Genomic DNA, 144,179 nt, shown 5'->3' on the forward strand with positions numbered 1-144,179 from the left:
CTTTACTATTCTGTGAAGTGTGTCAGACACTTAAAGTATAGAACAAGTGTGAGGACATTTAAAGCCAAAATTACATGTAGCGATAGCAGTATCTTTGAATTAGGAAATATTTTCTCCCTTTTCTCCTCAGATTCATTGAAAACACAAAAGAATATTGGTCATACAGATCATTATTTAAATGTGAAAAAAATAAGTTCTGTCCTGACCTGGGTGTCTCTGTTGGGCTTCAATTGTCCCACAAAGTGGAAGGTCACTGGTCAGTTCCTGGTCAGGGCACATGCCTGGGTTTAAGCTCGTCCTAGACCCGACGTGGGCAAGAGGCAACCTATTGATGTCTCTCTCACATCAATGTTTCTCTCCCCTCTTTCTCTCTGTCTTCCCCTCTCTCTGGAATTAATAAAAGAAAAAATTTTGTTTAAAATAAATAAATAAATAAATAAATTCTGCTTCTTGAAGAGATTTCTATGCAACCTATTTCATTTTATTTTGTTTTGATTTGTTTTTAGCTTCTTTTTAAGAAGAAATCAAACTGTCAGGTTGTTCTATAGCTGATGTTTGACAAGAGCCAAGACAGTTCACTTCCACAAAGTTTATATTTCACAAATAAAGAGATCCCTTAATGCCAATATCATAGCAGAAACATTGCTACAAAAGTAAACAACCAAACAAAAGCAAGCTCAGCCACAACCATGAGATGAAAGGTGAGGCTCAGTGCAGGCACAGAGGAAGACACCTAATGCCACCTACAGCCGCAGGCCCCCAGTTGCAGGAGAGAAAACTGAATCCTGCAGGAGAGCTAGTTACATTCTCTGCAAAATTAAAACAACAGGAATAGAGCTAACAAATATCTTGAAATGCCAGAAATATCTTGCACATAGAACTGGAGCTGGGGGGGGGGGGTCACCTTTAATTGCATATGCAGGATAAAGATTTTATAATGAGTTTTTTTTATAAGGCCATAATTAAAATCTTACAAACACAGTCTCTTCCAATTAGCTTAAATGTTTCTCTAACAAGTTTACTAAATGTGGCATTTGTAAACAATAATTTTTCTCATTCAATACACAGCAATTACTTGATGCTCTTTTAGAATGTTTTTCTAACTGTAAATTTTGGGTTCTGTGGCTTAACAATACTTTAGTTGAATTTCTCAGTGAGCAGTACTTCCTGCTCACTTATTACCCATGAGCCATGCTACAGGGTGAAGTCTTACTAGTTACAGTGGCTCTCATGTTATTTCATTCTCATCAAATCAATAATGTGCTAATAATTATTTCAATGGGAGAGAATGAGGCAAAGGGTACCAGTTCCTGGAAGATGCTTATTAAATTCTGAATAAATAAATTTTTATTTCATAAGCATCAATCAAATAAAATCTAAAATAAATTTTAAAGATGCTCATGACCCTTATGGACTCTGCAAAGTCAGATTTGGGAACACTGTTCTGAAATCATCAACAGACAATTTTCCAGGAGATTTATAAGCATTCAAGTGATTCTTAGCCTTTGAGGCAGGTCCAATTATTAATTCATTTTACAGACGCAGAAACTGAGCTATAGAGAAAGTGAGTGAGTGGGGCTGGGACTCAAATGCAGGAAGTTAGCTCCCAAGTTCATGCCTCAGCCTACACCTAATACCGCTTAAGTGAAGTGTGCTGCGTAAATAAGTAAAAATCATGTCTCTGGAACCAAATCACCCACATTCCAAGAAAATACAGAAGAGGCTAATAGAGGATTGAACTTGAAACACACTATGGTATTTATCTAAAAACAGGAATCCACAAACTCTTGTGATTCTAAGCAAAAGGAGATATTTCTGATTCTCACATAGTACATCACCACACGCTGGACAGTTTTGCCTGAATCCGTGCTACTCCAAGTCACCTAGAAGGTGGTTGGGTTAGGGGGCATTTATATTTTTAAAACTCAATATACACTCTAGTAAACAATTCATTTTTTAAAATGTTCGCTCTATCTTTCCCAACACACACACTCACAGGCCCATTTTTCTTATTTCCTTACATTAAAAAACCTTATTCCCCTCTAAGAATTATCCACACAAATTTATTGTTTAATTTAAATTTAAATGTAAGTAAATTTTGAAGAAGTCTATGACTCTTAAACTTTACACTAAAGTTTGGAATCACTGCTCTGAGATACTTATGAAAAAAATGCTTAGTAGGTGACCTACACAGAATGTAGACATTCTGTGAATTTTAGTTCAAAATTATGCTTAAAATGACCTTGCTCCTCTATGAAGTAAGGTCTCAGCGCACTTTAGAGAGACATCTCCTTAGATGAAAATGAATATTTAAATTATGCAGAAATATTACTTGTGCCTGAGTGAAATTAAACTTGTACTCTTAATCTACTAACAGAGGAAAAGAGAACTTTTTTCCAATTCCCTGCCCCACTAAATAAGCTTTGCAAATCTCTTTATAAATAGGATTCATTTCCTTACACTTTGTTGACACCTGCAAAAGTAACTATTTTTAAAATATTTTATTTATTTTTAGAGAGGGGAAAGAAAGGAGAAAGAGAAGCAGAGAAACATCAATGTGTGGTTGCCCCTCACGTACTCCCAACTGGGGATCTGACCCTCAGCCCAGGCATGTGCCCTGACTGGGAACTGAACCGATGACCATCTGGTTTGCAGGCTGGCACTCAATCCATTGAGCCACAACAGCCAAGTCTGCAAAAGTAACTTTTAACATGACAGAAACACCATCATATTTAAATTAGTCACACACCATAAACTAATGCAAGAAGAATCTGTTTCCATAGAAACACAGGAGAGATGAATTGACCTATTAAAAGCATTAACACTGGACAGAAGCAGTCTTGCTTGGCTAGGGCAGCCGAGGACGCAGCCCTGCATACAAGCAAATCTGGACACTCTGACATGGGTCAGTCTCTCCATAAGCAGCTGTTGAAGGGGCCCCCAAACAAGTCACTGGGACAGGACCAGGGGAACTGTGAACTGTTGGCGGCTTGATCGCCTCCCACTTTCCAGTCCTGCTGAGCCCCAAGCCAGCACCATGCTGCTCCCCTTTGCGTACAGGCTCAGGGGCTCCACTTACAGGCAGAAGGGTGTCTGCAGGGCCCCGTGAAGTGGCATCGCCCATTGGTGCAGTAATGCTCATATCTCTTAGGGCATCAAGAGTAGTAATCCCTGCACTTTGTGTGGTGGCAGGTTAAAAATGAGAAAAAATTAATAAATCTTCTCACTTTAACTACACATTTGTGAGTAAAATCATAATCCTAACTTTGCTGCCAGGATTTCTGTAGAATATACTCTCATCTCTGCTTTTTCTTCCCTCTGTACTAGGATAAAAGTCACCCTTTTGTGGCCCCATGATAGTTCTAGAGACTGGTAATGGGGATTATCATGAGAACATTTCATATTTTAATTGGATTTATGTCCAAATACTCTCAGAAATGCTGGTGCTGTTAAAGGGTAAAGCATAGGAAGAATAAGAGCGAAGTCTACTTTTTGTGAAGATTGTCAGTGCCATGGGCTGCAGGCATTAAAAGAATAGCAATGTTTTCTTTCATTGCTTTATTTGTTTAACTTACACACTTACATAGCACCCACTGAGTGCCAGGTGCTGCTCTGTAAACTTTATACATATTAATTCATTTAATGCTCATAACAGCGTGCGACGTCATCACCATTCTAACACCTTGCTTATAGAAGAGCAAAGCACAACCCACCAAGGCTAAGGCACCTTCCAGAACCACACAGCTAGTGAGGGGTAGGCATGGGACTCACACTCAGGCCCTTCTGCCCCAGAGTCCTTGCTCTTGGCCCCTCCACGCTGGCACTCTGTCACCCAGCTGTCTGGCAGGTAGCTGCCACCTGCTCTCAGCCTGAGGCTGACACATGCCTCCTGAATGGCACACCCTCCCTCGAATTTGGCCCCCAGAAGGTTTCTCGTTCCCTGAAGGAGAAAATTCTGAAAGCTCAGTATCTAGGATTTCACTCCTGCAATGCACTGACCTTCTTGTCTAACCTTTCAGGGTAGTGGCCGCCTAATTTTTAGCTGGGGATAGTAACATGTAACAATTTCCTTGCCATAGAAAGTGTTAATAAATAAGGATTGTCCAGAGGAACAGCACAGAAACTGTAAGCAGCCATTGCCCGAGTTGGTTCACAACAGACAAGGGGAGCAGCCCGCACCCAGGGAAAACAGCTGATCAGCAGCACCAGGCCAGGGCGGACTTGCTGCCTTCACGTCACCACCAGCAGCTTGCAGGACTCACACACCTGGGCAGCCAGAAGGACCACAGTGTGCACTTCAGGAGGGCATTCCACACTAGGTGTGGTGTGGCACCTGGCACCCCGATGACATCAAGCAATCCCTTTGATTGATAGCAACAACCACTAAACTTCCTTCATATTATGTAATGAGTACGCATAATTGCTCAGGGCCACCAGAGAGAGGAATCGCAAAGGGCTCGGCATGATCTACACACAGCACATGCCCGTGATGCCAGCTCACAGCCTTCTGGTGGCAGAATGTTGCTGAGCAACTGGCTGACCTGGTTTTGCTTGGTGACTTAATGACCAGCCGTGCTCACTGCTGGTCTGTACCAGATATTTCTGCACACATGTCAATCAATGGGACTCTTGTTGAAACTGCTGCCAGAAATAACTGCAAATTACCTCAAAGGCAAAGATCGGTGTATTTTGGCAAATAAATTGATCAGTCAGCTTTCATTCGTCAAGTACTTTCTATCTCCAGAGCCCTGTGGTAGGCATTGGAAAATATCAAAGAAATAAAGGATATTCTATCTCTCTCTTTAAATTGGTACAGTAAAACAAATTCAAGACAATAATGAGCAACCGGCAAGCAAAAACAGCCATAGCAACTGTATAAACAGTTGTGGCTTTCTGGAAACTCTGGAAAGAACACTGGATTGGGAGGAAGAAAATTAGTGTTTAATTTTCAGCTCTGCCTTTCGTTATCCACATATGTCTGGGAAGGAAAATTAAGCTGCCCAAGCCTCATTTCCTCATCTGCAAACTGAAGATGTTAACATTTACCTTGTTCAGAGGCTCAAAGAGAAAGTACATGTGAAATTCCAGCTCAGTGCCTGGGCAACAAAGTCCTCAATAAATGAGTTGATTCCAGAATCTTGAAAACTTTGGTAACTCGAAGAAAATTCTTATATCAGTGCAAAGGTGCTTATTTAACTAAGGAAAAATTTCTGGAAAATGCAGATTTTTTAAAAAGTTAACAGTAGATTGGTAAGCAATTAAGGTATGAAAAATGTCAAGATCAAAAGCTCAGGGTCAGCTATGCACAAATTTTATGCGAGGGGCAGATTTAATGGCAACAATAGAAGAGACATGAAGGGGAGCAGCCAAGGAGGCTGTGAATGGAGGTTAGAGACCTCAGTTTGTCAGTGGGCTGAAGAGTTTACACTGAAACTTAAGGCAGCAGAGAGCTGAAGAAGGTTCTTACGGATTAAATTGAATGGTACATGTAACAGCTGAACTGGGAAGCATTTTATGAATGTATGAGCTGGGAGAGAGCAGACTGGATCAGAGAAGGAAGATGCCAGGTCAGGGAGAAAACCAAGGCCCCCTGAGCCTTGCAGACGCATGTGTTGTGTGCCTGGGGGCGGGGGGAGGGCAAGAAGAAGTGTTGAAGAAGAAACAGGACTTAATGACAGATCCACTGTGCTCCTGAAAGGTCTTTCCTACTTTGCAAAACACACCTGACTTAAATATAAGCTGTGCTCCCTTATACGTCGTCAGCCCTCCATAAACACCCACAAAGCAGGACTCCAAAAGCAGCCTGAACCAGCAGCCGCTGGCTGCAGTGATTATTCAGCCTCAGTTCATTCAGCAACACACACCTGTGCCAGGAAAATGGTTGCCAGGCCCTGCTTTGGTACCTCACAAGGCTCTGTTCTTTGCCAAATAAATATGCCCTTAACTATGCTCAGCAGTATTTGGATTTAAAAACACTTCCATGGCAGAAAATGTCTAGTGATTTCTCTATGGAACTTTAAAACGTGAAAAGAAAAATAAATCACACACACTGCCCCCACTAAAAGCCAGAGAGATCCTCCATTCCTGTCCCCTGGAAATTAACGGCTTATCAGCGTTGCCCCTTTGGAAATGCACCTAAAATTCCAGTTGCTTTCATTCAAAGTTCATGAAGGTCACATTAGTTCCAATGGTGGAAAGAAGGGGAAGGGACTAGACAAAGAACATGCATCAATGACCCACGGATGGACAACCGTGTGGGAACTGACTGTGGGAGCGGGAGTGGAGGTGGGATGGAGGGAGGAAGGCAGAGGGGGAAAATTGAGACAACTGTAATAGAATAAGAATAAAAATTATTTAAAGAAACAGAAAATGGTATATTCTTTGGAGATAAATGATTTCCCATAAAGTAAATAAATAATTTATGTTCAGTGTGGAAAAAAAAAAGAAAATTAAACAGTTGTGAAATCTAACACTTTCTGCCTTCAATGAGACTTGAGGACACAAGGTTGGGGTGGGAGGATGGCAAAGTCATACTATTCCATTCCAGGAAGGTGTCCTGAGAAGAAGGAAAAGTTAATCCTCTGATAAAATAAGATTAGGTCCTTGTATTGGGATATCTGTTGAGAATTCAATGGCATAGTTTTGAAAATGTCAAAGGCCTAAACTAAAAGACTCCCCTGATTCTGGGGATGGTGGACTTAATTGGTATTTTGTCCTCCCACCTTCCTCACTCCCACCTTCCTCTTTTCCAGCCCATGTGCCCCAAACCGAAACATTCCTTTGGGAGTGACCCTCTCCCACAAAACTGCACTGGAAAACTACATCCACTGGTGGATGTAGCCAGGTCGTCACAGTCTCACATGTGGGTGGGCAGCACGGGTAATATATCTCAATCTCTTCCTGAGACACTATATTCCAAAGATTCTAAAACCAATGAAGTGAGAAACCACAGAGGTTGCTACAGGTCAATGTATGTCTGAATCTGATTCTAAGAGTGAACAAGAGGGATCAGAAGGAAGAGCAACTTTCGTCGACCATGGGGGCAGATGGACAAGAAGTGAATCTTCTTTAGGTGATGTGGATGGTTAGATGAGAAGGGATGGATTCTCCTCTTGAGCCAAACTCAGCTGGAGGACTACAGCAGACACCACATCACTTTGTTTAAGTATGGACTTTCCCACAATTTGGTAGATGCTGTGATTAAGCAGCCTTGCTCCCTGGTCTTACTGTACATGATTCTTATTCTCAAGCCAAACCAGGCTTTGTGATGTCTTGGTGATGAAAACTCTTTAGATTTGGAACATTGGATCTATTTTTCATAGAACCCTAACTTACTTATTCTAATATGCTCATTATAAACTTCCTTAACAACTTTGTGAATTATATTAATAACAACAACTATTCTGAAAACAACTCTAAGGGTAATGACTGTTATTTTTACAATGCTTTTTTGTAAATGTCTTTACACTGTTTAAACCTCATGGTATATTGACCCCTAGTTAGATACAGGGTCCAGCAGAAGTAACGCCATTGAGCATGGTTGGTAGGGTATGTGAATGTCTTGCGCAAGATAGACAGCAATTTGAACATTTCACCCAAAATGTTGTATGGTGTGTTTGAGTGTGATATTGTTATGTTACAGAATTATATGCTTATGATTTTGTAATGAAATATATTTATGTAAAAAAAGGAAGTGTTCTTTGTGCCAGACCCTAAAGATAGTTTAATCTCTGTGTCAGAGACTGAAAAGTGTGGGGTCAGTGTTGAGATACATGTCCCACAAGTATTAACAAGGAGAGAGAGGAAGGGGAATAAATACCCATAAATTCGTCCTCCCCCACAGATACCAGCCTGAGAAAGGATGCACCTGGTGCACAGGAGAATCAAAGTGGCCCCAGCAGACTTTGGAGAGAAGTTTCTCCTGGGTCTGTGCAGCACAGCCTAAGGCTTCAGTCTTCTGCCCTCAGCTTCCAGGCAACTTCCCAGCAGGGTTTCCTCATTTGACAATACTTTTAAGCCAAGGGGTGAAGAAGAAAGTTTTGAATTTCTAAGATTACTTTTCCTTCTATTCTTGCAGTCTGTCTCCCTGAGACAAGGGAATGTAAATTCATGATGCCCTTGAAGAAGTGCAGATTTGACATTTATTGTAATTGAGGACTCCCATTCATCTCACGTCCAATGTCATTTCCTATAGAAATGTGAAAGGGTTGGTTACTCCAGGATAAGAAAAATAGATCTCACTGAGGTCCTCGTTGCCCCTCCTGGCTTCCAGAATGTGCTCCTACAGGGGACTAATCAGACCCCAGCAGCTTGTCTTTTAACCTGGGGCTGTGCCAACCATTTCTGACCTGATTAGTGTGGCTGTCACTGAGAGCTGCCCTCTTCCTTTCTGTATCTTTCAAGGAAAAAAGAATCCAGTGTTGAAATGTGAGTGTATTTGCATATATTTAAAATTATTCAGCCCTGGCTGTCATAGCTCAGTGGATTGAGCACAGGCTGTTAACTCAAGGGTCGCAGGTTCGATTCCCAGTCAGGGTACATGCCTGGGTTGTGGGCCAGGTCCCCAGTCGGGGCCACATGAGAGGCAACCACACACTGATGTTTCTCTCTGTTTCTCCCTCCCTTCCACTCTCGAAAAAAAGAATGAATGAAAGAAAGAAAGAAAGAAAGAAAGAAAGAAAGAAAGAAAGAAAGAAAGAAAATCTTTAAAAAATAAAATAAAATAATTCATAGTTGTGGGGCAAATGAAAAGAAGACGGGGCAGGAGGAAAACTTGTATTTCTTTCTGTTTTTCGAAAGTGTACACTGTGGAATTGTTCTGCCTGTGGTGCCCTCTTTGCTCATTCTCCTCTGCTTTCTCAGCTCCTCCAACCTTTAAATTTTGCAGTGTGTTGTGGCACAATGCTGTGTTGTCTTTTCCCCTCCTTCCATTCCCTCCCTCAGTATGTCCTGGCTTGAAACACCTTTACAGGAACAATTCCCACCCCATATCTCTTTTCTCAATGCCAACTGTCCAACTAACATCTTCACTTGGATGTCTAACTGGCATTTCGACTGTAACGCTTCCAAAATGGAACACCTGATTTCCTCCCTCAAATCAGCTTTTTCCTCCTGTCAGTGAATCATATCTACATTCTTTCTTTTATTTGGGCCAAAAATTTTGAGGTCATCCTAGCTTCTTTCTCTTTTACTTACAATCAATTAATCAGAAAAATCAATTGGGTTTGTTTTAAAATATACGCAGAATTGTTCTTTCATCTCCATTACCCTGTCCAGCATCCTCTCCAGGCTGGAAGTAGTCTCCATGGCAACAACCCATAACTAGTCTCCCTTACTATAATACTATAACAACTATAATACACTGAATAATTTCTAATACCCAAGATTCTTGTCTTAGAGGTATATAGCATTGCAAATCATGAAAGCTGTGCAAATCATTCCTGTCACATTTGATAGGTAATAAAACGGAGGCTTAGAGAGGTGAATAATTTGTGATCCAGACATTTTGTGGCACAGCTCTAGTTTGAACAAACTCCAAAACCAATTTTACATAATATTCTACCTCTGTTGTCCCACCCAGAGGACTGTCTGCATTGATGGGAATCTGGAGCCATGTAGGTTAAGGCCACTGTGGCAGGTGTGTTAGGTAGGGGCGTTCAGGGCCGTGTCACATTATAGCATTAAAGTCATGCCACTTAGGTGCTTTCCTACTTAGCCTACAACCAGGGCCGCCACTGAAGCGCAGCTCTGTTTGTTTAAATCAGAAATTGTCTTTCTGGAATATGTATGAATATAGTCAAAGGAAAATATGATAATGGCAAGCTGAAACTAGTGGATATAATATTATAGAGAAAATACATCTGAGATTTACTAAACTTACATTGAGTTGCCAATTAAAAAAAGAGAGCAAGCCAAACAGATTGAGTCATACATCTGAAAGAATGGACCCACCAAACACTGCAAAGAAAGGTATAATGAAATAGGTAAGAAAAAAACAGTAATAATCCCTTTCCCCAGAAAAACTAGATTATAAAACAAAATCCCTTGAATATAGCTTTTGACCAGTATTTTTTTTCACTGGATTTCCTTAGACACTAATTCAATAGTTTCAAATAGAATATTTGAAAGTCCTCTACACACATTGTAATACTAATTTTTAATAATTTATAATGTTTAATGTGTGTCTTTACTATAAAAACATTTTAAAAGTCCTTCATCATTCATATTTCTTTTCATGCACCCACTTTTATTGAATTAAATAATGTACATTACCAGGAGGATGTCTCTCTACACTACCAAATGCCTTAAAGTGATAATTTGGAGAACACAGGCTGACCTAAAATGAATATATTCAAAATTTTCCTTTCTATCCCTACATGTGTGTCTGTTTGTATCATGCCCCACAAATAACCACAAGCTTATATTGTCCTGTCCAGAGGGTGGGAGGGGGAGTGTTCCTGCTAAAGTCTGCTCTGCGTGGGAGGAGAAGAGATTGATGCTTACAGGCCTGCCAAAGGAATTCACTTAAGCTTCATACCGAATTTGGGAGGGCTGGTTTTACCTGCCTGAAGCTGGAATGGGCAAGACACCATTGGAACCATCCCTAGGCTGGGGACACAAGTTCTACCTCGTGACTCCAGCACAGCTCTGACCCACTCTTCTCTTAGCAACAGCTCGATTTACAATGTAAAGCATTGAGACACACTTTGTCACAAGAATGAGGCCCCAGGAAGGTCAATTCTTACTTTCTTCTCTTCCAAAGCTTATGGTTGGATACCAGATTTACCTTCCTCCATGAGTAAATGAAGGGGGGGGGGGTAGAAAAGAAGGAGGAAGAGGAAGAAGAGAAGGAGAAGAAGAGGGAGGGAGGGAAGAAGGGAGGGATAAGGAAGTTGCTGGATCTTAATGAGATTGAACCTCTGGTGTCAGGAAATTTGGAAGGCATATTCTCCAGGGTACTTATTTTATTTCTGATAGTAAATAAAGCCCCTAAGGAAGGCTATTAATTTACCTGGCCTATTTAGTATATTAAATTACACTATTTCATAATCTAGTGTCCTGAAAAAGTTAATTTACCATTTGAATAGCATGAATGATGAATATTTACACCAAGTTGTGGCACTTCCCAATACTAAACAAAGATTTAGTATTTTTCGCTTAGGTGTGCTTTATTTTTTATTAGCACCAGTGGAAAAAATAAAATAATAACGTTCTGTTGGGAGGACAGCGGGATTGTTGCTGGTTAGGGTGTCACCTCAGAGCAAAAGATGCCTTAACGTAGGGCCCTGATCCTCAGGGGCGAGAGAACATCAGAGAGGAAGAGGGAGGGAGACGGTGCCGAACCCGGGGCTTCTCGCGCTCCTCCTCCTTTCATCTGGGCGCAGCAACAGTCTACCCCACCACCTTGGGTTTTCTAAACCCCAGGGTAACCCTGGATGCTGATTTCTGTCTTTTAAAGCTCTGAGGATGCCTTTCTGTTCCAAAAAACCCTTGGATCGGATTCCACTTCTGCAGAAGAGGACGTGTGGTGAGATAGGCACAGGCAAAAAAGCGATCTCCTTATTTTTACAGGTCTAATAAATGAATTGAATAAATCACTGAAAATACAATGAATAAATGGATAAATTAAAATTAAGTTTCTAAGAAGTAGCTCTTGGTGAGTCCAAACTCCCGGTTAGCCAACAAATGATATGTAAATGAAAAGGCCTGCAAATTGTCAAATGCCTGCGGTTAACCACAGTGCTTCTTGGATCTGATCCCTCTAAGAGACCAGTAATTGGCTGAAATAAAAGAAGTTAGAAATTCCAGAGCACTTCTGGGTCTCTGATTCTGCCTCGGCGGGTTCCTGGAGTTCGGCCACGCGCGCTTCTCACCCGGCTGCCTGCAGGCCTGGTTGGGCACAGCGGCCACCCCTCCAGTGAATTCTTTCCTGCTGCTTCCCTGTTTACTCCCCAAGGCGGAGGGACTGGAACAGTCAGGTGCGACCCAGCAGGTGGAGTGGCTGAGCTGGCCCGAGGGCAGCCCCAATATGAACTCGAGTGTGGGTGTGGGTTAATTTGGGTGGGAACAACCTGGAGACTACCACCAACACGTCCTGCTCCTCGCTGGTGGGGTGTGTGCAAAGCAGCAGAATAAATAGGAGACTCCCTCCTCCCAGCGACACTCAGGGAGCTGGTGGCCGCCGCCCTGGGTGTTTGCCTGCCCTGTAGCCAGGGTTCCAGCCTGCAGAGTAGTTTCGTTTCCTACTGGCTCCAGGATTCGTTTCCAGGCGCCCCCTTGGACGCTGGTGGCCTGGAAAAGCCGCACAGAAAGAGGCGGGCGGCTGGTCTAAGGCCTGCCGGGCCCCGCAGCCCGGGTTTGATGGACCGCACCGCCCCGGGCAGTGGCGCCAACTCCCTGCCACGGCTCCTGGCCTTGGGTAAGTGGCCGCGCTGGGCGCTGGAGACCCAGGAGGAAAGTCTGGGGTGGAGTCACAGGCGGAGGGAACTCTGATCCGCGCTGGCATCTGGACCCGAGGGCGCGCTGGAGCTGACAAGGACAGGCCAGAGAACTTGGACCACTGGGAAAGGGCGAAGTTAAGGGTCCGGCAGTTGGGCACCTGTCAGGGCTGTCTCTGGGCGCGCGGGGCGGTCCAAGGGAGGAAGCGACCCGGGGCGCAGCTACTGGTGCTACAGATTGTAGGCGCACAGAGGAGGACCGGGGTCGCCGTGCGGGGTGCCCTCAAAGCCTTGGGGTGCAGTGGGGTCGCCATGCTGCGAGTGAGAACTGGTGGGAGGGAAAGCTACCAAAGAAGGAGCATAGGAGACTGGACGAGAAAGATATCCCGGGCAGAGTCGGAAAAGGAATTCCTTGGCTTACAGGGTGGGTTGGGAGTGAGGGCTGGGTGTAGAGATCTTTGCTTGGTGTGTGTGCCAGAGGTAGGAGAGAGAGGACTTCTGGAGAAAATAGAACTGGCCATGGCTTGGGAAAGAATTATTACACCTGTTTCTTGCTGGGGCAATTGGGAAGAGCAAGAGGAGAAAAGACAGCTTCTGAGACCTGAACCTCCTGTTGCTGATAGGGAAGCAAAGGAAAAAAAAATGACATGTTTCACTAGGTCATCACCAATGAAATACATGGATCATTTACTTGGAATACAGTCAAGTGCTGCTTAGATCAGGATGTGCATTCTGGGACATAGTTGTTGGTGGATTTCATCATCATGTGAATATCACAGAGTGCACTCACACAAACCTAGATGGTAGAGCTTACTACATACTTGGGCTATATGGCATACCTAGGTGCAAAGCCTGTACAGCATGTTACTGTACACAACACCAGATTAAATCAAGCACAAGGGGAAATCATGCAATCAAGACACTTGGTGAACATAAGATGTGTAAGGTTTCTGCCAGTGTAACAAAGCATATTGTTTGACAGCAAGCTCTTTTTAATGAATAGAAAGAGCAAACTCTAAAAGAATGATAAAAAGTGCAGTATAGGCTCTGGCTGGTGTGGCTCAGTGGATTGAGCATTGGCCTATAAACCAAAGGGTTGCAGGTTTGATTCCCAGTCAGGGCACATGCTTGGGTTGTGGGCCAGGCCCCTAGTAGAGGGTGTGTAAGAGACAACCACACATTGATGTTTCTGTCCCTCTCTTTGTCCCTTCATTCCCTCTCTCTAGAAAAAATCAATAAAGTCTTTTTAAAAACGTAGTATAGGTAATACATAAACTAGTAACAGTCACTTATTATCATTATCATTATCAAGTGTTCTGTACGTGCTATACTTTTACAAGACTGGCAAGGCAGGTTTGTTTATACCAGCATCACCACAAACACATGAGTAATGTGTTACTCTATGACATTATGATGGCTACGAAGACACTGGGTGATGGGAATTTTTCAGCTCCATTATAGTTGTACGGGGCACTGTCAATATGTTGTCTGTTGACTGAAACTCCTTAGGTGGCATGTGACTGTACAAGGGGGGAACCCAAAAACTAGAATTTATTTCTAAGAATTGTGTATTTATTCTTACATGTTTGAATTTCAGTCACCTTCAAAGTACTCTCCATTTGATACAATATACCAACCAAGACTTTTTCCCACTGCTCAAAACAATGTTTGAAATTATTGATTTTGATGCCTTTTAGTGCTCTTGTTATTTTTTATTTCACCTCTTCCACATCAGCAAAACTTTTTCCTTTGAGGACTTTTTTCATCCAGAGAAACAAAAAAAAAGTTGCATAGTGTGAGATCAGGTGAATAGGGTGGCTGGGGCATGGAGTCATGCCATTTTGATCAAAAACTGCTGAACGCTCAGCATGGTGCGGGCAGGTGCACATCATGAAATGGGAAAACACGTTCACAGAGTCTTCAAAAAAATTTCACTGGAGCCTGATCGCAGCCTCTCACAATGGTGCCAGCTAGCATACTGATACAGATGGGTTTCTGGAATACTCACCTAGCGGGGGAAGCCTGTATTTACAAAAGGCCTGACTTCCAGAAGATGATTCTGGGTTTTTGGGGGGTCCCCCTTTGATATTCTTTATTACTTTAAAGAGAAATTACAGGAGGCAAAACTTTTCTTAACGTCCAAGGTTTAATCTGGGTTATTAGGTTAAGGACCACTGGGAGTGGTCACCTGGTGTGAAGGGAGAGTGGCTGGTAGGAGGAGAAGTTGCAGGATGCCTGGAACCTGCTAGAGGCTGGGAGTCAGTGCCAACAGAGAGACAGCTGGAGTTTCAGGTGCTGGGGTAGGTTTCTGCAGCTGGGAGCCAGGCTCGCTTCCCTCTCCAGTGTGGTAAGGTAGCAGGAAAATCCTACCACTTCAAGGCATCCCATCCACATCCTGGTCATTTTGAGGGGGTAGAGAGAAGGAAAACTAGAAGTATTTTGCAGCTTAGCTGGGGTGAGGCGTAGGGATACCTGGGCTTGGGGCATTAATGTGAGAGGAGGAGTCTTCACAGCTGAAGTTTCTGGAGCTGCAAGTCTAAGGAGGCCTGGGATTTCTTATGGAGGGAAACAAAGTGGAATGTAAATGGAAACTTTCATTTGGCTGTGTTCTTGGAGGAAGAGAGGTGGTTAAATAGTTGTTGTGACCTTGGTTGGAAGTGGATCAGACTTCCGGCCAAGGTTAGAGAGAAAAGGTTGATTTAACAAATCCTGCAGAGGAGGAAGAAGTCAGGAACAATTTAGTGGTGGAGCGATGATGTGGAGCCTCAAGAAAAGCAATGAGCCTGAAAGTTAGTCCCAGAACCAGTATTGACACTTTATCAGTACTGGGTGAAGGTGGCATTTTCTCCTTACACCTCATCTGGACTGTCCAACACTCAAAGTATTTACTGAGACTCTGCCACAGTCAACAAGATGCTGGAGTATATGGGAATGGGGGTGGGATGAAGGCTTAAGACATAATTTCTAAGATGTGATTTCTTCCCTAAAAGAAGTTATACTGAAATTGAGAATACAAGACTAACAGATATGACACAATAAGGGAAAAATTCATGAAGCCAGGGAAGGGAGAGCTGCCTCCTACCAAAGCTTCAACAGTGAGAAATGGGGTGGTGCAGATCTGCTGCTTGGAGGACGTGAGTGGGTGCCTTGAAGCTTGGGTAGGATTGGAAAGAGTAGGGAAAAGAGGCTAATGATAGAGGAGGGAAATAGCGTTTAGTGAAGGGCCGGTAATGGAAATCAGACAGTCAGTCAGCCTGCCAGTAGAATTTATGAGAGGCAGACAGATTATGAAGAGCCAAAAAAAGCTCCATTAAAATATTTGGACAGGAATCAATAAACAGTTAAACACACATCATCATAGGTCTTGGGTATGGGAGTGACATGATGCAAACGAAGATTTAGGGTGGTCAGTCTGTCATTGGGGAGGAGTGTGTGGTGGGGAGGGGCTATGGGCCAGAGGCCTGGTAGTCTCCTAGCTGTGATCCAGGTACCAGCTAATTCAGGCCTAACTTGGGGAGATGTGTGGGCAGAAATGTTATCGTAGAAATGATTATTGCAGGTAAATGGGTATCCTTCCACCTTTACTGCTACACAGTGCTTTATTTCTCCTCAAACCCTGTCAAAAAGCAGAAATGAAAAACAAAAAAACTCTAATCTAGTGCTATTGTGCACTCAGGGCTACCTAAATGCACAACTGCCCTGTTGAATGTCTGACTTAGGGAATTAAATTCAGTCTTTAGAATCCCCCAAAGTTCCACTCTTTGCAAGATGACAAAGGATATAATTTCCTGCATCAGTGTTTCCATAAAGTGGTCCTCTTTCCTTCTCACACACTTTACTTTTAAGTCTCATTCCTACTTTAAGTCACATTTTATTTTCCTTTTTGAAAGTCATGTGAGCAATGCTCTGTGTGATGCACTGGTGTGCGTGCTTGTGCATGTGTGTGAGGGTGAAAAGTGGCTGGAGAACTGGCACTGAGCAGATGCAAGACCTGGTTCCAACTCTGCCGTTCATTCCCTGACTCTGAGATGTCTGCAAGTTAGAGGTTTCTGGGCTTTGTTTTTCTCATTTGTAAAATGAAGGGGTTGCGTCAGATGAGACTAAGGTTCTTACCAACTTGACACTGTACTGATCTTTAACCAACATTTCCATCGGGAAATTTAAAAGGAAATCTTTTTACAATAGTATTTAATGCCCATTTCCTTTGTAGCGGGATCTTTGTTTCACATGATCATTACCATCAGGCAGAGAATCAGAAGGCTTGATCCTGGGAGGGTAATGACTTTCTTTAAAGTGAATTTTTCATCTTAAAGAAATTGGATCATTCTCTGCAATTCTGTTTATAGTTTCTCCCTCTCATCCACTTGCTATACAACAATAATGCTAAAATTATAACAAACAAAAAAGGGGAAAGTGTTTCTTTTCAAAAAATGAGTGAGGTTTAAAGTCAAAAAATATATTCTCCTTATTGAAATCTAAAACATTAATATTTGCAAGCCGGTTTTAAGTTCTACTGAAAGCACGAATGTCTTCATGATGTAATATCTAGCTTTGGAGTTATAAAGCAGAAGGTGGCAGCAGGTAAAATTCCCATCATTCAAACGAAGCAACTGAAGCCCCAAATACTGGAAGATTTTAGGATTTGCCTTTCAGCTGTACTTTGGACTTAAAAGAACGTTTGTAGGTTTTTTTTTAGCTTTTCCCCCTCTTTTCTAAAACCTCAGGTTTTGCAGGCCATACTTGCATATTAACAATTGTTACAAACCAGTTTTTGCCATTTCTCTATTCTATCTTGCTGTGTGGAAATTCCCCCAAATTTCTGGAAGACCCCAGTACCGCTGGCATATTTTGCAGTGCCCTGCTGGTGTTTGGCCTGCCAATGTCTGTGCCAAAACTGAAGGTGCCAAGGACAGGAGTCCTTATGCCTGGCCCAGCGGCCCAGACCTCTGGCATTCTTCTTCTCTGGGGAGACCACTCTTCCCAGGGCTCCTGTGCTCCTTAAGTGCGCAGACAGTCTGGTGGGAAAACTTCATCTTGTTTTCTTTCTCACCCTTTCATTGTAGTCAGCTCATGTCAGGACACAGACATGAATGTCACTAGGAGGCTGGGCCAGAGGACAGTCAGAGGGACAGGCACCAAGCTGTACACCCAAGTCACCCTCAGTGATCCATGAACTATGCTTGTAAACATCTCCATTAGGATCAGTGACTTCCCAGGAGGGTCCAGACAAGCCAGAATCCAGGCTCCTTGCAGTTCAGGTTTAAGCCATGGTCATGATACACTTCCAAAATTGTTCCGACAGACCCCCGGATCCACAAAGAATCTGCAGTCTCATTGGTCAGGAGTACTCCCAACTACAATTTAAGAAGGAAGCTGTCTTTTTGAAATGGGTATGCTTTGTACTGCTAATGACTGTGAGCTTTCCCAGGCATATCTGTATCTGGAAAAAGAAATCTTGTAGCTCAAATGAATTCTAATTACTAGAATCCAAAGAAATAGGGAGACAATTTTTTAGAAGGTTGAAGAGAGACAGGGTGTTTAATCTTAATTCGCATCAATTAGGTAATAACATACTTTGTTTATCACCAAGGCTAAGTCAAATGGCCATGAAGTACTTGTATTCATTCTTTACATTTTTTGAGGATATGTAGTATATTATTTATCCGACCTATAGATTAGAAGCTTTGACTCCAAAACAGTGACAAAAAGGTTGAACAATGCTTATGTTCAGCCTTATTTGGTGCCCAATTTGGTTGTATAACAGGCTGAGTTACTAGAATGGTATTTTCCTCTTTGGAAAATCATGGGTTTATTTATTCATTTAGCTGTACTTAACTTAATAATGTCATATCAGAGGGCTTCTTTCTTAGACATGCAGTGCTAATGAATAATGGGAAGCTATTGTGGTATTTTTCAGTAGGGGAATAATACAGAGCATGTGGTGGTTTAAATATTGGTTTTAGTGTGCAGATTAGATAAGAAAAAGAGAGGTTAATATAATAAGAGGCAAGTAAAGAGAAAGCTGCTGTTAACTAGCCCAGAAAGTCTGGGCCAGGCAATGAAGAGAAAGAAATAAATTCAATAGGATATAATGACAAGCCGTGTGTAGGTAAGAAAGGGGGAGAAAGAAGTAAAACTGTCTCTGAGACTGCTAACCGGAGAGAAACAAACACTTTATGATACATATGTAAATTAGAGCAGCCTTTTCCCCCTGTGGGGATGTGAACTATTTTGGAAACATTCAAATGTCTGTGAACATTTGGAAGTATGCATAGAAGCTGACTTCAAATAGAGCAGAGATGGAACCCAAACCTGCAAGAATATAAAAAGCACATCATAAGGCCTCTCCCAGACCTACTAAAGCCTGGCAAATATATTCCTATAAATACAACTGTATAAAGACTTTCCAGGAGAAGAAAAAATTTCCTTACAGAATAATTGCAAATCATGTATGTAGAAACTGCCTCTTCAGAATGTGGAGCTTAATTCCTTGTCCTCTTTGAATATACGCTGGACTTAGTTACTCGCTTCCAAAGAATAGAGCATAAAAAGGAAAAATAATAACTTTCAAGTGCAAAAATCTGGCAAACGGTACCTTAACCAAGTGGTCAGGGTTAACATCACCCGTGATACCATATAGTTATCACGTACTCCTCATATGATGTGATGAGAGGTACACTTCTTTGTAGTATTCACTCTAAAAACCCAAAACTCTGGTCCAATATTTACAAAAACATCAGACAAACCCAAAATTGACAGCTATTCTACAGCATATCTGACCAGTACTCATTAAAATTGTTAATAAAGTCATAAAAAAATAAAGAAAGACTGAGCACCTGTCACAGACCAGAGGACACTAGGAATCTTGACACAGGAAAATGATATTGATAGAAAATTGGTGAAAACAGAATAAAGCCTTGAGTTTAGTCACTAGTAATGCATCAATGTTGGTTCTTAGTTTTGATAAATGTACCATGATAATTCAAGATGATTCATCAGAGGAAAGAAAAGTACATGAGGGTGTACAGGAATGCTCTATACTTAGCACCTTCCTGTAAATCTAAAATTACAGGTATCCTTCACTTTTCAAAAGTTCACTTTATACTACCTCATGTTTACAAAAGAGATACATTAGTACCTGTTTTTGATAAGTGAGAGAAATTCAAAGGTTTTTGCTTTTGTGAAAAAGGTGAAAAGCGAAAATAGCATTTAGTGTTTTGCAGCCAGCCCTCACAGTGGAAGAAGCAGTGAGAGTGCCACCAAGCTTCTCACCCTAGAACTACAGGAACTACATGCAACATCTTAGCTTCAAGCCCCTGTAGCTTTTTACTGTGTCTGTGAGCATCTGTGCTTCATCTCGATTTATTCTGTATATCCATGAGCAAGATGTGTTCTAAGGTCATTGCTTCTTTACTCTATGCCATTTCAGCTTATGAAAGTTTTCATAAGAATATTCTACTTTTAGATAGTGGGGGAGACCTGTCTTTCAAAATAAAGTTTATTATTATTATTTTTAAAAGCCTTTATAGAAGATTCTAATGACTAGTCTGTTTGGACACTCACCTACTTAGAAAATAAGAATGAAAATTTAAATGAATAATTTAGTTCACTGTAATTTCAGGATCTAACACAATGTCTACCACACAATAAATCCTCAGGAAATATTTGTTCAGATACTTAGTTCATGGGTATTTTGTGATTGAATAGCATTATATAAAAAGGAGACAAAATCAAAATCATAGAGACAGAAAGTAGGAAGTTGGTTGCCAGGGGCCAGGAGAGGAGAGATTTGGGAGTTATTATTTAGTGGGTCTAGAGATTCAGTTTTGCAAAATGAAGAAGTTTTTGGAGATGGATGGTGGTGATGGTTAAACAACAATATGAATGATACTACTGAACCATGCATTTAAAAATGGTTAAGATAATATGTTTTATGTTACATTTATTTTAACACAATAAGAAAATGAAAAAAGTACTGAGAGTAGAGTGCTGATGGAACCCATATTTATGGTGTGGAAGTCAGAAAAAGAGCTGACAGAGTTGAGTGAAAAGGGAAGGACAATTCAGGAATCCAAAAGTGGAGGTGGATTGTAAATATAAGAGTTGGGAAGGTCAACTATATCAAATACTGTGGAGATGGAGGAGGCTGAGGCTCAAGAAATGCCACTGATGAGTGAGCTATGAGGAAATGATTGGGGCTCTTAAAAGATGAGAGACGAGTGATTGGTGGTGACTGAAGAGGACAAACACACAGACACACACACAGACACACAGGGCTGAGAGGATAGAAGCTGGAGTGGGCGGTAGAAAAGAGAATGTTTTGGTTTATGAGAGTCAACTTCAAATAGTTAAAAAGTTATCTTAACAAAGTTACTCTCTGTTTAATTCTGAGGGCACAACTTGTATTAATTAATTCCAGGAAGGCAAATGTCACATTTATGTAGGAGGAATTTTCTTCCAAGTAGAGCCTTAAAAATGTGAAACCCACTGACTTGGGATGTGCTGAGCTTCCCATGCCTGGCATGTGTGTCTGGATGACACTGACAGGAAGTCGTGCAGAGGAGATTCCTTGGTGAGATAGGAGGTGAACTGAATGACAACTAAGGATTCTCACATCTCTAAGAAATCAGGATGATGTTACCGCATTTCAGGAATGCTCTGGAGATTGGTAGGTAGAAGTTCAAACTAAGAAATTGTCAGCAGATTTCTCTGGAAAGAAATAGAAAACTAGGGCACTTGGGGGCCCGGGAAATCAAAGGTGAAGGATCTTTTAAAAATCAGTTAAGATTTCCCCCTCAAAACTAGGTTCTTATGATCCTCATCTTGGGGTACAGTACCAATCTGATGCTCCAGGCTCAGTTTTTGCCTTAAAATCCCAGCATTCTTTATATCTTACTAAATATTAAGATAATAATTATCAATTGGGATCCAATTGTGAAGGGAAAAATCCCCAGCATGACTATAATTGATAAATTATATTAACAAAATTTCAAATATTTCAGAAGGCACATTTCTAACATTGCCATCTATTAATAGAAAACATCTGTGAGAAAATCCTCTAATTTTTCTTAAACAAATGACAATTTATAGTGGAGTGTAAAAAGAGTGACTGGAAGTGTCATTTAGATTTGAGATAAAACTACACACAAGAATAATAAGCTATACTTCTCATTTGCCTTTGCAAAAGCATAACTAAGAAAACATATCCCATTCTTTGTTAACTAATTTTTATCCAATGGCATTCACCACAATTAAATGCTTAATGAATGGTTTTCTAGACTAGTCACATCCTTAACTGGGAATCTGTCTTTCAGGATGTGGCGAACAGACATTGTAAAGCTTCAGCTGGAAAAATGTGACCATTTCTTAATGTCTTACTTTCATAGGTCACACAAGGAAATCAGTTGAATTATTTCACATCCTCACTGGACATATCAAGAAGGCCCTTGTTTCTTAATTCTCCTTTGTATAATTTTTTACCTCAGCGGGACAGCTTTATTCATTGCCTCCCAAACATACCGAGCCCATTTCTATGTCATTCATTACCTTTGTTCCTGTGTAGTTACCAGCTTCAGTGAAACTTTCCCCTATGTTTTCATTTAACACATTGCCTCTTTTTAGAATTCCTGTAGAATTCACTTTTTTGTATACCTAGCATTTAAGATATATTAAGATATATTAAAATAGTTATTTGTTCATCTGTTTGCTTATATCTGGTCTCTACAGATAGTTTAATCAACAAAGATATTAATGAATTAACATTAAGTTGGGTTGGCTTATCCTGACTCAGTTTTATGGACCTAAAATCTGTATTTCGTTTGTTTTGTCTTTTAGGGTTAGTTAAGCAGCTATTCCAAACCCTATGGTCTTTTCCTTACCATTAAGTCTGATGACTGTTTCCTCATGGGTCAAAGGCTGTGCTACCGCTAGATCCAAAGGCCAACTCCACTCTTCCTCCTCACTTTCCACTTGGAGAATCCTCCCAAGCAAACTACTCTTTTTCCTTAGTACTTTTTGCCTCTTCCGTTTGAACTACTATGGAATTCATTGAGCCCTCGAGCTTTTCATTTAAACTATCACAATGTCTGACTGTCTGATCTGGTATTATCATAAAGGAATAGGAATCAAAAAGTCAAATTTTGACACCTGATGATTTCTAAGAAACTAGCTCTACATTATTACGGCGTCCCACTCAGTTTAGTCATTGTTGTCACAGATTTAGTAACAACCATGGTGAAAACAAAAGAGGTTGATTTACTGGCAGATGCGTTATTGTGGTGTTGACAGTTTTCAGACATATGAGTTTACAGTGACAGGTTGTTAAATTACTTCCCATTCCGGGCTTTAAAAATACGATCATGGAGTACTTTTGTGAGTTAAGAAAAAGTGTTATCCATCATTCTTAGCCTTTCTTAAACAGCAAGTATTGATTCTACTATTTGGAATAGAATTTTACATTGGAGGAGAAAGTAGCTCATATTCTACTTTCCTAATTTTGAATGGACATGAACTATTTCTGGAAATCCTCTTCTTGTTTCTCTGTCCTTGTCTCTGCTTCCCTTCCTGACCCTGAAAATCCAGATGCCTGTCTCTCAGTTTCACTGAATAGGCAGTTCTCTAGGGCCTGTGATGTTTTCCCCAAATCCCTCCTTGACCTGGAACATGGCTCTCTATGAGATGTCCTAAATCCTCACTGTGTTGGAACACCAATATTGTGTACCTCTTAAGACCCTTTCAACTACCTCCATTGTCTCCTGCTCTGTTCCCTACCCATACCAAGTCACCCCTCTTTGTGGACTTGGATACAACATCATGTCCCAGGACATGAGTTCTGGTTTCTCACTCACTATGGAACCAGAGTGAGCACCCTACAAGGGAAATTTTGTCCAGTAGGAAATGGATGATGAAAGTGATTGCAACAGACAAATTCCTCCTTCGTTCTTTTTCCATGGACTCACTCAAGGCACAGTTCCTTTTTGAATGTGTTACAGAGCTGTGTGAGTGAACATGTCTTCTGAGCAAATTTCTGTCTCTGGGGTTCACTTTGGATCTGTCCGCAGCATGATGGGTGCTCACATTGCATTGCTCTGCCTCCTTCTTTTTACTTCATTTCCTCTTTCCTCATTCTTACAGCCCAGAGCTTGTAACTCCAAAATAAGTGATAACCCCTTAATCTGTATTGCAGGCTCTGCTTTCCAGAAGACCCAGGTTGGGGCGCTTGATTTTAGTGTATTTCTTTTCAGGTACTTAATTTGTCCACTTTGCAGGTCTGCTTTAAAGTCAAATACAATTAGAAAGGGAAATATATTAAATAATTATGCTCTATTCGGAGGATTGTTAAAATAGTATGAGGATGTGGTGTATAGGAGGGAAAAAAAAAGCAACAACAAAAGATAGCAGAAAAAATGGAGAACACCAATATCAAATTTTACCTATCTCACACTGCCTGTCCCAGCCAACCACAAGCCCAATGTTAAACATCATTTCTACCCCCTCGTATTTTGTCACCTGCATGTTGGATGCTCTCTTTTTGGAGTTGGAAAATGCTCTGTGTATGGTATGCATACTCAGGGTTCTGTTTTTATTCTTGACAATAAAGATGTAATGGGAAAATTCCCCAGATGCTTATAGTTTTTATTCTAAATGTTGATTTAAACTTTAAAAACATAATTTTTCCAAAATCAGAGTATATGCTTTATAATCCAGTTGGTTTTTAAATAGTTCCATCTCAGATCTGACTTTATCTGCTATATTTGTGTCACTGAATCACTTAACCAACTAACTGAATCAGTAATCTCATCTGACATAAACAGTAGGCTGAGTCACTGGCAGAACCGTACTGAGAATACAAAGAACCATACACATAGAAGACACCATGTCACTATTAGTCAGTTGAGGCGCATTCACTTCAAATCTCTTTAAAAAAACACACACACTGGAAAGAAACAGCATGTGGAAAGACCAGTTTAGGTACAAACAGTTTTGCCTCACAAAGCACATACGTAGAAACACACTGCCTACTATAGATTACATATGTATGTGTATTTGTCTTTTGTGGTTTATTTCATAAACATGTTTTATACACAAATCAAATCACACCATAAAGATAGAAATTTGTCAATAGTCATTTATGACAGTGGAAATCTGTTTTACTGGAGTAATTAGTATTCTTTTTTCTTATTTCAGGTCTCTTATAGCTGCTATTTTGTTGAGTGACTACCTTGTGCCAAACATTACCAAGGTTAATAATTCATAATTTATTTTTTCATTTCTTTAAGCACATAGCTAAGTCTTTACCATCTAAGTTATATATTGTGAGCCTCAGTTTACAGGAGGGACCTCTGCAGCTTATTGTTGAATAACTTAATCATAATCACAAAACTAGTGATTAAAAGCCACATCCAGGATTCAAATTCATTTCATTTGTCTCCAAACCTATCCTTGTATCACTAATCTATACAGCTTCCTTCTAAGATAAATTAAAGTTCATTTCACTATAAAATACTCTTCCAACTTCTGCTTATATTCAAAGATAGATAAATTCACCTTGGATTCACAGTTAGATTTTCTGATGGGGAATGGAATGAGGTTCAAATACTAAAATAAAATTGATATGATGTAATAGGAAGTCACTGGGCCTGTTAGACACAAAGTAGACATCAGGATATCTAAAAAAATGTCATAAACTATCAGAATATGAAATAATGGAAACTTTATGATAATGATGTATTTATTTTTAAAATATAGGGTTGGATAAAAGTAAGTTTGCAGTTGTGAGTACATAAAACACAGCTTATTCTTGTATCATCATTTATTAATTATTATATTATTTTCCATATGAACAACTGTAAACCTACTTTTGTCCCACCCTGCATAAAATACATTTGGCTCTAAAAAATGGAAAAGTCAGCTCAGAGATGAGGCAAACACAACGTACAAGACTGTTTAGGTTGGTCACATTTGATCTTTTTAAATAGTTGACCCAGCTGGTGTACAACTTACCTCAGCTTTAGCAGTGACTTTGAGACCGTGGGTCATGCTCCTTGTCATGCTGTGTCTCTTTCAATGCTTGTATTGTTCCCAATGACTTCATTCCCCATGCTGGCTGATGGGGATAATAACACTTTTAATACATTCTGTAATTTTTAATTTGCAAATCTCAAAGGGCATAAAGTAAATGGAGCTTTGACTCACTGAAGGAGAAATGGGTTTCTTTTTCCTTTTTGTTTATAATTTTATGAGTGGAGTTGATATTTAAAAACTAATAAGCAAAATAGAGACAGACTCATAGGTAGTGAACAAGCTGACAGATCTGGGGTTGAGCAAAAAAGAAAACTCGTGGACGCGGACAACAGTGTAAGCATGGCAGGGGTGGAGGAGGGTGGATGGAGGAGGAAGAGAGTATGGGGAGATAAATAGTAATGGAAAAAATACACTAAAAATTAACTATTAAAATTTTAAAAATAAAGTAAAATAATTAGTCCTGGAAATAGCAACTCAATTTTCAGTCACTTAGTAAATAAGCTAACATAACATTATTTTGTTGTTTTTGCTTTAATGCATCTGAGAAATTCTTCAGGTCATGTGAAGCAGGGAGGTATGATTGAATGAAAGAATAAGAAAACAAAAATTGTGAAATAATTCGAATGATGAGTGAAGTCTAACACAATAACTTTTCAAAGAGCCAAGTGCAAAATCTTTTTTTAGGTAAAAAATAAAAATGAAACAGAACAGAACAAATAAACCTATCAATACACTGCTTTCCAGCAGTACAAAAAATAGTAACTTAATTTTAATATAAGCTAAATAAACCCCCAGTATTTAATGAGACAACTAATGAAAGCAGATTCTATGGGGCTGCATTATCAGAAATATGGTGACCACAATGGGAGGACTAAGAGCCCCACTTATTCTGTCTTTGACAGACCATGTGCAATGGCACTAATTCTGACCTTGCATTTAGGGAACAGTGACAAGGTTTACAAGGGTCTTGATGATGTCAGGTAAAATACAGTTGAAGGAACCAACACATCCTAAAGAAGAGAAATTCTTTCAGGAAAAGTTGATAATTGGCTTCAAGTACATGAGAATCTCTCATGCAAAACAAGATATTAAACTTATTCCAAGTGATTGTAATGAGCAGAGTAAAATTACAGAAGGGAAAAACCAGCTCAACATCAAGATTCATTTGTAGAGCTTAAGAAATAGGTGCTTAATAAATTCTTGAATGTATGAATGGCTGTGATTGAAAGAATGGATGAATGGTCTCACTGAAATTAGATGTCTTAGAAGAGAGTGAAATCTCTATACTGACATTTTAAAGATGGGATTGATTAGTTCTCCCAAGAGATAATTTTAGGGGACTTGAGATTTGGTAGGTAACAGATCTTAATGCCTCTAATGTTCTTACTAATTCTGAAATATAAAATGAGTGGCCCTCTTGAATGAAAATTTTATGTTTTTCACATCCAAGTACCATATTTTCTCTAAGATACAATCCATACTTTCTCTGATAAAGATAACTATTATTGTAATAATGTATGTTCCTTTACAAATAATTTTACTGTATTTTTAAATTTGATTTTCATTAATTAGATGGTGGGATGGGCAGGAAATTTATTATTCTAATTTTTTTCTTTTTTAGGAAAAGGTCATGATAGTTCATTAATTAACTCAAATCACTTAGTGAGTTGAAAATGAGTCTGATGATCTTGTCATAATATAATGATACTTTCCCTAATAAACTTTTTGAGATGTCAAAATTTGAGACTTTGGAAATGTGCAATTAACTTAAAGCAGTAGAAACAAAATGAAAGCCATATATTGAATTAAAAATACTGAAGCAGTTTGGAGAGAATTACAATGGCTCCAAATCACAGAAATTTTTTCTCCCAGGGACACTTGGAAACGTCTGGAGACATTTTGGATTGCAACAACTGACAAGTAAAGGGAGGGGTGGTGGTGGGATATTACTAGCATCTAGAGAGTAAAAGTCAGGGATACTACCAATCACCCCACAGTGCATAGCCTCCTGCAATAAAGAATTAGCCCAAAGTAGCAGTAGTGTGAAAACTGAGAAACCCATTGGATGTTTCCCATTCATTTTAAGCCAGAACTTGGATTTCCTTCAATAATGAGGTGAGATGTACAGAGTATAAAGTAAGTTTAAGCTCTTATTCTCTAAAGGCTTTTCATTCACTCTAAATAAATTTATGTTTGGCAGAATTGCTAGCTTTGACTGCAAAGGACTTTACAGTGGTCCCCCCTTATCCAAAGTTCTGTTTTCTGCGCTTTTAGTTACCTGCAGTCAACTGCAGCCCAAAAATATTAAATTGAGCATTCTAGAAATAACTAATTTATAAATTTTAAATTGCTTGTCACTCAGAATAGCATGACAACACCTTGTGCCTTCCTTTTTTGTCTTGCCTGGAGAAGTGAGCCATCCCTTTTTCCAGCCAGTCTGCACTGTGGACACATCCCACCCGCTAGTCACTTAGTAGCAGTCTCAGTTATTAACTCAACTATAGATATATCGCAGTGCTAACTTACTTAATAATGCCAATGTAACTTTCATTACAGTATATTGTTATAATTGTTCTATTTTATTGTTGTTGTTGTTAATATCTTACTGTGTCTAATTTATAAATTAAACCTTATGTATAGGAGAAAAATAAGGTTTTTGGGACTATCTGAGGCTTCAGGCACCCTTGGGTCTTGGAATATGCTCTGTGGATAAGGGGGGAGGGCTACTATAACTGCAGGGGAGGCCCTGACTCGCTGCTAAACTTCCCCAGGTTTTCTGCATCTACTGATAATTCATTCTTTGCCTCTCTTCTATACCTTTGGCTTCTTTTTGTCAATTTTCTCTCACATTTGAAATAAAAACAAAGCAACTTACTTTTTCCTGTGCATATTGACTGATCTATCACTCCCTTTTTAATTTCAACATCTCTGAAGCACAATCTGCAATTATTTGCATCCTCTACATGCCACTAATATTTTTCTAGCAATATATTACTAGTGCTTTTTGGTTGCAAATCCAAAGAATGTGTTTCAGTTCTTATCTTCAATTCCCCTTCAGTTTTTTTACACTGTTGATCAAACTCTTGTAGGAAAACTCAGTGGCTACTCCTTCTCAGTCACCTGAGGACATTTCTCTTTCTGCCCCTGTATCGTATTGGTGTTCTTCAAGATTCTGTCCTTAATCTTCTTTCTTTTTTTCAAATGGCTCCATCTGAGAGACCCACTTCTGTGGCATGAAATTCTAGTTTATTTCCCATGACTCCCAAATGTAGAACCTGTAGCTTTGACTTTCCTGTAGAGTTCTGGGTGTCCAACCTTTTGGCATCTCTGGGACACACTGGAAGAAGAGTTGTCTTGGGCCACACATTAAATATAGTAACACTAACAAAAACTGCTGAGCAAAAAAAAAAGGTGTTAAGTAAATTTATGATTTTGTGTTGGGCTACATTCATAGCCATCCTGGCCTGCATGCAGCCTGCGAGCTGTAGGTTGGACACCTGATAATATATCCTAGACAAGCCACAGTCATTTCAAGTCTCAGAGTATCCAAAGTTGAATTTTATTGTCTATTCCTGTCTTACCCACTTTTGGCTGCTATAACAAAATACCACAGACTGGGCAAACAACAAACATTTATTTGTCACAATTGTGGAGGCTGCAAATTTCCAAATGAAGGCACTGGCAGATTCAGTGTCTGGTAAGGACCTGCATCTTGATTTACAGACAAATGCCTTCTCTCTGCTCACATGGCGGAAAAGACAAAGGATTTCTCAGGGTCTGTATTACAAGGCCCCTGATTCCATTCATGAGGGCTCCACCCTCATGACCTAATCACCCTCAAAGGCCCATCTCCTAACACCATCACATTGAGATTCAGGTTCCAACAAAAATAATAATCTATAGCAACTCGCAACCTGTTTGTCTTTTTGCATGCCTTATATCTGTGAGTGTTTCCACAATCCAGCCAGTCACTAAAGCTGCAGACTCTGGAGTCATCCTGTGTCCCCTTTCCTTCACTTCCCACCCCATCCTACTGGTCACCACGTCTTGTATACTTTAGTGTGTGGCGATCTCTCACACTCATTTCTTCTCCTCCATACCCAGTGCCACCACCTTGAGTTCGATGTGTCTGAGTCACCTGTTTGGTAGTAAAGTAAACTCTTCCACGTTAAAAAAAAAAAAAAGTGATTAGATGATTACGTTGTTTCTCACTTAAAAGTTTTCCATGACCCATTTTAGCTGCATAACAGAATTCAAACAGTATAATTTGGGTCTTGGGCCATTGTTTCCTCCTGCTTTCCAGCCCCCCTTCCACCACAGTGCCACCCACCCCCCAGACAAGCTGGATGTGTTGCGCCACTTCTGCAACATCTTTTTACAAGCTGTCCCTTTTGTGTGGAGTGTCCTGGTAATTACGACTGGATCCCTTTCTCAAAAACTAACTTTATTTTTAATAGTGTAATAAATATGCGTAGATTTTTAAAAATCATATAGTACTAAAAAATTTATGACAGCAAATAGCATAGCATTGCACCGTACTTTCCTGCCATACTGGTGTGTGTGGGCAAATTACTGGCCCTGATTTTATGACAATTTTTTGTTGAATTGTCAGTATTTACATTATTACTACCATGTAAAGATGGTCTACTGTTGAAACTAATAATGTGCTGTGATTCTGTTATCTTGCTTACACAGTTTTTATTTTCTAGAAGTGATTAATTGATGTCTGAAATAATCATTTATTCCTCATTAAAAACCCCTCACCTTCTCCATGAAGTCTTTGCTGCTAGGCAGAGTTCATTCTCCACCTTGAGTTACTCCTGTATTTCCTCTGTTGCTGTGGTTATTACACGATACTTTAAAGATTTGTGTGTCTCTCTTCATTGCCAGAATATGTTTCTTGAGGCTAGTGATAATATCTGTTATCCTTAAACCTTCGGTGTCTTGCTCCAGTGCCAAACACATAGTGTTTAATATATTTATTGAATTATAGATGGAACAGGAGTATCCTTTCTCTCTGAAGCAGCCTTCAGTATTGATTAGATGGTTTTGTGAGCATCTCTCTGATTTCTGAGTCATTTCACACAGATTACAAGTTGAAATGCCTGTTGGAGTCTAGGCAGTTAAAAAGAATGAACATGGCAAGCCTGAGGGGGTCTGTGGGATCAAACAGTGTCACCTGCTACTTAGTTCCATCCAGTTTTATCATGAAGGTATTTCAGACCTATGTTACCAGACCTTCTGTTTTTTCAATGGAAGCAGAAAAATCCATGTTTAACATGAATTGCCTTGATTCAATTTTTTTAAACCGTAGACTAAGAAAATGGTTCTTTAGGCTGGATTTGGTTCATGGCCACCAGGTTATGACATGAATGTGGTTGGGTGAGCATAGGAGGGATAGTGCTTGGGGTCTGGCTTCCCCTTGAATGTCTCTTCCCCATGAGTCCCTTCCAGGGGTTCTTCCCAGGGTTGTACATTTGCCAGCTAATGCTAGCATGTGGGGTGAACTTTAGCAGAACAGAGAAAGGGCACAAGCTTCAGCCAACCAGAAGGTTCAGAGGCCCAGGGAAGTATTTCAATGGAATCAGAATGCCCTCTCTTACATAGAAGTGGGGAATGATGGATTATATTATAAACAATAGTGGGAAAGGGGACAGATAGACTACAAATTGTATGCTATGTGCAAATCATGTGCCTTTTCTTATATTATTTCAATATTTACAATAACCTTGAGGAGGTATTGTCATCCTCAGTTTGCAGATATTGAATCACTATGAGATTTAGTGTTTGTTTGTTTATTTGTTTTTAATTCCCACCATCAGAACAAATTAACTGCAGAATTAAGGTCACCTGATTCTGCCCATGAAGAAAGCCCATGTATGAGATTTTTTAAATGAATTAAACCTGTTTTATAATAGTAATGAAACTGGTTAATGTTTTACTATAAATTTATATTGGGATTTTTCAGTTTGAAGGTTTTGTTTGTTTATTTATAGATTAATTTATTCATCCTTTCAAAATTTGTTGAATATTCATTGTGTTCTTTGTTAGACACCAAAATTAGAAAGATGACTATCATATAATTCCTGTGCTTGAGAAGCCTGACGTGATTGTTTCTGGTTTGCTCCAAGTGTGAAAAGAGGTGGCTAGGTGTTGGGATAAACAATATGAAAAATCCAGAAATTTGGTGGCCAAACTGTGCCTTAAAGAAAAAAGAGTCACTCCCTTTTTTCTTGTTGCAACATAGAAAACATGCTAGTAGCAAAATTAGAAAGTGCAAATAGGGAAAATTTGGACCATCTATATGGGTCTTTTGACCCTTATCACTCACACGTGCAAACAAACACACAGATCACAGCACATTTCTGTTCTAGCACCTGCTTGTCTTACTTAGGAGTGTACTGAAATGTTCTGTTAATATTTGAAAATTATTTTTATGGCTGAATAGCATTTTGCTGCATGAAAATAGTTCCATATGTTTAGTCAGTTCTCTGTGGTTAGATATTTAGGTAATTCCTATTTTTTAAAACCCATTTCATGTAGGGAATTTTTGTAGCTAAATCTTTTTATGTATCTTGAATTATTCTGTTAAGAAAAATTACTAGACCAAAAATTACTATATTTAAGCATGTATATATTTTTTGCATTTTTGTTTTGTTTTGTTTTGTTTTGTTTGCTTTTAGCGCACAGAATGCTGGATTTTACTCTAAAAGGAAGCGGGAATTCACTCGTCACCAAGTGGATTTCAGTCTCCATTTCTATTTACTGTTTCCAATGCTAGTTACCACCTTTCAAAAAATAAAAAACTGTTTCTCACTTGATAAATGGAAAAGAATCTCTCTTTTGAAAGGCTTCTTTCTGAAACTCTAATGATCTTTGAACTGACTAGATACTACTGTTCTCTGCTGCAGTACTATCACTTGTATTATGGTTAATTGGTTGGCTGATTACCTGCCTTAGTAGCTTTGGAGCACTTTGAGGGTAGAGCATGTCCTAAAAACCTGTGTGTTTCTGGATGCTCATGGATGTTTGTTGAACTGACCTGAATCAGAGGACACATGCAGTTAAACCATTGGCTAGATGTATAAACGTCAACCTGACAAGCAAGCAAGTTGTTCTATGACTGCCAATTACATAGTAATGAGTAATTTAATTGAGAATTGATTACATGCCAGGACTGTTAAGTGCTTTGTATGCTTACCTGGTTGAGCCCTCACAACAATCTTCTAAAGAAGAAAAAATAATTATCGTTACTTTGCCAAAGACAAAACTGAGAAATCATGAAGCCTACCAATGCACCAATGCACATGGCTGCAACATGGTAAAACAGCTCATGACCTCAGGACCAGGTAACTCCCAAGCCACCTTATCTCCACCCTCCCAGGTGCCCCTCTTCTCCAACTTCTTTTATTTAAATCGTTTTTTACTTTTTAATTACAGTGGACATATATTATTATATTAGTTTCAGGTGTATACCCCAGTGATTAGACATTATATAACTTACAGAGTGCTCATCCTGCCCATGTGACATCATACATAGTTATTAGAACATTATTGACTATATTCCCTAGGTTCTGCTTTACAATCTCATGACTATTCTATTAGTCCCAATTTGTACTTCTTAATCCCTTCATCTTTTTCATCCTCCCCCACAAGATGTTCTCTGTATTGTATCTATGAGTCTGTTTCTGGTCTGCTTCTTTGTTTTTCAGATTCAATTGTAGTTAGACATATATTTCTTGCCATTTTATTGTTCATATTTTTATCTTCTTTTTTCCTTTTCTTCTTCTTTTAAAGAGGACTCTAACATTTCATGTAATACTGGTTTGGTGGTGATGAACTATTTTAGCTTTTTCTTGTCTGGGAAGCTCTTTATCTGTCCTTTGATTCTAAGTGATAGCTTTGCTCGTTAGAGTAATCTTGGTTGTAGATCCTTGCTTTTCATCACTTTGAATAGTTCTTGCCAATCCCTCTGGCCTGCAAATTTTCTGTTGATAAATCAACTGACAGTCTTATCAGAGCTCCCTTGTAGGTAACTAACAGTATCTCCCTTGCTGCTTTTAAGATTCTCTCTTTGTCTTTAACCTTTGGCATTTTAATTATGGTGTATCTTAGTGTGGGCCTCTTTGAGTCCATCTACTTTTCTCCTAAGTTCATTGACATCCTTATAACCAGTGTTTTGACCTCTGCATCTAGTAGATTGCTTGTCTCTACTTTGTCTAGTTCTTTTTCTGGAGTTTTGTTCTATTCTTTCATTTGGGCCATGTTTCTTTGTCTCCTCACTTTTGGCAGCCTCTCTGTGTCTGTTTCTATGTATTAGGTAGAACTGCTAAATCTCCCAGGCTTAGTAGAGTACCTCATGTAATAGGTGTCTTTTAGGGTTCAGTGACACAGCCTCCCTGTTCACTCAAGCTGAGCACTCCAGGTGTGCCCCCCACCACTATGTGGGCTGTATACACACTCCTATTGTAGTTGGACATTAGTTAATGTTGGTACATCAATGGAAGAGATTTGCCCCAAGGCCAATCAGCTGCAAGGAGTAGCTGTGACCACTGAGGAGGATCAGCTATACAGGGGCTTACCCAAGGCAGCAAGACTTACTACAGTGGGACTCTGGTGCCCACTGAGTTTGCCCCTTGAGTGTGTTGCTTGTGGAGGTGGTTGGGTGGTGTTCCAACATGGTCTGAACCTGCCTACTGAGTGTGCTAGCTCTCAGGTCTCCCAAGAGGTACAGGCCAAGGTCAGCCACTGCCTGTGTTCTGCCTGGGGTCACCCAGCATGAGCTACAAGTGATATGCAGATGGATGCTATTTTTGTTGGGCTTGGAGCTGCCCAGGAGAGGCCAAACTGCAAACCAAATCTAGCTGCTACAGTGCCAGGCCTGGGGTCACTTAGCAAGTGGTACAGGGCATACTGAGGCCAGATGCTGCTTGTCTGAGAGGCTTTAGAAAAGCCTGAAGCATGAGCCAGGATAGGCCATTTGTATGGAAAAGCCACTGGAAATAGCTTGGGTGGGCCTACCAGTTGTTGGGGTTGGGTCTCAGGGAATCACTAGGGCAGGGAAAACCATGATAGTCAGGTCAATGGAGACTCAGATACAACCCCTAACAGCTGTATGTGAGAGAAGGGCTCAGAAAAGGAACAATGGCTTCTGCCAGCACTTCTGTTGGGACAAAAACTGTCCCTCTAATTCTCGACCTGATGCCAGATACATCAGTTCCTCCCCCTATGTCCCTGGTACTTTTTAAGCTGCTGCCTCAACACTGGAACTCTGAGTCAGTGAGTCTGAGTAAGCCTAAGCAGTGGCTCAGAGTCAATCTCCACTGGTTTTTATAGCCAGGAGTTATGAGGATTTCTCTTCCCAGTACTGGAACCCCGGGCTGGGGGTATGGTTTAGGGTTGGGACCTCTCACTCCTGTGGGGAGACCTCCGCAGCTAAGATATCACTCCCAATGTGTATACACCACACATGCATGTGAGACCAGCTTGTTTTGTGTCTCCACCCCTCCTACCAGTCTCAATGTGGCTTCTTTATATCCTTAGTTGTAAGACATCTGTTCAGCTAGATTTCACATGGTACTTACTGAATGATGGTTGTTCTCTAGTTTAGTTGTATTTTTGATGTGGTTGTGAGATGATGCAAGTACTGCATTTACCTACGTGCCAACTTGACCAGAAGGTGACCTACAACTTCTTTTTATAAACATGTACCCATATACATAAAAGTAGAGAGAACAGCATGGTGAATCTTGATATACCCACCACCCAGCTTCAACAGTTATTAATTTGTGCCCAATCTTGTGTTATGTATAATGTTGTCTCATTGTCTTGCACCCCCTTTCCTTATGGGGTTATTTTAAAGCAAATCTCAGACACACTAATTTTATTAATAAATATTTAAATATAAGTATCTAAGATATATGGACTCTTTTCTAACCTAAACCACAGTATCACTGTCACACTTTAAACTATAACAGTTTCTTAATATATCTAATGTTCAGTCAATGCCAAATTTCATTGATTAACTAATAAGTGGTTGTTTACAGTTAATTTGTTTGGATCAGGTCCATGTAAAAAATACACATTGTGTTTTAAGCTGATTCAATCATGTACAGGGATTCTTGTTCCTCATACCTTTCTGTGAGGCCTGTGTTTTCCAGACACAGAAATAAGTCACAGAGAAACCTGAAGTTTTAAAATAACTCCTATGAATTGAATACATAGGTCACTTCCCAAGAGGAAGGACACTAAACAGTTAATACTGGAGAAATAGTGGGTCTGTGTGGAATGGAGAAAGTATGTTGCCATATGGGTTTGTCATCCATTCTCCCTGGAAATTTTCATGTATTCACCCAGTGGCTGAGAACTCCACTTTCTGTTTGTACAATAAGCATCCCTCACAAGTTATGGTCAAGTTTCCTCACTTAAGGTGCTTAGTTATGATGGCTTGAAGGTTCTGACTTCAGCACTGAGCTTGAAAAGCAAGACAGGCTGGCCTGTGCACACCTCCCTCACTGCGGGGACGAACTGGAGATGGAAGCCACAGGCCTGTGGTTTCTATCAGTGGGTCAGCACTTTGATAGAGTATTTCACATGGAGGAAATTTTCAAATTTTCATGTTTGTTTTGGTTCTGTTTTGGACTTGAAGGTCTAGTGATCCTCCACTGTGTTGTGGCAGATGGGAATTCAACCAGAAGTCCTGAAAGCGATGGCCTTCTCTGTGGAGGTACTGGAGAAAACTGTGCAGGTAATGCTGACCGCGTGACATGTATCTGTTCAATCAGCTTTCTCTTCAGTCTTGGAAAGCTGTTTCCCTAAGTTTAATTTTTTGATAATACAGTAATCATAAAACCAAGTAGCTTTCTGTGCACATACAAATGTAACAGGTACTGTGCTAAGTGCTTTACATACAGTAATTCACTTCCTCTCAATGAGCTGGACAATATTTTTTACTTTATTTCCAGGTGAAGCCTAGAAAGATTAAGTAATATGCCAAAAGTGACACAGCTGGTGAAGAGCAAATCCAGGATTCACACTCAGCTCTTTCTGATTCTAGTGCTCTCACTCGTAATCATGATGCTACGTTAGTGTCATAGATGTGTGCTCCACACTTGAGTGTGTGCTAGTGTAGGCTAGATTCATACAAAGTGGGCATGTTCTATTAAAATTAATTTTTTCCTCTTCCACCACTTCAAAAAAGTGGAGAAGGCAATAATTTTTACATATTTTACCTTGGAGATGCTTGAATTACTATTCTCCAAATTATTAGTCTAAAAGGGGTCAGCCTATAAAAAGCCAGATAATAATTATCTTAGGCTTTGTGGACCATGAGTCTTTGCTGCAGCTAATCAACTCTGATGTTTCACTGTAAGAGCAGCCATAGACACTAGGCAAACAAGTAGCCTTGGATTTGTTTCAATAAAACTTTATTTAGAGAAACAGGCTGTGGGCCAGATTTGGCCATTGGGCCATAGTTTGCTGACCTCTGGTCTAAGGCTCTGTCTATCCTTTATAGATTGTGTAGTCTGGTCTTCTACATGAGTTGTTTCTAATTCAAAACAAAACACAGGCCAATTCCAAATACAGGCTGGAGTGGAGAAGAACCTCCTGTATTCCCTGGAAATTTTGCCAGGCTGGGAATGTAGTGACTTGGTGGCAACTGTGCCTTTCCTAACACACTGGCAAAGTTGTAATTGAGCCAGGAACATGCTGAGCAAGTTGTCCTGATGTGAGTCATCAATTCCAGCCTGATCTTCCTCTTCCCTCATATTAGTGGGCGGTCTGGAGGAATCCACCCGTGTCTTAGGTCATGCTTGTGTGGGTCTTGTCATCTATGTAGGGAGAAGAACAAGGCCAACTCTATGTATTTCTGTGCTTTTCTTCAATCAGGTTTCAAATGGTTTAAAGGATGGCATTCTCACATTTCCTTTGGGAGATTATTCCATAATTTGAATATGAAAAGTTATAAACAATCTGCCACATCATACCCTAAATGTGTTTTCTAATTTTTAAAAAAGATTTTACTTATTTTTAGAGAGATGGAGAGGGAGGGAGAAAGAGAGAGAGAAAAACATCAATGTGTGGTTACCTCTCATGTGGCCCCTGCTGGGGACCTGGCCTGTAATCCAGGCATGTGCCCTGACTGGGAAGCAAACTGGTGACACCATGGTTTACAGCCCATGCTCAATCCACTGAGCTATGCAAGCCAGGGCTTGTTTTCTAATTTTTTATTGCAGTAAAAACATTTAACATGAGACCTACCCCTTAACAAAAATTTTAATGTACAATACACTATTATTAACTAGATTATTTATCTTGTGTAACTAAAATTTTATACACACTGAACAAAAATTCCACATTTTCCCCTCCCTCAGTCCCCTGGCAACCACCATTCTACTTTCTGCTCCCACAGATTTGGTTATTTAGATACTGTAAATAAGTGGAATCACGTACTATTTGTCCTTCTGTGACAGGCTTATTTTACTAAGCATACTGTTCTCCAGGTCTACTCACATTGTTGCATATTGAAGGATTTCCTTCTTTTTAAAGTACTGAATAATATCCCATTGTACTGATATAACATATTTTCTTTATCCAGTCATCCGTTGATGGATATTTAAGTTGTTTTTGCATCTTGGCCTTTGTGAATAATTCTGCAATGAATATGGGAGTATAGATATCACTTTGAGATACTGATTTTAATTCTTTCAGATTAATATCCAGAACTGGGATTGCTGAATCATATGTTTGATGTATTTTTAATTTTCTGAAGAAACTACATACTATTTTCCATAGCAGCTATAAGTCGCCTTTTTTAGTCTGTTAACTCTTTCTTCACTATGCAGAAGATTTTTAGTTGAAAGTCACACAGTGAGCAGAGTAGACTGTGTAGGGGTCAAAAAATTAATTTCCCTCCCACCTTTCTAAGTTTTTCTGCCTGGGCAAATAATCAAATTTACGTGAGAAAGATTAACATGAGAAAATAGCCAAACTTCATATTTATGTACATGCATGAGTGCCATAAGAACGTGAGACTCAGTGACACACTGGGCAATTGGGCCGTTCTGGAGCTAAGGACAAGGAAAACGTTCAGATTTGGGACTTCAAAGGGCAGGAAGGAAATTCACATGGGTGTAGAAAAGCAAATATTTGGTAAATAAATGCTTGCTGGGCCATCTTTCACAATGAGACATGGAGAGGACTTTGATCAAACAGGCCTTGTCAGGTTCCTCCCTCTTTCATGCACTAGTTCATATAAAACTCTGATTATCTATAATGATTTATATCTCTTTTCCTAGAGCACGTCCTCTATCTAAATTCCTTTTAGGCAATAAAGAGTGAGGCTCAAAAATTTGTTCTGAGTCTTTTCCCCCTTAATTACCAGCTTAAAATCAATATCCCAAAAGGAGTATTTGGGAGGCGGCAAATCTTTAATCCCGCTCAGGAAACATGAATTCAGAGAGACTGGCTCTGGAGTGTGTGTTCTTAGTCACCATGCTAAGTGCTAGAATCATGTAGGAAATTTTCAAAAACAATTGCTTGAAAGTAAAGTCCAGATAAGGACCAAAGCATCTTGAGAGAGAAATTAATGTGAAACAAGATCAGATTTTCTCTATTGTCTGACCAAGCATCTTGGGTAAGTAACTTAAGCCTTTGAAGACTCAGTCTTTAACCTATAAAATGAAAACATAAATCAGATAATCTTTAGGAATTTTCCTGTTTCTAAATAATTTTATAATTTTATATTCAAATAGCCCCAGGGTTTAAGTGTTCCATTTTTAGTTTGTCGCTTTCTATTTTGAGCAAAGAATGTATGTATCCCACTGATACTTCTGAGCATCTGCTCTGCCGCAGGCTCTGTTACAGAGACCAAGAGCACAGCAATGAACGCAACGGTCAAAGATGACATCAGAGAGGATATGGGAAAGAGAGGTAATGGGTAGTATAACTCAGAGTCTTGGTGAGCAGGTTAGAGCCTTCAGCTGTGACTCTCAGTAAGTTTTAATAGCATCCACCTGGTTTCTGTGTATTGCCACTAGACAGTTAAAGGGGAAAAAGCAGGGAGACTACTTAGAGGTTGTTTCCGTGGAGACTACTTCCAGCCTAGAGAGGATGTTGGGCTTACACTGGGGTAGTGGAAATGGAGGGACAGTTCTGCATACTTTGAATACAACCAATGCAACTTTCTGATGAACTGGATGTACAGTACCAAAGAATGAAGTCAAGATGATCCCAACATTTTTGGCCTGAATTACAAAGGGAATGTAAATACCTACCAAGATGAGCAAACACCTGATTTGAGGGAAAAAATGGGTGTTTCATTTTGGAAGTGTTAAGTTGAAATGCAAGTTAGACATCCAAGTGGATTTATAGGTTTGACAATTGGCACTGAGAAAAAAAGATCTAGAATGAAATCACAAATTTGGGAATTATTACCCTAAAGGTGTTTCAAGCCAAGAAACACTGAGGGAGGGAGTGGAAGGAGGTGAAAAGATAACAGCATTGAGCCCCAACACACTGCAAAATTTAGAGGTTGGGGGAGCTGAGAAAGAACCAGCAGAGGAGAATGAGCAAAGACGGCACCACAGGCAGAACAATTCCATAGTGTGCGCTCTCGAAAAACAAAAAGAAATACAAGTTTTCCTCCTGCCCAGTCTTCTTTTCATTTGCCTCACAATTATGAATAATTTTAAATATATGCAAATACACTCACATTTCAACACTGGATTCTTTTTTCCTTGAAAGATACAGAAAGGAAGAGGGCAGCTCTCAGTGACAGCCACACTAATCAGGTCAGAAATGGTTGGCACAGCCCCAGGTTAAAAGACAAGCTGCTGGGGCCTGATTAGTCCCCTGTAGGAGCACATTCTGGAAGCCAGGAGGGGCAACGAGGACCTCAGTGAGATCTATTTTTCTTATCCTGGAGTAACCAACCCTTTCACATTTCTATAGGAAATGACATTGGACATGAGATGAATGGGAGTCCTCAATTACAATAAATGTCAAATCTGCACTTCTTCAAGGGCATCATGAATTTACATTCCCTTGTCTCAGGGAGACAGACTGCAAGAATAGAAGGAAAAGTAATCTTAGAAATTCAAAACTTTCTTCTTCACCCCTTGGCTTAAAAGTATTGTCAAATGAGGAAACCCTGCTGGGAAGTTGCCTGGAAGCCGAGGGCAGAAGACTGAAGCCTTAGGCTGTGCTGCACAGACCCAGGAGAAACTTCTCTCCAAAGTCTGCTGGGGCCACTTTGACTCTCCTGTGCACCAGGTGCATCCTTTGTCAGGCTGGTATCTGTGGGGGAGGACGAATTTATGGGTATTTATTTCCCTTCCTCTCTCTCCTTGTTAATACTTGTGGGACATGTATCTCAACACTGAACCCACACTTTTCAGTCTCTGACACAGAGCTTTAACTATGTATTTAACTAGGGGTCAGATGTACCATGAGGTTTATACAGTGTACTGAAATTTACCAAAAACAATAGTACTGTAATAATAATTGCACATGACCTTTAGAGTTGTTTTCAGAAGAGCTACTGATATTAACATTATTACAAAATCATTACATAGATTTGTACTAAGCATTTTTGGAATAAGTAAGTGAAGGTTTTATGAAAAATAAACCTAATGATTTAAAACTGAAGAGTTTTCATCACCAAGACATCACAAAGCCTGGTTTGGCTTGAGAATAAGAATCATGTACAGTAAGACCAGGGAGCAAGGCTGCTTAATCACAGCATCTACCAAATTGTGGGAAAGTCCATACTTAAACAAAGTGATGTGGTGTCTGCTGTAGTCCTCCAGCTGAGTTTGGCTCAAGAGGAGAATCCATCCCTTTTCATTTAACCATCCACATCACCTAAAGAAGATTCACTTCTTATCCATCTGCCCCCATGGTCGATGAAAGTTGCTCTTCCTTCTGATCCCTCTTGCTCACTCTTAGAATCAGATTCAGACATACATTGACCTGTAGCAACCCCTGTGGTTTCTCACTTCGTTGGTTTTAGAATCTTTGGAATATGGTGTCTCAGGAAGAGATTGAGATATATTACCCGTGCTGCCCACCCACATGTGAGACTGTGGCGACCTGGCTACATCCACCAGTGGATGTAGTTTTCCAGTGCAGTTTTGTGGGAGAGGGTCACTCCCAAAGGAATGTTTCAGTTTGGGGCACATGGGCTGGAAAAGAGGAAGGTGGGAGTGAGGAAGGTGGAATTAAATACCAATTAATTCCACCACTCCCAGAATCAGGGGAGTCTTTTAGTTTAAGTCTTTGACATTTTCAAAACTATGCCATTAAATTCTCAACAGATATCCCAATACAAGGACCTAATCTTATTTTATCAGAGGATAAAACTTTTAACTTTTTCTTCTCCTTGGGACACCTTCCTGGAATGGAATAGTATGATTTTGCCATCCTCCCACCCCGACCTTGAGTCCTCAAGTCTCATGAAAGGCAGAAAATGTTAGATTTCACAACTGTTTAACTTTCAAATAATGTAACCTTCATGAACTTTAGATGAAAGCAACTGGAATTTTAGATGCATTTCCAAAGGGGCAATACTGATAAGCCATTAATTTCCAGGAGAGAGGATCTCTCTGACTTTTGTGGGGGCTGTATGTGTGATTTCTTTTTCTGTCAGGTTTTAAAGTTCCATAGAGAAATCACTGGATTTTTTCTGCATGGTGGTATGCAAGTGTTTTAAAATCAGAATACTGTTGCCACTGTTTAAGAGCATGCTTATTTGACAAAGAGTTCTGCAAACTGTCTAAACAGGGCCTGGCAACCATTTTCCTGGCACAGGTGTGTGTTGCTGGACAAACTAAGACTGAACAATCACTGCAGCCAGCAGCTGCTCTTAGGTGGTTTGGTGGATCATGGTCCGTTTGGCCTTTATGAGAACACTGACTATACTTAAGAGGGCATGGCAACTAAAGGTATTGGTCGAGGTCAGGATGCAGAGACACACAGCTTCTACTTAAAGTCAGGTGTGTTTTGCAAAGTAGGAAAGACCTTTCAGGAGCACAGTGGATCTGTCATCAAGTCCTGTTTCTTCAACACTTCTTCTTGCCCTCCCCCCACCCCCAGGCACACAACACATGCGTCTGCAAGGCTCAGGGGGCCTCGGTTTTCTCCCTGACCTGGCATCTTCCTTCTCTGATCCAGTCCACTCTCTCCCAGCTCATACATTCATAAAGTGCTTCCCAGTTCAGCTGTTACATGTACCATTCCATTTAATCCATAAGAATCTTCTTCAACTGCCTTGGATGTCCAATGTAAACTCTTCAGCCCACTGACAATTTGAGGTCTCTAACCTCCATTCACAGCCTCCTTGGCTGCTCCCCTTCATGTCTTTTCCATTGTTGCCATTAAATCTACCCCTCACATAAAGTTTGTACATACCTGACCCTGAGCTTTTGATCCTGAGATTCCCCATACCTTAACTGCTTGCCCACCTCCACAAAAATAAATAAATAAATAAATAATTTAAAATATCTTCATTTTCCAGAGAGTTTTCTTAACTAAATAAGCACCTTTCTACTGATATAAGAGCTTTCTTAGAATTGCCAAGATTTTCAAGATTCTCAAATCAACTCATTTACAGAGGACTTCATTATCCAAGCACTCCGATGGGAATTTCCACATGCATTTTTTCCCTTTTATGAGCCTTCCAACAGTCCTTGGAACGGGTCCATGTTAGCATCTTCAGTTTACAGATGAGGAACCTGAGGCTCAGGCAGCTTCATTCACTTGCCAGACCATTTGGCTAATGAAAGGGCTGAAAATGAAACAGTCACTTCTTTGCTCCTAATCCAGTGTTCTTTCTAGTGTTTCCAGGGTACCACAACTGTTTATGCAGTTACTATGGTTGTTTTTACTGGTTACTTGGTCATTATTTTCCTGAATTTATTCCATTTTACTGATTTAGAGAGATCACATATCTTTTATTTCTTTGATGTTTTCCAATGCCTACCACGGGGCTCTGGAGATAGAAAGTACTTGACAAATGAAAGCTGACTGATCAATTTATTTGCCAAAATATACCAATCTTTGCCTTTGAGGTAATTTGCAGTTATTTCTGGCAGCAGTTTCAACAAGAGTCCCATTGATTGGCATGTGTGCAGAAATATCTAGCACAGACCAGCAGTGAGCACGGCTGGTCATTAAGTCACCAAGCAAAACCAGGTCAGCCAGTTGCTCAGCAACATTCTGCCACCAGAAGGCTGTGAGCTGGCACCATGGGCATGTGCTGCGTGTGGATCATGCCGAGCCCTTTGCGATTCCTCTCTCTGGTGGCCCTGAGCAATTATGTGTACTCATTACATAATATGAAGGAAGTTTAGTGGTTGCTGCTATCAATCAAAGGGATTGCTTGATGTCATCGGGGTGCCAGGTGCCACACCACACCTAGTGTGGAATGCCCTCCTGAAGTGCACACTGTGGTCCTTCTGGCTGCACAGGTGTGTGAGTCCTGCAAGCTGCTGGTGGTGACGTGAAGGCAGTAAGTCCGCCCCGGCCTGGTGCTGCTGGTCAGCTGTTTTCCCTGGGTGCGGGCTGCTCCCCTTGTCTGTTATGAACCAACTCGGGGAACGGCTGCTTAGAGTTTCTGCGCTGTTCCTCTGGACAATCCTTGTTTATTAACACTTTCTATGGCAAGGAAATTGTTACATGTTACTATCCCCAGCTAAAAATTAGGCGGCCACTACCCTGAAAGGTTAGACAAGAAGGTCAGTGCATTGCAGGAGTGAAATCCTAGATACTGAGCTTTCAGAATTTTCTCCTTCAGGGAACGAGAAACCTTCTGGGGGCCAAATTCGAGGGAGGGTGTGCCATTCAGGAGGCATGTGTCGGCCTCAGGCTGAGAGCAGGTGGCAGCTACCTGCAGGACAGCTGGGTGACAGAGTGCCAGCGTGGAGGGGCCAGGAGCAAGGACTCTGGGGCAGAAGGGCCTGAGTGCAAGTCCCATGCCTGCCCCTCACTAGCTGTGTGGTTCTGGAAGGTGCCTTAGCCTTGGTGGGTTGTGCTTTGCTCTTCTATAAGCAAGGTGTTAGAATGGTGATGACGACACAAGGCTGTTATGAGCATTAAATGAATTAATCTGTAGAAAGTGTATAGAGCAGCCCCTGGCACTCAGTAAGTGCTATGAAAGTGTGTAAGTTAAAATAATTTTTTAAAACACAAAAGGAAGGGGAAAAGTGTACTTTTCTCTTCAATGCCACCAGCTCGGTGGCTCTAATAATCTTCATGGCAAAAAAACTTCTCCCTTATCACAACTATGCTCTACCTTTTAAACAACGCCAACATTTCTGAGCTGTAGGTTGGACATAAATCTAATTAAAACATGAGATGTTCCCATGATAATCCTTATTACCCAATCCCTAAAGCTATTTTGGGACCATAAAAGTGTGACTTTTATCCCAGTGTAGAGTAGGAGATATGAGATATTGTAGTACATTCTACAAAAAGCCAAGCAATAAAGATAAGAATATAATACTACTTACTAATGTGTGTTTAAAATGAGTTGATTTATTGAGCTTTTTATTACTTTTCAGCTACTACCACACAATCAAAGTGGAATGACTACTTCTCTCCATGTCCCAAGAAATACGAGCAGTACTGCATCAGTGGGCAATGCCGCTTCGTGGGGGCCCTGCAAAAACCCTCCTGCCTGTAAGTGGAGCCCCTGAGCCTATACACAAAGGGGAGCAGCAAGATGCTGGCCTGGGGGCTCAGCAGGACTGGAAAGTGGGAGCTAATCAAGCCACCTGTTAGGACACAGTTCCCCTGGTCCTGCCCCAGCAACTTGTGACTTGTTTTGGGGGCACCTTCGACAGCTGCTTATGGAGAAACTGATGCACGTCGGAGTGTGCAGATTTGCTTGCAGGCAGGGCTGCGCTCTCTGCTGCCTTAGTCAAGCAGGACTGTTTCTGTCCAATGTTAAGAATGCTTTTATTTTTTTGTCTTTCTGTATAGAGTTTTATTATTATTTATTATTCAGTCACATTTACATTCAGTATTATTTTTTATTAGGTTCAGGTGTACAGCATAGTGGCTAGGCAATCATACACTTTACAAAGTGGTCTCCCACTAGCAAGTCACCATCTCACACCGTACATGGTTACTACAATATTATTGACTATGTTTCTTATGCCGTACTTTATATTCCCATGACTATTTTGTAACTACCAATTTATAATTCTTAATCCCTCGTCTATTTCCCCCAGTCCCTCAATTCTTCCCTTCTGGCAACCATCAGTCTTTTCTCTGTATCTGTGAATCTATTTCTGTTTTGTTAGTTCATTTATATTGTTCTTTAGATTCTACACACAAGCAAAACCATATGGTACTTGTCTTTCTCTGACTGACTAATTTCATTTAGCATAATACCCTCTAGGTCCATCCATGCTGTTGAAAATAATAAGATTTCATTCTTTTTTTCTGGCCCAGTAACTAAGACTCCACTGTGTAAATGTACCACAGCAATTTTATCCACTCATCTATTGGTGGGCACCTGGGTTGTTTCGGTGGCCCCACAGTGTAATGGTTAGCACAATGGACTTTGAATTCAGGCATCTGAGTTCAGGCCTCCATGGGATTTGACTCTGTTTCACTGACATCCTCCTACGTGCTTCTCTCCAGTAGTTGGTGCCTCTCAGCCTATGCATACAACCCTTACACAGGGGGCCTTCTTCCCACATCACGTAAGTCCTTACTCTAAAGCTGTCTTGTTTCTGCGGTGTAGTGGTTATCACACCAGCCACACGCGAGGATGCTTCCAAAAGCTGTTTATCTCCCATGTGTTTTGCATGGAAACAAATTTTCCTGCCATTTGTTATGTGGTTTGTAATTCACATAAATGTGAAGGAATTTATGCTGAATTAAAAGTTATTTTTGCAGGTGTCAATATAAGTGCAAGGACATCAGCCTTGTTTAGAAATAGAGTTTTGCATGAAATTGAAAGAAAAGATTTCTTTTGAACTATTAGTAGATTAAGAGTCCAAGTGTAGCCCTGGCAGGTATGGCTCAGTGGATTGAGTGACAGCCTGCAAACCAGAGGGTCACCGGTTCGATTCCCAGTCAGGGCACATGCCTGGGTTGCAGGCCAGATCTCCAGTGAGGGGTGTGCAAGAGGTAACCACACACTAATGTTTCTCTCCCTCTCTTTCTCCCTGCCTTCTACTCTCTAAAAATAAATAAATAAAATCTTTTTTTAAAAAGAGTCCAAGTTTAATTTTACTCAGGCAAAACTAGTGTTTTTTCATAACTTAAATATTCATTTTCTTCCAAAGAAATGTCCCTCTCAAGCGCTCTGAGACCTTACCTGATAGAAGAGCAAGATGATTTTTATGTATAATTTTCACATAAAATTCATAGATTGTTTATATTCTCTGCATTTCCCCAGCACACATTTTTTAAAAATTAAATATCTCAGAATAGTACTTCCAATCCCTAATTTAGTGGAATGTTTGAGTCATGGATTCTTCAAAATTTAATTATATTTAAATTTAATTAAAAAATAAATATATAAGGATAATACTTAGAGGGAAATAAGAATTGCTAATGTAAGGAAATAAGAAAACTGTGCCTTTGTGCATTGGGAAAGATAGAGTTGATTTGTTTTTTTAAATTTCATTTAATTGCTCACGGGTCTGGGAGAATATATTAAGTTTTAAGAATATAAATGCCCCTAACCCAAGCACATTTCTCTGACTGGTTCCTGTGTCTGCACATTTATTGGTCTTTAACACTGCTACCCTCTGAAATGATCACCACAGTGTGTGGCCTTCTCCCCTAAGATCAGTACTCACCTGTCCCTTCCGTCTGGGGTGAAAATGCATTTCCTTGGCCTCCAAACTTCCTCTGATCCTGGCTTAACTTTCCAACCACATTGCCATGACAGAGGCAAATGTTTCTCTGAAGTTCTACATTCCACTGCATGGCATAAGGCACAAGCTCTGCTAATGACATGCAAAGTGCGTTTTGACTGATGTGTTACAGACAACTCAGACATCGGCTGTTCCTGGACACATGCCTTAATGTCCCTCTTCTCAGACACACATTTGGGTGTGAGCCCAATGTCCTTTCTCTGCGGTCCAGTCCCAGTTCTGTGGAAACTCTTTTCTCCTGGAACATAAATGTTTGTTTCTTTAAATGTCCCTTCTGTGACGGTGAGCACCTAGAGGACAGGGCTCATGCATGGCTCACTCATTTGTGCGCTCCTATGCCAAGCACCATGCCTAGAATTTACAGGTGCTCAAGAAATGACTGGTGCATAAATGACCAAGTCTCTCTCATGGTCCATCTAGTACTGTGCCGAGTGTCCAAACCAAGGCCTTAACCAGGAGCACCATCTTAATGGTGAAATGACGCAGAATCAATGGGAAGTGGGAAAGCACAGGTGTCAGGACACAGATTTTGGAGTCAGACCTAAGTTAGGATTTTGTTTCCACCAGTAATGGGCAGTTTCAACAATGGGTCAGTTACCCTTCCTGAGCCTCAGCTTTTTTAAAAAAGTATATTTTATTGATTATGCTATTACATTTGTCCCATTTTTCCTCTTAATCCCCCTTCACACTGTACCTTCTTCCATCCAGCATTCCCCCTTAGTTCAAGTCCATGGGTTGCACATATAAGTTCTTTGGTTTTTCCAGTTCCTGTACTATTCTTAACTTCCCCCTGTCTATTTTATGCCTACCAATTATACTTCAAATCCCCTCACTTTTTCTCTCATTCTTCCCCTTCCCCCTCCCCACTGATAATCCTCCATGTGATCTCCATTTCTGTGATTCTGTTCCTCTTCTAGTTGTTTGTTTAATTTGTTTTTGTTTTTGTTTTTTTTAGGTTCAGTTGTTGATAGTTGTGAGTTTGTTGTCATTTTACTGTTCATAGCTTTGACCTTCTTTTTCTTAGATAAGTCCCTGTAACAATTCTAAGGGTTTAGTGATGATGAACTCCTTTAACTTTATCTTATCTGGAAAGCACTTTATCTGCTCTTCCATTCTAAATGAAAGCTTTGCTGAATAGAGCAATCTTGGATGTAGGTCCTTGCCTTTCATGACTTTGAATACTTTCCAGCCCCTTCTTGCCTACAAGGTTTCTTTTGAGAAATCAGTTGATAGTCGGTACTCTTTGTAGGTAAATGTCTCCTTTTCTCTTGCTGCTTTGAAGATTCTCTCCTTATCTTTAATCTTGGGTTATTTAATTATGATGTGTCTTGGTATGTTCCTCCTTGGGTCCAACTTCTTTGGGACTGTATGAGCTTCCTAGACTGCCTGGAAGTCTATTTCCTTCACCAGGTTGGGGATGTTCTCCTTCATTATTTTTTCAAATAAGTTTTTAATTTCCTGCTCTTCCTCTTCTTCTGGGATCCCTATAATTCGGATCTTGGAACATTCAAAGTTCAAAGTTGTCCCAGAGGTTCCTAAGCCTCTCCTCATATTTTAAAATTCTTGTTTCTTCATTCTGTTCCAGTCAAATGTTTATTTCTCCCTCTGGTCCAAGTCATTGATTTGAGTCCTGGTTTTCTTCCTTTCACTGTTGGTTTCCTGTATATTTTCCTTTATTTCACTTTGTATAGTCTTTATTTCTTCCTTTATTTTGCATCTGTACTCAATCATTTCTGTGAGCATCCTGATTACCAGTGTTTTGAACTTTGCATCTGATAGGTTGGCTATTTCCCTGTTGCTTAGTAGTTTTTTTGGAGTTTTGATCTGTTCTTTCATTTGAGCCATATTTCTTTGTCTCAGGGCATCTGTTATGTTATAAGAGGGGTGGAGCCTTAGGTATTGACCAGGGCAAGACAACCCACTTCTCTGCGTTGTGGCACTGTGTGTGGGGGAAGGGTCTGAGAGGGAACAATGCTGCTTGCCCCACTCTCATCCCACTTTCAGCCACTTCCCCCACTACCCACATACAAATTGTACCTTCCTAGTGCTGATTCCCTGGTAAGTGTGCTTGTGTATGCTCTAGGACCCCATGGGTCCTCCGAATGGACCCTCCTGTGAGACTGAGAGTTTCTCCTGCCACTGCAGCCTCCATAGGTTTTTACAGCTAGAGACTTTGAAGCCTTATTTCCCTGCACTGAACCCTGGGTTTCATAGTCTGTCTCATTCCCCAGTTATTCTTCCTGGCTTATCCTCTCATGAGTGTGGGACCACCTGGTCAGCCAGCCACCACCTTGCCTCAGTCCTCTCCGGCCCTGGCTGCCTATCTCCTCCCCTCCTACCAGTCTGGATGAATGTTTCTTCTTTAACTCCTTCGTTGTCGGACATCCATACAGTTCAATTTTCTGGCAATTCTGGTTGTTTTTGTTTTTAAATTGGTTGTTGTCCTTCTTTGGTTGTGCAAGGAGGTAAAGTGTATCTACCTATACCTCCATCTTGGCTGGACCTGAGCCTCAGTTTTATCATCTATAAAATGGGCTGATAACATCTTTCTCTGAGGTATTGAAAATTAAGCAAAATAAACACATTATGCAAAATTGCTTATTATGGTACCAAGCACAAAGTAAATGTTCTGTAAATTGTACCATGAGATGAGTGGGAGATATTGAACCTAGTAGTTCTGACCTTCTAGGTGACTTGGAGTAGCACAGATTCAGGCTTGTGGTGACTGTGCTATTGTGGGAACCAAAAATATCTCCTTTCGTTTGGAATCACAGGAGTTTGTGGATTCCTGTTTTTAGATAAATACCACAATGTGTTTCAAGTAACTTTAATCCTCTATTAGCCTTTTCTGTATTTTCTTGGAATGCAGGTGATTTGGTTCCGGAGACATGATTTTTACTTATTTACGCAGCACACTTCACTTAAGCGGTATTAGATGTAGGCTGAGGCATGAACTTGGGAGCTAACTTCCTGCATTTGAGTCCCAGCCCCACTCATTCCATTTCTCCATAGCTCAGTTTCTGCATCTGTAAAATGGATTAATAATTGGACCTACCTCAAAGGTTGTTCTAAGAATCACTTGAATGAATACTTACAAATCTCCTGGAAAAGTGTCTGTAGATTATTTCAGAACAGTGATCCCAAATCTGATTTCGCAGAGTCCGTAAGGGTCATGAGCATCTTTAAAATTTATTTTAGATCTTATTTGATTAATCTTTATTATAATTACTCATTTATTCATCATTCAATAAACATTTTAGATTTTAGATTTTATTTGATTAAGCTTTATTATAATTACTCATTTATTCATCATTCAATAAACATCTACTAGGAACTTGTACCCTTGCCTCATTCTTCCCCATTGAAATAACCATCAGCACGTAGGTTATGAGAGGTCTGATGAGAATGAAATAACATGAGAGTCACTATAACTGGTAAGACTTCACCCTGTAGCATGGCTCATGGGTTATAACTTACAGGAAGTACTGCTCACTGAGAAATTCAACTAAAGTGTGGTTAAGCCACAGAACCCAGAGTTTACAGTTAGAAAAACATTCTAAAAGAGCATCAAGTAATTGCTGTGTATTCAATGGGAAAAATTATTGCTTAAAAATGCCACATTTAGTAAACTTGTTAGAGAAACATTTAAGCTAATTGGAAAACACTATATTTATAGGATTTTAGTTACAGTCTTAAAAAAAGAATCTTTAAAAAACTTCATCCTACATATGCTATTAAAAGTGATTTTCCCCCAGTGCCAGTTCCATGTGCAAGAGGTTTTCAATATTTTGAAATATTTCTCAGTCTTTTTCCATTATTTTAACCTTGCAGTGATGATACCTAGCTCTCTTGCAGACAGAAGTTTTCTATCACAGATCCCGGGGTCTGCTGGCAGTAGGTGGCATTAGGTGCCTTTTCTACAGAGCCTGTAGCAAATCTCACCTTTCAACCATGGTTGTGACTGAGCTTGTTTTTTGTTTCATTTTTTAATTTTTTGTAGCATTGTATCAACTACAATATTGACATTAAGGGATCTCCTTATTTGTGAATACAGGCTCTGTGGGAACTCACTGTCCTTGCTCTTGTCAAACATACAGTGCAGAACAGCCTGGAAGTTGATCTTTTCTTACAAAACAAAAAGTAAAACAAAACAAAACAAAGCAAAGATTGCACAGAAGTTTTTTTCATTTTTTTAAAGAAGTCAGGGATATCTGAATGTAGAAACTGGATTAATGTAATAAAAGTTAAAAATATCTTTTAAAAAGAAACTTAATTTCCTCCTTTTCACACTTACCATATTTTGCCTTGTATAATGTTCTCTTTTTGGCCCAAATTTATGAGAGAAAAATAAGGATGCACATTATACATGGGTTGTACTAATTCTGTATCTATCAATGTTTTAAATTCTTTTATTTATGCTTAGGCATTAAAAATATTTAACTCATGATGTCTGTATGCAAAATAATACCCTAGAACATGATAACCAGTTTTGTTTCTAAATATAAATAAATAAATAATTGAATTAAAAATTTAAAGTGGAAGGTTTTTTTTCCTGAAAGCCTGAGCCAAAAACATGGGTGCACATTACACAAAAGCGCATTAATACACAGCAAAATACAGTATGTAATATGACCAATATCTCTGTGTTCTGAATGTGTCTGAAAGATAAAAGGAAAATACTTTTAACTGATGTTGTAGCATATAATTTCAGCTTCCAATGTCCTCAAACTTCTTATATTCCTTGTAAGCGTATGACACACTTCTTCAGAGAATAGTGTGGATAGTCCCCACATCACTGAGCCTTGAGCTTCTTGGGTATTGCTCACACAAGACTTAGCTTGTCAGAAAGACCCTTAACTGTCACCACAGACCTGGGTCATCAGTTGAGCTGAAGTGAATTCTAAGACTGTATTGGTAGAGACTTGAGAAAAGGAGGAAAGTGAAAGCTCCATGGGGATACTTGTTGACTTCTGGTCACTGCACTTTGTTGGCTCATGGAGAAAGGGAGAGCATTTAGAAGACAGTAGAGGGAATGGTGTCTAGATCTGAAAATGTAACCTTAGAGGATCAGTAAAGGAACTAGAAACCAGTGTTCAGGGGGATGTAGTTGGAGAGGTGGTGACTAGGAGAGTAACCGAAGAGCATTACCTAATGTGTGACACCTGAAAGCAGTGGGACTGGAACTGATGGATGCAAGTCACACACACACACACACACACACACACACACACAGATTCCATTGAATAATACTTATGGAACTTCTATATGTAGGCAGATGTCTATGAACTTTCACACATACTACCATGTTTGATCATGTAAAACAGTATAATTTTTAAATAAATTATATTAAGAGAACTTGAGTACACTGAAATTGTTTATATGCTCTATGATGAAATGGGAAATTCTCAGGATTTTGAGGTATTTAAGTGCTCGGGAATGTTGTGGAGGGAATTTTATCATCCCCTCCTCATAGCTCAGAATCTAAAATTTCAAACTAATTATAGAAAATTGCCAACAGCCTTATTTATTTATATAAGACATATTGTTAATAATGTTCAAGTGATGCTATTTTCATCAAAGAAAGAGAAATTACTTGTGAACACAATGACATACAGTTATTTAACATTTTAAAAGCAATTGTATTCTCTATTAATTACAAGTAATGAAAACAGTTTGTTCTAAAAAGAAGTAGAGATTCCTAAAAGTCGTATTTTTCACTGTGTCGTGTTCTTTTATTTTTATAGCTGTGATGAGGGCTACACTGGGGAAAGATGTGAGAGAGTTGACTTTTTTTACCTACGAGGAGACACAGGACAGATTTTGGTGATTTCTTTGACAGCAGTTATGGTGACATTGATCGTTCTGGTGGTTGGTGTCTGCACGTGCTGTCAGTAAGTATTTTCCATTTAACTTTAAACCTGAGAAACTGTGTCTTCCTGACTCCTTCTTTCCTTTCTCCTTTCTTTCCCTCTCCCATTCCTAACTTTTCTCTTTTCTTTTTGTTTGATTTAAATATTAACTCACTTTCCCAGGTTTGCCATCATTTATATTAAAGTATTTATTTATGATAAAACACATGATGTATGATATTTGTCATTTTACTGAGCACAATTATTATAATTTAAAGTAAAATTTGTATAAATCTCCTAATTTAAGGAAAACAATGATTTAGTTCTAAAGTTAATCATGTTTTATGTGAGTTTGTTAGTAGGCTACATAAGACTTTATTTTCTCAAGCTGTACCATGACAAACTAACTTTGAAAGGTGGAAACACACAAACACAATTTTATTTCTGGGCCACATTAAAATAATGAATTGAATTTACAAGTGATAATTACATCCTTATTCTTCCCTATTACTTTTCACTATATATCACAATTTTTGGACTCAAGAAACATTTTGCTTTTTGTTTGTGAGAGAGTTCCTTGGTCCAAAACTTAAGGTACTTTTGGAAACCCATCGAACTGTCAGACTCCCTGGTAGTAGGCTGAAAAGTCTTCAGGAGCTATCTTCCTGTCTAGAGAAGCTAGTGCCCTCTGGAATGGCTACAGTTTCTTCTAGTCCACAGCACAGACCAAAAAGGGTGTCTCGTGACTCATTTTCTTCCCAACCTTCAGGAAGGGGAAATTCAAGCAGAGGTCCTGGGAGGCGTTGATTTTTGTCCCTGCCACTGAATATCTTTGAGACCTTGGACAAATTTCTTAACATCTTAAACCTTTAGTTTTATTTCTGTAAAAAGAAAAGATTAAACCAGATCATTTGCAGGATTCCTTTTAGCTATAAAATTGAATGTTCTTTTTTGATTTTACCTTTTTAATGGCAAAAGGGAGTTGTCGTTGTTGCTGTTTAATTTTATTTTAATTGTTGTTCAAAACATAATCAAAGACACTGAAATAGAGAACAGGCTGACAGTGACCAGAGGGGGCGGGGGGGGAGAATTTCAAGGGAAAAGAGGAAGGGTTTCCAGGAGCAAAAGGGAGTTTTTATAATGCCAGGTTTGGAGCAGAGCAGCTGTTGGACAGAAGTGGGAAATGGCCTATTTTATTAGGCCATATTTAATGTAATTTATTACATTAATTTTTAAAATTTTTAATAGTCCATTTTTATTGTATTTTTCCACTACTATTTATGTCCTCTTCCACCTCTGCACTTCCTCTCTCCCCCGCAATCACTACACTCTTGTTCATGTCCATGAGTTCTTTTTTTTTTGCTCGATTCCTCTACCTCCTCAGTTCCTGCCTAGAGCTGCCAGCCTGCTCTCCAGCTGAGTCTGTGTCTGTTTTCCCAGTTAGTTCGGTTTGTTCATTAGATTCCACATATGAGTGAAATCATATTTGTCTTTCTCTGACTGGCTTATTTCACTGAGCATAATGTTCTCCAGGTCCACCCATTCTGTTGCAAAGGGTAAAGTTTTCTTCTTTTTTACAGCCAAGTATGTTCCATTGTGTAAATATCCCATAGTTGTTTTATTCCCTCATCTGATAGACACTTGAGCTGCTTCCAAATTTTGGCTATTGTAAATAATGCTGCAGTGAGCATGGAGGTGTTGAATTTGATTTAAGAAAATGGGACTGCAGCCCAACTTTCTTAATGAATCTGGCAGTTTAACTAATATATCCAGAAGTGCTTTTGGTTTTCTTATGTCTATTTCCAATGTGCACTATATCATATTTACACATTAAATAATGCTCTATCAGTTTTTGTAAAATAACTTGTTCTGAAAAATGTTCTTGTACTAACCAAGCTCCATCAACACTCTGGTACCATACTCTTTCTATTTATATATAGCTATGCTCTATCCCACTTTTGTTTACTGTAGCTATCAACAGCCTAGGAAAAGAGATGGTTTGAGGGAAAACCTCAAATATTTAAGATAAAAGGAACCTATGCACTCTTAACAGTCTAGAAATAAAGTCATAGGCTGCTCTCTTGATGATTAATTTTGTCTTCACATGAACTAACAGGCCCATGCTAATTTCTAACACCATTTTCCAAGTCCTCTTCGAAGGAAAAAGAAAGAAGATATAACAAATCTTGGTAAAGATTTAACTCCTGTAAATGAAGATATTCAAGAAACTAGTATTGCTTAATGGTGAGTATGGTAAACTTGTTAGATGGGAAACTATTCAGGTGACATTTCTGGGGAAATGGGGTTTAATTACATCTAGTAAATCATTGATTGGAGCTTACATTTAAAACGTCTAAAAATAAATATATTTTCTTCATAGACTCTGAATTCAAATAAAAATTTTCCCATGTATTTCTTTGGCATGTTATCACAGAAATGCATGCACGTGGGAGAGAAGGCTTCTTTATACTTTCTCCAATGTACAAGATCAATCAGTTTTCTAAGTTGGCATGGTTGTATAGTTATTTTATATTTTTCTTCCTCATTTTTGGGCACAAAGACCAGGTATTTTAGTTTAGTCATCTCACATTGAAAGGAAATAACAATAGCAATGTTACATTAATAGTGTCGTTTATCAAGCAGTTATCGTATGCCAAACCTTGTCCTGCAGTCTTTAAATGTTGTATCATTTAGTGTCCCAGCAGGAATCAAAGATCCTCTGGGATGATCCAACAAAGAGATTTCGGTGAAGGGACTGGGGTGGGCATAGGAGTAGGGTTGGAGAAACCCACAGGAACATAGAGGCCCCTGGAGCCCAACCATGGCAAGAGGCCCTACCCCTCCCATGCCCACAAGGGCTGGGGTTGTGTTCCCTTGACATTGAGAGGTAGGTTGCTAGAGACCCCACCAGGCAGGAGCTGTTGCTGTGGAAGGAAATGGCCACTGCTGGAGCCTGAGCAAGGAGGGAGGCAGGAAATGGAGAAAATACCCCAAACTTTCTCTTTTTCTCCCTTCAGGTCTTCAGCAGGTGCCTCCCACTGGCTAAACCCAACAAGGAGCCCTTGTAATGCAGTCTGTAGAGTAAACCCCCAGGAGGGCACAGTCGGGCAGAGAAGGACAGCAAGGGGGCAAAGTGAACACAGCCAGCACAGCCAGCCACGGTCAAGTTGGCTGTAATAGCATCAAACACAACCAAAGTGATTTAAAGTGAAGGAAGTGTTTGGCTCACATGAGCTGGCAATCCAAAGGGAGGGTAGTCTTCATGTTTGGTTAAATCAGAGGCCTCCACACAGGAAAACATGATTTCTTTCTATCTGCTCACTGTCTTAAGAAGTAGGTTCTACCTTGATTAGTTCCTGTTAGGCCAATAGTAATGTGGGCTACATACTTCCTCATTCACATTTGTCCAGAGAGAGGCAGTGACTTTCCATAGCTCTCCCAGCTTCACAAAGAATCTTCTCTCCCAGAAACTCCCAGATGATTAATGGGGCATAGTAAATGCTTCGCAGAAAATTATAATGTTCTCCTACACTAATGAATTGGAAACAGAAACACTGGGTCTAGATTTTTTTGGAATACATAGTACATTTCTTTTAAATAGCTTGCTCTTTTATTCTTTTTCCTAGAGTCTATGAAGGCACCTTCAGGCTGGTGGCAAGATACAAAATGCCTTGTTCAACTGAAAATGGACAGAATGTATCTCAGGAAATGAGCTAACAAAATGAATTTTAAGTGATGTATTTACATTTGTAATAGATTGTGCTGTTTACTATTGTTTTTATAATAATAATAAATTTATTATTGTTTAGTAATTGGGAAAAAGCACCCAGTTAATAAGAGAAATATTTATAAACTTCCACTTAAGTTTTGTCACCAGGATCACTAGTTAAACAAAAAAGAAAAGTAGGATGGAGTTTAGATCTTAGAAATTGCATTAACAATACACCTCCCATTTATCCAACACCATGTGCTGAGAGTTTGAAATATATTATTTCCTTTAATCCTTTCAAGAACCTCTTAGATATCTAGTAAGATCCTCATTTCCCATCTATGGAAACAGACCCAAAGAAGTTAAATAATTTAATCCAGATTCGCAGAGTTAGGAATTGGTAGAGCTCGGGAGTAGGGGGCAGAAAACTGTACTTGAACAATGATTGAAATAAAAAAAATAAAAAAAATAAAAAAATAAAAAAAAAAAAGGAATTGGTAGAGCTGAACATGAAACCAAGTTTACCCAATTCAATGTATGTGCTCTGAACCATCATTTTTGTTCATCAGACTTGCTGCAACCTAACTCACTAATATAAACCCAACACTTTCCACTGAACTGTGTTTTGCTGTGACTGAGATGCTGAGGTCATTTTCCTGCAGAAACTGAGAATACAGAGTCCTGAACATACGTTACTGTTAACCACTATGTTTTCTGTATCACTGAATTTTGTGTTTCTTTGCTCCTTTATAAATGCTCAGAGACATGAATAAATTCTTATGTTAGTAAAGCAAACAGATTTTTGCCCCCTGACTAAGGTAATGAATAGAGAGAGGTATGCAAAGGAAGTGCCTGACAGCCTTTAAGCCCCAGTGCTCATGCTCACTAAAGTATCAACAGCATCACTGGAAGATGCTGTTGAAACCAAGATAAGGGTCAATGAGAGGATAGCAGAGCCCAGGCAGAGACTGGTTACAACCACATCCTCATTTTTGTTCTTCTAATAAGCAGAAACTGCATTTACTCTCAGGTGAATATTGTTGCAATGGAATCAGGTCTCTACATCTATTACTTGAGACCATCTTGTCAAATGCTCCTTTAACTCCTTAGTATACTTAATAACGACTCTTTAAAAACTGAAAAGGCAAAATCTACATTTAGAATATGGAACTTTCTACACTGACTGGGTAGATCTTTTACAAAAACAGATGGAAGATGTCCCCAAATTGTTGTGCCTTGGCTGTTGCACCTGTCAGCCAAGCAGCTTCTTTTCCAGAATCTCTGTAAATTTTACTGTACAGTGTAGACTTCATGTACAAAGTGAAGTGGAGAATTCAGACAAAAGGTGAAGTTGTGTACCACCTTCTATCCCACATCGTGTTTTACATGAGACTGAGGCTGTGCCTCTGTGTAACACAGATACAGCTCCAATATCAATGAGAGCTAAGTCAAACAACAGATAATGTACTAAATCTATTTTTTGTCCTGACTGAATAACCATCCTTACAACAGGATTATATAAAACTGCTTCATGTTGTAAATGTTTTATTTTTAAGTCTCCTTATGGACTAATTTCATGCCCTTTCTTTGACACTAAGAATGCTCTCAAATGCTTGCTTGAGCATTTAAAAACAACAAGGTGTAAATGTTTCTTCTTTCCTGAACACATGTTGGATGACCAATGGAATCTCTCAAGACAGTTCAGACTGGAGAATTTTGTTTTGATTCTGAATTATTAATGTTATCTTTTGAAAGTTGGTAGGTCTGATGTCAATGAAGAACTCAAAGGGCTTTCATATCTTTTCAACATGTATTTATAATTATTTTGCATATATTAAATGACCTTGGGTATATAAACTGTCAATATTATCAAATAATAAAATACATTTATTTTTAAAACAAAATGAACACATATGTACTTGTGAATTTTCTATTGGTATGATGCATATTAGAATAATATGCATAAATAAATTTGAGAAATAAATTTGAATATGAGTGCATTGAAAACCTTTATATGTTATAGGAAATACTGTTAATACATTTGAAATAGTCCATTCTGACCATATGTTTTCCTTAGAAGCTATAGAATTTGAAAGTGTGGTAGACACACCTATGGGATTGTCTGCCCAACAAGCTGGCCATATTTTAAGCCCTACTTCCAGTTGCATTTGGCTGGTCTAAGGTGAGCATTTAATAAAGATGGGCCAACTGAAGTCATTCCTAGGAGGATTGGGAACTTGAACTGAACTTAGTCTCTTTTGGGTCCTTGGGGTATAATAAAACTGCATTTTGAAGCTATGGGGAGTCAGGTTTTTCCTTACATGGATCAGAGAAGCAAAGAAAGCTGATCAGAGAGTACAGAGATGAGACTTGAGTTTTCCAACAGTCTAGTCCCTAGTACATGTGTTCTCAAAGTTTATCCTCATTCTGTTCTGTCTGTGGTCTCTTGGAGACATGTTATCTTTCTAATAAATTCCACATTTGGCTTAAGCTAGTTGTATTTGGGTTTCCATAACCTGGAATGAAGATCCTAATTTTAGTGCATCATGAGACTGTGGACAACAGTTTCTTAAAGCAGAAATAGTGTCCTCATTTAAAGAGAATGTCAGACTTCCGGCAAGATGGAGGCATAGGTGGCTGTACCTCCACGCACAGCCAAGATTAGAACAACAACAATTTAGAGGCAGAATAACACCCAGAACTGACAGAGAATTTATCTAAATGGAAGTCGGACAGCCAAGAAGTTGAAATATAGACCCGTTCATCCAGACCAGTAGGAGGGGCAGAGAGGAGCAGCCGGGCGCAGGTCGGGGCGTGTGGAGAACAGGGAGAACTGGGTGCATAAGGTATCTGGGAGCGCGTAAGGCATCTGGGGCACACAAGATCGCAGCAGGTGGACCCTGAGTATGCAAGCAGCAGCTGGCAGACCCAGTCAGGTGGCGATTGTGCACCAGGGCAGAGCGCGCAACCCAGGATCCCAGAGGAGGGACTGAGGTCCCAGGAGAAAGGAGCTACCACCATTGTTTCCTCCTGCCCCCACCTCTGCCCCTGCCCCCACATACAACATCACAATCTAGCAACTGGGGTGCCCAGCCCTGGTGAATACCTAAGGACCTGCCCCTCACTGTAACAGGAGCGACAAGACCAAAAAAAAATAAAATAAAAGAGAGAGAGAGAGAAGGAGACATGTCTCAAACAGAACAGATCAATGCCCCAGGACTCATCCTTTTGAGTGACTAAGAGATAGCCAATCTATCAGATGCACAGTTCAAAACACTGGTAATCAGGAAGCTCACAGAACTGGTTGATTTTGGGCGCAAATTAGATAAAAAAAAATGCAGTTTACCATAAAAGAGATAAAGAAAGATTCATGGAGAACCAACAGTGATGAGAAGGAAACCAGGACTCAAAACAATAGAGTGGACCAGAAGGAAGAAAAAAAACAACCAAACAGGAAAGAATGGAGAAATAAGTATTCAGAAAAACGAGGAGAAGCTTAGGAACCTCCAGGACATCTTTAAATGTTCCAACATCCAAATTATAGGGGTACCAGAAGGGGAAGAGGAAAAACAACAGATTGAACACATGTTTGAACAAATAATAAAGGAGAACTTCCCCATTCTGGCAAAGGAAATAGACTTCCAGAAAATCCAGGAAGCTCAGAGAGCCCCAAAGAAGTTGGACCCAAGAAGAAACACACCAAGGCACATCATAATTACATTAGCCAAGGTAAAAACGAAGGAGAGAATCCTAGAAGCAGCAAGAGATAAGGGGGCAGTCACTTACAAAGGAGTTCCCATCAGACTGTCAGCTGATTTCTCAAAAGAGACTTTACAGGCAAGAAGGGGCTGGAAAGAAGTATTCCAAGTCATGAAAGACAAGGACCTATATCCAAGATTGCTCTATCCAGCAAAGCTTTCATTTAGAATGGAAGGGCAGATAAAATGCTTCTCAGATAAGGTCAAGTTAAAGGAGTTCATCATCACCAAGCCCTTATTTTATGAAATGTTAAAGGGACTTATCTAAGAAAAGAAGATAAAGAAAAAACATGTATAGTAAAAGGACAGCAAACTCACATTTATTAACAACCACACCTAAAGCAAAACCAAAAGAAACTAAGCAAACAACTAGAACAGGAACAGAACCACAGAAATGGAGATCACATGGAGGGTTAGCAACAGGGGAGTGGGAGGGGGAGAGAGGGGGAAAAGGTACAGAGAACAAGTAGCATAGATTGTAGGTTGAAAATAGATAGGGGGAGGGTAAGAATAGTATGAGAAGTATAGAAACTAAAGAACTTGTAAGTATGACACATGGACATGACTAAAGGGGGAGATATGGGTGGGAGAGGGTATACAGGGTGGAGGGGAGCGAAGGGGGGGAAATGGGACAACTGTAATAGCACAATAAATACAATATATTAAAAAAATAAAATAAAGAGAATGTCAAATAATTAACATAGTGCCTTCAATTGTATTAGAGGAACATTTCATATATTCTACCTTCACATACAGCCAACGAAGATGGCAGCTGCAGGAGGGCATGGAGACAGAGCAGGGAGCTCAGCAAGCACTGTTGTATTCCAGGCAACATACTTCCCCCGATAACAAGTGCTGAGGAGGAGTAAGACGTGGTCCCTTAGCAAGCTGATAGTTCAGTGGGAGAAGCAGCTGCTCATTGATCATTTCCATTCAACTTGGTGCTCTAAAAGAGGCCGAAGGTATGATGAGATCAGAGAGAAGAATGACTAAGTCAAGCAAGCTTGGAAGAAACAGGGAAGGCTCCTGAAGGAAATTATATCTGAACTGGACTGACTATGGGATGTAAAGGTTTCTGCTCCAAATTCTGGGTAAGGGCAGATATTTCTTGGATCCTTGTCAAATTCTACAGAGTTTCTCTTAAATCCTACCAGTGGAGGGACCAGCAATGTTGCTAGACGGGAATAAAAGAACAGAAGAAATCAAGGTCTCACACCTTGTTCTAGAATACCCTGGGCATGGCAAGGTAATATATATGGGCATGAGTTATTCCTGGTCCCAATGATGTTACATTGTTAAGTGATGGGCTGAGGTGGGGGAGCGCTATTTATTTTTTTTTTTTGAAGTGGATTATTGGGCCTTTCACATTTTCAACTTCATGTCACTGCTCATGATATAGGCAAGTCACAGAGAGAGTGGAGTAAAATGTTCTGGGTCAGATAACTTTGATAAGGCCCTGGTTTGCACCACATTTTGTGAAGGAAGTCCAGGACATATTTCAGTGCTCATGGCTTTAAGATCTAGCTATTACATTAAGGAGAACTTCCTTGTAGTATATTCTGCTTATACTTTGATATGAATTCATTCAAAAATGTTTATTAAGTACCTACTAAGTGCCAAGCACCTTAGGTACTGGGGCTACATCAATGAACAAAATGGTGAAAAAATCTGTCCCCTCATGCAGCTCATGTTCTAGTGGATATAACCTTTCATAGCACAGAACTTAAGCCAGGCTTGTCCAAGAAGTTCTGTTACCCAGAGGACTTTGTCACTAGACTTCTGACCTGTCCTACTGTCTTGGAGACTGGAACTCCAGATGGGCACTCACAGGAGAACTCAGTGTGTGGTGGGAGCAGCAGGTTTCCCTGGACCCAAAATTATTTCCATGCGGGTATTTTAATAATGACTCCCAAGAACAAAAAAGGCTGTATTTCTTTGGGGTAAAAATCTTGGTTTATACATTTTTTTCTTTTTGCTGTGGTTAATGACTGTGGGTACTGCATTTGGGCGTCTGTTCTTCTCCAGCGAATCCTTCATGCTTCAAAGCATTTTTCTGCAAAGGAACCTGTTCCATGTGATCAGCTTTGGCAGCCGAGTATTAGTTAATGCCAGAACATAACGTGCAGTAGGCTATTCTTGCCTGTTTGCTAATGTTCCTGGGAATGTGTATCTTATAATGCCATCTAGTTGGCACTTCTATGAACTCACTCTTCCCCAGGACCTGTGAGCCATTGGCATTTGAAGCAGTCTGAAATTCTATATTAGCAACTAAATAAACTATATGCCCCCCAAAACAACTTCAGCAATTATGTCAAAGAGATAAATTGTTAGGAATGTTTCTGCTATTGAAAATTTCAAAATATAGATATATGGGTATGTATATTTTACAATTACTGTCAGCATGATTATAAGAAATGTTAATAAAACATGTATTTTTAAAGATTTGTTTCCTTTGTGTATTTTTATTCTTACAATTTTAAGTTATAAAAAATAACAATAAATGTGTGACAGAGGTACTTCAAGAGGTATTTTCTTTGTTTTTCTTCAGTTTGTTTAAAAGAAGTCAGATAGCCCTGGCTAGGTTGCTCAGTGGGCTGGAGCACTGTTTTGTACCCCCAAAGGTGGGTTTGAGTCCCATCAGGGCACATCCCTCAGCGGAGGGTTCCATCCCCAGGCAGTGCACCCACAGGAGACAACCAATCAATTTTTCTCACGTGGATGTTTCTCTCTCTCTCATTCTCACTTTCTCTCAAATCAATAAACATATCATCAGATGAAGATAAAAAATAAAAATAAATAAAAGAAGTCAAATAAAATTCTTCATAAACACAGAACTTCCTAAGGTTGCTTTTTGTAACATATGTAGTTATTCTTAGCAGGTGTATGCAGAATAATAAAATACTTTGAAACTCTGCAATCCAAACTAGACAACATTTTATCATATGCTCACTTTTAGTAAGAAGTGAGAGAGCTTTTATAATGACTTGCTCTGTAAAACCTTTTTTTTAAATATTACAACGTGTCAACTTTTAATAAAACTGTTTCTAGCCTATTTCTTAACAACCTAGGAGCATTTGTTCACTCAATGAGCTGGAACTAGCAGTTCTAAAAAAATTACTTACACAGTGTGTTTTGTTTGCTGGCTGGCTTTATTCTTAACATTAATCTAGTCTGGGGTACTTGCCACCACCCCTCCACCTCCTGACTTTAGATGCCCGGCAGTATCTGAACTCTCAACCAAACCAGCGCTCCTGATCACTCTGTAAATGGCGTAGGGATGGGAGGAACTTGCTGCTGAGCTATTATAATGCACAGGCTGAATGGGCACAGAATCTTCACTCAGACAGATCTGGGCTTTGGTCCCAGGTCTGTCATTTACTGGGAGGCCCTGGACAAGTCACTGAACCCCTCTCCTGTTCTCACCAACATGGTGAAAATACATAATAAATAGTGTGGGCTGGGTGGATTAGATGAGGTAATTACAGCACCTGGAGTGCTTGAAGCACTCTCTGGATAAGGTTTCAATCAGTGTTAGTCTTTATTAGTATGATCAATGATAAGAGTGATGATGACGTGATAGTGATAATAAGACGAATAAGTCTTAACCGAAAACAAGCAATTCTATTCTGAGCTAAGTCACTGCTCTAATACAGTGAAAAATCACTGTGTTTTGAAAGATTCATGATCTCCTTGGAAAGAATGTCTTCCTACTCTTGCCTGGACAGCCAAGGTTAGGTGATGAATTCCCACACAGTGACAGGCCCAATAGAACTGCCTCATTTCTCTCCCGATATTCATTCTTTCTCACTCCAAGCTGCCCCCTTGAAAGTATCCAATGAGAAAATTAAGAAAGAATTATTACATTGCTATTGAAAATAAATAAAGGCCTAGTCAGTTTTAAATGATGCTGAGATAAGTTAGCTATTGTGGGAGGTAGAGTCTGACTGCACTACCTGTGGCCTCAACATCCTTGGTTGTGTTAAAAATAGCTTCGGCCAGAAACTAGGAATGACCTCTCGCATTTGTTATGCACAATGTGCTTGCACAGTAAGAATTATCACACCCATTTACTCGATGAAAAACATAAGACTCAGGAAGCTTAGGTTTTTAAATTACTATTAAATCATTGTCACCTGCCTCTTAACTTCGGTATTTCAGGCGTTGAAATTAAAGTGCACTGAAATTATCCACTTTCCAAATTGAAAGAAATGGAAATGTGTTGTTCCAGACGCTGACAATTGGCTAAATAAATGATTGCTAAGACTATATGATTGCCAAAGCTTTGAAACATTTTAAAAACTTAAAAAAAAAGAGCAGGAATAAAGTAACAGGATTTTATAGGAACCAGCTGATTAGTGTTCTATTTTTCTGACTGTTTTTATAATTCAACCTTATAGCCCAATTTAACAGGCTTAGCTATTTTTTCTTAAGTTCAAATATCTAAAAATAGGAGAACAAGACATTAAATAAAACGTACATTGAGTGAGCAATATGGCAGGCACACTAACTTAATATCATGCTTTTATTTGACAGTATTTAATTTGGTGAGACCAAAATAATTTTTCAAACCACAAAGGATATGAAGAGGTAATAGTTTGGTTGTTCCTGAAGCTTTTACAAATAGTAAAGTTTTATACAAATCGATGTCATTTAAAAAATATTTTTCTGATAACCAAAATTAATGCCACATTGCTTGAGTCTCTTAAATTGGAAGGAATTTTGTTAACATAAATCCTTCCAACCTAGAGTTTGTCATGACTCGGGCATGGACTAGGCACCTGTTTACCTTCATGAAACTAAAAGATAGTACTTTTTAGAAAATCATAGGGAAATAGCAATGTCAAAAACCTCAACATACTGAAAATCACACTACAGAAGCAGCACCTTTTTTTGTGGTAATATTATCACCTCATGTGACTTCAGCTACATGTTTGAAATCAAACTCATCATTTTTGTAAACTGCCTTCAGATCCTAAATTCAATTGATTAAGTATCTCCAAAATCTGACAAAGAGCAACACACAATAGTGTTTAAAGTGCAAGTAGGTAAAGAGAAAAATAGAAGACAGTGAATTATTTCAAGTAAGAAAAATGACATATAGTTATAACAATAATTATAATAAAAGGCTTCATAAGTTCATTCATTCATGCAATGCACAATCAGTATTTACTATATGCATAAAATAGTGCCAAGAACTGAGGATTTCAGAGTAAATTAGACTCAGTCCATGTCTCCCCCCCCATTTGTTATTCAGTAAAGAAGATGAGCATTTACATGTATAAATAATGCCTTGCTAGTATGGACTAGGGATTTGAAGGGATTAGAGAGGACTTCTCAGAAGAGGTGGCATTTATCTAGGCCTGGAAGAATGAGTGGGATGTGACAGGCAAGTACTTACAAGACATTCCAAGGTTCAGGCTGATAGCAAACTAACCCTTTTCCCCACTGAGTCACTGTCTCTGTGGAGATTCTTCTAGTAACCTCAGTAGCCCACCTTGAAGACCTAGCCCATCAGGTCAGCCTGTGACCAGGAAAAAGGGTATAGTAATCTCTTCCTGGTTCAGATACTGCCTCGCCTCCTTTTCCTAAAAGTGAATCTTTACCAGACACTTCCATAGCATACCCATTTTGTCCCTGGAAAGGTTTCAGGGGGTGTTCCTAAACTGATCAAGTTAAGAACAGGTAAGGAGAAATTTGGACTCAATCAGGATCATCTCAGGCCTTCAGTGGGACTCCTAGGCCCCAAGTCTCTTCCCTCTACTTTCTCCCTCACACTGTTCTCCCTTCAAGTACCCTGGCCCTCCCTGTTTTCTGGGATCCAGTTTCTCTGTCCTAACTAAGTCTCAGCTTCCTTTTATAGAGGATTCAGAAAGCAATGGGGGATGTACACCTGGAGTTCAAGAAAAGTCCAGGTCAGAAAAAGAAGAGCCTTGAGCAGGGAAAGACACCATGAAATCACACCTTTAAGAAGAATCACCAAGAGTACTGGCGATGGACCAAAGGGCCCAGAGCCTGAGGTCGTGAGAAGTTGTCTCCTGACTTACAGTGCCTTCATGTGCAACACTAACGTACATGGGGGACTGGAGAGATAAGGGGTAAAACCTAGATCCACTTCAAAGAAAAACTAGCTGGTACTGATGGAAATAAATGAGAAAGGGAAGAGACATAGGTATCTTTGATTCCCTGAGCAAAAAGAGATTAGAACACAGAAATGCCACGGTCGTGACAGCAAGAGCAGGGTGAGACGGGGTCTGACTTTAGGGAGACGAGGCAGGTTCCACCACACAAGCGCTGAGTTTCAGGCTGCGGATGGAACATCTAAGTTAAGATGTCTTGCTAGTTATTTCAATATATATACATTGTACACAGGGTTAAAATACAAATTTTGCAAAGAAGTAGAACCACAAGTGAATTATGTTTCCAAAGATATGATTATAGAGAAGTAATCTTTGCCCTCAGAGATGCTGTAAAATCCTTGGAAAGCAATGCAACTTTGTATGTGTGGGTTTCGGAAAAAAAATGCATGCAACTCACTCCAAATGCTTGTGCAGAAAAAAATGTAATATATTAATGTGGTCCACTACTAAGTAGTTTTTCTCTCCTGAATATTCATATTCCAGGAAGTGTAAAAACAAACTAATTAATTGTCTAATCTGGTTTCAGCTAATGTAGAGAGTCCCTTCCTTAAATTCCTGGCTCCTAGGAATACAAAACCCAGGGTCTCTGAGAGCCTCCACCCACTCCTGTTTCTCTCACGAAGGTGGTGAGCAGGGGTGAGAAAGGGGGCTTGGGCCTCCTGGGGGCCCTTGGGTTCCTCTGGCATTAGCCACTGCTATCAGGGTTAGGACTCCTGGCCCACCCACTCTGTGTTCTGCTGGCCCTGGATGCTGCATTTTGAGGCAGGTGGCCTCATGGTCCTGTCTTCTGGCCCAGGCATGATCCCAGGGAGCAGGGACCATCCTGTCTTTGCTGACTTGATGTCTCATACCTTATTGGCTTCTGTCCCCTCAGCCTCCATCTGGCCGCTGACCAGTGGTCCCTCAAGGCCTCCCCGGTGTCATCTCACTCTGCTGCGTCGGCCCCTGTGAAGGCAGGGGTTCTCGTTCTCAGTCAGCATCCAGACCAGAAAAACAGAGGCAGCAAGAAGTCTAAGCTTCCTGATTGGAGGTGGCTATCATGGCCAAGGAAGACTAGGGCAGGGTGTATACTCAGGAAAGCCAGAAAAGAAAATTAAAGTTTAAAACTAATACCCCCTGCACTGCATACCATGTGCGTGTTCCTCAGTTGAGGGTCTTTAGGTTTATCAGACTCTCAGGTGACCTCTGATGCCCTTAAGAGTTAAGAACCCCACAGAGATAAAGGTGGAAAAGTTTGGGTAAGGCCTTGAATGGAGTAAGCAAATGAGAAGAAAGAGGGGCCCCGCCAAGGACAGAAGGAAAGGCAGAGGTGGGAGGGGAACAAAGAAAGTGCACTGGAAGAAAAACCACAGGAAAAGAGGAAGGAAATGAACTGAGAAGCGCCCCGTGGTGGCGTCTGCCACAGGGTGGAACTGAGGAAAACCAGAGGCTTCAACAGGTCAGAGGCAATGATCTCTTCCCCAGATAATATTGGAAGTTGCAGTTTCCCACCCACTGCACATGGGCTCCATGCAGTAAAGCTTGCAGAGTCAACCCTGATTAGATGACTTCAGGAATATGCACAAGTGTATACCTAATATGCTGGTTTAACTTAGAGAGCTGGGAGAAGGAGCAGGACGCAGGCATGAGTGGTGATGGTGGCCACAGTGGGACAGGGTGGTGAAAATGATTTAAGATTTGGAAGACGTTTTGTAAATGTTGAGTTGTTTTGTGACTGCTTAGCTGGGAGCCCTAGCTAGAGACATTGGAGAAGACAACACGACTGGCAAATAAGTTTAGCACGGGCTTGTTGTTATAAAAGTCTCTGATTTATCTAGTTAACTGCAACCTCTCTGCTTAATCATATTGCATCAAAAGATATAATATGTGTTGGTCCTCATGGAGACGACAAGAGAAGAAATTGGGTAGCATGAGTTTGTTAGTGTTTATCTAGCACAGCCTGCCCTCACCTCTGGCCTCTGCAGGGCATTCTGGGAGCAGGCATCAGCATGCACTGAACTGTCTCATATAACCTTAGCATGACCACCTCCTTTTCTATATTCCTACATGCATTTTAGGGCACAGACCTGAGCTTCACCCTACTTTCCAGAATCCTTTTCTGCTTACAGTTCTAAATGAGAATCTGCAGAAAATTTGGGAGGTGGAAGAGAACAGAAACTGTTTTCTCTAGCAACAGTTGTAAGCTGATGTCTGCACAGGTGACAGCAGTTTCCAGGTGCATTTCTGAGAATCACGTGCTCCTGCCTACTCTTCCATCAGTTATACAAGTCTCTAATGTGTGTAGTATAACTATTCTATCTGGAAACCGCGGAGACACTATTCCCCTGATAGACCCCAGAATGAGGATTGGGGCAGCAGCAAACCTCAAAAATACAACTCCTTTTTGCTTTAATTATTAATGTTAATAATTATTAATATTATTACTTAAATATTTTGACACTAACAAAGGGATATCTTAGTGCCCTAGGTTCCATACCCTTAAAAGCAGACTTTGACACAAGTACTTGGGAGCAAGTGTTTAGCTAGGAACTAGGTCCAGGTACACAAGTAGGAAGGGAGGAGAAACGACACCGAGAAGGGGAGGAGCTCCAGAAAGGTGGGCAAGTGACAGAACTGTGGCTTTGCACAACTCAGCTTATTCCCACTGGGGTTCCTTTGAGGGACCATGTAGAGCGCCCCTCAGAAGTATTCCACCAAGGCTTGTGTCAAACAGATTTTATCCACAGACACCAGCCCCTTGTTGACTAAGTGCTACCTCTGAGGGTGATATTACATCTCCTGTGCTCTTCAGATGTCCTGCTCACAAGCAGAGCAACCCCCCTGCATGTGCAGAAAGCCCTCAAGCGGAGATCTGGACGCACCTGAGGTGGGAGGTGGAGTTTCTGGATCTGCGGGGCTGACCAGCAGATGGTGGTGATGGTGTGTGGACGTGGGTTCCCTGCAAGTCTGCCCGCCTGTCCCTTCAGCGCAGTGACAGGAGTGAAGTCAGGCTGCAGAAGGCTGAGAAAGGGGGAGAGAGGATGGGCACTATCCTTGCCTGGGAGTGTGCAGGCAAGCGGTGAAAATGGCTAGAACTTGGCCTGGGTCCTCTGAAAATACCCACACAGCACAGCCCTGTTTATTCCATCCTCCTTCCCACCCCACCCTCCCTCTCATCTTCTCTCCCTCTTTGTCTCTCTCTCTCTCTTTCCTTCCCCTCTTCTTGCTTTTCTTACAATTAATTTTAATTTAATTTATGTTTCAGCTAATTCTTACCACAAAGCTTGAGAAATTGACTCAGTTAATTTCAAAGCCCTTGGTCAGAGAGTTCCGACAAAAAGTCATGTTTTCTTCTGAAGGATGTCTCTCAGACTGCTTTTCCCCAGGTAAGTTGAGCAAAAGCTATCACCTGCCTTCAGCAAATAAACACAAAGTTGCCCAATAAATGTAGGTTGCCATGGGAACCAAGCCAATAGAGAATAGAAAGATGAAGCTAAATATTAAGGATTTATGTGGTCTTAGTGACTACTTTTGCGGATCTGAACATTTCGGTCTGTGACAATGTGGACCACAGTGCCCTTTCAGAGACGTACCAGGCGAGTCCCAAAGCCCGGCCTAACCCTGTGCGTCTGTACATTTTAGTGTTTTACCAGCACCTCCTCTTGCTCTTCTCTTCCAAAAGCTTGTAAAACAGCAATTTGTACAAGACCTCTGGTGGTAGCATGCACTGGGGAGCAGCAGACAGGACGAGGGATTTGGAGTCAGGACTGAGTGAGCAGTTCAGCTCTGTGGTGGTGTTTTCTCATCAGCATTTTGACACGGGAGACTCTTATTATGTTAGCGTATCTTGACAATTTATTTTGTAAGTTGAAAAGCTCTCAGTTTGTCTTTAAAAGACTGAAGAACCAGTGAATTTTTCTCTGTAGTTATTATGCTCATATTCAAATCTGAGACTCATATTCAAACCTGTTACGGTTCAAATATTCTGACACAGAAATTCAAAGTCACAAGAATTCCTATGCATTTCCCCACTGCTCAGAAACTTCTCAGGAATTTCATCTTCACTGATTTGGAAAGGACCAAGAGGCATTATTAGCAATGATAATATCATTATGTCAATAGCCAAAAGACGTTCCTTGAGTTTCCAATAAGGTGATTTTTACAGGACCTCAGGGAGACCTCATGGAGTGAGGATAGAATCATAAATTGTGTGCTTGAATTTCAGATGATGGAATTTGTTAAGTCAACTTGATCAGCTACTTACACATTTTGATTGTCCTTTTACTTAAAAGCCATAGAATAATTTATAAAAGCCTAATTGGACTGTTGTGAGGTTTCCTTATTTTCAGTACAAGCCAGCATTCATGTAGCACACATTATGTGCAGAATGCCATGTTTATGCTTCACGGAGGAGCTCACAGGATCCTCCCAGCAGCCCCCTGCTCAGGTGGTTAGTGCCATCCCGCAGGGGAGGCTGAAGGGCAAGAGGTGAGCATCTTGCTGGAGATCAAGCAGCTGCTTAAATGGCAAATCCAGGACCCAAACTCACTAAGTCAGGCTCCAGCCTGTTACCATCACTAGAAAACATTTATGAAGTATTTACTAGTGTTTTAGATTCCTTATTAAGCACTTTATAAATAAAATCTAATTGGTTCTTCATACACACTCTATGGTACAGGTCCTATACTGACACTAATCTGCAGAGAAGGGCACAGGGTCCGAATCTGCCCTCACAGAGCTTGCCCAAGGTTCTATGGTTCAGAGGCAGAAAATATTCCTTTTGCTTATAATATTTGCCTACTTCTCACCTTCTCTTTTGCCTGACTAAATTCTCATCATTTTTTTTGTCTCATCCTATTTGTTGTTCCTTCTGGTACTCTTCCCTGAAAATCTATGTGTACTAGGCAAAATGGACAGAGAGAGTTCAAAAAAAAGTATCTGGTCTCCAAATGTTTAGAAGTAGAAAGGAAGCAGGCTGAGAAAGCTCCTTTGTTGCAATCATGTGGTTTCATATGGAAAATGAAGGACGTTCCAAATGGTAGAAGCAAGAGTGTAGAAGTGGAACCAAGAGACGAAATGAGCACTGAACAAGGGAACCACTGCCCGGGAGCAGAGTCACATTCTCATCAGGGATCAATCACTCCTCTTCCCCAAAGGGGAGAAATCTGTGGTGGGTTTCTGAGCATTTAACACAGCTGGGTGTCAGAATTGCTATGGCAAAGTGACTGCTGTGTTATCCTGTTTCTTCCCTTTTCAAATGAGAGTCTCTATTATGGTTACTTTTTCCTGTTTCTCCACTGCATGGTATGTGTGAAGAGCAGATATCATCTCATAAATTTAGAGGTCTCCAAATAAAGAGGCCACACCCCAGGATTTCATCCATTCCAGGATTTCATCCTCATCTGAACAAGATACAAGGTACAATACATGGGATCTTGAGACTGATATCATACTGAATCAGATTTTGGAATAGTCATGGAGGAGGTCAGTGTATTTTGCATTAGGAGGATTAGAAATAACTGTACCTAGAAAGTGTATTGTAGTACACTAAAACAAATAGCCTTGATAGTTAATAGTTCCCCGCATTAAAAGGTGGAATCTACTTCTATACCCCTTGAATATGAACTTACCTGTGTAAGAATTCAAAAACTCTTGTATAAGTATTTACACAAGTTCAACAAAAATCTGTTTCCTTTGAAACAGGAAATTGGAAACATTGTTTATATTACCAAGGCTTTGACTGGAATGTCATGTTTGAGAACGACCATCATCTTCGATATGACCAGGCAGCTCCAAGGAGCAAAGACTGACCAACAAATGCCTCAATGAGAAAAACCAGCCTGATTTTGCTTACAGGGTTCCCAGCAGCCTTACCAGGCAGACCTGTGCACTTGGCTTTCTCTGCTTTTGATATCCAATTAATTAAAGGGGACACAGAAATTAAAACACTATAATTTCTAACCAGGAGATTACATATATTGGAAAATACACCTTCATAAAAACTCTTTACCATCAAGATGGAAAGAACCATATAAGGTACTCTTGACGAATCCACGTGCAGCAGGAGATTTGAAGTGAAAAAAATATTGAGAAGTGAAACAGACGCTATCTGTTATGGACAGCTATCCCAATATTCTGGACCAGGCCTATATAATCTACAATTTTCTTATTTTAGTTCCTTCCTATCTCACAAATAATATGAGGCCAAATACTCACTATAGTATTTATTGTTTTCTTTTATTAAATTTACTTTTTGCCTTGAAAGGAAACTCAGCATTAGGTATCATCTTTAAACCCACTTCACAGGTCAAAAATCATGTAACCAGTTGGTTGTACACAGAGTCAAGGCTTGTTCAGTGCCTAGTGGTGTCAACCCCAGTAAAGATGCCAGATTTGGAAGAATACTTTTTCTTTGGGCAGGCATTGCAATTAATGAATACGTAATTAGAAACTTATCAAAAAATCTCAGGGGAAATTGCTGAAAACTGCTGCCAAAAAAAATAGCCAACCCAGAAAAAAAAATTCATATTCCCTTGCACGAATTGTATTAGACAACAGAATTGCTCTAGCATATATATCACAGAACAATAAGGCTTGCTCAGGGTCATTAATACATCTTGCTGTGCATACACAAACACCTCTCATGAAGTCTAAGCCTATTGAGACAGCATTAGAAAAGAAGGTACTTGCCTTGGCTCCAACTTGTCTTTACCAAAGAACCAGGATATAACGTATGTAGCAACATTTTGGGGTGCCTGCAAGGATAAGTTTGTTAATTTTAAAAATATTCTTAAGTTGGTTTAATAATTCTACTTTGCTTTTTTCAATTGTCATAATATTTAAGTGTTGTACCTGTTGCTTCTCTCAGTTATGTAAATCCGTGAACCAAACTCCAACTAACATTATGCTTGTCCAACAGATTGAACTAGCCACCTACACCTTTCCAGAAGAAGCCACTCTTCAAAAAAAGTTAAAGATCTTTGTTGGAGGTTAGCTAATGACACTCTCTTTCTCTTCCTCACCCTCTTGTTGCTCATAATTGGCCTAAAATATCCCATCATTTCACGTAACCCTTGGGCATCCTTCATCTGTGGACATGACCTTCTAGGAATAGGCTTCCCAGTAATGTGGGATAATTCTCTGAACATAAAAAGGCAATTTAGTCATAATTAAAATGATGCAGACATTCAGCAGTGATGCTTTCTACAAACAATCTTGATGAAAAGGGACAAATGATAAGAGAAAAATTCTCTAAATTAAATTACAGCAGACCAGAGTGTGGGAGAAAGAGACTAGAGCCGTTAATCAGTTAGCAGCTGTGGGCCGAAACCAACAAAACACTGCCTACTTTCCTGAGTATATATGGAAACTTTCAATCAAATTCCAGGTAGCTATTTCAGACATTATCTAGAAAGAACAGCCAACTACCAGATGCCACCACCTCCTGCTTACACATGAGTTTTCTAAACTATTGCCCACAGCCAATCCAGAAGCAGAAAGTACTTCTTTGTGGGCTATTTAACTACCCCAGAATGCTTCCCACTTCTGCCCCCCTTATATCTCCCAATATAAATTTTTCACAACCAATTAGTTTTTCTCTAAATTCATTTCATAAAAGAGTCTCACTAACTCTAGGACAGCAGACAGGTTTGTCTTCCCCATCCAGCCCAGCTGCTGGGGGTTCAGACCGCATGCCCCAGGACCCAGTCCTTTCTCTGGATAACTTATGGCTCAACAAATCCTTTCTTTTAGGATAATTTTTGGTCTGGAAGGTTTTTGCTTAATAGATAAAAATGTATGATAGGAATCCATGTCTAAATAATCTAAAATATTTCTATCAACTAGAATAAAATTAAAATTCTAAGTAAAAAGAAAACATTGGTCATAGTTTCTTTTTTTAATTAAAAAAATCTCAATTGTCATAAAATAGCAGTGCATCTTATCAATGGCATTTTATGTTAGATAAAAATACAGCATTTTGGACTCAAAATTATAAACTCCTCAATATCCTCTAGTCTGAGACCAGCAGTGTTGCAGCACAGTGGTCTGGTGCCTCAGCTGTGTTATTTTAGAGCCCCTGCCAACATAAACACACAAATGCCTTTCTACAGTTTGCTAAAATTCTCATTCAGTAATTTTTTTGCTTTATTGAATAAAGTTCCTAGAGATGCTTACATAAAACTCAACATTGTTACCTCACAAGCTAATATATTCATCTATTAATACCCTTTACCTTCTTAGTATAGATGAACAAAGTTAGGCAGTCACTTGGCGAGATGTGACAAGTAATTTCTGATCCTTAAACACTATTGGCTGAGATGTCAGGCTCAAAAGTTGGTCAGCCTGCCATGGAAAAGGAATAGGAGAAAGGGGAAAGATCCCAGCAAAAGGACAAAGGAGAGAAAGCAAAGCCCACCTTTGCTTATGGTCCATTTTTGTCTGCAGGATAAATGTTCTTCCTCTCCTGCACGGTGGCAGAAAGATTTGTAGAGTTTCATTGGAAATGCAAACCTAGGTGACTTGGTACTGCACAGAGGACCTGGCATAGAGATGAACCTGGGGATAGTAGGTTTTTCTCCTCTGCCTCATAGTCATACAGGTAAATCTAATTGAAAAAAACATTATAATGGTGTTAATATCTGTTTTTAATTTTATAAAGCCCCTTGTATAGAAATAATATGTAAATAATCTATTTCTATATTTTCTTATTTAATTTTCATCATAAGCCTATGAAGTTTACCCTTCCCCCTACCTTAATGATGAAAAAACTAAAGCTAAAGTAAGTTAAATCATTCACTTAAGGATACATAAATAGTATGTGGTATAACTAAGTCTTGCCCTCAGAGCCTGTGATTTAGAATTCTAGACTTTTATAGCATAAGATAAGGTTTCTTTTTGGAGTTTGTAAGCAATGGAGATATAATAAAAGTATAGGAGACAGAATACAGGTAATTATGTATATGCATTCTGGGGAGTGGTGCCATATTTCCTGATACTGGAATCCTCCAGGCCCTTGATGAACTTTCCTTCTTCCTCTGAGCCAAAATGTGGCAGGCCTCCACAGGCGGCGTGACATCCTGCCCCTGCAACCACAGTAGAAAAGTGTTTGGACTCCTTATGATCTTGGACCAAGTTTATGAACTGGAGCAAAAAAGGCAGGGCTCTGTGCGGCTGGATGAATGTGGGTTTGAGATGTTCTAAAATCTGGAGCACCTATCAGGAATAATAATGATGACTAATTCTTCTGCTATTAAGAAGCAAAATTTCTGAAAAAAATGTTAAGAAAAATCTCCAGTTTATTATGCCTTTTAAAGGCTTCTAGTTTGTTTTCAAGAAAAAGAAATGCACTTTAAAATGTCAAATGTAGAAACAAAAGAGAGAATATTAGGTATCAACACACTCCTCTTCAACTGATATCCACAGTAATTCACTCATTGTTTGATTATTCTATTAGTAGTTTTCCCTGGAGAATTTATAATAAGCCGAGCATAGTGACATAACAATGATATACCCACCTCCTTGGTGCATTTTCATCTAGGTCAAACCCTGATCCTGTCTTTTCAGTTTTATCCAAGAGATTTCAAGAGAAAGTAGGGAAGCCAAGCCTAGGATCAACAGAGCCATTTTGCCTACAGATGGGACAAACTTGGTTTAGCCTCCCTACCTCCTTTACCTTGTACCTTCTCCTGGCCTTGCAATGCCTTAAAGCCTTGAACCAAATGAGTATGCAGTCCCATGAAGAAAACACCAACATTGACCACTTGCTCTTCATCTAAATGCTTCATCTCTTAGCTCAGTGGCCCAGTTGTGAATCTCTGGGGACGCCTTATGTCCTTGAGTCATGTCGACATTCCTCCTTTGAGATGAAGTACAGAGGGACACATAGAACAGCCCTTAGAGATTAATGTAAGAGACCAACATTGACCCATGAAAATTACAAGAAATTCCATGAGACAAACCAATTTGAAAGTGTTTTTAGACAATACTGTCTTATATGTATTAATGTTTAAAGTAAAAAAGGTAAGTTAAAAAGTTAAAGTAAGGAAGACAATGCACTGCAGTCTTGAAATTTGAATCTTAAGGAAGGATACATCCTGGGTTCAAATCTTGCACTGTCTCTTATCAGCTATGTGACTTAGGGCTAGTAAATTGCCTTTTCCAAACCCAAATTTTCACATTTCTTAATTGAATGCTATGGAAGAACTTACTCATAGTGTTCTTATGAGGTTTAAATGGAAGATTTCACATAAGGCATGCAGCATGATGGTTGATACATAGTATCAAATAACTATTATGATACTCAAGATAGCTTCAAAGTTATCCTAAGGTTTGGTGCAATTGCAGCAATCATTGGAACAGGATATCAGAAAGAAGCAGATTTGTTAGAAGAGGAACTAAAGATTTATACCTCTGTGGGAACCTCAGGTCCTGAAAAGAGATTTTATGAAGCCTGGTGGAAAGTATCAGGGGGGAAATAGGGAAATAGAAGTAACCCGAGATGAGTTTAGAGATATTAAGAGAGTTTTCAAATCCTTTGATGAATTTGTAGTGGTTTGATTTATATGAATTATATTTCAAGATACTGGGATGGGGAAAGGAGCTATCAGTAATCTACATGAAATAATTTCCAAAAGACTGAAGATAAAGAAATACATTTATAGTGATCCCCAAAGGTAAGAATGTGTATCTCCTAAATGATAAGTTGTGAAACTTAACAAGACTGGTGAGAGTTCTTGCAACTCTTTCATAAATAACAATTCTTTCTGGGTTGTTTTAGCCTTAAGCAGAGAGGACAGCAGCAAGGAAGGAGGTAGGGAAGGTGGCTTGCATGATAGATTTCTTCAGATATTTGAAAAGTTGTCACATGGAAAATAAATTATATTCATACTGCTCAGCTCAGTGGTTGCAAAAAGGACCTAAGGGTTAGAGGCAGATAAATTTGGATTCAACATAAAAAAGATCAGTCTGAAATTCTAATGAGAAAATAATTCCCCTGGAAAATAGTGAGTTCCCTGGCACTGGAAATGCACGTGCTGGGTATTGTAAAGGAAACTCAGTTCCTTTTGTCTTATGCCTAGCCTGGATATTCTGAGACTCCAAGACTAGATGACCTTGCAAAGCCTTTCCCAGCCATAAAATGTGAATACAACAATGTCAAGATTTCTTCCTTCAACATGGTTTTAAAATGACCAGATGCAGCCCTGGCTGGTGTAGCTCAGTGGATTGAGCACGGGCTGCGAACCAAAGTGTCGCAGGTTCGATTCCCAGTCAGGGTACATGCCTGGGTTGCAGGCCATGACCCCCAGCAACCACACGTTGATGTTTCTCTCTCTATCTCTATCTCCCTCCCTTCCCTCTCTAAAAATAAATAAAAAAAAATGACCAGATGGTCACTAAGAAACCATTTCTGCCTAATCTTCCACGAAACTGAACATTTTAAAAATAATTTAAAAGGCCAATTAACATACAAATGGGTAAGAATTCCCTATATTCTAGGCCAGCTTCAAACTGCAAATTAATTTAAAATTTAATTTAAAACTAGTTCATTTGGTGCATGGCCCATAACATTTATAGGCTCACCTGCTCTCATTAAGAGAAAAAAAATAAATACTAAAATGTATTTATTACATACCACAGCCTATTGGTCTCATAAGTGATATAATTTAACAATTTCTGCATTCTTAGCCTATCCAAAAGTACAAGCTAATGTCAGTTACCAAATCATTGAAATGTGAGTCACATAGGTTAAATTCTGACACAGCCCAAATCACCATCGTTAAGCAATCTGGAATATATTTTTTCATGTGTGCCCGAGGGCACACTATGGACAATTAACACAGTAGTAGCAACATGAGATCACTGTTGAGCAGAGTAAATACCCTCACAATGAAGGAATCTAAAGGAAGGATTCTTTTCGACTACAGCATGTGCTCCAAGGAGATGAAGGGTGACACTCGAAATGTGGTCTAGGCTGAAAAGCTGTTATGAGGCTTCCAGCTGTGATGACAAACGACATCTATAAATCTTAACAACTTTAACTGCTGTACCCCTTTTTCTGGGCAAACTGTCAAAGTAATAAATTCAGCAGAAAAAGCCCCTAAAGTGAGTAACTTTTTAAACTCTCTCCCTTCAAATGTTTGTAATTGGAGATTTTACTTTTTCATTATGTACCTTTTGTGTATGTAGCATCTTCTTCATCCTAGAAAAGGCTTCGAAGCATCGCTGCCTTTGTTTCACAAATAAGTCATAAAGATGCTTTATAATACAAGTGCCAGCATTAGAGCTGGAATCAAGGTTTTTTACTATTGAATCCGACATGTCATCTAACACGCTGTATTTTTCTGCCACCTTAGTGCTGACAATTTTATTAATCAAACCCATTTCAAGTCAATCCAGACTTGCAAATTGTCACTGCTTCTCATCTCAGGGATAAAAAGGAAATGATGCCCTTCTTCATAAAGTTACTTAGCAGAAGATAGCGTGGTAAAGAAATAAGAACATTTATTATAGAAATCCTTCCCTCGACCCTCTCAATTTTTATATTTATATTATTTCTCAGTTTAAGGATCTGTTTACACTGTAGCTATTTTCAACTATCTATTTTATTATTATTGAAAGTATTTTTCCCCATGAATCGAAAGGATAGTTCTGCAAACAGTAAGCGTCTTTCATGGCTTTAGAGAGAAAATGTTTCTGAAAGCACTTCTGTCCAAAGAAGAGATTCAAGCCACCTGCACCATCTTAATGGTCACTTATGCAATGCCCTACTCAGAAAGAAGGAAATAACATAACAAAGGATGGAAAATATTATCTTTTCCCCCACCACTTCACAGTCTGATTCTTGCTTCATTTCCAATGTTATTGCATTAATTCAGACCCTTATCATGGTGTGCCTGGATAGTCTTCTAACTGACTTTCCTGGCTCCATTATGATTTCTCTGCTTCAGCACCCTCATATGTAAGGTGAAGAATAATAATGACTCCTCTTTCTGGAATGTTGTGGGAAATAAATGAGTGAATATATAGAAAGTGTTTAAACTAGTATCTGGCATGGCTTAGTAGTAACCACTAAATAAATATTAACCCTATGCAAAGTTGTATTTTCTGTACTGCAAAAAACTGATGATTTTACAATGAAAATGTGGGAATATCCAGAATCCGCCACCTCCCATCTCTTCCACTATTACCATTCTGGTCCAAGCTGCCATTGTTGCTTGCCTAGATTATTGCAATAGCTTCTTTATTGGTCTTTCTGCTTCTGCTCTTGACCCTACGGTCTGTGCTTTGCTGGTCCTTTTGAATTTTAAGTTGGATCATGATGCTCCTCCGCTCAGTCTCTCTCTCTCTCTCTCATCTCACTACAAATATAAATTCAAAGGCATAAGGCCCTGAACAGCTCATGACCCCCTCTCCATGACTTCCCTGACTTCATCTCTATCTCTACACCCTCCAATTTCCTTGATTCCAGCCCCTCAGGCTTCTTTAAGTTTCTTCCCACAAGCCAGGCCTGCTCTCAATTTATGGTCTTTGGATCAAAGATTCCTTCTGCCTGTGACATCTTCTCCCTTCTCCCCTACAACCTGTGTCACTTACTCCATCAGTTCCTTCAAATCTTTGAGTGTACTATTTCAAACTGCAACTCTTTCTACAGTACTACAGTACTACTTATCCCCCTTAGCCTGAGCTATATTTTTTCATAGCACATCTGGCCTATCAACATACTATATAACTTATTAATTGATCATGTGTATTTTTTCACATGTTCCTAATGCCCAGAAGAGTGACTGGCATCTAACATGTTCCAAACACACAGGATAAGTGGATAAATGGATAAGTGGATAAACATGTTGCTACACTGATCAATACGCTTCAGAATTTCTCTACTGCTCAGCTCAATCCAGACTCCTTAGTCAGTAAACAAAGGTTCTGCGGGTTGGGCCCCTTCCCATTTCTGCAGCTCTGGTCCCTGATGGTGGCTCCACACTCCCCCCATGACCGTGGTACTGAACCATTTGAACTAGTTGCAGTTTTCTAGCCCTAGAGCTGGACATCTTCTGCTGACCAAATGCCTGTGCTGTCTTATCTACATGGCAAATACCTTTCAGGGTGTCACCTCAACTGTGAAGCGTTTCTTAACTTTCAAGTTCCTGGAACCATGTATTCTTCCCTCCTTTATATATATCCTGAAGAGAGTTCTAGCTCAGCAGCCAAGTCACTGTGTTGGTTTCATTTGTTTTTATGACTTTCCCCCTTGACCACATTATGGGCCACATGAGGACAGAGAACTCATTCATCTGCTCAGCATTTTGCATAGTGAGCATCATATGGATCAGAGACACTCAGCCTATACTCTTGTGTATTTATAGGAATGAGTAGAATATGTCCATTGAATTCTGCCAGTTTCAATACTGTCTAATAGTGGAAGGTGAGTTGGAAAGGAAAGTTCTTCCAGGTCAAAGATTCTGCCCACGTGGTTCAAATAAGCTCAGGACTGATGCTGATGCTTTCAAGGAAGATAATGGAGGTGAGGCAGAGAGTACTGAACACAGAGAAAGAGCAGGAGTCTGACCAGGAGGAACACACGGGGACAGTCCTCACAGCTGTTGATGGAGGCATTGCAGTCATGTGGGTTGTACCTGAACTACCTGGGACTCGGGATAGTTTCTGAATTACCTGAACCCCAGAGAGTCTCTCTGCAGGTGTGGGGGCCAGGGGAAGGGCAATCACATGTGAAAGAATTACTCCAAGAAGCTCCAATAATGGAAGCTGAATAAAATGTTGAGGCAGGAACAGGTAAAATCAGAGAGAGAAAAAATAAAAATAAAACAAAATAAAATAAAATAAAATTAGAATTGCTGTATTTTTTCTTTAACAAATTGCCCTTGCAATGTCGTGGTTGTTGTTAGAGCACATTTCAACTCCCATCCTCTCTATGGGGATAATCCTTGGGTACTAGTCCCTATAAAGCTTTTTCTGTTGCTGCCCTTTTAGCATGGCTTTTAAGTATGTTCCCCTTTTCCCGTTGATCATAAACCCCTTTTCTCAGTTCAGGAATTTTTGCTTGTTTTGTTATCTATTCTTTGGGCCAGGGTCACATAACATGCTGACTGAGGTTAATTACTTCATTAAGTTCCCTGCTTTCCTGATGTGCAATATTACTTTTATCGCCTTCTGTTCAAAGACGAGTTGAATTTATTCCTAAGATTTTGTGCATAAAGGTCAATTAAACTTCAAATTATAGGCCAAGAGACAAGCAACAAGAAAGGCCCTCAGTGTTACTGCTGAAAGTTCTTTCCAAAATGTGGTCCGTACCCTCAGTTTATTTTCCACCCTGGACACAGCCCTGTTTCCTCCACCCAAACCGTCCCAGCAAAACACACATTTGCAACACAAACAGACCAGGAGAATCCTCCGTCTTCTTCCCAGGGCACTTCCTTCACACTTACATTCATTCAATTAATTCATTCAGCAATAAGGGGGAAAGCACCCACTATGTGTCAGATACATTGCAAGGCTCATAGCATACCATACTAAATAAGAGTGCTTTCACAATGTACTATATAATCAAGGAACAAAAAATAAATCAAAGGATCTTGTAAAGTATATTAAACAGAATAATAATGACAATAACAAGAATAGTAATAGTTGCTGAAATTTATTAAAATTGTACTGTGTGCCAGCCACACACTACTTTTCATGTATCAACTCTCATATTTAACTTATTCATGTCTTAACTCAAATAACCCTATAAAGGCAGGTACTATTATTATTCTCTATTTTGTAGGTGAGAAAGGTGAGGCACAGGGAGACTAATTTGTTCAACTGGCTGACAAAGGCTCCAGCCCAGATTGGAACCCAGACATGTACCCTGAGGTATTAAAAGCAGACCCAGATTGGGGAGGAAAAAACTAGATTCTTTCAGCTGGTCTAATAATTAAATCTACATGAGACAGATTAATAAGAGAAAATAACCAAGCTGAATTATAATACCTACACATGTAGGGGAATCCCACACACATGACAGAGTCAGAGACCCCACACCTGTGAGAGGTTCAGGGACAGAAAGTTAGTCAGTTATACGTGGCATGCTGAGCTAAGAATGAGGTAAGATTCCTTAGGAATTCACAGGGGAGGAAGGTCACTGCAGGAAAAAAAGAAGAGCAGATGTTCAGTAATAGTAGTTTGCCCTGCTTTATACACAGGTCAAAAAGGCTATCACTAATAATTTCTTGCTATGCACAAGGCCCCTAATTCAAACTCTTCTGGGTAGGTAAGAAGGAGCAGACTTTTCTCTTGAGCCTGCAGCATCTTGGTTGCCTTTAGTCCAAAAAAAACCCTCATACCACAGAAGCACATCTTGGAATGACTCATTCTGAACCCCTACATCCAGGAACCCCTTCTTTAACTCTACCAGAGATATACAGTCCACCTGTAATTTCTGTTGCTGACTTGCTGGCAAACACTTCTGTGGCATACATGGAGTTCGTGCTATGTGCTATACACTGTACTGGATATACAAAGAGCTTGCAAAAACCTCACATTTTAAATGCAGTACAAAGCCATGTAAAGATGCAATAGTAAAATCATGTACCTGGAAGTATAAAGAAATTTTCTGAAAAGGTACAAAAGAGGAACAGGGCAGGGAGTGAGCATGTTGTCCATGGTAGAGATTAAAGAAGACTTCTCATGGGAAGAGTTTATAAAACCAGAAGAGGGAAAGACTTCCAGAAAGACCAGAGGTCATTAATCCCCCATCGCTTTTCTTTAGGCAAGTCTTGCTCTTTCAAAACCATCTCTCCCTTATTTTTTTCTGATGGTAAATTTCATGTGTCAGCTTGACTGAGCCACAGGGTACCCAGACATTTTGTTAAACGTTATTCTGGGTATGTCTATGAGGGTATTTCTAAATGAGATTAATGTTTGAATCAGTAGTCAGAAAAAGGCAGACTGCATTCCCTAATGTGGGTAGGCATCACCCAAGCCATCAAAGGCCTGAATAAAACAAAAGGCAGGGTAAGGGAGAATTTGCTCTCTGCCTTTTTGCTTCCCAGCTGGGACATAAGTCTTCTGCTCTTGGATTGGCACTGCATCACTGGCTCTCTTGGGTCTCCAGCTTGCTTTGCAGATATGAGCTAGGGGGACTTTACAGACTCCATAATCCCATTAGCCAATTCTTCATAATAAATGCTATTGGTTGTATTCCTCTGAAGAATCCAGACTAACACAATCTTATTCTGATCACCTTTTCCCTGCACAATGAATTTGAAACAATGCAAACTTGGACTACCAAGTGCTATGAAGGAATTAAAGCACCATTGGAGGGTAGAGATTGAAATCAGGCTGGTGTGTGTGTGTGTGCGCGTGTGTGTTTGGGCTACTTTAGGCAGGATGCTGAGGGTAAGCCTCTCTACAGAGGTGAAATCTGAAATGCAAACCATGAGGCCATCTAAGAGAAAGGTATTTCAGGCAGAGTAAATGGCAAATGCAAAGACCCTGGAATGGTAATGTCTTTGTATGTTTGAGGAACAAGGATGCCAGTATGGCAGGAGCAGAATGAGTAATAGGGAGAATGACAGGAGATGAGGCCAGAAAATAACCATGGACCCAATCACATAGGGCCTCATGACACAGGGTAGGGACTTTGGGTTTCCTTCAAAGTTTGACAGGAATTTATTGGACAATGGAAGTAATATGAGAATACAATTTATCTTTTTATAATATCATTTTGACTATTGAGTGTACAAGAGAAAGCAAAGGTGGATTTTTGGAGAAAAGTAGGAGGTAACCACACAGTCCAGATAAGAAATGATGATGGGTTGGCATAGGGTTAGTGAGATGTGATGTAATGTGATTTTTGAAAGTAGAGCTGGTAAGACTTGCTAATGGTTTGCATGATGGGATGAGAGAGAGAAAAGCTGACTTCTGGAGAGAGGTAAATACACCAAGATGATAAAGAATCTCAAGGTTTGCCCTGACTGGTGTGGCTCAGTGGGTTGAGCACCTTCCTGCAAACCTGAAGGTCACAGGTTCAATTCCCAGTCAGGGCACATGCCTGGATTGTAGCCCAGGTTCCCCAGTTGGGGGTGTGTGAGAAGCAACTAATCAATGTATCTCTCACACACTGGTGGTTCTCTCCCTCACTTTCTCCCTCCCTTCCCCGTCTCTAAAAAGTAAATAAATAAAATCTTTTTAAAAAACCCAAAAACTAAAGGTTCAAGGCCACTCATCTAAAAGGACACTTTCAAAGCATTTGAGAGGGGCTTTAGAAATTTCGTACTTGTGATTTGATAGCTTTTTTCCTTAAAGAGGACCCCTAAAAACAGGCTTCAGAAAGCCTAAATTCCTCTTAGTTCCAGGTTCTTGCTCTGAGTAATCAAGCAAAAAAGAATAACACTAACAAATAAAAAAGTTGCTCAAATAACGTGTTAAGGCACACAATTTCTAGAGCTACACTAAATACAACTGTACACTGATCAAGAGCATCTCTTGGGATGCGATTACAGAGCAACTTCATTCTTTGTGTCCTAGTCCTTATTTTGATGTTACTGTTATTTTTTCCTGGACTCTGGATAAAAACTCAGAAAATGCTTTTTATACCTTTAAATAACATTAAATATTTTGAAATCCGAATACTTAAAGTTTCAAAGTCTCAATTCAAAACCAGGATGTTTATTCTCATTCTAATGGGAGACTTCTCCCTTTCTCTGCATCCAGGTCCCGTGGTTGGCTTCCCTCTCTCTCTCTCTCTCTCTCTCTCTCTCTCACACACACACACACACACACACACACATTCTCTCTAGTTAGCCAGCTGCTGCAACTGATGCCTCTGAAGTTGGAGATGATGGTGTGGACAATGAGGAGAAGGAAAGGGAAGGAAAGCAGGAAACTTCTCATTTGACTGACACTGTCATAAATTGGCTTAGAACTTTCAGAGCCTGGAACATGATTGGAATTGGTTTTTCCTTAGGTGGGCACATTTACTTATTGATCATGAACCTTCCTTCACTTGGTGGTCTCTCCAAGGTTTTTTTTACTCTTTTGGGTACATCTCTATTTCACATTGTTGCCTATCCTAGGAACTTGATTGTATCCTCAGCATCTCTTTGTTTAGGGCTGTTTGTCCATTCAGAGGGATCTTCTGGAACTAAGACAACTCCAGTCCAGCATCCCCACCATGTGCAGAGTGCATTTGGTACAGTCCACATCTGGCAAAAGGGAAATACACAGGCATCCTTTCACATCAACCCTGGGGATGCCCGCCAGTCCTGGGACATTGATCCATCAGCTTATTCAACAGCAGCTAGACTTTCACCCTTTATACCTTCAGACAGGATTGCCACACAGTGACTATGCACCTCTCAACCTGTAGACAACCCACAGTGATCTCAGGGACTCTCAATGACCTCCTTAGAAGTGCTCAAGCACATAAATAGCTTTCCCCCAAATGTCCCCTTCTTCTCCAAATCCTCCCTTCTCTTGTTATAGGTCAACTAATTCTTGGCCACTTATATTTTTCAAATTCAAATTGGTATTACCTCTCATCTCTGTTATCTAATGTTTTACTATGCTGTTATGTAACCATTGCTCAGCCCCATTCAGCATCAATGAGTAGATAAAGATAAGAATGACTGTGTCTATCTTATTTGGACTTTACAAATTCAAAGCTTATATTGACATCTTAACTAAATACTTGAATATAGGTTATTTACATTCATCCCTCTTTTATACTCATGAGCTTAATATATTTCTTTTTTTAGAGAGGGAAGGGAGGGAGAAAGAGAGAGAGAGAGAAACATCAATGTGCGGTTGCTGGGGATCATGGCCTGCAACCCAGGCATGTACCCTGATTGGGAATCAAACCTGCGACACTTTGGTTCGCAGCCCACACTCAATCCACTGAGCTACACCAGCCAAGGACCTTAATATATTTCTATAATTCATATTCTTTACATTCCAAACTGAGTAAGTTCATGTCAATGAGGCAGTTCAGCCAGCTCTCTACACTGGCAGTTGACTCGTTCAGTGACACACTAAGAAAGCAAGCTTCTGTTTTACAGAGATTTTCTGAGTTTGCTCTGGAATCCTTCAGTGTTACTTAATTTCTCACTAGTCAAAATACAAGTTAGGACAGTGGGTAAACAAAAATTTATATTCTTAGTTATCATCTAAACAACTAATTCTCAAACTTCATTGTGCCTATGAGCCTCCTGTGGAGTTGGTTTAAAATGCATACCCCCAGGCCCTGTTTCAGTAGGTGAGGCACTTGGGTGATTCTGATACAGGTGTTTGATTCTGACTCTTGGATCACACTAGGAGAGAAGATTTTTATTCACTCTTACATCTGCTCTCCGAGTCAGGAATTAAAAATTATCATTTTATTTGGTTTGGAGCATAGTCACCCTATGACATTTTCTCCAGATCCAGGGATGGTGTCTCATATTCTCATTGGCCCCTCACTGGGGTCACACCACTAAGGTGACAATGTAATGAAGCTTCTGCCTTATATTTTATCTCTTGATTCTGTTGTTCCCCTGAAGTTTTCTTCTCATCTTACTTTATCTCATTTCTGCTTAGAAAGCAGACTGCTGATTCTGGAACTACAACTGTTAAGGAGAGGGTGTAGGGATATCTTTTCATCTTTAACTGCGTTTGATTCCTATTGATATATTTCTCTTCAGAAATATATGAGCCATTATATTTGAGCCATTGCCCAGAACTCCCTGTTTCCTTTCTATTATCAAAGAACATTTGGATTCCTGAGGTTGTAGTCAGCTTGGCCAATTGATTGAAAGGATTCACTCACTGGAAAGCTTACCCTGAAGTAGACAAAGGAGAGAGCTGAGTGGGGTCAAAATTTCATAAAGTCTGGCTGATTGGATTTCTGGTGACTACTATCTTCCCGATTATGTTACAAAGAGAGGGAGAGGGAAAGAGAGAGAAAGAGGTTTCAACAAGTGTTCTTTTCATAATGGCATTACTGCCACCATGAGGGCCCACCCTCATGATCTCACCTCGCCACAATTAGCTTCCAAAAGACCCCGCCTCCCAACCACATTACACTGGGAGAGCAGGCGTTAGGGCCTCGACATGGGCATGTGAAGGGACACAAACATTCAAGCCATTACACACAATCTCTTTGCCAATGGAGCACCTGACATTGTAGCCTGTCTGCTTTACATGTGGCACACAGACTGCACAGGGCATGAGGAAAAAGGCTGCAGAAGGGAGTGTACTTCAAGCTTTTTTGTTTCTTGTTCCTAAATCTAAAGCAATTGCACAGCTTCTCAGACTCTGGAGCTATGCCTGGTTCAGTGTGGGCCTTGCATGAATATTTCATAAGCAGTTGTACTGCTGGGCAGGAGGTGATGGCATCACTGTCTAACTCAATTCCAGCCTATTCATGGAACCACGGCAAGTTCCGGAAGCTTAATAAAAGGCAAAATGTGAAGAAAAGGCAGATAACCAGGCTTTCAAATACCTCATATAAATGATATGGTTATTCTGGCCAATCCACATTCTCTTCAAACTCTATAACTCTTAGTTTGAAAAGTCTCACATTAAATTTAGATTAGATTTTCTTTCTTTAATTTTTAAAATTAAATCTCAAATATTTATAAGACTATATTGATAACATGCATAATAAATAAAGAACAACAATAAAATGAACACCCGTGTACCTGGTGTTTGTTCAGCTTGAAATATGAGATATTAACAGCATTTTTGACACTTTCTTTGTGTCTTTTATGACCCCATCTCTTCCCTGTTCCGCACCTAAAGGTAACTACTGGTGGAATTTTGTGGTTTTTTTTTCAGAGTAGGTTTGGAAAAGTATATGAGGAAAATAACATAGTGCAAAGAAACAAAATAAGGCTTCTTTCATTTTCTTGTTATATAAAGATTTTTGGCAACATATTCAAAATGAGATAGAAATGAAATATGTAAAATTCAAAAAACTTTGAATTTTGTCCAGGACAAAATTAGACTATAACACAGATCATAATTGAATGTAACAAAAAGCAGCTCATCCTCGATGACATCGGCATTTTGCTGAAACCTTCCTAGAGTAATAGTAAAGTAGTATGCCAGTCTCTGCAGTATATGAATATATATGCATACATATTGCTTTTGAACCCTGCCAACAGCACTACAAACTATATTACTCTCACTTTACAGAAGATGTAAAATAACTCTTTCAAGGCCTCACCATCGCTGGGTGAAAAAGCTGGAGTCTGAACTCAAGACCCCACAACGGCACCGACCCCAGCACCGTCTCCCTCTTCTCCTTCCAGGTCACTGCCCGCCCGTCGTTGATAACGTTACCGCCGTGAGAGAGAGCAAAACCAGAGACAACCACCTAAAACTGTACATAAAAATCTTAGAATTTTGAGAACTGTCACTTGTTATGAGAATATATAAAAGTAAAAGTGGATAATATTGACAATTGCAAAAATAAGGTGACAAGGTGGAACCTAAGGAAAAAGCATTTGAGTTCATTTTTATTTTGTTGTTATTAATTGTTTTGCTTTGGGTAATGATGCTGAACCAGCCATTGTCCTTGGAGGAAGACATGACATCCAGTAGACACGCCTTTTAGTCGCTAGAAATGCCGATTTAGGTTCTCCAGGCCCCGCAGACCCTGAGGCAGATGGAGAAATGCAAGGGGTTGATTGGAAAGGTGGGAGAGGAGGAGGCGGCGGCCCTGGAAAGATGCCTTAGTTTGTTTGGCGGCAGCAACAACGATACCGCAACACAGCTGGCTTAGAGTCAACAGAAATTTATTTCTCACAGTTATGAAGGCTAGGGCAAAAGTGAGAATATTCTCCCCATCCCCTCGCTTCTTAATTAACCATCACAAAAGACAAAGATGAAAGAAAAGGCAAGATTGGACAGGAAAAGCCTTTCAAACACAAGGTTGACCAATCACCTGTAAGAAGAAAGGGAGGAGGAAGCGCGATTGGACAGGGAGAGCCTCAGACAACAATGCAGGTCTGACAGATCTCTCCCGACCCAGTGGGGAGAGACCCACCAGTGGGTCATTCCCAGCCCACCAGGCAGACGGGGCAAGGCCCTGGGCCCCCACCCTGCTGACTGACTGACTGACTGACTGACTGACTGACTGACTGGCTGGGGGCTGCCCATGAAGAGCATAGTCCCCGTTCCAAGGCTCTGATAAATCCTGAGGGGCTTCAGCAGGAGACTGCATTATAATTTATTTATTTATTTATACTGTAATCAATCATATATATTGTGTTGTTATTATGCATAGTGCCTGTATTAATATAGGGTGGGGCAAAAGTAGTTTTATAGTTGTTTGCATAGAAAATAATATAATTATTCATTAATAATACAAGAATAAACTATGTTTTATATACTCACAACTATAAATCTGTTTTTGCCCCACTCTGTATTCTTGTGCAAATCTTTTGGTGAACATATGTACACATTTTTGTTTTCTACATAGCTAGCAGCAGAATTCTAGGTCTGTGTGAGCAATTTCTCACGGATAGTTTTACTAAGCACTACAAGCCGTCACTCCCATTACCATGCATGAAGGTTGTATTTTTTCCATGTCTTTTCCAGCACTTAAACTGTTATTTAACTTGCTAGTTCTTAACAGAATTATGGGAGAAAGTGCTGTCTTTTGTTATTTAATTAGCATTTTCTTAATAGTGAAGTGGAGCACCTATATATTTCCTAGACATTTAGTTTCCTACTTTATAAATTGTCACTTCATATCTCCCGCAATTTTTTTTTAATTTTGTTCTTTTTATTGATTTGCATAGTTTTTTATACATATTAACATTAATCTCCTGTTGGCATTGAAATATTCCCTTCTAATCTGTTACCCATATGTTAATTGTCTATGGGGTCTCTCATTGTACAAAAACACATGTAATTTTGCTATATTTAGTCACATTCACTGGCTTTTTTGGTTTTGTTTTGTGTATTTTCTTTTGGCCTTTAATGTTTTAACTTATGAGTTCTTATTTAATAATGTTTAACCTACCATGAGATCAACAAGAGTTTTGCAATTTTATTTTTTATAATTCAATCTTGAATCAATTTTTTAAAGTTGTGTGAGGAAACCAACTTTATTCCTTTTCGTGTAGTTAGATAATTTGTCCTGACTTGTGATATTATTCCTGATACATAACAAATACCCATATAAACATAGATCTATTTCTGGACTCTATTTAACACTAGTTATGAAATATGACTGAAAGGCTCGGCTCTTTAATTTTTCTTAAATATTTGTAGACCTTTATTCACTTTTATAAATTTTAGAATTAGTCATCTCTCTCCCAAATAGGTCCTAATAGTATTGTGCTTGGAATTACATAAAATTTTTAAATTAATTTTGGGCAAATTAGGATATTTACAGTATAAACTATCTAATCTATAAACATGGTCTTTACATATTATCTCCTAAGGATTTTCTAAGGATATTTTGAAACAGTTATCTTAGACTGTTATAGTACCTGCTTCTATACTACAGAGAAATACACAAATGTAAATAAAATGTTTTATGAGAAAAAGACAACTGAAATTGGTGTGTGTAAATTATAAGTGGGGATTGTGCCTGTTTATGGCTTAAAGAGTATAGGGTGGTTAAAAATACTGTAGGCTAGAAAGGTATAGAGTCAGGCAAACCGAGAGTTGAATTGCATATTCTTTGCTCACTGGATGTAGGAATGTGAACAAATTACTTAATATATTGTTCCTCAATTTCCTGATCTCCCCAATAGAAACAATACCCACACATAAATGAGATGGTGTGTAAAATGCCTGGCATATGGTAGATATCTGATAAATGTCAGCTTCCCTTCTCTTAAGTTTCCCCCGAGGAGTCAGTCTCACATAAACACTAACATTCATTCTCCAACATTTTTGTTAAGCTGTAGCCTCACCTTCAACTCCACCACCCCTTCTCTCACCCCCAGGGCAAGAAACTAAAATTCATTCTGGTGTTAGAAGAAACCAGAGATTGATATCTCCCCTTTCTTATCTTCCTATCTCATTCAATTACTAAATCCTCAGTCCCTGAATTCAAATAACCATGATTTTAACTAGTCATGTGTGTATACAAATGCAAAATTCCTTGTCTTCTTCACCCCAGAGAAAAGCCTCAGAGTATGCCATACGCTTTATCACACATGTAATTGCATTCAATATTTCATGTACATTTAAGTAGCCTTCCAGCTATCTTTCATTACATTGTTCTGTGTAAGTCTTGCATGTATTTTTTCAAGTGCAATTATATATTCATGTTAGCTTATACATTTTTGTCTCCCTCCTCCAATAGACTGTAAGCTCATGAAAACAAGGACTCTAATTGTCTGATTCATAATTACATGTCCAGGACTTGCACCCCCCCAGAGCATGCATTCAATAAACGTGTTGAATAAACGTATTGAATGAATGAATGTGTTTTTTTATTAATTGATAATCTAGGTCCAATTTATTGTCAACTAGATAAACTTTCAGGGTTTTCTTCATTTTCAGATTTTATAGATTGACTTACATTATTTCTGCTTATCCACATTATTAAATCAGACCCTCTTATTTTTCAAGGTAGAAATTTTACTTGATAAAACTACTCAAGAAACACTAGATATCACAGCTCCAATCAAAATAAATTTTCTCTTTTCATACTGTTTTTCCGTAAGTGAAGTCCAACCATAAGGCATAATTCTACACACGGAGTGAGTATTCAATATTCTTGTTTAAAAAACAATTAAATTATTATTAAAATTGGGACACTAAATTCAAGATGATTGCAAGCAGAAAACAGCAAGAGAAAAAGTAACAGTAATAGAAAAACTTTGGACTTCTGGTAATTAACTGTATACCAAGGAAACTGTCATGCTTCTAGGAAATGTAGATGAGATGGGATGCATGGGTCATGTTCTATCTTGTGAAACATTAACACAAATACTATAAAATTCCCAACACATTTCCACAATATGCACACATACATACATGTGCACTCATACACTAAAAGTCCTCCATTAAAGTCCATGTGGTTGTTGCATGCAAATACAAAGGGACCAGGTTTTTTAATGACCTTAATTGGTACAACTTGTATTTGAAAACCTATGGAGACTTCTGGTCAAGATGGTGGTAGAGGTAAACATAGCTCACTTCCTTGCACAACCACATCAAAATTACAACTGAAATATAGAACAACTGAACCAACAGAAATGAGTTGAATGGAAGTTTGACAACTATAGAATTAAAGAAACCACATCCATTCAGACTGGCAGGAGGAGTGGAGACATGGAATGGGCTGGTACTACATCCACATGTGGTAGATAAAAATTCAGGAGGGATATCTTGGGAGTGAGGAGTCCCAGCCCCAGACCATATCCCCAGCCCAGGGTTCTAGTGCCAGGAAGATAAATCCCCTTAACTTCTGGCTGCAAAACCCAGAGAAAATTGAATCAATAGAAGAAACTTCTAGAGTCCTAGCAGTTACTCTTAAAGCACCCATACAAAGACTTACTCAGAGTCAATCCCTCTGAGCTCCAGCATCAGGATAACAGCTTGAATGTCAACAGTGGCATATGGGGAGAAAATGAAGTGTCTGTCTCAAGGAGAAGCTGAGGGAGAGCTTTCTCCCAGACAGAAAAGCAGGCAGAGGTCAATGTCAGTTTTCTGAACCCTCCCCTCTCAGAGCCATAGAGCTGGCAGTCTGGTGCTATATTTGAGACTCCATCAACCTGGATAACACTGTTCACCCTGCCCTAGAGATCTCCAGAGAGTCCCACCCAACTTATAGGCCTGCCCAGGCTACTTTTCCATATGAATGGCTGGTCTTGGCTCATGCTGCACAACTTTCTAAATCCTCTTGAACAAGTTACAATCAACCTCAGGGGGCCTTCTGCTCCTGTACGTTTTGCTAAGTGGCCCCAGAACCCTGCATTAGCAACAACCAGCCTAGAATCACTGCTTGGCTTTGCCTGGGAATCTCCAAGCCCAGCACAAGTAGCAGCCATCTCAGATTGTTTTATAGACCAGGAAGGGTGGCCATGGGCAAAACACAGATGAAGGCTGATGTTAGCCTGCACCACCCAGAAAATCCCAGAGCTTGTGCACCCAGTAGATAGCTATAGACCACATTGGAGCACCACTACCCTGTCCTCCACACACCTGATCCTCCATGGAGGGTAGAGGTTTGTGGTCAGTGGTCACAATCAGTCCTTGTAGCTACCTGGCCTAGGTAAATCCCCTCCCATTGACCTGCCAACAGCAGTCAAGGCTCAACTACAAGAGAAGGGTGTAATCAGCCCATGCAAAGGGCATACCTTGAGTACCCAGCTTGGGTGATAGGTGAGGCTGTACCACAGAACCCAACAGGACACCTACTACATTAGGCCATGCTACCAAGACATGGAGTGGTAGCAACTCTACTTATTACATAGAAACAAGCACAGGGAGGCTGCCAAAATGAGAAGACAAATAAACATGGCCCAAAGGAAAGAGCAGGTCAAAATTCCAGAAAGGAACTGAGTAAAATGGAGATAAACAATCCATCAGATACAGAGTTCAAGACACTGGTTATAAGGATGCTCAAAAAACTTGGTGAGGACCTCACCAGCATAAAAAAGATCCAGTCAGAAATGAAGGATACACTAATTGAAATAAAAAAAAAAAAAAACAATTTACAGGGAAACAACAATAGAGTGTATGAAGCTGAGAATCAAATCAATGATTTGGAACATAAAGAAGCAAAAAATAACAATCAATCAGAACTCCCCAAAGGATAGCGCAAGCAGCCTCTGAGACAGCTTCAAGTGGTCCAACATCCTCACCATAAGGATGCTAGAAGGAAAATAAAAAGAGGAAGAAATTGGAAATCTATTTGAAAAAATAATGAAAAAACTTCCCTTATTTGGCGAAGGAAATAGACATGCAAGTCCAGGATGCACAGAGAATCCCAAACAAGATGGATGCAAAGAGGGCTACTCTAAGACATATCATAATTAAAATGCCAAAGGTTAAAGATAAAAAGAGAATCTTAAAAGCAGCAAGAGAAAAGCAGTTAGTTAGCTGCAGGGGAGTTCCCATAAGGCTGTCAGCTGATTTCTCAAAAGAAACTTTGCAGGCTAGAAGGGATTGGCAAGAAATATTCAAAGTCATGAAATGCAGGGACCTGAAGCCAAGATTGTTCTACCCAACAAAAATATCATTTAGAATCAAAGGGCAGATAAAGAGCTTCCCAGACAAGAAAAAACAAAAGGAGTTCACCATCACCAAGCTATTATTATATGAAATGTTAAAGGGACTTATTTAAGAAAAAGAAAGTCAAAACTATGAACAATTATATATATATATATGTATGTATATATATATCAACAATTGAATCTAAAAAGCAAACTAAGGAAATAAGAACAGATATAGACTCATGGATATGGAGAGGGTTTTGATGGTTGTCAGTCAGATGGGAGGGGATATGGGGGAATGGGTAAAGAGGTGAAGGGATTAAGAAGTACAAATAGGAAGTTACAGAATAGCCATGAAGACATAATATATATTATAGGAAATGGTGTAGCCAAAGAACCTATGCATGGCCCATGGACATGAACAATGGTATAGGAATTGCCTGAGGAAGTGCGGGGTGCTGGGTAGAAGAGCGCAAAGGGGGAAAAATTGGGACAACTGTAATAGCATAATCAATAAAATATAATTTTGAAATGTAAGAAAAAGAGAAAGCCTATGAATGCTGGGATATAGAAGTCTAGTGAGAGGAATTGCCATGTTCCCCTGGGGATCTCTACATTCCCACACCCTCTGAGTTATGTAGGTCACCATGGCAACATCTGTGTACATTGCTTCGAGTGGATGGACCACAGCTGCTAAATCCTACTGGGGATCCATCACACCCTGTCTGGCTGCACATTAAGTCAGAGTGTTATTCCAAGATTTCTGAGACTCTCTGAGACCTTGAGCTCATCCCAAGGGACATAATTAAAGTCACACTGACTTAAGTAGCATATGGGAAGGCAGTATGTCATTAGCTATTTTATGGTTGTGAGGTGACAGTCATTTCAGAAGGCAGCTGACTGCATCTGAGAGGTGTACCCTCGCTAAGTGCCCCACAAAAAAATGCACTCAGCAATGATGTCCATGGCTGAGTTATCTTAGCTGAGGGGACTTGGAAAATCCCTATGGTGCTAGATCATTAACCACATATTTTGTTAGGAATGATAGGCTTTTCTGATTGCTGTGACTTAAATTAAGAAATGCAGGCTGTTCCTCTGTTACTTGGATAAATATCTCTGGGATTGCCCAGTCCTGAAAATGTCTAAGTGCAATTGGAAAAAGGTACACTACATAGATATCCAAGTGGAAAAAGAGCACCACATATGCTTTTCACAGGCTGTCAAATCTAATATACCATATGATCTGTCATCACTGAAGAGACACTTATTAGGTAAGTTTTCATTATACACAGATGATCCTCTAAGTATCAGACCTACTATACTCAAAGGCTTACTCGTTAAGACCCCTACTTTGATGTGTTGAAAAACAAGCCAGCCCTTCCAGTACATATGTCCAGGTTGTGCATTGCACAAGGATGCCACATCTAAGGGGCCACTATTCATGTTATGTATACAAATTAACATTTGAGAGCACATGGGCCAACAAAGAGATTCAGCCTATCAGCCAAGTCCTGAATCAGGAGGCAGGAATTTCCTCTACATAAACATACACTAGAACATGTGGTCATCACACACTTAGAAGAACATGCATATACATACTCATTAGAATACACATATGTGCACAGCTGTGTTCTGTCATGAGCTCATCTTGGATATTTCCTGAAGTCACATCTCTTGTTCCTCTTGCCTACTACTCCAGAGTCCTCATTCTATACCCAACACCATCCTAACCTGACCTAGTCATCTCACTTGTGGTGAAGAGGAAGTGTGCAAGCTGGTGGTGTCTACTAGTGTCCAAGTGTGTAGAATCATCCAGAGAGTGGAAAATGTGAAGCCAGGGCTGCAGCCTGCTGGGGCTCCAGAAAACACATATTGACAAGGTCAAAAAATACATAAAGAAAAAAACAGAGACCAGATAGTCAAGAGCATAGCATCAAAAAGGAAATTTAAAAAAATGTAGTTCCTGGGATTTAATTACAAAGAATAGTTATGAAGATAGAAAGAAAAGACTTACTAAGAAGCCTACATGACTCTGAAGCCTGTTAGTGAGCCAAATTCAGAGACAGAAGAGATGTGAGGGGCATTTAGGATCTGGGGGAAAAAATGAAATAACAAAAAGAGCTTAAACCAACAGTGTCAGAAAGGCAGGCTGAGACCTTTACAAGGGAAGAGTGCTCCCCTGAAGCATATAAAGGTAAGTTACTGCTTGCCTAAGGTCACATAGACACAGGTAAGTGGAAAAGGCAGGATTTGAACAGGTCCATGCTACACTGCCATGATACTGTTCCTCACACCAACTAGACAATTTCATTTTCTCCTAAGCATGGGCAAGACCACAGCTGAACATATGAGAGTCAACAAGAGCTTGACCGCAGAAAGGATGCCTGCATATGGGACCATCAAGGACCAGTGTTCAACAACATGAGCACCAGGGGTTTGGGACAAAAACATAGGTGCTTGTGGACTGACAAAACTTGGCAATTTTCTCTTTCTGTTTGCATTATGAGAATTGAACTGGGCTTGTTTAAACTAAATAGGCCTTCAGGATTATGAAACAATTGTGAGGGATGGTAAGAATGGGAACAGGGCCACAGGGATGGAGTGCTACAGAGATTAATTTGGAAAATAAAATGTATTTGGTCTATTATTTCCATGAAGTTGATGAAACAGATCATACTGGCTAATGTAGTAAGTATTAATGAAATAGTGAGGAGTATTACCTACCTTTTAGAATTACTCTAATAGTTTGTCATGAAGCACCTGGCAGCACACAGAACACAGAAGTAGAAGTGCTCAAAAAATGGGTACTAATACTATTAATTAGATAAGTAGTATAGCATCAAAAATATTAGTTGTATTTGAGTGCCCACATGCTAAAAATTAAGTCAGTATAATTTCCTCAGTTACTTCTCATTGGCAAATTAAAAAGTTGGGCATCTGCCATCTAAGCACTGAAGCTGTGTCACTGGCATTATGTAGGGAGAGAGGTTACGTCAGCTTCAAGGAAATTAGTGTTTGTCACTTAATTGCTTTGCCTTACAAAACCATATAGGTTTTTACTCCAGTGACTTTTTAACTATGTATTTCTCCAATTTTGAATTCCATGCCCTCCTCTGTAAAAAGAAAGTAATATCTACCTCACAAGCACTTTATGAGGATCTAATGAGATCATGTTTGTCAGCAACATACAACTGTAAAGCTTTAGTATTATTATTGTCATTGTTGCCCATTCCCTTCAGACCACACACTCACTTTATGCTTTGAAATCACGTCATCATGGGGCCCTTTTCACTGTCCATGAAGCAATGTGCTTGGAAGTTCTGAGTGGACAGATTAAGGCAGACATCTATGCACTGCTGCTGATGCCTTGAGACCTCTGTCATGTGCCAACTGGGAATAAGTTATGTTCCATCCATAAGGCTCTGTAAGGATTTGATATGAAAGACACTGTGTGATGACATAAGGACATTTTTATTTTACTTGTCCTTGGAATTCCTGGGAGGCATTACAAGATCTGACTTGATTGTACAATGCACAAAACCATGCTGATGGTGCCACCACTGTTTCCACAGTGTTTACACAGAAATACGTTAACAAAAGAGTGTGTGTGTAAAATTCAGAGGGCTGAGCACCAAGGCCATTAGGGGTGATTCAGAAATCAAATAGTCATGAGCCCTTTGAAGCTGGGATTTTATGATAGACTTTTATGAATTGATTGTTTGTCTATTTGTTTTTTATTTTTTATTTTTTAAAGAATTCTTGAAGTGTTTTCTGCTTCTGCCTTCAAGGTAGAGTTGCCAGATTTGACAAATAAAAATACAGGGCACATAATTAAATTTGAATTTCACATAAACAATAAATTTTTTTAGTGTTTTTGAAGAGTTGAGCCCTGATTTTTGTTTTAATTCAAAGCAAATAATTTCCTATAGCTGTTTTGTGGAAAGAGGAATGACATAATTTAAGGCAGCAGCAAACCTAACTTTCTACATTGATTTTTTTCTTAACGTGTCCTGCAACTAGAAGGAACTGAAAGTTTTTATTTTTCACTTTGTTTTTTAAAAGATTTTTTAAATTTATTTTTAGACAGAGTGGAAGGGAAGGAGAGAAACATCAATGCATGCTTGCCTCTCATGTGCCCCCCACCAGGGACCTGGCCTGAAACCCAGTCATGTGCCCTGACTGGGAATTGATCCTTTACTTCGCAGTCCAGTGCTCAATCCACCAAGCCACACCAGCCAGGGCTGAATGTTTTTAAATATGAGAGTCACATAATCAGAACTTCACTTTATGATGAGACTTCTAACATATAATGTATACCACAAATAGGACTGAGCAAAACCAGTTAAAATCTAGTTGTTCATGGAAGAAGAGAGGTTCGAAACTCAGAGACAGAAATACAAGTTTCCTTCTTTCCTACTTAGAAAAGAAGGACACAGTGTGTGGAAGACAGTAGGGCAGTGAGTCTACATGACCAGGCATTAATTAAATGAGTAGAAAAAAATTAAATGTCAAACATATATTCTTTTAAGTGTACAAGAATATTAATCTCACTAGAGGAAAATAGGGAAATCAGGAGAAAAGGCTGATTTTGAGGGTGAAGGTTATAACATATCTTTGGGACTTACAGAATTATAAATGTCCTATTAATTAAGCATATCCAAAGCAAAGTCATTCAAGTCTATATGGGAATTGAGAATGTATTAAAGTCACCTTCCAAAACAATTAGAAAATAAATGCACATGTAGATACATACAGAGCTTTAAACATAAAGGAAAAATTGTATAATCTCTCTGGCATGACAAGTTCTGATTATAATTTAACTCACCTAATTAATCCTCCTTCCAAGAAGAAAAAAGCTATCATTAGCATCGCTCCTGACTTGAGGTCCTACACTGTTCCATATGCTGGGGATACAGATGTGCAGACCCACAGGGCTCCTGCTCTCACAGAGAAGAGCAGGTGCACTGAAGACACAAGTAGATGCACAAATGTAGTGCATCATTCCATGGGAATGAGCATGAACATGAAAAATAAAGCAGGATAAGTGTTAGAGAATGACTGGGTTTCTGGGGTTCTGTCTCAAAAGAGATCAAGGAAAGTCTGTCTTGTGAAGTAACATTTGAACAAGGACCTGTATAAAGGAAAGAAAAGAATTTGGTGGAAACCCAGCCCAGACAGAAGTGATACCCACAGCAAAGTCCCTCACAAGCTTTAGGCTTGGGTGTGAGTTTTGTTTTTGACCCAATGATATAGGAGTGGATGTAATGAAATCACATATGTCTAGAAGTTCTGAATGTTCTTGTGTGGTTCAGCTCAGTCTCTAACATTCCTGCCCTCTGTCACCAGAAAAACATGCCCTGGGTAGTAGCCACTCCCAGAGCAAGAGTCCCAGGGGGCACATCTCAACCTGACCCACAGCCTGAAGCAGAGCTGCTCCCAACCACCCTGCAAAGCCATGAGCAAGAAAAACTGTTTCCATTTTAAACCACTGAGATTTTGGAAGGTAGGGGTTAGGCAGCACTAATGCAGTGGACATGTGACTGATACAACAGAAATGAGCTTGAATGCTTGTGGGATAAGAAAAGTCCAGAATGGTTAGAGCAGAATACATGGCAGGAAGAGAATACTTAGGCGCAAAGTCAGAGAGCAAAGAAGACCAGGCCTCATGGGCCACTCAAAGCAGTTCAAGTTCAAAATGTCTTTCTAATGTAATTGGTAGTAGTTTAAGATTATGTTTTTAAAAGATCCTTTGGGATCATGTATGAGGAATAGAATTAAAGAAGACAAAAGTAGGGAGGACTGTCATTAAGAGATATTTTGAGTTGTATAGGCAAGAGGTGATGGTGAGTTGACTTAGTGTTTGGCTGTGGAGAGTGAAAAGTGATTCCGTTTGACACATATTTGAAGGTTTAGCTGGCAGGTCTTGATGTTTTTGAGGTGGGATCACAGGTCAAGAAATAGCATGGTTTATATATACAGTACACACACAGATTTGTCTACCAGTATTCACACACACGTGATTTCAACCATGACTTATAGGTGCCTTAAAGAGTACAGATGCTCTGAGTCCTGTGTCAGTTCCTGGTGACTCTAATTTGAATTAGGATGTTAGTAGCAAGAACTAAAATGAAGGGACAAGTGTGAAAGACTTTACATGGAATTTGCTGGTGTGGCTATCTGAACAAACAGGTTTTTAGTGTGGCTAACTGGGAAAAGCTGTACTCTAAGCACAGGAGAGTGAGAGGCCAGCTTGGGGAGGGAGGTAATGCTGGGTTTTAGAGGGGTCATGTTCAAGGTGACTGACTGCAGGATATTCTGCAGAAATGAGTGGCAGTACCTGGAAAGGACCAGAATAATAATAATAATCACCAGCGAATAGCTTCTGAGCACATATGTATTATCTTATTTGACCTACATAAAACCCCTGAAAACCAGATCCCAGTGAGGAAATTTTGGTTGGGGGAGTCACACAGCTTCTCAAGAGGCAGGGCCATCCAGTCTGACTCCACAGCAGATGCTGTGTAATGGAGGCCAGAGAGGGCAAAGTGCTTTATGAAATAAACATGCCTTAGCCCTCTTCCTTGGTCACCCTTAGACTGGTTTCATCAGCTCTGCTGCAAGGTATCTGCTTCTGGTCTGTCTTTCCTCTCCATCTAGGCTTTTAAACTGCTGGAGAAGTCTCATATGCTTATTCCTCCCTGTCGATGCTTAGCACAGTACTGGACATATCCATTCACACAACAAATTTTCTCAGGCACCACCAATGGACCAGGCACTGTGCCAGGAGAAGAACAGATCCAAAGGACATCCTAGGCTTTTCACCCCTGAGGAGACACTGCAGTAGAAAAGAGGGAGATGTGAGCTTGTCATTATAGTGCAGGGGTATGCCTGCTGTAATAACAGGTGAAGCACAAGGCTCTTAGAAAAGCAAGAGATGCTTTTGTCCTCTTTGACCAGATACTGGAGAAGTGTATTAATTTCTGACAACAGCCATTATATAGTCTGGATGGCTACAAATTGGGTGGCTTAAAACGACTCATTTATTCTCTCACCATGCAACAGGCCAGAAGTCTGAAACCAAGGTGTCAGCCAGGCCTCCTAAGGTGCTAACTGAAGATCCTTCCTTGCTTCTTTCATCTCTGTGGCTTTTGGAGTTTCTTAGCTCATGGCAATGTAACTCCAATCTCTGCCTCCCTCTGCACACAGCCCTCTTCTCTGCACGTGCCTCTCTGTAGCCTCTAAGGAGAGGACATAAGGACATTAGTCAATCCAGGATGATTTTTCCTGCAGATCCTTCACTGGTTACATCTACAAAGACCCTATTTCCAAATAATCTCACACATTCTAAGCTTCTAAGGTTCACACTCTGAGCTTCTAAGGTTCACATCCTGAGAAAAATGAGTGGTCTTCCTCTGACAGACCAACTCTGTCTACAGGTGACAGAAACCCAACTTGAGCTAACCTGGACAAAATGGGGAGGTGGGGGCTGACATAAGCAGAAGGGGAAGTAGTATGATGAAGCAGACCTCCAATACTGCCAGCTCATTTCTCCGTCTTTGTCTCCCATTCACTCTGGTCTACCTCTGTGTCACCTTCATTCTCTGCACCTGTAGAGAATGGCCTCTCCCCAAGGCTGGACACAAGGCCACTGACATGGTCAGAAAAGAAAGAGGCATGTGGCCCAGCTCTGAAGCAGAAAATCCCAGGGAAGAACTGCATGTGCTGGCTTTTCCCAGAAAAAGTGAGCTGTGCTATAGAAGTCATAAAGAAAAAGCATGTTCTCCTCAGCCAAAAAAGAATAGAAAAGGCTGAGGCCATTGCAATCTAAAAAGCCAAACAGAAATTGTATGTCTTAGACTTGTTGATAATTATTTATAAAAATGACTGTCATTTTTCTAATAAAATAACAATTTTAAGCTATTTAAAGCACTAGTGAAAAAAGCAAAGGGAACAATTAACTTAGGGAAAATATGAGCTAGTCATTCATCGTGAAGTGAAGGGTGGAGCAGAACCTCTGTTTGGTAACTAAAGATCATCTCGAGTATTGTATTTCAACCTGTCCCTTAATGCTAAGGGTGTGAATATTACAGGAGTTGCCGAACTTTTAAGGTCATGAACTAGTTAGTAAATACAGGGCTGAGCAAAAGTATGTTTACAGTTGTGAGTATGTGAAACACAGAGTTTATCCGTGTGTTATATTTATCAATTATTGTATTATCTATTTGTATTATAACTGTAAATCTACTTTTGCCCACCACTATACTTTAGGCTTTGTAATCAAGAGGCAAAATTAGGCCCTGGCTGGCGTAGCTCAGTGGATTGAGCACAGGCTGCGAACCAAAGTGTCGCAGGTTCGATTCCCAGTCAGGGTACATGCCTGGGTTGCAGGCCATGACCCCCAGCAACCACACATTGATGTCTCTCTCTCTCTCTCTCTCTCTCTCTCTCTCTCTCTCTCTCTCTGTGTCTCCCTCCCTTCCCTCTCTAAAAATAAATAAATAAAAAAAATTTTTAAAAAGAGGCAAAATTAAGAATATTATGTAAATAATATTCTTATATAATTATTTTTTAAATACAATCATTTAAAGTTGTAAAAAAAGATTAGCTCCCAGATGGCATAAATTCAGGGGAGAACTCGCCTTCAGGCAGTAACTTGCCAACCCCTGGCACAGGCCATCAGGCTGCAGAAGTCCTTCAGAGTCGACAATTTAAGCTTAACCTTTAAACTTGGTTTCTTAACCTTTAAAGAAACCTGGTTTCTTTAAACTCCTAATAAAATACCTTTAGAGATGGTTGGTATGATAACAGTCATCTGGTTTGATTTTTCCATTCACCCATAACAAAATGCCCCAGGGCTATGCAGGAACCTGCTCGTGGTCCTTCAGCTCTACTCTGTAGCAGAATCCAAACAGGAGCCTTGTTCTTTTAATTCCTGATTCATGACTTGTCCCTTAATGCCAAGGTGCATCTTACAGATTAATTCTTCTCAAATGACCCAAACCAAACTATTCAAGTTCAAGTGCACAAGCATACCTACCAAAGTTGGGGCTGATCACGTACTTGGTCCCAATGCAAAGACTGATGGGAATGACATGGTAAACTTGAGCAAAGAAGTAAGACAGCTCATGGAGAAGGTTTCTCTGGTTCTGAAGTGCACTCTGTCAAGTCTCCGAAACACTGAGTGCTACCCCAGGCCACCCCAACCACCCCATCACCCCAGAAAGGCAGCAACAATGCCAGGAACAAGGACAATAATTAATGTTTTGGAATATTGAATCTGAGCCACTTTTGTTCAATTTTATAAGCATTCATTCATTATTTAATATTCCAAAAAGCTAAGTAAAAACTTCTTCCTAGGTTTTCTTTTTTTTTAATCACACATCATCAGGAGACATATACAGGCTGAACATGTTAGTGCACATTGCATGACCCAATTCATTTGTCATTATTCAGGCTGGTTTTTAAAGCTTGTAATTTATGGCTCTGACATGCCACAATAAATTAAAACAGGGTGGGTGTCAAATATAGCCCACAGGAATGACGCTCCACTCATGAAACACAGTTCTCAAAGGGGGAAAGTGGCCAGCATGACATGTGAGACTTTATGTACGATAACTTTTTGTGTTCCTTGGCATGCAACACATTCTTTTCACAACACAGACACCTCTCCCACCCTCACTAGTGGATAATATTTGTCTGTTGTGAATTTTCACAGCATTTCATCAAAATCCCATACCTAATACCAGGGATGGTTACAGTGAGACCACCCTGGAAACAGAACACATTGCTAAACCAATTTTAAAAATGAGAGCCTATTTATTGCCAGAAATCACAGGAACTGAAAAGATTTATTTTAAACAAAGAATAGAGGAAAGGACAGTTTATAGTATCTAAAGAAACAGACAGAAGTATTCTAGTGACAACCAAAAAAACATACAAGATCCTATGTCAGCCACCTAAATGCCTCTCTGGCCTTCCCTTCAGTCAATTCAAACTATTTTCTGTTCTCCTTTCTTCCCTTAGGATTTCCAGCCTTTGTTCCTTTAGCCAAGCTACCCTCAGGACCTGGAACTCCCTTTCTCTCTCCTGATACCTCAGTCAGTGGTTCTCAATTTCTTTCTGGCCAGAGACAACTAAGGGCTTCAACACACTTTTCATGGATGATAGTAGCTCTCATTAGCAGTGTGAAGCCATGGGGATATATTTCCGAAGAACCATATGACCTTTGACAAAGCACCTTAGATTAAGGTAAGGGGCATGCAAGCTCCCAACTGAGAACTAAATTGTCGACCTATGGTCATTGGCACCAATCCAAACACCAACAGGAACCCCCAGTTTGGGGTGTGGTGAAGAAGGAAACTTATTTAGTGATAACAGTTTGACAGTAGGGCTGCATGGTTGTGGAAAGAGCATGGCTGTGAGGCTGCCCAGGACAGATCAGCCCTGTGATGGTCCACTCTGCTCTTCCATACTTTGTGCTGGTCTGCACTGCTCCATGCACATTGGTCTTTCCTGCTCTGCTCCTGCAAGATGTCTTTGCTGTTTCAGCTCCAGCCAGGGAAACATAGTCTTCAACCTTAGGTGGAAAGAGGACTCCCTCAGGCACAGGGGAGCTGGCTTATATAGACATAAATCCCCACTCCTGGTCCCTGATTGGTTAGAATAGAGTTGTTATGATTGGTCAGAGCTGCACAACTCAATTGGATGAGGCACAGTCCTAGCAGTCCTATCAGTTGTAATGGGACTCCAGGAAACCTTTATAAGGGCAGGCTCAGACAGCAGAAAGAGGGCAGAGAGGCGGTTCAGTGAGGGGGCAGGTTAACACAGGATTCTCCTTGAAGTGCAGTTTGTGTGTGAGGGGCCCCATGCCAGAAATGGCTGCTAGACTCTGCTTTTGCTTTTCCTTTTTTCTTTTCTTCTTTTTCTTTTATTTTCTTTTTTAATGGCCAGTTAGCCATCAGGAGCTTTTCTTAGTCCTCAGGCTTCACAGAAACATTAGTCTATGGCACTGGTCCTAAACTCTGGCTACACAAAAGGATAACATGAAAAGTTTTTAAAAGATCTCATGCCCAGGCACAATCCCAGATCCATTAAATCAGAATCTCTGGAGGTAGTACAAGGGTACTGCTAGGTTTTAAAAGCTCCATGGGTGATTTTATCAGTTTTGAGAACCACAGGCATAAATTCATAATTCTACCCTGCTGCCTCAAGGCCTCAGCTTTCTTAAATCCCCAAGTGGATCATCAATAAATACTGCCGTACATTATCTCTCTGAAGACTACCTGGGGTCAGTTGTTGTTGCAGAATTCAGAATTTTGGAGGAATATCCAGTGTGTGTGTGTGTGTGTGTGTGTGTGTGTGAGAGAGAGAGAGAGAGAGAGAGAGAGAGAGAGAGAGAGAAAATATATAATAGCCTCAGAAGAGTATAGTACCAACACCCTATAATCAAACATGCGGACATTCCAAAATGAAATAAACATCCATACGAAGTTATATAAATAGACTATAAATAGCCTTAACTTAATCTAAGTCAGGTTTGTTCCCAAATGAGTTAAGCACCTTTCCATCTTCAGAGTTTTGAGATTCTGGAATCATGGAATTATAATCCTGAGTTTATCAAGTAGCTCCCTTTCCCAAAGGGCCTACATTAATCACAAAGGTGAACGAGACGTGGACAAGCGTACAACTGGTCTGATGGGGGGAATAGGATAAGAGGGATGTAAATAACTAATTATAGTCAGGTCAGCCTTTCTCAAAGTATGCTTAGTACAGTGGCTCTCAACACTGGCTGCACACAAAAATACCCAGAAACTTATAAAAATATTGTCACAACCACATTCCACAAATAATTAAATTAAAATTGGAAGCCTATTCATATTTTAGGCATGAGTAGTAAACTCAAAAATAATTGTGAATAAGAAAATACCATCGGGAGAAATCAAGCTTTAATGGCTAAATATAAGTAAAAATGGTTTTGAAATGTGTGCTCTTGAGATAGTAGTTTGGACAACTGAGAAAAGACCCAGGATATAGGAGGAGACTATGAAAGATATGAAATAATAATGAAACACAGTTCAAAAGAAGAATTTGGTATTAATAAAAAAAAGAATTGATGTACTTTTATTTCAGCCAGTTTGGTTGAAGAAATGGACTGGCAGCTGAAGAGTTTGTGACGCGGCCACCAGCCTGCAGTGACCACGGAACGCTGCGGATGGCTCATGGAAACATGAGAAAAACATACACAGAGACAACCAGTCCTGTGGGGAAATAGGGACGAAACGGCCACTCTGTCTAGTGGAGAGCGCCATGGCCACCTTCTCTAGTGGAGAATGCCCCGAGTCCCCACCTGAGTAGTGCTTTTATTAAGAATACAGACACTGTTTGTGGATTCCAGTCTGGCAGGGAAGACCAAACAAGTAGGTAATTTTCAAAGGTGCTGACAGAACTCCTGCTGGGGTTCTGGGCAGAGTTTGGGGTTTTATCACTTAAAAACACTACAGGACCTAAAAGGCTAGTCCTGTTTTCCTGCCTGTGCCTTTATATTCTAATTCAATAGCATCCTCCAGCAAGCAGATGTCAAGGATCTTGCATATTCTATGTCCCAGGCCTGATTACCCTGGGGGTCTGCCGACTCTGGTCTGGGCTACACCATCCTTGTTATTTTTGCAGGCCTGAGTCAACAGAGGAGACAAAGGCAGCCAGGAGACTTGGAATTTTCACAACTAAGAACAAGGACTCAGGCTTTGACAAAGCCGAGGGGGCAGGGGTTGATGTCCATCACCCCTTCATTTCCACAGCCCCACGTCTCTTCCCTGAGGCCTCCATGTGATCATGCCTGTCTTAGGCAATTCCCCCCATGGGAAATCTTACCCCTCATTGGCTAACTGATCAAGCATAGGAGATCAGGCACAGAACAGTCAGCGTTCATCCAGGGAAATAAGTTTTGTCTCCTTAGTGGCTCCTGGTCCTGAGGTCTCTCACTCAGCCTAAGTCACGGGGGGTTACAGCTTCCTGAGACCAGGCAGGGTGGGCCCCAACAAGTTTGAAAGAAGCTTCTCAACTATTCCCCAGCCTCACCCCGTCCCAGCATGAGGGAAGACGGCTTCTCTAAATCTTCTGCTTTAATGTGACAACACATCCGTTTTTGAACTGTGACTTAATTCCTCTGTTATGAATTAGATTTTTACCTATTTATGCCTACCTTCCTAACTACATTATAAACTAGAAAACAGAGATTATTTCTTAAAATTTCTTACATTTCCCCACAATACCTACTACTGTGCCTTACATAATTTAGATTTTCAGTAATTTGGTTTTATTTTGCACCCAAACCCTGTACTTCCACTGAGGCACACAGAACTGGAAACTACATAAATCAAAGAAAGTAAGAAACATATCAGTGATTGTTTTTCCTGGTCTGAAATTATGAAGGTCACCCTTGACCTTCCATAAAACTGGAAGTTGAACGGGAGTACTATAAATCACTCGGCAAGGAGAAGGCTAACAGATGGATGGACAAGTTTTTCGAACACTTGTTCCGAATCCACATGACCTATGTTATTCAGCAACTGCAAAAGTAACTGCATAAACAATTCTCAAACAATGGAGGAGGAACTTTAACTAAGTTACTAACAGAAAATTTTAGTTAGACAAACTATTAGCAAAAAGGAAACAGCTATCATTAGCACACAAAACAGATACATGTAAGTGCATCTTCAAATCAATGAAATGACACATTACAAGAGAAGGTACAAGCACTCTGAGTCCCCCTTCTTTTTTCTGAATCACATGAAAGCTCGTGGTACAGTGAGAAACAGGTTGGTGTGCTCTGTGATGTCTACATACGAGCACATGAAAAAAGTCTGGATAATGGCACAGCACTAGTAACAGTGGGTATCGTTGGAGAAAGGCCTGGAATAGGTAAAGGAACCAGATAGGGCTCAAACAAAAAAGCAGACCACTAGAAAAAAATTATATACATTATAATTATATACATACACATTCCACCAAGAACGTGAATTGGCAGATCAGCAATGCAAGTATGAGATGCGAAACAGCTGCTGCTGTCTTCTGCCCAGCACATACCACACAGGAATCTGTCTTGTGACCCACCCTGAGCCGAAGCATAAAGAAAGCAAACCCAGAAAATGCCCAGCCTTGTCAAGTCGGCACATTACAAAGCCACTAAAAGCCCCTCACCCGCATTGTTTAAATGAGGGCAGGGACAAAGAAAATGTATTTTATTTAAAATTATTTTTTTTTAATTTTTAAAAGCAATCAGATTGTAACCATTAAACTATGGCACATGAACAATAAACCAATTATTTACTTTTAAGGCTGTAATGACACTGATAATGTTCAAATCAATTGCTTTAAATAAACAATAAAAACCAAAAAAGATTTGAAGGCTGGATAGCTGAAAACATCTAAAGAATCAAGTAAATTTCCTCAGCCAAGGGGCAGGTGTCATAATGACACATCCTTATAATTTTCTATATTTTTACACTCAAAGGTGGGATACTGTGCATTTTCCAAAGATGCAAAAGTTCTAAAGTTTAGATGCATATCTAAACTTTATGCAAAGATGCATAAAGTTTAATGCCAGACATAACATCTAATTTCCCTTAATTCACCACAAAGATTTTGGTCTCCAGCAAACTGCTCCTCATATTTTGATGATTCCTTTCCAATTAATTCTGCCCTTTTAAGTCATGAACTGCCTCAAATAAATGGAACTGAAAAATGGCACTCACCAAAAAGGAGCAACCATATGTCTTCACTAGCCATTTTTTAAGCAAAAATTAGTCTTTTTATGAAAATTGAAACAAATATTAGCACTTCTAAAAGGCTTCTGTAAGTTGTAACCTTGGTGAAATGGTGTTGATATTGGTTTTTTTTTTTTTTGCAGCTCAAATGAATATTAAGACTGCATTAGGGTGGGTCAGTTAAGAAATACAGGTCCAATAATGAAAAGTTGTGGTATCCTTACCAATCATAAGTGTTTTATGTCTTACATATCTGTAGCACTGGCATATTGGCATGAAGAACTTGGAAAATTCAGTTACCCAAGCCATGGATCAGCACAAAAGTCAGCCTTTGCCAATGTTGTAAATGTTGATCTAATCCAATGATTTCCAACTGGTGTGCCACAAGAACTTTAAAACATGCAATTCATGACCTTTTAGTCAGGGGCACTTACTTCTTCTCCCTTAGATTGTCAAATAAAAAAATGACAACAGCCAACACAACAAAAGTGTGTCCAGTGTGAGTGAATCAAAATTAGACCCATTCTTTGGTCAGATCAGCAAAAAATATGACATATATTTTGGTGCGTCACAGAATTTTAGTAATTAGTTTATGTGTTCCATGAGGTGAAAAAAGTTGAAAATTGCTGCTCTAATCTTTTACTTTTAAGCCCATTCACCCTCTGGCAGATAGCCAATGAAACCAGGCCACCGGCACTGCATTTATGAAGCCTTAGCCCGGTAACCAACAAAGTTTTAAAATACATTCTTTAACTTCACCTTCACAGCAAACCAATGAGGTAATGATCTCTGTTTCAGTAATGAAGAGCGGGGTCAGTAACTTGTCAATGACCTATCTGATTCCAAATCACACGTGTTACCACTGTGGTAACCTACCCTCATCAGGATCTGCTTGTGATCATGCTCCAGGGTCATCCTTGCCTTAATAACAGCCATATTTATGGAGCACTGACCTGGAACAGGCATTGGTTTAAATCAGCAATTTTCAACCCTTTCATCTCATGGCACATATAAAGTAATGAGTAAAATTCTACAGTGCGCCAAAATGTATTTTTTTGCCAATATTACAAAGGTGTAATTTTCATTGATTTACTCTCTCACTGTATATATATATATATATATATATATATATATATATATATATATATAATTACCTACCTTTTTTGCTCCAAAGTGACTTTTTAAAAAAATCAGGTTCCTATACTTGTATATAAGGATTTCTGGTACCAATAATTAACCAATCAGACATAATCTCATTATGCAATTCGACCAAAAAGATGCAACTCTATTATATGACCTATATATTTAAGTTTAAGGCAGGGCATTCACACCTGACATTGGTGTTGGTTGTTGTCTTTTTTTTTTTTTACAATCTAAGGGAAAAGAGGTCAGAGCCCTTGGCTTAGTCAGTATTGTATGTTTTTAAAATTTTTGCAGCACATGGGTTGAAAATTGCTGGTCTAAATGGTTTATGGCACTATAATCACTTAATCTTTACAGTTGTCTCGTGAGATAAAAACTACCCTCATCAGCATCATATACAAAAGGAGAGTAAGCCTCAAAGAGGTTCCTTTGGTGAGAAAAGGAGAAAGATCTTAACCCTATAGTATTAAGAGGAGCAGGAACTTGAATCCTGGGGTTGGTTCAATTCCCAAAACTGCCACCTTCTACATTTTTTATTTCAAGTTAAAATAAAACACTCCAAGCCCATCCACTTACCCAGCTAGTTCCAAACTAAGTTATGTTTGACCTTCGTCTCATTACATTGACTGCCTCACTCTTTTGGCTCTCTCCAGTTTGGGGGTCTGCTCTTACCTTTGACTTGCCAAATATGGTTTCTCTTACTTGACCCATCATTCACCCTGAGAGCTTTGACTGACAGTCAGCCTTCAGCTTAAAGACTCTCCTTGTGACCTTTTGCACTCTACTCCACTTCAGAACTCAAGGACTTGAATCCAGGTCCTGGTTCTCAGTCCAGACAGACTACCCTTGGTTTGCAATCATGCTCCCCTACGAGAGAGAGCTACACAAATACTAACGTGTGTTGTTGAATTACTGAGCATCAGAGAGAAAAAGCAAAGTTTCCTATAAAATATTTTAATACCGTTAACATATTGACAAACACCAAAAGAAGCTTGTAAGATAAAATGCACCCTAAGACTTCAAAAGGATGGCAAAAATGGCCAAAAATATTCATGATTTGAATCCTCAAGAATGAGTAAAATGTGTTCATGTGTATTTCTTTATACTTTATAACAAAACAAAAATCAATTAAATATGTTCAATTAAAAATTAGCTTATATTTATACTAAACTCATTTATTTAACTCATTAACTCATTTATTAAATATGCTAACTATATTAAATGACATTGTCTTAACAAAGAAGACAACATGTCAAGTTGAAACATCATTAATTTTATATTGTTGTTATTTTTTAAAATGCATATAGTATTTCATATCTGTTATATATTGCTTAATAAGAGAAACACTGTTGCCATGTCTGATCATGCATGAGAACTATTATTCTATTTTATATTATAATATTCCATGAACATCTTGTGTTTACACTGGTACATGCAGCGAGGAGAAAAACACAAAACTGGGGCTTCCCAATGTCCAGGTAGTCTTACACTTGGCCATTGAAACACCTTGTAAAGCACACCTCATTTTTTAAGAAAACACAGGCTACTTCTTTGAAGGATTTCACTTGTTGATTTAAATCACTTCAAATGCTCTGTATGTAAAGCTTCTCTCCTTCACACACAAGTATTTAAAATATACATTTGTGTAGTGTGAGTGTTTGACCAAAAGTAAACATAAGCTCACAAACGTGTTGCAAGTTTACCATATCAGACTACATAGACAAGCAGGGATAAATCAATGGTCACCACGTGACTCTGAGGATTCATTTGTAAATCCCAGGTGTGGGCCAACCTCGGGACTCCTGCACATAGCTTCTTAGGAATCTTGACTCACTCTTTTCTTAAGTAGATTATCCCAAAATAATAATAGCCGAGAAAATGTATTTTGTTTATTCCTTACACATATAAGTACATTTTAGGAAAAACATTTCCAGAACCTTCCCTCCCCAACCCCATCCCTCCCAGCAGAGCAATTCATAATATCTCACAGAGCACTATAATTCTTAGGTGGTATGAGCAGTCTGGGAAGTTCTAAGTTAAAATATTCAACAGTAGCACATGTGCATTCAAACTTCTAGAGTAGAAGCCTTAACCCAATGACCTGAAAGATTTCTGACCAGAATGCCAGCCACCAAAGCAGATCAGGGACTGTTCAGTTGCTGGTGTTAATCCAGTCAAAGCCATTTTCATCCTTGGGGCTTGACTATCGGGAATCTGAAGTGAAGCCGTGAATACAGTGATGGGCAATTGGTGAAGGGGAAGGATTCTGAGCTTGAGTTAGACAGTCTAAGGTTCAAATTCCTGTCAGCTTTAGCAAAGTATGTTTGCTCTTTGCTACTGATCATCTGTAGAACATGCATAATAATAGCATCCTTGTGTATTTTAATAAATATTTTGTGTACCAACTACATACCAATCTCTGTTGTAGGTAATAAAGACATAACTTAGGAAAAGATAGATCAGGTCTCTTAGGGAGCTTACAGTTTAGTAATGAGAAGACAGATAATTACCAAAAAAGTATAAACTGAAAAGATAAAGTTATGGCTCAAGCTAAGTACTATGAAGATAATAAAACTAGTTAATGGAAGAAAGACATGCTATAGCTATAGTAACCACTAGACCCATGAGGCTATTTAAATTGAAATTGACTGAAATTAAATAAAACTAAAATTTAGTTCCTCAGTTGCAGTAGCCACATTTCAAGTCCTTTACAGCCACACGTGACTAGTGGCTACCACATTGCACAGTTCAGATACAGAGTTTCTCCATCATTACAGAAAGTCCTATTGGATAGCTCTGTTTACTCAAGAGAAGTTGGCACTAGACACTGGATGTATTAATATACAGAACCAACTGTGAACTAAGAAAATAAAACTGTAGTAGGGGCCCAATAAATTGGGGCTATTATTATGTTAACATATCTATCTTTTTACATTATTTTCTTTTTTCCACTTTATCTCTTGATTTACAAAGCCTGGGAATAAACTCATTTAAATGCAGCTTATTTTTTGTTTGTTTGTTTGTTTGTTTGTTTGTTTTACTTCTAAATGATGGACTACTAATACCTGAAAGTTTTGGTTAATGATTCAGGCTTAACACACTTAAGTAAAAGATCATTTTTTTCCTGTACAATTCCTTGATCAAAAAAAAGGAAATATTTCTTCCTAAAATTTTGATGAATGATAAATCTCAGCAAGCAGCCAAGTGCATTAAGCAGAAAGGATAGTGGTAGCAATTTAAGGGTTGAAATTTCATTTGAAGCCAGAGCACATGAGACTTAAAAAAGGTCTAACTTGGAAAAATAAATTTTTCTGTTCTTGATTTTCTGTAACTTCTGGAATACTCCATCCACCATGTCTTAAAGATCTTTATGATAATAGAACTTGACTTTGTATCACATTTCCAAAAAGCAATATGTGAAGTAAATATCTCCCAGGGAATGTTATTTTGAAAATGTTTTACTCAGATAAAAGAAAATCAAACAGCCTTTGGGTATTTATTTAATTCTTAAAAATTACTAGCATAAGAACTACTCAATAAAAAAACTAAAACATTTTTAATATTCATTTAACCATACTTTGCTTTACACATTCATTTTGAAAGTCTAGTAAGATAACAGTCAGATGAATTGTTAAGTCAATTTATCTTTGCACACTTATTTAAGAAACACACATAGGTGAAAGTACACCACTTAGATTTTACTTTCATTTCATTGAAAATAACTAAGCAGCAGCATTGGCTATGCCTCAGCCAGGAACCAAACAGAATTAACGCAATGAATGGGAGATATATTTCCAGCTAGAGCTAGAGAATTAGTTGAATTCCTATTTGTCAATCTAACAACAATGACGTTAATACCTCTAAGTGTGAAAATCATAAACTCATCTAACATCCATCAAAGTTTTGTTGACCAAATGGCTAAATCAAAAAGAGCTTAACCATCTCATGAGAAGAACTGGGAAATGTTATTTGAACAAGCAGGGAGCTCTAAAAAGGATTTTCTTCTTTTTGGAGTTGTCACCCTATGCTTTTAGGGCAGACGAAAGCAACATGTTAACTATATATGTGGAAATCAGGTCTAAGTGTATCAAGCAAACAAATGTGAAATGTAAAGTTGCATGCGAGGACCACCTCCGTTGGTTTGGCTACCACACAACTGCTCCCAGGACCCAAAGGTGGCTGCTCATAGCTCTGTTTAAGAAAACCTGTGAGATCCTTACAACTTTCTCTTTTTGGACTCATCACCCAGTAAAGCAAGCAAAGTGGCCTACTTAGGCCTTTTTGTTGTACCAAGAAAAACCTCAGCTACAGGTCAAATATGCTTTAAGAAATGCAGTGCCCATGTGTGAAATAGAGCTCTGGTTGTCGCACATGCTGCACAGAGGTTGGGATTGCGCCTTGGTCCACATCCCATCAACAGTTCTTGGAAACAACAGATAAGCCCTAGAACAAATTAGTGAGTCTTTAGGGTTATGCGAGAAATAACATGCTTTTTGTCTCAGACACAAAACCATTTGCAAACTTGAAGTGACAGCTGCAGGCTGGAGTGAGCCTCCTGAGTTATTACTGATCTCAACAGCGAAGCAGTTGTTCATAGCCTTTCGCACCCATGTTCTGTAAAAGCATGTTTACTTGACAAGGTTCAGGAGAGGGAGCTTAAAGAACTTGTTACTCAGAAAAAACTTGGTGCTGATACTCCACTGTGCCTGTAATCATATCTCACATATAGAATATTGGTGATGATTTTTTCTTTCTGGTTCCAAAAATATTACATGTCTTATGCCTTTGAAAGGAGAAAACACACAGAAAATCAAAACCAGAATCAGGAGGTTTTCTCATTGGCTCCATTCACTTTGTAATGTGTCATAAACAATTTCCCATATCATTAAATGTTCCTCTAATGTGCACAGTCTAATGGAACAGTCTAATTTTAACAATTCTTATTTTGGAACATTTGAGTTAGTTCCAAATTTACTATTATAAATTATACTTTGAAGAACATGCTTATATATAAATCTGTCTGTATGTGTTTCTTTGAGATACATTATTAAATGTGGTAATGCTGGGTCAAAATAATTTAAGCATTTTTAAAGACTTTGATAAATATAGTCAAATTCAGACTGCCATTCTGATTTATGTACAAAAGGAAATGAAAATAAATAATTCTGTGGAGAATGTACTAGCTTGAGTTTAGCACAAAATGGCCACGCATTGGCTTTGATAAATTCCTCACCGTGAGGGCACTTGGTTGATGTTCATGACCACCAGGTGTCAGTCTAAAACAGAGCAAACTGAACTAGACCTAGATGGGGGAAAAGTGAAAGCCACTTTTAGCCTTACATACTTGGCTACCTTGTGTTTTCTTCAGGTCTCTTGGGAGATTGGGCCTTATCAAATAAACAAACGAGTGAATATTGTCAATTAGACCAAGCACAAGGACACTGGAGGACCAGGTCCTTCAGTGGACCTCAGGTTAAGGGCCATTAATCTGTTTTGCTTTATATTTTTGTAAAGTCTACTCACACTAGCCTCACAGCTGAATCTTTTCAATATCAATGATATTGGTTTCCTTGGAAGCAGCCAAACATTTTATGCCAATGAACAACTAGCCCACAATGAGACAAAGTCTCCTGGGATAAAGATGCCTTTGAGTTTTTCTACTTAGTGTTATCAAACAAGGAAGAGTGGCCACTATAAGACAACCCTCCACATTGACTGTGGAGAGTCATCATTATTTCTTCTGACTTTGTGGGTGCTTCCTTGCTTCCTTTGCTCCACACTACAATGCATTTGGAGTTACCAAAGATATGGTAGATGCTTGGCACAGACAGAAAGCTTCTCTATAGGTAACACAGTGATGCCATAGCTGGTACCAGTCAAATGTACTTAGAGATACTAGTTAATGCACTAGTGCAGCAATCTGAGCAAAAATGCAGAAAAAGAAAAACTACAAAAGTGCCTCACACTTGTGCCAATATATTTAAATTAACTGTAGGGCTTTAGTCTAAAATATGCTAAGGAAATTGAAAGGATTTATTATCAATATGGGTCCTTTTATCATAAAAAACATCAAAAATATGTACAAAGAATCAGTGGTCCATAATTTGAGGATAAAGATACTAATATCTATTGAGTAATAAACCCTTCACATATGCAAAAGAGGGGTTAAAAATAGGGAAAAGGAAAAATCCTCAATATATATTCAAGTATTAAATTGTACAAAATGAGATATGCATTAAACTCAAGTATTTTAGTTGATATTTGGGTAATGAAATTTTTTCTCCCATTCCTGCAGGTGGCAGAAAAAAAATAAGTGCATCATCCTCTAGCTTACTTTTATAGAAATGCAATGAGTGTCCGGTTAGAGGAAAATTTCACCTAACTAGATTACATGTAGCTCAGTTCAGAGAAGAGATGACAAATTGGACTCCATCTACGAGAGAGAGAAAAGAATCATAGTATCAAAACCATGTCCTTTCGATAAATGACGATTTTCCCTGAAGAAAAGATTTCGGTAACAATGTGATAGTTCTCTTCAAATATTGAATGATTGCCTTATTAAGAAAGGCAATGGAATCTATCACATCCTCTGAAGTTCGCAGAACTAGAATCAATAAGTGAGAGTCACAGGGAGGTTGATTTAGAGACAAAGTTACAGCTCACAGCTCTGTAGTCTGTACTCTACAAATGGGTGTTGGTTAGAGAAAGAGATGGGGCCACACGCCTCATTCAACTCACCTTTATCTTTGCACCAAGACACCAGATCTGTAACAAGCTCTGCAACTACAGCATGAACAGTCCAGAAGGGGCATCATGATAGCAGTTCCTCAAATGGGTGCCTTCAGTTTGCTAAGCTTTGCACATTTCCACAGAGAGTACCTGTTTCTACTTCCCTCAACGGCATACTGTGGTAAGGCCACGTTTAAAAATTACCATGAGATCTGACCAACAACGGAAGGGCTACATGGGTGCAATGAGCTCATGAAAGCCTTTAACAGCCTGAACAATCATTTTGGCAAGAGTGTTATCTGGTTCAGGAACCCAGAAGGAAACTGATCCCTGAAAATCCTCCCAACTCTAAGATATAATTTCTTAAAAAAAAGGAACAGAAATGAACAAAAACTGTACACATAAGTTATTACATCCAAGAGGAGAGTTTTACAATGAAGTTTTAAAGAAACAACTGTCGTCAGAGTACCATTGGTCCATTGGCTTACATAAACATACCTGATCCATAAGCCTAAGTCAGTAGACTTCCAGTGGTGAAGAAGAGAATAGGGGATTCATGCAGCTTTGATGAATGAGGAAGGAAGGGCCATGTCCAAGTCAAGTAGAATCAGGATTTAAGAGTCAAGAATGGGAGAGGAAACCAAGCCATCTCCACATGTGACTTTTTGGAACACCAGAAAAAGCCCAATGTATAGGAAAGGACCTCTTTAAACCACTGTTGGATGCCTAAATTTCAATAATTGAAGCTTTAAAACAGAGGACCACTTTCTTCACTCTGGAACGTTCTTTTTTCACTTTTTTTGTCATGATTGTACACTTTCCTGGTTCTCCAACAGCTATCCTTGATCTCTTTCCTAGGCTCCTATTTCGCTGGTCATTCCTTAACACTGGTGTCCTACTCGGTTCCTCTTCTTCCTCCCCAAGCAATCCCTGGTGAACAAAACTGATCTCAGGTTGTTACTTCCCTTTGAATGGCAGTAACTTCTTAAAAATAAATCTCCAGGCTAGACTGGTAGAAACAGATGTCTGTTGGACTCCTCCCTTGTGATGTCCCACAGGCATGCAAAACTCAGCAAGCCCCTTCAGGAAAGCACATTGACCTACCCCAACACTCCACTGTCAGTCCTGTGCCCCTTTCTGCTGTGACTATATCCATTAAGGGCACCATATTCAGCCAACTGCTCAAACTAGAAACACAGCTATATTCTAATTTCCCTCCATCTTTCTCATGTACGATACTCATAATCACCAAGTTCCAGCAATTCTATTTTCTTTTAGTTTTTTTTAAAGATTTTATTTATTTATTTTTAGACAGAGAGGAAGGGAGGGAAACAGAGGGAGAGAAACATCAATGTGTGGTTGCCTCTAGCGTGCCCCACACCAGGGAACCTGGCCTGCAACCCAGGCATGTGCCCTTACTGGGAATCGAACCAGGGACTCTTTGGTTCTCAGGCCAGTGCTCAGTCCATTGAGCCACACCAGCCAGGGCCAACAATTCTATTTTCTAATGTACCATATCCTCTTTACTTCTATCCTGCTGCCACTGTATTATATCAAGCCTCATTGTTTCTAGCCTGCACTGCACAACAACATCCTTAGTTGTGTTGGTTTTAAAATGTGTTCACAAATTCTTCATACTCTTCCTTCCAACAGATAAAACCCAATTACACTGCCTTCAAATGGAGACTGAACTTGGTGAGTCATTTCTAATGAAAACAGTGCAAGTGACAGTGTGTGACCAGGTCATTAAAGCTTCATTACTCTTTAGGAATAGTGTCTGTTAGATTCCTGGTTTTAGACTAAGTCAGTTGGCATGACATGAAGTTCCTCAAGCTTATCCTATGGACTGGTTGGTCCATAAGGCATGAAACCAAAGCCTCTGGCCAGTGGTTGGCAGGGAGCTGAGGCCTCCTGCCATAGACCACACAAGTCTTATCAGCAGTAGTTCCTCCAGCCCCAGTCAAGGTTCCAGGTAACCACAGGCCCAGTCATATTTTCACTGCAATTTCACAAAAGATTGAATTTGACTCACCCAATTACACTGGCCATGAATTTCTCTGACCCACAAAAATTAAGTTTTGAGGGGTAATTTGCTACAATGCAACAGACAGTAGATACAAGATCTATCTCCTTAACATATCCAGGTTCATTAATTTTTCTGTCTCAACAGAGACAGCCCCCTGGTCAAACCATAATCATCACTACAGTGGCAGTGAGCCCTCAACTGCTCTCCCCATATTCACTTTTACCCCCTTCATCCAATCCACTAACATTTTAGTGATTATTTCAAAGCGTAAATATGATCCAATCCATTCCCTATTTACACTGAAAGTGGCTCTCCATTCCTCTTTATGTACAATTTGAAATGTTTAACCAGGTCCTATATGACCTGCCTCTTATCTTCATCTCCAGTGCCCTCAGCTACCACTCTCCAACCGCAGAGGATGTGAGGTGTTTCCTCAGTCATGACTGCATGACTGTGCTAGGGCTGCTGTAACAAAGCACCACAGATGGGGTGACCTAAATGACAGAATTTTATTTTCTTGCAATTCTGGAGACTAGAAGTCTAAGACCAAGGTGTCAACAAGGTTGCTTTCTCCTGTGGCCTCTCTCCTTGGCTTGCAGATGGCTGTCTTCTCCTTGTGTCCTCATACGGTCTTTCCTCTGTTCATTCCTGCCCCAAGTGTATGTCCAAATTACCTCTTATTATAAAGACACCAGGCAGGTTAGATCAGGCCTCACTCTAACTGTCTCATTTTATTCAATCACTTCTTTAAATACCTTATCTCCAAATACAGTCACATTCTGAAATACTGGAGGTTAGGACTTCAACATAAGAATTTGGGAGGGGACAGTAAAAATTTCAGCCCATAATAGTGACCTTCACTTGCACTCTCTCCTCTGCTGGAAATGGCTTTGCTATTGAGGTCAGAGAATAAGGACACAGAGTACATGGCGAGGGGAGAGGATGACTAGAGGAAGATAGAAGAAGAAACAGCAACAGAAAGAGAAATGGAGATTAATAGGCCTCAGGTAAATACTGCCTACCTCACAGTTTTGCTAAAAAGAATGTATTCGAGCATAGATAGTTTCTGCTTTCCATTGCAGAAAAGGGTGAAAGAAAGAATATGACAATCTCATGGTCAAATGAAACTTTAGCACATGGAACATACAGGAAGCAGCCTTTCCTACCAAGATGAGATCACAGCACAGACCAGTAGCCTGAGAAAAGAAACACAAAATGCCATACAAACCATGAAAATACACACTCTCGTGACAAGAATCAAAGTCAAATTGGCTTTGATGAAGTAAGTCTGCTGTAAATGAGTTAGGAAGCTGGAAGAATTTCACACACTTCCAACAAGGGAATCTAAACATAACTGGATATTAACTAGATTGTAATACATATACACATAAATGTAATTTAGAGGTATTTCTCACCTTTTATAAATTATTAGTATTCTAAAAAGAATACCTGCTCAGGTATAAACAAAAACCAAGTCATTTTGTTTACTAATCTTGAGCTACAAACACTACTCAGCTAATGAAAATAAATGTATGTAAGTATTCTCACTATTAGCAAAGAGGAAAAGGCTTGTCAGTATAATCTCCCCAACCTTTACTCCAAGCTTTCTCTGCATGGCCTCCCATGTGCTGTAAGTGTTTTGAAGCATGCTGGGTATAGCAACACAGATCTAATTTGATAATTTCCAACTGGCTATCGATTGTACAAAAAGGTACTACTTCATAGACTCATTGGAGGTACTTGTAAATCTAGCAGCCATCTATTTTGTCATTGTCAGACTCAAGACTCTAAGCACATCTGCCTCTTATGCCCTTCTGAATAGTTTCCACAGTTGCCTCCATCTCCTGATAGTTTTCTGGTGTGAAATCAAATGAAGTCTCTGTATTCAGAGACTCAGTGTGAGTTAGGAGGTTAGAGTAAAACTGAACTTAGAATTCCAGAAGTGAGACTTTGGCACAATATAATTAAGATTGTAAGTGTGCTCATGCATATAGATTTCTGCAGTCAAGATAATAATTATTGAAGTAAAGAATATCAGAAAACCTTGAAGCCAGGCTGGTATATTATTAAAAGCCATAAACCCTGAAGTCACCCATGATGATGAGTTGAAGACATAACATGGAAAGACTTAGGCCACAAAGAAAGACCAGGAGTGAGCAGGCTTGAATGACACCAAGGAAGGTACTAAGATCTGAGGGTAGGAGCATCAAGAGAAGGAAGGATTTTGCCTGAGTGATGAAAAGTAATGGTCTAGAAGGACTTATGACAGTCTGACAATTGATAAAATTACAATACCGCCTCCAGGCTTCATGGTAGATAAAAACATGGTAAATGGAATCCATTTAGTTCAAGAAAGTCACAGTAAAACAGTGACTTTGAACTTGGATGACACATGTAAGGTCTGTCCAGAAGGTATCCAGCCATGTAATATGAAAAATAGAGACATTTATTGAAGAAGATACAAGATGCAAGAAACACCATACAGAGGACAATTACACCTCAGTCCCCTTCAAAGTAGGCACCTCGGGACCCTACATAGTTCTTCCAGCACCTCTTCCACTGTTTAAAACACTCTTCAAAATCCTTTGTTGGAATAACCAGCCATCATATTTTCTTGAATCTCATCAATGGTCTGAGATCTCTTCCCTTTCAAAGGTTATTTTAGTTCTGGGGAAAGCTAGAAGTCCCAGAGTGCCAAATCTGGGCTGTAGGGGGGCTGAGTCACCTGGGTGATTTGATGTTTCACCAAAAATCTCTGCAGAAGACATGATGCATGAAAAGGCATGCTGTTGTGATGAAGCTGCCAATCACCAGTTGCCCACAGCTGCGGCCTTCTGCACCATACAAATAGTTTCTGCAGAGAAATGTCCAAGTTAACACAAAATTCATTGCTCTACTATCTCAGTCATTTTCAATGTGACAGCCACACAGTACGCATGCTCATGCAGCAGCGTCTACTGCCTTCACTGACTAGTACAATGAAGTTCTCATTGTTCACATATGCACATTCCAGTCCACACTCCTTGGCTGCCAGGTTACATCAATGTCAAGCAAACTGTTCTTATTATATTAACAATGGCTGGAATTTTTCTGGACAGACCTCATATACCCAAAATACTAATACCTGAATTATTCAAATAAGTAATGTCAAATAAAATTTAGGAGCTTAAATTACCTGAGTGAGTCTCAGATTTGGAGGGGATTTTATAGTGATTTGGTTCAATCTCACACCAGTACAAGGGAACTATTCATCAATGAATTTTCATCTCTGGCCTAAGTAAGGTTTTCTTGATTAAGTGACTGCATATGAGAGAATAGAGTGAAAAAAAGAACAGTTGATAACACATTGTTCCAAATATGTTGATTCCACAGATTATTTTTTAAAAAACATCCAATTTAAACTCTCAATAGAAAATTGTATTTCAACAATTAAAATAAAATTTAAAAAATAAAAAATAAATACTTTCATGTTCTCCTTCAGATTCCAGTACAAGGGCTCTTTCTTCAGAAAGAATGTCTCAGGAAATAGGTTAGAGTACCAGAGAGCTAGCATTCTACAATTTGCAAAAGATAGTAATCAATATATGTTTACTACACATAATTTCACTCCTTCGTTTTTTGAGATACTACCACTGTCCTTCAGGAGAAAAAGAAAGAAAGAAGTATGCTTACAGAGAGGCACACTACCTTGATGTGCTCCCTGGCCTTCCAGAAATCTGTCAGACCCAGAGCTGTAACAAGAATAACACTTTCACTTTCTCTGCATTAGGGAAAGCTACTGACTTATAATGAAGTCTGACTGAACAAAACACATTACTATCTTTTCCCCTTTCCTCTTCTATGTGAAACAAGAGTGGGGGGAATTTAAAAGCAAAATGATCTGAGAAGGGCTCCCTGCTGGCAGGAGAAGCCTCTCTAGATCTGGCAATTTGTCACCTTGACATTTACTGCCTGATGAGCACCAAGCTTGCTGTATTTTGTAAAAAGCTGGCCTGAGTGTGACAGACCTCTCTGGCTATTAGCTGGCAGGCTCATTAGCACAGGTCTTCATTTCAACTGGATATTTTGCAGAAAAAAAAACAAGGTTTTAGATAAGTGAATGCAAACTATGTGATGAAGAATACCTGAGACTATAAATGCCTCATTTTTTTTATTAAATGGGAAATGCTCCCCATGAAGGGCTCCCAGAAATAACTGAGTTTGAAGTGTAGAGTGTTAACAGGCAGTGATCAGTCTCTGCCAAAGATGTGATTTGTTTTTCTAAAGTCAAAAAATCAAATTATCCTAGAAATATATGGCACTCAAATGAAGTAAAGCAGCTGAGTTTTTTGTTAAGTACAACTCTCTTACAACTTTTCTATATCTGAATTTGGCTTACCAGCCCCAATTTTTATAGCAAATAGAAATGGTGTTATTTCAAGATAACTGAATTATTGGGGTTCACTACTCAAGCTCTTTTGGTTTATTTCTCTTCAGTCCAGGTTTTGTCCTTCCTTTACTCCCAGGGAGCAACTGGATAGGGAAGTTCATGTTGTATCCCAGCAGCAGTTGGGGGGTAGGTGGGGTACATTTGGTCTGTGTGCTCTCCACTATCCTGTTAAAGAAAGACTTATTCTGTCACTTGTTAAAAGTTAAGAAAAAACTTACTCAATACTGTTGTAATAAGTGTTTTCAATAGGGAGGAGAGATTGGGCTCAGCTCTGAACCCAGTAAGGTCATGTGGGGATTTATAGCCAAGGCCAGGTTTGAGGGGGAGCGGTCTACAGATGGAAAATTATTTAGGGCAGACATCAAAGGTAGGGAATTCTTGTTAAACATACCTAACAGGATTCTTACTAATGGTAGGCCAAGGACTTACACTTCAAAGGTGGGAGATGAGGCACTTGGTCAGGTATCATGGGTCAGGGGATGACTTGTCAGGGTTCTATGCTAAAGCTGTCCTGGGAAGGCCAAAAACAGTTCAGGGCCAAGGTCAAGGCTAAGTTGAAAAAGGGCTCAAAGGAGCCTGACTCAAGATTGATCAAGGAGAGTCTTTGTCAGTCCTCGCCAATCTCCACAAAGGACTAGTTTATCCTGACTGGCCTTAGGTCTCAGTCACTGTCCTCTTAGCACATGCTGCTGAGACCCTCAGCCCACTGACCCTCCACCTCTCAGTCCAATGGTCCTGTCTGGCTAATTCCACCACTGAAGTCTTTCTTTGTCAGCCACCTCTGCACTTCCTCAGGGCTCAGGGGCTCCAGTCCACATTCCCACATCACTGGGATGCTCAGGACCCTGTGGGATGCCTTCAAATCATCCACCCAGACACCTCCTATGGCAATTGGTACTCAAACATGTAAAAGTTTGGGGGCTTATCTTCAGAACTACTCTTCTTTGACTACTTTTTGAAAAGCCAGAAGTTGTCCCTTTTATTCAAAAAAAAACCCTATAATTTACCAAGGGCTTTCACTCATGTAGGCTAATAATGAAGGAAGGAATAATTCTGAATTTGCCCAACTTTACCTCAGATCTGAGAACTACTGCAAAAGCCCATAATGTAATCTGAATAGAGAGAAGAAAGAAATGAGAAAGAGAACAATATTTTCTTCTCTTATGGAATTTTTTTCAATTGATGACATTATGATCTAGGACTGGCAGACATTCCATGTACATAGGATACTTCTGAATTAAATTCTACTGACTTTTCTTTAAATGTATGGGGTATATAATGGTGCTTGATTTTAAACAAGGAAATCATTTTCTGAACATAATATTCTCTCTCTTGGGTTGCAATGTATCACGGTTGGGTAATAACTGGCAAACATCTGAAGTGGAAAGAGTACTTGTCAAGATATCAGGAGGTATGGTATTTGTCTTAGCCCCGTCACTAAAGAGCTGGGTCATCTTGGCCAAATTATTTTACCTCTTCAACCTTGGCTGCTACATCTGCCAAATGATAGAGATCTGAATATGTAAGCTTTTTTGTTAGAATACTTGATGACCCTGGAAACCAGGCTCCCAGCTCCAGGCTAAAAAACACGTGGATGTGGTCAAGAACATGTCTGGGCTCGTTCAGCAGACTTCTGTGGCAGCCAGACTGCTGGGCTTGGCTGGAGAACCAAGCTTCCTTCCTGGGAGAATGTGTCCCTAAAGAAGAAGCCAGACTCCAGAAGCCCGATAGAAAGCAAAGCCATGGTTGACAGAAAAGTGGTTATTTTGAATGTGTCACGGTGTTTATCATTCTTATTTGTCTCCTAACCCCTTAAGTTCAATGAAGAGCTAATGAATTAATTAACAATAAATTATTAACAACGGAAAGACTATGTTTACTTTTAAAAAATCTAAAAATATATAGGGCGATGCTTCTACCAAACTGTCACAGAAAGGGAGTGGGCATTTCTTTACTTCACCAGAGCCAGCACAGAATCCTGGCTCTAAGAGGCCACCAGTGTTTTTACACTGGCACTTGGAAGAAGCACAGCTGCACACAGAGAGGGCAGGGTGCCCACAGAGCAAGAGTTGTACCAGGTAGGATAGCTGGTAATCCCCGGCAGAGGGGCCCTGGCACTTGGCATTTCCTGCATTGAGCACAGTAGTTCATGAGCTGTTACAAGGCATCCATCTGCATGGATTCCCATTAACCTCTGAAAAACTGACAGAGGCTGAATGGAGCGCCCAAGTGAGCACAGGCATAGTGTGGAAGTATTGCTCTTGGTTACACAATATGCATCTGCCCTTCTTCAAGCAAGAGAAACCTAACCTCAGGAAAGCACCCCTACTTCACTCTCAGTCTTTGTGGTTTGGAAGTACCTCACCCATTGCCCAGCTCTGGGGGTGGCATGGGTTCCAGGAAACATTAATTGATACGTTCCATCTTCTTGGCCATTGTGAATGTCGTATGGACTGGCTCGTGACTAAAGTCAAGCCATGAAATGAAAATACAGGACATTTATGGAATATTTGGAAAAGTGACATTCTTTTTTTATTAGGATTACAAACAGTAAGGAAAATAGAAGCCTAAAGCTGCCAGTATTTGGTAATAGCAAAAGCTTGCCTCAGAAAAATTAATATAGAGGGAAGTAGAGCCAAGAGTTGTGAAAAATTATGAAAAATTTGAAGATAAGGCAAAGAGTTAGTTAACAAACCCTTTCAGGGATAAAGACCTCCCAAGAATTATCTAGGGAAATTAACTTAGATGGACTCACTCTTCACCATTTATTAAAGATCCAGAAGTAGTGAAGTCCCATATTAATTTGTAGATATTTGTCTGGTAGGGGTGCAAATAATGTCTGTCCAATAGAACAGATCATCTTAAAGGTTACAGGTCATTGCTCTCTTGAATATTAGCCAGCTTATGCACTCACCAAGCAATCTTATTTTAGCATGCCTTTATTGAGTTGCCTATAAGTGCTTAGCTCTTTAAATGATTTCTGAACCAGTTTTAATATCTTTATGGCTCTCTCATAAATAAAATCCTTAACATAAGTCCACTTAACATTTGCCTAAAAGTCATGATTATACTTTAACTTTTTTTTATTTTATCATAGATATGAAGGGAAAGAAGGAAATAGAGAACAAATGCCAACTACTTCATCTCAGTCCCGGGCTCCTGCTGCTCCTGCTTGTGCACTCTGCTATCCTTCAAGTTACTATATCCCATATTTTGGCAAGCTGATGTGAGCCGGGTTTCTATTTTCTGTATCTAAGATTCTGACACTCAGTTCAATGTGTGGGGTTTTCCTATGCATACCACCAAGCAGTCCCCTGACATCAGCTGGGTGTCCTACAAGTCAGCTCAATTCTGATACTATGTACCCAGGGGCAGCATCAGATTCCACAGGTTACCTGCTCAGTCCACAAAACTGCACTCCTCTTCAGATGCCACTTACAAGCCCAGGTTGTTACATGTGCTTCTGGCCAACAGGCTATGGATCCCAGAGTTCAACAACCCCCTTCCTGGGTTTGATTAATTTTCTAGGTCAGCTCACAGAACTCAGAGAAACATATTACTTACTACATTACCAGTTTATTATAAAAGGATGTAACTCAGGCATAGCCAGGTGGAAAAGATGTGTAGGGCAAGGTATGGGGAAAGGGCACAAAGCTTTACTCTCTCTCCAAGCTCACCAAAATCTCCACTCCCCAGCTCTGAAGCACTGCAAACCTTATCCTTTATGGGTTCTTATAGGGGTTTCATTACATAACTATGATTGTTATAACCCACTAGCCACTGGAAAGAGTTTCAACTTCTTGTCAGGAGGATGAGGCTGAAAGTTACAGACATTTAATCACATGGCTGGTTCTCCTGGCAACCATTCTCCATCCTTATGTGAATTCCAAAAGTCACCTCAGTAACATAACAAAGATACCTTTATGGTTCACTACTTAGGAACCAGGATGAAGACCAAAAATATGTTTCTTATTATAAACTACAACATCACAGTGTTCATAACACTGGTGATAACTCTGTAAACAGAAAAATGTAGTTTGATACCCTTTTGTGTATTTAGCCTGAGATCTGAGAAAAATTGAATTATGTGTTAAAATACAATTTTTTAGTCTTAATTCCAACTTAGGCCCCCAAATTACAAATACCATGTACCACTACCACAGTGTGCCATTATTACGGCTGAAAAGACAATTCTGAAAACCAGTTTTATGGCTTTTAGCTGACCAGTAGTTGTAGCTTATAAAAAGAGGTTGAGAAAAATATGGGGGATATTGGAGGACTGTGTTATGTGGGATTTTGTACTGTGAGCTCCCATTTCATGGGGGATAAATAAAAGCTACCTCTCCTGACCTCAAGTCAGGAACACACTGCATGAGCTATGTAGACAACTGTCTGAATCACAGCTGAAAATATGAGGGACATGAGACAGTGGCTCTTCACTGCTCTAATAGAGAAGTATGGGTGTGATGGCTGCATTGGGATGCACCTGTGTTCCCAGGGTTCATTAGGATGAAAAAAGATTAGTCTTTTCTCATAGATTAGTCATGGCTCACGCACAGGAACGCCAATGTCAAGATTTCTTAGATCTTGTCTATGAAAACTATTTGAAGGCTCAAGGGGAACCTGAGCAGAAAATCTTAGAAGGGTCTCATTAGTTCCGTAGGAGTAAAAGAAGGAGTCAGAGCAATCAAATGAAGTAGTTGACTTCCCATGTGCTATATGGATTTCAGGCAGGAGATTCTAGTAAGCAGAACCACCTAATTCCTCAGTCTATTCACTTGGTTTGGACATATTAAGTCCTGAACTTAGATTGCATTTGGAAACAAAAGAGTAACCAGAAAACTCATGGTGCTTCACTTAAGTTTCATTTAAGTGTATGGAGGGAGTTATCTTTAAAAACTTTAAAGTAGGCTTGAATGCATTGCACAGAATAAGATAAGTTGTTTTCTCATCATATTCCATGAGTGCTGCTTGGCTAAAGCAATACCCATGAAGTCTTTATATTGACTTAATTATTAAATGAAGGTTTTCCTCTCAGTTAAATTCTCCTGAAATCAGGGTACACTTTGCAATCAATATGCACACTTAATATTACAAAAACAGTATAATTTTTTCTATGTAAAAATACGTTATTTAGTTGATAGTGAGCTTTCAAATGAGAGAAAGATGGTAATACAGCAAAAGCCTTATGGTCCCTTAGTATTCTATTCCCACCACCACGTCAGAAGCTGCATACAATATATGTTTATAATAAAATCTGACAGCCTGATCAAAGGACATTGGCCTTTTCAACTCCTATTTGGGTAACAATCATGTTTCTAAAATCCCAACAATTTCATTAGCAGGTACTAGCCACCAGGTGAGGTGGCAAACTTGTGACTTGCCAAGCAGTCTAACAGAAAGGGCTAGAGAGCCTGGCAGTTTCCCTCAGCTCCATTGCTGATTTTGGCAGCATCTCTCTCAGGGAACCCAAATGTCAGTGCCAGACTCATGTCCCCAGGCTCAGGCAGCAGGACAGGACAGGACAGCAGAGATTGCCAGAGCTGCAGAGATTTCTTCATGCCAACAAATTAAGTATCAGTGATAAGTGGCCAGAAAGCCATGTGAACAGAACAAATTCACTTATTTAGTTGTTGGGGGCAAAAAATGATCAAATTCTATTTCATAGCTATTTAGACTCCTTGGGAAACTCTTTCCAGGTGAGGTAAACAGTGACAGAAAAGCAAGTTGTTTAATGTCCTTTTGTCTTAGGCCTGTCCCCACCTCCAAGTTGAGCACTGTATCTCTTCTCTCCTGTATTGAGCGAGCATCTGTGAGAAACGGATGAGCCATAGGCCAAGGCTGCTCAGTCAGTTCTCAGAAAACCAGGAGAACAAAGCCAGCAGAGGAAGAGCTGGGCAGCTGAGATAAAGAAAGCTTCTCATTGACCATGGCTGTCTCTCCCTGCTCCACTGGGCGACATGCACCAACGTGCTCATCCTGCTGCAGACTCCCTGGCATCTTGTTACCTTCACTTGTTCCTGTCTATCTGCCCCTTCCAAAACTCTACATCAATGCCAGTCATACACCATCTCCACCCATTCAATTCAACTCACTTTAAAATTTGTGAGTACCTACTGTGCAGTAGACATGATGTAGACCATGTTGGATGCCTACAAATGACTCAAATAGAATCTTCCCTCAAAGAACTTGTAGCCTCAAAGGCAAGACAGTCATTGATGTAAATACATAGGTGGTGGAATTAAAGAAATGTTATATGAGAGGTGCAAAAGACCATAGAAGCACATAATTCATGCATTATTGGTTGGCATTAGGGAAAATGAGAAAACATTGAATTTGATGAGGCATGAGAAAGACAGAGGCCAACATGTGAGGGCATATTTGGGGGAGGTGAAGGGAGTGGTCAAGAGTGTTTAAAGGAAACAGTATGTGGGAAGAGGCAATACAAGCAGAGATGCAATGTGTGCTGAGACTGGGAAATGAGCTGTGGCCTGATCATGAAAGGTCTTGAATAACACTGAGAAAGTTAGACATCATTATATTATAATGGTCCGTAAAGATGAATACAGACTCCTTCCTATGCCTTGGGAAAGCCATTCCTTTAACACTGTGGATATTGGATCACAAAGGCAAAACTTTAAAGACAGAGACCAGTTCCACGGATACTGCAATAACAGATGGAGAACAGTAAGGATGAAACTGGGGTGGCAAGAACAGTAAAGAGAGGCAAATTTGCACATCACTGAATCAGGGAAAGCAAGAGACCTTGGTGAGTGAGATGCAACTGAAATGACCTATTTTACCAGCAGGGAACACAAAACATAGTCAAACCATTTGTGTTGCAATTAAATGCTCTCAAAATTCATCTCACCCTTTAGGAGAACATCTTTGTCTTCTTCCTTGGTAATCCCCAGAAATTCCCAGGGGCTTTCTTATGTTCAAGAAACTAATCCTGTTAACTCCCAAGTTGCTACCAAAACCAGAAATTAGAAATGTCCTGGGACACACTTTAGAATGGAGAACCAGTGTTTGAGCCAGTAGTCAAGAAGTTAAGAAACTCTCTGCCTCCTGTCACAGGCACTGCCAGGGGGGGCTGATCCAAGTCACAGGGAAGCTTCTGGTGTGAAGGATGGTGTCATCCATTCCCCCACATGATGAAATGGGCCCCTAGACTCCAGGAATTAGCACTTCCCTGAGCACCTGCACACCCAGAAGCCTGGGCTGGGACCTGTCCAGTGTCTTTGCCCCTCAGGCCCAGACCACGTTTCTTTTCTGTCACATTCCTTTTAAGGAACCAGCTTCTTTTTCTCCACTGGCACTGCCTCTGTCCTGATTGCCTTTTTCTGCCACTAAGTTTTAGTCAGAAACATTCCTTCCACCCTGGCAAATGTCTGTAACTTTGAATTCAGGCAGAAAGAATTGACCTCAATCCTTTTACTGCTAGAATAACCCCAGGATCCTTTTACAAATTTGTCACTCTCCTGCCCAGAGAACTTGCATATGTTGACAAAGATTCTTTGCTTAACCTGAAACTTCTCCCAGTCCCACCTGTGCATCTCCATGTAAAATCTGGTTTTAGCAAGAACCCTCCTAAAGTCAGTTTAACCAGGACCTTCCACCCTCCATATCTGGTCAAGTTACTCATCTTCCACCATCCTCCAGGTGATGTGTGAGTACCCTGGCCTCTCTTCAGCAAGAATCCTTTCAGGGTGGTTTCGCCAGAACCATTTCCCCATGACCACCGCTTACCCCTGATGTTTCCTCTTAGTCATTTTCTGTCCACTGAACTGCACCTTTGCTTCTTAGATATAAATTCCCACTTGTCCATGTTATATTCAGAGTTGAACTCCATCTGTTTCTTTCACTGTAAACACCTATTGTAGTGGTCTCTATACCCATCATGACGGTCCTGAATAAAGTCTGCCTCACCACTTTAAACAAGTGTCATTACATGTGAGGTCTTCCCAGAAAAACTTCAGCCATTGTTAATATAATGAGAAAGTTTGCACAACATTGATGTAACCTGGCAGTCAAGGAGGGTGAACAATGATGACTTCACTGTACTAGTCATTGGGGGCAGTAGACACTGTTGAGTGAGCATGTATACTGTGTGATCGTTGCATTCAAAATGACTGAGAGAGTAGAGCAACAAACCTGCATCAAATTTTGCGTTAAGCTTGAGCATTCCTCCGCAGAAACTATTTGGATGATTCAAAAGGCTTTCAGGGACAATGCAATGAGTGCAGTGCTAATAAAAGTGTTGCACAAGCGCTTCAAAGATGGTCAAGAATCTGTTGAAAGTGATCCCCATTCTGGAAGGCTTGCAATGAGCAGAACACCTGAGAATGTTGAACGTGTACAGGCTGCAATCAACCAAGATCAGCAACTGACAGTACGAGAACTAGAAGCTGATGGGGGGATTCCAAAAACTACTGTGTTCAAGATTTTAATGCAGGATCTTGGCATGAAACATGCTGTGGCAAAATTTATTTTGTGGCTTCTGCTACCAGAGCAGAAGGAACATTGTGCTGCAGTTGCTAGTGATTTGACTCAAACTGTTACCAATGAACCAGATTTGATGCCTTTAGTCTTCTTTCTGGCTTTTTCCAAAACAAAAATCACCTTTGAAAGGGAAGATATCTCAGACTGTTGATGAGATTCAGGAAAATACAATGAGGCAGCTGGTGGTGATTCCAACAAAGGATTCTTCAGATTGTTTTGAACAGTGGAAAAGACGCTGGGAGAACTGTGTGATGTTCCCAAGGTGCCTACTTTGAAGGAGACTGAGGAGTCATTGTCCTATGTATGATGTTTCCTGTATCTTGTATCTTCTTCAATAAATGTCTCTATTTTTCATATTACATGGCTGGATACATTCTGGACAGACATTGTAAATTTTTCTTTAACACTATCAATAACTTTTGTGGTTCCAGGGATAATAATCTAATGTATTAAACTGATGTGGATTTTGTTTCCCTGATAAAGCATGTTTCCTAGTAACCATTCCCCCATTGTATCTCTGGGGAAGGGTGAAGACAGTGCATTCCACTTTGAAAATAGATACAAATAGGCATAGGGAGGGAAAAGGAAGTAAGAAAAGGGCCATTCAGCCCCCAGCCAAGAATATGTGAGAAGCAGAGTGTACAGAGGTAAGCAGGAGCCAGGCTTGTGTGCTTTGTAGTGGTCCCACAATACCCCAGGCAGAAAACCTGGTACTTAATAGGCAAGGTGAGAGCTAAGGGATTCTCGTATCATGTTCTGTTTGAAATTGTGGAAGAGATCAAAGTTTAGCGTGGCCCCATGATAACAGTAACAGGATACCAAGAGAGCTGAGTAAAAATGATAACACAGAGGACTTAAAGAGATCCAGAAAGGCTCTAGGCCAGCACACCAGGCATTAGTTCTCCTGTAGCAGAAGGGACTAAGACAAAACTCAGCAGCCCAGCTGCATGCTACAGCTTCAGAGGCATGTGGAACTGAGATACAGCACTTTCCCTCCTCCAACCTCCTCATCCAAAAAACCCAACCATAGTAGCTTCCTAACCTGGCTTTCTCCATATCTAATTTATTTATGCACTAGTTATGATTTGTAAACATAAGACTAATTCTTAACTAACCTCATCCCTCTGATAGGAGATAGGACAGTCATTCTTCCTAGACAGTTATCATGATGTTAATCAATTGTGTCTCTCTTTCTGCACTTTATCAGTGTGAAGAATGAGGAGGGGAATGTGTTGGAAGAAGACATGTAAACATCTGTGATTTTGTCAAAAAAGGAACAAGTCAGCTTTAAGCCAAGGGATATACATCTAACTGTTAGCTCTCATTCTTTCTAACCCAAAATAGAAAATAAACCCTATTTTCTTTCCACATCTGCATGATAGAGCAAAATAGATTGTGACTCCATTTCACATTTGCCAGGGAAAAAAAATGGAGCTCTACTTAAGACAAAAACCTTGCCAAAATGAGATATTCCTTATTTGAAATTTGTTTTTTATTTGTTTGTTTTCCTTGGCAGAGAATGGTCATTAGGAAAGCCATGAACTGAGGTGGAAAATGTAAGAGAAAGATCCAATGTGGGAGAGTGAAGGATCATGAGTTATGCTGCAAGTGAGGTTCATTGTTGTTGCAGTTTTACATCCAAGTTCCTAAGAGGTTAGACCTAGCAAAGCAGATTAGTAAAACTATCTGCATAGAGGTTATTGCCAAAGCTGTGAAACTGAATAAGACTGACCTCAAAAAGAGGATAAAAAGAAAAGATAGCCTCATGGAACACTTTTATTTAAGGGACAAATGGGAAAAGATAAGTAAGAAAGAAAACAAAGATCAGCAGTGATATGAAGACCACAAGAGCTCCAGAACCAATGGAAAACATAGTTCTGAGAGACAAGACCATACTGAAACAGTTCTTATAGTCACTTCCTATCTTCTTAAGGACAGAGAAGATGAAATTAGATTATTTGCTGAAACTGAGGGGGATATAGTGTTGCTATTGACATCTAGAGACAAAAATTTAAAAAGAGAAGGACTGCTGGAGAGTGGAGATGATGCAGCTGAAATTATAGCATGAAGCTATAGGACATCAACTAGAAATGATTCTTGTTGATGCCCCTAAAATCCACCAGGAAATGTCTTTATCAAGCTAAGTTTATTAGACTTCAATAAGATAGAAGAGCACCTTGATTCAGCCTTAGTAGCATTTTGGAAAGGGAAAGTTGGAGAAGGATTTCTATAGGATGTTGACTTGCTGGGTTATTTTTAGGCAGATTGGGATTATGCAGTTAATGACCCAATAGCATTGGAATGATGTGTGCAGCAAGGCAAGGGTCTTGAAGCAAATCTTGATAATCAACCTGTCAGTCTTATTTCTCAGGAGCAAATATTTCCTGAAACAAGGGGTAAAGTTATTTTGTGCTTATTCTCAGAATTGTATTACACAGGGACAAGGAAGTATACTTAGTTATTGTTTAGCATAGGAACAAGAAATTATTCTGGATTCAGTTCTCATCTTACAAATTTCTGAGGATAATAAGAAAGAAGTTGCAGTAACAGAAAAAATGTGGAATTATCCAGCTAAGAATTGACAAGCTGTGTGAAATCCTGGTGAAGATAGTGACAGAGTCAAGCCTGTTAGAGAGAACACAGTGGAAAGGAGCAGAGCACAGTGTAGGAAGGCAGGTCAAGACAGGAAAGGGCCCAAAGACTAGCAGAAGAAGAAAAGAAGCAGAGGGATATATATATATATATATATATATATATATATATATATGATTCCATGAGAGTAAGGATTTGAAAAGGTTAAAATGATAATGATAAGAGGGTGAGTTGAGAAAGGATAAAAACATATTTTTAAATATAAGGAGTAAAATAATAATTTTATTACACTTTTACAAGTAAAAGTTTCCCCTAATTCCCTAATTACATCAATATTTATATAGTAGCCTGGGAAAAATAATTTTCTGGTACTGCCTCCAATTTTCTGACTGGCAAATTCATTCTCATCCTTTAAAACCAGTCCAGTCCTCACCTTTGTGAGGATTCCTTGCCTTTGCCAGGTATCTCCTCTGACCAACAGATCACACTCTGTCTAGATCTCCATAGTGATTCCTATCACAGTGCAGTATTTATACAGGGAAGGGAAGAAAATACATAGCTTTTTAAGACCAAAGCCAACTGTAGATAATTCTGTCCCTAGAGGAGTGGTAAAATTTCTCTGTGGAGACTCTTCTATTTAACAAAATAGGTTCGTAGTCCCCCATGCCTGTGACCTCCAGAGCATGATTGACCTGGTCAGTGAAGATGCAGAACTCCACATCTGGATCCATTCAGGGCATAGAAAATAGAGTAGCCATAAAAGGCAGGACACAAGGAAAATCAAGTCATTTGATCATCAGAAAATTGGGGTGAGGTGACCAAAAGAATGTAAGCCCGTGAGCTCTAAAATAATAATAACAATATCTTACACCTGTCTGGTATAGCGCAGTGGATTGAGCACAGGCCTGCAAAGCAAAGGGTCGCAGTTCAATTCCCAGTCAGGGCACATGCCTGGATTGCAGGCCAAGTCCCCAGTGGGGGGGTGCACAAGACACAATCACACATTGATGTTTCTCATCCTCTTTCTCCTTCCCTTTCCTTCTAAAAATAAAAGAAACAAAATCTTTTAAAAAAAATTTACTAAAGTGATGGGCTTTTCTGGGATGTATAAGTATCTGAATACGTTTTCTTAAATGTCCAAGGAAAATAGATCCCAACTGCCATCTGAAATGTATGCATGACCCTTACTACATGTCAGTGTATATAGGAAAAATTTATTTAGGTGTGTGAAACACAAGTTGTTATACAATATTTTTAAATCATAATTTGCTACTACTACAGTGATTCTTTATTACCTACAGTGTATAACACATAGTAAGTGTTCAATAAGTATTTGTTAAATGAATAGATAAATATATAATATATGAATTAAAAGCAGTTCTATCTTAGTAGGCAAAAAGATTAGATAGTTTCTTGATGGGGTAAGAAAAGCTTCAAAAAGTAGAAGATCAAATCTTAAATTTCATGTTCAAAAGATCTATAATACAGAAGGGACTCATATATTTACATGTCATGGTTTACTCTTGAAAAATAGGAATAATAAAACTAGGATTGCAATACTGCAGTTATTGAGAGAACACAAAACACAAGGGGAAATGAAATTCTTGTGAAACAATACAGGTTTTTGCAAAGATTATAGGGAATAAATAATGACCAGGTTGACAGTTTAGTCTCAACAGTACAGGGTTACATAGGTAATTAATTCTTATGTCATCTCTGTAAGGCAGACAGCAGCAACACTTATAGCAATCAGAAACCAGAGACAAAAAAACTTCTTTTAATTAGATTTAATGGGTCTGTAATGTTTAGCAAGTTAGGAGTAGTGTCCAAAGCCTAGTTTCCTGTTCTAACACTGGCAGCGAGGAAACCAAACTGCAAAGGAAAGACCACTTTTAAAAATCAGAAAATTCTCTACCAACATCCTTGGAATCATAAAGCTTTGTTGGTATTTTATTTTACTTCCCACCTCTTTGCTAAAAAAAAAAAAAAGAAAAAAAGAAAAAGGAGGGGGCACACACTTGCTGTTGTTTTTAACAGTAACCTATCTAAATTTTCAGATAACACTGGAGGCATTCTAGAAAATTAAGAATCATCATATTAGTGGTAAATTGTGACTTAAAAATAATATATAGCAACTTATATTTCAAACGACTAAATCATTGTTCCATACCAATGGAACCTAAAGAAATAAACCTTGCTTCTAAAAATTAGATTTACAAGTCACTGTTATAATATTAAAGCACTCTTCCAGACTAAAGCAGAAAAATGAAGATTAAGGCAAGGGTTTTTTTTCTTTATTTATAGAATCAAGGCAAGGAGAATAAATTCAAGATGATAGAAAGTGTTGTTGACAAAGTGCATCTGAGGCACGAGAATTATTTCATGCCATAAAATCACTCCACATAAATATGTAACCTCAGTGCCAGCCTGCTGAACCTAGTGGGGAGAAACAGACTAAATTTAAAAGTCAAAAACTGTTTATTGTGCAGAGTTTACATAGCATACACAATATATACAAGCTTGCCATGCAGACTAGTTTATGGAAAAATATGGTACTGAAATAATCATTAGAATATTTAATGAGAAAGTACAAAATCTGCATTCTACTCTCCTGAAAAAATCAACAGTGTTCCCACTTCTCATTTTTGAAAAGGGATTTGTAATACTTGACACTAGATGATTTTTGAAAAGTGCTTTCAGAACCTAGGTGAAAAGGTTGCTCTCAGATACAAAGCATTAAACATTTTTTTCCCTTCTCTTCTTATTGTAAGAAAAGGACTCCATCCAGCTCGTCAAGTCATTTTCAAAGCCAAGCAAATTGCTTATTTTCTTCCCATTCTTATTTTCCAGAAGATTTCTAAGCAAATTTTCAGAAACCATTCATCCTTCATTTTAACAAAAGGACTTTTCCTCACTGTCTTCCTAGTTATGTTTCATGTCTCAGAATGCCTTCATAATTTTACCATTTTTATGCCTTTTGTTACAGATATCCTAAAACAAAACCTAAGTCATTGACGGGCAACTGTGGAAATAAACGAAGACTGCTGAACTCAGAACAAACAAAGCTATCTATGTGTTCAGAGTTAACTATAGCAAGAAAGCCAGCTATCATCGCTTGACTTTTGCAGATATTCAAAGATGGACAAAAAAGCGAGGAAGCTTGATAGAGAAAAGGGGGGAAAGCTTCAGTAACACTGTGATTGGAAGTGCTTGGCGTTGGGATGCTGGAGGAGGCAAAACTAAAATAAAAGAAGGGTCTCAAATGTAATTGGTTTTAGGAGCATGTTTGGCTTTCTGATATTAGTGCTAAGTTAGAAACAGAGGCAGAAACTAGGGAAGCTAACAAGGACTGATCACGCCCTGCCCATTGTGGGGCAAGTGCTGGAGAAGTTGTGGTTTGGTGTCTCAGGTTACTGAGGGTTGTGGGTCACAGTTTTATAGTCACATATCATATGGTCTGGCCATCATCTGTTTGCATATTCAGTTTCTCTTCTCCCTTTTTGGTCAGTATCTTGCTTGTGAGAGATTAACCAATTCATGAAAGGCCAAAGATACAACCTTTGCTCATTGCTCAGAGATTGTTCAGCCTCCTTCATAAGCACCTGCCTACCAAGTGTCTTGACACTTTTCTTATATCATCACAGTGATCATTTGATGAGAGAGCAGCCATTCTGGGAAGAATGTAATGGACCAACACAACAACCATTATAACCAAACCAAGAACAACTAACAGTCTCTATAAAATGTATGAAACCAGGAATTCTAATCACCCAACACAGGCCAAGAACAAATTCTGTAGACCATGAGGATCAGCCTTAGAGAGACAAGTACTTGTTTTCACTATGGTTGTGTATAACCTGTTCTGCTATGTTCTACCATTGATACAAGTAGAGCAAAAATTAGCACTGGCACAGATGCCACCATGACTAGCCAACAAGAAGTATAGAGCAATGTGGTTGTCCATCAGCACTGGTGCTAATCAGGTGAAAATGATCTATATTTCATCTAAAGCATAGGTGATATCATTAATAACTCCTGCCAAAATTAGTGATAACTTTCTTACAGTCTTTTCCATTATGTTTCCCACAGGTGGGAACACTGATCTGATGGTTTGCATAAACAATGAGTCAGTAATCCCTCAAGCAGAATAGCTGAATAATCAAGGATAGCATTGTTTAGGAGTTTGTGTCTGAATCACAATTTCCAGCCTTGGTGACTTATAGAATTAGGTTCTGTGCACAGACAAATCTCAGAGTACTACTTCGAAAGTGTGTAAAGTGCTAGTCTGGGGCACACAGGACCAGATATCCTGGACACAAAGGAAGTAGTATTCATCAGGGGCACATGGAGAGCCAGGAAAAAAAAGAAGTGGTTCATGGCAGAAGGTCAGAATCAAGATCTTACATTAGTTGTGCTACGTATTTGAATCTCTATTAGTCTCTCTTGGGTGGCAAGTATTTGATTACCACCTTATGAAGGTTGCTGAGTCCAAATTTAGAATAACCTTGGTTTTTATCAGCAGATTGTAATAACTAGTCCTTTTTTAGAAGAGAGAGACACAGCAAAGTTACAGATGGATTTGTTCAAGGTCATTTGTCCATGTTTAAGGTTCAAATGGAAACGTCATTGGTTATAATTCCCTACTATCCCATTTGATGAAACCACAATTTACCAGAGGTTTTATCATGGGGATCCAGTAATGGATGAAAAGTCCAACAATCAGTAAGATTGAAGGCAGTGATGACTTTTTTGAGGTAATTTAGCAGTGGCATTAGAATGATTCTGTTCTGATGTAACAATTATGACAAAGAGGAAGGAAAATAGAAAAAGAGCTGTTACAGGTGGATGAAAGCCTATAAGGCTATAGGCTCCGCCTTAAAAGGCTATAGAAAATGAGGATGATTATCAGAAAGCAGTGAAAAGCAAAACAGAAGTTGTTTAAGGATTCTGTCCATTGTCTTGGGAGACTCTGTCCACTCTCTGAGATCACTGACTACATCTGAAGATCAGCTCCATCTAGACAACCTCTGAGAATCTTCAGTTTCAGGTTGTCTGTTGGAGTAGCCTTTTAATTGTGTAGAATTATGACTACATCTTTAGTTGTAAAATGTGGAACCAAAGGATTGACTTGTGGAAGTTACTCTGCTATATGTGTTGTTAACAACACCTGATATGGTTCTGTACAATGAGGTTCAAGAGCAGTTTTCTTCTGATGTGTCTTCCAATAGACAAAATCACCTGGTTGAAAACCATGAAGAGGCTCTTTGGGAAAAAGTTGTGGCAAGGTAGCCTTAACCTTTTGATGATGAGCCTGAGTATAGTATCTGAGTCCCTTATAATATTTTACCATGTCTGTTTATGGCAGGATGAGTTTAATATCAGAAGTGAAATTCTTCTATGTATGGGCCTTCCAGTTACTAGTTCATAAGGGGATCATCAATGCGTCCCCAAGGGATTGGATGGTCATAGGGGCTATTGGGAATACCATTGGCCATGGAGCTGAAGGATTTATAAAAGCTTTATTAACCTTAAATTACAAATGACATTGGTTTTTTTCAACCATTTCAGAGGATTGTAGGTGATAAAGGCAGTGTAGTTTCTCAGTAAGGGGTAATACCTTACTGAGTTATTTTATAATAGTTTCCATGAAATGTGTATATTAGTCACTTTATAAAAAAGTTGGTATAACCCAGGTTGAAAACACAAAGTCTAGCAGCATTTTAGCAACTATAAGGGCTGTAACTTTTTGACTGGGATATGCTTCAATCTATCCTGAAAATATGCATATAAAAACTATAACATATGCAAATTCTAGGGAGGATGGAAGCCAGAGAAAATCTGTCTGAAGGTGTTCAAGGGCACTTAACATTCAGTTCCCCAGATTATATTTTTATAGGTAACACATGCCCTTCAGCTACCTTTTTAAAGTTTCCCATAAATATTAATTTAAGATAATAGTGACCAATTTGTCTGTGTTGTATTAATATCCACTGTATTGGATAAATGTGACTAATATCCCTTTGAAATCATCTGATGTTACAAGTAGCTGACTTGAGAGTGCCAGAGATGATGTGGGTGACATGTACAACCATGTACTTTCTGTTCTTGTTCTTCCAAATCAAGAGCTAATGTTGATATTTTATAATGGCCTCTTTGAAGGCTTAATTAAGATCATGATTTTAGTTAAGACTGCTTGTCTGGTCTCAAAATCTGTTAGATCATTTTCTTCAGCTTCTCTATTATCTCTTTTGACACAGGCCTCAACATTTACAACAGCCACCACTCGAAGAAGTAGGAGCAAATTTAAGATTCCTTAATTGTTATTTATTTTTGATTAGGATTCCAGCAGAAGTGAGAAATTCCCTTTGTTACCAAGCATCCCAAAGTCGTATACTATTCCAAAAACTTACCTGTTATTTGCAAAAATATTTACTTTCTAGTGTTTGGATAGTTCACAAGCTTCAGAGTATGATAAATTCTGCCATCTGATCTGATTTTACTTTGGATTGAGGATCATATCCTAAAGGAGAACTTAAATTAATGATAGCATATTCTGCTTCATAACCTCCAGTTTCAGTTTTAAGGTAGAATCAATCCATCAACAAATGATATTAGGTCAGAGCTGTCCATGGGAGTCTCTAATAAAGCTAAGTGAGGTACATAAAATATCCTCACTGAGGTCAAATAATGTAAGATTCCCCTTTTTCTGACAGAGGCAGGAAGGTGACAATATACATGGTGTTACAATGGTGAGTAATCATGTGAGAAGGTAAAAGTAACAAATCTCCAAAGAGGTGAATTGGCTGTCTAAAAATTATTGTGTATTCTCAGATGGTAATCATGTCTACACTGTTTGAGGAACAGAGCAGGGAACCTACCACTAGCTCAGCAGAAGTACCAATAAATTATTTAGTGTTAGCTATTTTCCCTAAGACAGGAGGGCCTTTGGAACCAGGTCAAGAATGAGGCTATAATAAGTTATGATTTTGATGGTTTCCATCAAGTTGAGTTTAAATCACATAGCTTATTCATATTATTCATTTATAAATAGATAAAGGACTATTTGTAATTAGAAATGCAGTTAAATTGTGTCCCCTCCCCCAAAAGATATGTTAAAATCTTAACCCCCAAAGTTCAGAATGTGACCTCATTTTGTAGATGTAGTTAAGATGAGGTCATACTGGAATACAGTAGGCCTTCAATGCAATATGTCTGATGAGAACATGGCCATGGACAATGGAGACAGATTGGAGTGGTGCATCGGCAAGCCAAGGAATGCCAAAGCTTGCTGGCAAATGCCAGGAGCCAGGAAGAATCAAAAAAGGATTCTTCCCTACAGTCTTCAGAGGGAACATGACCCTGCCAAAATACGTTGATTTCAGACTTCCAGCTTTCAACTGTGAGACTGTTTCTGTTGTTTTAAGCCACATAGTTATGGTACTTTGATATGGCAGCCATATGAAATTAATACAGATCCCCAGGGAAGGAGAATGTTGAAGAACTTCCTTCAAATTCCAGATCTGTTCATGTTTAGGCTCTGAAAGGAGAGAGTCTCTGACTTAGTCATTTCATGAATAGGTATATAGTTCAGAAGAAAAATGGCACCTGTTGACTATAATATCTAGTTAAACTTAGAAATCCTCTCAACCATCACTTTGTGAGGTACCTAGGATAAGTTTGCATATTCTTTATCAGGAAAGTGTTTTTCTCCCCTTAGATGACTCAAGTCTTATACAGGGATGCAACTGGAGGAGAAGAGGGAGGATTTATTAGGGAAGTGAGTTTAATTTGTTGTTGCTGAGTTAGTCAAACTGCTCATTAGATTTGGCTAAATGATTTTTTGGTGGGGCAATTTTTAAATTAGAATTTGATTTGAAATACTTAACAATACTGTATTGTGCACTTAAAGATTTGTTGAGGATTGCTCTGACCAGTATGTCTGCATTTGTTGGGCATGGACCCACACAGCAGAAGGTCACCAATTTGATTCCCAGTCAGGGCACAGGCCTGGATTGAGGTCAGTCCATGGTTGGGATGCATGTGTCAGGCAACCAATCAATGTTTCTTTCTCATATTGATGTTTCTCTCCTTCTCTTTCTCCATCCTTTTCCTCTGTCTAAAAATAAATAGATAAATCTTTTAAAAAATAAAATTTAAAAAATATTTAAAAGATTTTTTGAAGGTAAGGCTCATGTAATCTTACCACAAAAAATTAAAATAAAATTGTAATTAAATTTGAATATGCTGCCAGAACAGATAGGTCACTGTCTCAATTACCATTTATGATAATGGGGTTTGGAATTTATTCAAGAAATATTTAACATCAAACAAGTACTACTTTCTAGGAGTAAATGTAGTATCTAAATATGAATCCCTATATAACTTGCCTTTTTATTTTCATCATGTTTGATTAACAATGTTTTTCTACATCACTAAACATTTTTATCTGCATTAGAATCTACTTTTTCACCACAAAGTTTATGTTCAGGAATAGGAAGAGTGTTCAAAATGACAACTGAGTAAGTGGAGCCTCCATAGGTCTTCAACGAGAATTTTGGAGCTAACAGCCTTCGTGACTATTAGTGAACATACAAGAGGGTGTGTGTACTCAGTCTTTAGAGTATTCAATTCTGTGTCTACTTTGTGGATTTTAAGGTTATATTTCGGGGACTTCTGGCAAGATGGAGGCATAAGTGGATACACTGTACCTCCACGCACAACCAAGATTAGAACAACAACAATTTAGAGCTAGAATAACACCCAGAACTGACAGAGACTTTATCTGAATGGAAGTTGAACAGCCAAGAAGTTGAAGTAGACCCGTTCATCCAGACTGGTTTGAGGGGCAGAGAGGAGGAGCCGGGTGGGAGCGGGTCAGCCTCGCGCGGAGGTCGGGGAGAACTTGGTGCGAACTCGACGTGTAAGCCATCCGAGGTGCGCAAGAATGAAGCGGTGGACCCTGAGTACGAAAGCAGCAGCTGGCAGACCCAGTGAGGCGGTGATTGTGGACAAGGGTAGAGCTCGAAACCCAGGATTCCAGAGAAG

General features: G+C 39.6%; 1 protein-coding gene across 3 annotated transcripts; it reads left to right on the forward strand.

Annotated features, from left to right (window-relative positions):
• The first annotated feature begins 11,858 nt into the window (after positions 1 to 11,858).
• On the forward strand, positions 11,859 to 57,087 carry BTC (betacellulin). 3 transcript variants are annotated; one of them, XM_036022123.1, is made up of 6 exons: positions 11,863 to 12,418; positions 36,109 to 36,207; positions 45,020 to 45,137; positions 53,098 to 53,244; positions 55,351 to 55,446; positions 56,829 to 57,087. In XM_036022123.1, exons 1-5 carry the CDS (start codon positions 12,361 to 12,363, stop codon positions 55,442 to 55,444), a joined length of 516 nt encoding a protein of 171 aa, XP_035878016.1. In that variant the 5' UTR covers positions 11,863 to 12,360; the 3' UTR covers positions 55,445 to 55,446; positions 56,829 to 57,087. The 3 variants fall into 3 exon arrangements, with proteins under 3 accessions (XP_035878021.1, XP_035878027.1, XP_035878016.1); XM_036022128.1 differs by lacking the exon at positions 56,829 to 57,087 and having other exon boundaries at positions 11,859 to 12,418; positions 55,319 to 55,418; XM_036022134.1 differs by lacking the exon at positions 36,109 to 36,207 and having other exon boundaries at positions 11,861 to 12,418.
• The last annotated feature ends 87,092 nt before the right edge of the window (positions 57,088 to 144,179 follow it).

This window comes from Phyllostomus discolor, chromosome 1 (genome assembly GCF_004126475.2).
Source record: "Phyllostomus discolor isolate MPI-MPIP mPhyDis1 chromosome 1, mPhyDis1.pri.v3, whole genome shotgun sequence".
In the NCBI taxonomy this organism is placed as follows: domain Eukaryota; kingdom Metazoa; phylum Chordata; class Mammalia; order Chiroptera; family Phyllostomidae; genus Phyllostomus; species Phyllostomus discolor.

Bases quoted from the DNA above. Each gene is read 5' to 3' on its own strand.
- BTC (XM_036022123.1), top strand. From the start codon at position 12,361: ATGGACCGCACCGCCCCGGGCAGTGGCGCCAACTCCCTGCCACGGCTC. The intron at 12,419-36,108 runs GTAAGTGGCCGC...TTGGACTTGAAG, and splicing joins GCCACGGCTCCTGGCCTTGG to GTCTAGTGATCCTCCACTGT. The intron at 53,245-55,350 runs GTAAGTATTTTC...CCATTTTCCAAG, and splicing joins GGTGTCTGCACGTGCTGTCA to TCCTCTTCGAAGGAAAAAGA.